Consider the following 144,179-nt stretch of genomic DNA (forward strand, 5'->3'; position numbering starts at 1 on the left):
ATAGAATTTTACAGCGAACTTTTAAATACCAGCCACCTGGATTTAAACTTTAACATTTTATTATGGTCACTTTAACACACATGCATCTATCCATAACTCTATCCATTCTTTAATCTACCTAATTATTAAATCTACTTATTAAAGCATAATTGATATAAAATTAAATGCACCCTTCTTATGTGCATATTTCAAAGAGTTGTACAAATTTATATACCTGTGCAAACACTACCAAAACCTAGATGTAGAATATTTTCATCACCCCCCAAAAGTCCATTCTATCCACATCCCAACCAATTGCCTCTCCCACTTCCAGTTTCATGCAGCCAGCAACTTGAACTCTGCCATTATAGGTTAGATTTGCCTTTTCCAGAGAGTCAAGTCAATGGCATCTTACAATATGTACTCGTGTACCTGGTTCCTTTTGTTCAGTACAAAGTGTTTGAGATTAATCCATGTTGTGGTATATATATACAAATAATTTATATTTTCATTACTGAGTAGTAGTCTATTCTATTTGTTTATGGCTTCTACAGTTGATGGGATTTTTGGCTATAACTAGTTTGATGTAGTAGTTTATATAACTAGTTTTTGGCTATTATGTATACAGCAGTCATAAGCATCTATGTACAAGTCTTTGGGTGGATATACATTTTACATGGTAAGTGTATGTTTAAATTTATAAGATACTTCCAAACAGTTTTCCAAAGCAATTGTACCACTTTACATTCCCACCGTCACTATATGAGAGTTCCAGTTCCCCTGATTCTTGCCAGTACTTGGTATGGCCAGTCTTTTTAACTTTAGCCATTCTAAGAGGAATGTATTAATATTACATTGTAGTTTTAATTGCATTGCCCTGATGGCTAATGATGTTGAATATCTGGAACCTTGACCTTGGAACCCAACCATCATGTTGTGAGAAAGCCTAGACTACATGGAGAAATGATGTATAGGTGTTCCTGCTAACAGCCCCAGCTAAGGTCCCAGCCAACACTCAGTATCAATCAACAGGTATGTGAGTGAGCATTGTACAGATGCTCCAGCCTGCTGCCTCGCAGCTGCCAAGCTGACATTACATGGAGCAGAGATGAGTTATTCAAACCAAGCCCTGCCCAAACTGAAGATAAGCAAAATGAATGTAGTTGTTATTGAAAGCAACTAATTTGGGGATGGTAATTGAATGTGGGCTGACCTCATCCTGCATATAAAAATCAATTACAACAAGATTCATCTCTCTCCCTAATAAATAAACGAATAAATAAAAATAAAAATTAAAAAAAAAGCATGGACTCTAGAGTCATGGAGACCCAGGTTGGAATTCCATCCCCTCCATTTAGTTGGTCAAGATTTTATCTTCACTGGGCTTCCGTTTTCTCACCTGTAAAATGGGGGGTAATAATCATTCCCTTAACATAAACTTGTTATATTACTGGAGATCATTTAATAAAAGTGTTCAACAAGTACTACTAGTATTAGTAAAAACACTGCAGGTATAACATTTTTAGCTGCTGTTATGTATCAGACATTGTGGCTGGTGTGTTCTGTATAGGCTGTCTCATTTAACTGAGAGTTCAGGACTTGAGGAATTTGCTTCATATTAGGATTACTTTGTGTACAGGAATCTCCAGCAGAAATTGTCATGTTATATTTTAGGTTCTGAATGTCTCCCTTAATCCAGTTTTACCTATGGCCTGAGACAGGCATTAAATGGTGCAGGGCATAGGCAGGAGTTCCTAGGAGGCCTGCTGGTCAGGCTGAAGTGCCCAGCAAGAAGCTGCAGAAGGACACTCCCGAGACCCACATCTGAGAGCTTAACCCCTGGGAAAGAGATGCCCTCTATTCCCCCAGGACCCAGGCAGAGCTGGCTGGAGAATAGGCTGCACAGTGACACTGAGGCTGATTCTAACGAGCACTTTGGGGGCTGGTGTCCTAGGAGTCTTTAAAACCCTACGAAAGACTCCTGTCTTCCTGGGTCTGAAAATGCATTCTACCCTGCAGGTGTTCCTAATGACCCGTGGCCTCAATAGACCCTAGCTTTACAAAGTCAGAAAGGTCCTGGGAGTTGGTTATTATTTTCTTTTTATCTCTACATGTTTCAAAACCTGTAGATATTTTAAGAACCCAAATGAAATTGGCACAAAAATGTTCCAAAGATTAGCAAGTCACCCTAGAGTGAGAAAGAAACATCTAAACAGAGCTCTCTAAAGTTTCAAGATCAAGTTCATTCTGGACCCAGCTTTTCCAAAAGGGGGTGTGTGATATTTTAATGTACTGTGCAATAAATCTTGATGTTAAAGGAAGAAGATTGCACCAGTGTGCATTTCCCTTTGCCATCCTCTGTCCCTTCTCCTTGGATAGAGGGATCAGGAGACAACTAGGGAGAGCAGGCTAGACCACCTGGCATTGAATTGGGTTGCTTGGCCCTGACCTCAGCATCCACTATTGCAATTTCCAGTACAAAAGCAAAGGTCAGAAAAATCAAGTTTTGTGTTTGGCACTAATATCTCTCTTTTTCTGAACCAGTTTCCTACCTCTAATTATCCCCACCCTTGCCCTCCAGTCACCCAGATACCTCATGATATTTACTGGCCATTCAGTCTGCTCTCTGCCCTGTGTCAGTAGACTCTCCTACTGATCCCTATCAAGACTCTCATTCCTGAAGCTGTCAGCTAAAGATGATAAATCCCTTAAAAGACACCCACTAAATTTGTGAATAAGGTTCATTCTTCCAGAAGACCAATTGCACTTTCAAAAGTGAAATTTTCTGACCGAATGAATCTCAAATGGATAGGAGATTCCTGAGTCCAGAAAATTTTAGGTGCAGGAATACTGCTGAATATTGTATGGTTGTATCTCATCCATTTCTCCTTTTCTCACGTTCTCAGCCTCCTCCACCCCTTATGGACTTAGAAAATAAGGGGGCTATTGTTTAGGGAGGGGTAATGTGTTGGAAGGGAAAAACGTATGTATTTTTAATAAGGTCTCCGTAAATAAAAAAGTCACTGGGGCTTACTTGCTTTCCAGAAGTTATGTGTTTCATTTCACACTTGAAAATCTATGATCAGTATTTGGTATGTTTTAATTATGAAAAAGATTTCTTTCATAAATGAAAATTTAGAGACTTTACATAATATCTAAGAATCCCATCATATCCTGTGGGATATACAAATCTTGGGTAGGCCAAAAAGTTCATTCTGGTTTTCCCATAACAGATTACAGAAAAAACCCGAACAAATGTTTTGGCCAACCCAATGTGTGTGTGTGTGTGTGTGTGTGTGTGTGTGTGTGTGTTTGTGTGTATAAGACAACTAATATTGTGAGAATGGAAATAGTCCTTTACATAGTACACAATCATAATGTAAAGACTTTTGGAAATAATCATCCCAAATTTATATTTTAGAATCCTGTTAGATATTATAATTGCATTTTAAATGATAATAATCCATGCTGTACGGAGGTAGGTGAGGGAGATACTCTCAAATGCTGCTGGTGGGGAGAGCACACACTGGCATAGACTCCCAGGGAACAAGTTCATCATTCATTTTATAAGCATTGAAATTATTTGTACCCTGTGACCCACTCTTTTACTACCAGAAATTTGATCAAGGAAATAGCAGAGAAAATATTATCAAGAATTTCTTTATAATGATATTACTCATAAGAGAAACTGAAAACACCCAAAGTTTAGGCACTGGGGCTTGGTTGGTTAAACTATGCTATGTTGATGTGATGGACAATTGTGTGGGCTTTTCAGTTATTTGATAATGTCTTCTGAACACAGAATAAAGTTAATAGGGCACTCATTGTTACTGAATCCATTATGAATTCGTTATTCATTATTCACAATGGATTAAAAAATAAAACCTTGGATTTTAAAAAAACCTTGAATCAAGTACACCAAAATATTGAGTGGCTTGCCCAAGATGACAGAATTGTGCATGGTCATTGTTTTCTTCCTTCAACATCTATTTTCAGCTTGTGTTTTCCACATTTTCGGTAATAAAATATTACTTTAATCATTAAATATTTAAATATGTTTAGACTTTTTATATCAACTTACTTTAGCCCATGCCTATGCTTTCCTTATCTGGAGTTTGCTCTGGAGATAGAATCAATCTTTCCCTTCTCTATGAGAGAATTACTAGAAAATTCCGTGCTGTCAACAAATAGATGCTAAATGAGGTTATTATATGCTCCGCCACAGAGAGAGAGGCGGAGGACTTCTTAAAGAAATTATTTCAAAAACAAAAGTATTTCTTCCTCCTGTATTAGAAATCAGTTGTGATGATTTCGTTTGGGACTGAAAGAGTTTTCTGTCTGTCAGCATGAGCATAACGGGCACCATGTTGTAATTATTCCAGGATGGAGTCTACAGTTCATTTCCTATTGTATTAATCAAGATTCTGGGTAGGGAAAAAGAAAGCACTGTTGGTATTTTAAGCAGAAATGAAGTCAACTCAGGGAATTGGGTCCTTACAAAGTCATTGAAAATGTTATAGAATCACAAGCGCTAGGATGAGTCTCCAAGAATAACCTTAAGAACAACAATAATCTGACCTACATGGAATGCTTCTGTCTCTTATGCAACTGGGAAGAAAGGGAATCAGAAGCTTGCCATTGGGACTATTGAATTCAAGAGTCTCTCAGTGCAGCTGCAACCCAGGTATCAGGAATCAACTTCAAAACTGTGTGTTGAAAAAAAAAAAAAAAAAGCTATGTGTTGGCTTCTGCTCACCTGATGACTGGATGCTGAAAAGGGTTCTCCAGCTGCCACTCCCAAATCAACTGCCTCTCAGCATCTGTGTACCCAGTGACTGGACACTGAAATTCTGATGCAGAAAAAATGCTCCATGAATATATCTGACATTAGAAAAGGCAAAAACAAAAGAACATGGAAACAAAACAAAACAACAACAACAAAAAACAAAAACCAATCATGATGCCCTCCACCTCATTTCCATATTCCACATTTCACATAAATGCATCTATTCTATACAATCCAATTTACATCCAGGACCCAATCTGTAAAGGAGTCTGGGGAAAGTATTCCTTTCGTCTTTCCAGTCTGAAGTACAGGAATGTGCCATATGACAAGATCAGAATGGAATCTGAATGCCAACTGATTATTTCTCTAACATTTATCAGTAAAACTATTGAATAATACCTTTTTTATTTCCCTAAGTTGACATGTCTGGTCTACAGTAATTTTTGGCATGGTCAAGTAGAGGAAGAGCAGTGCTAAGATACTTAGCACAGTTTTTCAGGGCATATGAGTTAATGTTGAAGATCATAAAGTACCAAGAGCACTCAAGGAAAATATAGGCAAGAAGTTGCCAGAAAAAGGGTAAAGCTTCCAATGGCCAAGCAAATGGCCATGCTCTGAGTCGGCTGCTAATAAATACATGAAAGGATGCTCAATGTCTGTTAGTCCTTAGGGAAAAGCAAATCAAAACCCCAATGAGCTACCACTCCACATCCACTAAGATGACTAAAATAAAAAGACAGACAATAACAATGATTGGTGAGAACATGGAGAAATTGGAACCTACATTGCTGGTGGGAATATGAAATGCACAGACACATTTATTCCAAATCAGAAATATATTAGATGTTTTATAATTTTTTCATTTACACAGATGAAGAAATTGGTATTCAGAGGAGATTAAGCTGGAGACCACACACTGTGGCAGGTACAGCTTGCAGCTGAGATCTGTCTTTCCCAAATACTCTTCCCTTACATCTATGTGGTGCTGAGTCTCAGAGGCAGTTTTGATCTTTTTTACCCTTAACTAAGCACAGCCTGAAGGAAGAGAACTATATAGTCCTCCCTGGGTGCTAAAGAAAATAGATTACTTAGGCTCATAACACAAACTTGTGGTCACTAAGCTGAGGAGAAATGATTTTCAGAGAGAAAGAAAATGAAGAGACTGAAAGACGCAGGCACAGAATTCAGTGGGGGAACAAATACTCCAGATGATGGAAGCTTTCTTTGTCTTTCTCCTTCCCAGTCTGGACTGAGCAGGTGTCTTCTTGAAACACACATATGCAGTCAGACAACTTCACAGGCAACTGGTCTGAGAGTGAACAGGTGAGTGAAGGGCATTGTTGTCTCTAAGAGGGATCAGTGTTCCTAAAATCAAGAAGAACCTTCGAGTCCTTCTCTGTTAAGTGAAGCAGTTGAACTCATTAACAGTGCATACTTCCCTGGAGCTATGTATAAAACCATGCAGTTTATTCTCCTGATCTGCCTTTGTTCCTACTAACAACAAAGAAAGAGGAGGAGAGAACTGAATGGGAAGTGGGGAAAGGAAAGCAGATACTTTACAAATTCCCGTGCTGCAAACGTTCTATGTCAAGGGAGGCCTGTTAGCCAAGATCTTCCAACAATTCATAAGAACTAATAAATTCCCAACATCACCTCATTTCCTCCTCTCACCAGCCCCAGGCAACCACCATTCTATTCTCTGCACCTATGACTTGGCCACTTTAAATTCCACATGTAAGTGGGATCATGCAGTATTTGTCTTTCTGAGTCTGACTTATTTCATCTAGCAGAAGGTATAAAGTTTCAGTTATGGAAGATCAGTGAGTTTTTGAGATCTAATGTACAGCAAGATGACTATAGTTAACCACAGTATTGTGTACTTGGTATTTGCTATGAAGGTGGATCTTAAGTCTTCTCACCAAACACACCAAAGTAAAGTGGTAACTGTGGGGTGGCGATGAACACTTTAATTAACTTGATTGTGGTGATCATTTCACCATGTATATGTATCAAAATATCAAACTGTACACTTTAAATATATACAATGTTTATATGTCAACTATACCTCAATAAAGCTATTTTAAAAAGAACTAATAGATCCCCACAATAAGACTAGAGACATAAGTTCTACTAGCAATGTTAATTTCTCAATCTAAGAAACAAGAGCAGTAATCATCAGCTCAGAACTCAAAATTTATATAAAGAGTTCCTAGGAAAAGAGAGAATAACTATAACAGATTGCAATTCAAGTTATGGAATATTTACTGAGTGTTTATTACATACCTGGCTCAAGATTAGGGATGTATGATCTGAGGTTTATGTGAATACATATGTCTGTTACAGAGATGAGCCAATGTCGTTGAAATAAGAAATTTTGCCCTGTGGAAGAGTTTCTCCAGGGCCCCCTTCATGTCCCTGTTCCTTAGGCTATAAATGAAAGGGTTCAGCAGGGGTGTGACCACTGTGTACATCACAGAGGCAATTATGTTTTTCTCATTGGAGGTGCTGGATTAGAGAAATATATACAGCCCAATAATTGTTACATAATACAAAGATACCACAGAGAGGTGGGAGCCACATGTGGACAAAGCTTTGCAGATCCCCTTGGTGGATGGAACCTTCAGGATGGTGCCACCTATGTGGCCAAACGAAATCCCTTGCATTCCTATGCACTAATAATGAAAGAGCAAAAAGAGAAATTAAGTAAACACTCCCATTTACCATTGCAATAAAAAGTATTAAATACCTAGGAATAAACCTGCCTAAGGAGGCAAAAGACCTGTGTGCAGAAAAATATAGGACACTGACGAAAGAAATCAAAGATGACACAAACAGATGGTGGGACATACCATGTTCTTGGATTGGAAGAATCCACATCATGAAAATGACTATCCTACCCAAAGCAACTTACAGATTCAACGCAATTCTTATCAAATTACCAATGGCATTTTTCACAGAACTAGAGCAAGAAATCTTATGATTTGTATGGAAATGCAAAAGGCCCTGAATAGTGAAAATAATCTTGAGAAGGAAAGACGGAATTGGTGGAATTAGGCTTCCTGACTTCAAACTATATTACAAGGCTACAGTGATCAAGACAGTATGGTACTGACAAAAAACAGAAACATAGATCAATGGAACAGAATAGAGAGCCCAGAGATAAACCCACGCATATATGGGCAACTTATCTTTGACAAAGGAGGCACGAGTATACAATGGAAAAAAGACAGCCTCTTCAATAAGTGGTGCTGGGAAAATTGGACTGCTACATGTAAAAGAATGAAATTAGAACACTTCCTAACACCATACACACAAAAATAAACTCAAAATGGATTAAAGACCTAAATGTAAGAACAGACCCTATAAAACTCTTACAGGAAAACATAGGCAGAATACTCTATGACATGAACCAAAACAAGATCCTTTTTGACCCATCTCCTAGAATAATGGACATAAAATCAAACATAAACAAATGGGACCTAATGAAACTTAAAACCTTTTGCACAGCAAAAGAAACCATAAACAATACAAGAAGACAACCCTCAAAATGGGAAAAACTATTTGCCAATGAAGCAACAGACAAAGGATTAATCTCCAAAATATACAAGCAGCTCAAGCAGCTTAATACCAAAAAAGCAAATAACCCAATCCACGAATGGGCAGAAGACTTAAATGGACATTTCTCCAAAGAAGACATACAGATAGCCAACAAACACATGAAAAGATGCTCAACATCACTAATCATCAGAGAAATGCAAGTCAAAGCCACAGTGAGGTATCCCCTCACACCAGTCAGAATGGCCATCATCAAAAAATCTAGAAACAATAAATGTTGGAGAGGATGTGGAGAAAAGGGAACTCTCCTGCACTGTTGGTGGGAATGTAAGTTGGTACAGCCACTATGGAAAATAGTTTGAAGGTTCTTTAAAAACTAAAAATGGAACTACCATGTGACCCAGCAATCCCACTACTGGGCGTATACCCTGAGAAAACCATAATCCAAAAAGAAACATATACCGTAATGTTCATTGCAACACTATTTACAATAGCCAGGACATGGAAACAACCTAAATGTCCATCAACAGATGAATGGATAAAGAAGATGTGGCACATATATACAATGGAATATTACTCAGCCATAAAAAGGAATGAAATGGAGCTATATGTAATGAGGTGGATAGACCTAGAGTCTGTCATACAGAGTGAAGTAAGCCAGAAAGAGAAAAACAAATACCGTATGCTAACTCATATATATGGAATCTAAAAAAATGATACTGATAAACTCAGTGACAGGGCAAGCATAAAAATGTAGATGTAGGAAACAGACTTGAGGACACGGGGTGAAGGAGGGGCAAAGGGGAAGCTGGGACAAAATGAGAGAGTAGCATTGACATGTATACACTACCAAATGTTAAATAGCTAGCTAGTGGGAAGTTCCTGCATAACATAGGGAGATAAATTCAATGATGGGTGGTGACTTAGAGGGCCAGGTTAGGGAGGGTGGGAGAGAGTCGCGGGACGGAGGGGATATGGGGATATATGTATGAATGCAGCTGATTCCCTTTGTACCTCAAAAACTGGCACAACATTTAAAGCAATTATATTCCAATAAAGTGCTTAAGAAATACAATAAAATATCAAAGTCAAAAAAATAATAATAAAAAGAAAAAAATACTCCCCTGGCCTCCCAATAACTGTGCTCAAAGACCTTCATAGCTCTCTTTTGGAGTACTTAAAACAGTTGTAAATTACACATAGCTCCGTGAGGCTCTTTAACTGGTTCCTGATCATCCTCGTTAGACCAGAGGATTCAAGATCTGGGACTTGTCTAATTACCAGCACAGAAGCAGCGCTCAGAAAATCTTTTAAATGGATAAATATATGAATCACTAGGCAATTCATATTTTAAAGTGTTCTACTTACTGTGACCAAAGCCCAATTCCAGTTGAAAACACTTGTGAATTATTTGTAATTATACCCTGAGCTTTATGTTTTCTTATTTATTGGGCTCTTTCATGTCTCACACACAGACTTGAGTTTGTGTGACTGTAACTGGATGTGTAGTGTGGGCAAGGATTCAGAGGAATTGGTGACAACAGCCAGGCTGGAGGACCAGGCACTTGGTGAGAGTAAATCCCCCTGGACAGTGGACTTTAGGGAGAAGATGAGGATTTCAGTCACTACTATGGTTCATCCAAGCAGATCTATCACCAAAAGTCAGAAAACCAGGACGGGATTGATATTTTAGGGTATAGCCATTTGGGCTGCGGCCTAGTTTGTGAACACTGGGAATAGTGCAATAGATGTGGGCAAACCAAAACTGGTCTCATCTGCATATTGCAACCCTGCATCTCTATCCAGAGCTGACTGAGCCACGGTTAGATCTCAGTTGTCAAATTCTCTCTCCCAGGAATTTGAAAGTAGGGATAGAAAATCAAGGAGACTGGGAATTGCTAATATTAAGTTCATGTGTTAGCAATGGACCCCAGGGCCATTTCTGTTCATAATTGTTCAACTCTTGATCCTGTGAGATGTCTCTGTAAACTTCTAATAAATTTCCCCTTATTTCTTTCACTATATATATATATGATGTTTTATAATGTTTTAATTTACACAAGAGAAGAAATTGATATTAAGGGGTTAAGTGAATTGTCTGAGGTCACACACTTGGCCAGTAACAGTATGCCACTGAGATCTGTCTTAATCTTCTCTTACAGCTACATGGTACTGAGCCTCAGAAGCCGTTTTGATCATGTTCATCCTTAACTAAGTACAGCCTGAAAAAAAACAACTATGTGGTCCTTCATTGGATGCAAAAGAAAATAGATTACTTGGCTCATAACGCAAACCTTGGATCACTAAACTGAGTAGAAGTAATTTTCGGGAATACAGATAATGAAAACATTGAATGAGACAGGTGCCAAATTCAGTGGGGGCAACAGAAGACTCCAGACCACAGATGCTTTCCTTGTCTTTCTTATTGCCAATCTGGACTGAGCAGGTGTCTTCTTGAAACTCACACATGGAGTCAGAAAACTCCATAGACAATTACAGTAAGTTCCCTGCATACGAACGGTTCCGTTCCGAGAGCTCGTTCACACATCCAATTTGTTCGTAAGTCCAACAAAGTTTGCCTAGGTACCCAACTAACACAATCGCTATATTGTACTGTACTGTAATAGGTGTATAATACTTTTCACACAAATAGTACATAACAAACAAAAAATAAAGCAAACATTTTTAATCTTACACTACAGCACCTTGAAAAGCAAAGTAGTACAGTACAACAGCTGGCATACAGGGGCAGGATTGAGTGAACAGGAAAGAAGACTTATTGATTGGAGGAGGGAGAGGAGGTGGGAGATGGTAGAGCTGAAGGATTGTCAACAATAGAAGAGGGAGATGGAGAGTGAGCTGCAGTTTCACTCATGCCTGATGTCGATGGCACCGGTTCTTCAGTTACTTCTTCCTCTTGTCTCTTTTTACCCTTTCTGTGAGCTGCTGCTTTTTTCACATCACCACTGCTTTAACGCTTGCCTCCCAAAATCCTGGGCTTGAAATAAAGATACTGTACTTCTGTAGTCTATACAGTACTGTACAGTAAAGTACACAAAAGCACAACCACTTGTAGAGGATGCATGCATGTGACAATGTACGCCAGACACGTGAACTAACTTCCATGATTGCACATGTTCAAATCTCTGAAAGTTCACAACTTGCAGGTTTGTATGTAGGGGACATACTGTAGTCTGAGAATGAACTGCTGGTTGAAATGCACTGTAGTTTCTTAGAGTGATCAGTGGTTCCAAAATCAAGAAGAAGCTTTAGGTCCTAAAGTGGAGGAGATGAACTCATATCTGTGGATTGTTTCTTGGAGCAATAAAGGTACTGTAGAGTTTCTTCTCCTGACCCACCATCATCACCACCACCAACAAAAACTATGAAAAGAACACTGATGGGAAATGAGGAAAGGAAAGGAAATGAGAGGAGAGGAGAGGAGAGGAGAGGAGAGGAAAGGAAAGGAAAGGAAAGGAGATATTTTACAAATTCCCAGTTCCACCTGCTTTCTATGCCAAGGGAGCTTTGTTAGCCAATATATTCCAACAGTTCATAAGACACCCCATTTCCTTCTGCCCTGCCCCTAGTAATAACCATTCTATTCTCTGCTTCCAAAAATTTGACTATTTTAGATACCACATCTTGCAGTATTTGTCTTTTTTGAGTTTGACTTATTTCACTTGGGACAATGTACAAAGGTCTAGTTATACAAGACAAATAAGTTCTTGGGAGGTCGAATGCAAGGCATGACTAGAGTTAAACATAATGTAGTGTATGCTTGATATTTATAAGTGTGGACATTAAATTACATCTTCTCAACACCCATACAAATAAAGTAAAATAGCAACTGAGCTGATGAATACATTAACATGGCTTTAGTGGTTATTTCACAATGTATACATATCAAAGCTTCAAGTTGTACACTTAAAACATACACAATGTTTATATGCCAATTTTACCTCAAAAAAGATATTTAAAGAAGAACTAACAAATTCTCAGGAAATAAGATGAGAGACATAAGTATGACCAGCTATGTAACTTCTCAATCTAATAGACAAGATCAATAATCAAGCATATCAACTCAGAATTCACAGTTTATACTAATGAATTATAAGGAAATAAGAGAGTAACTGTAATGGAATGCAAGTTACCAAATATTTACTGAGTGTTTATTCCATGCTGGGCTCAAGATTAGGGATGTAGGATCTGGGGTTTTGTGAACAGCTGTGACTGTTATAAAGATGAGCATATGTCATTGAGACAAGACTTTTGCCCTGTGGAAGAGCTTCTCCAAGGCCCCCTTCATGTCCCTGTTCCTTAGGCTATAAATAAAAGGGTTCAGCAGTGGTGTGACCACTGTGTACATCACAGAGGCAATTACATTCTGGTCACTTGAGGTGCTGGATGAGGGGAAAAAATACAGCCCAATAATTGTTCCATAATACAGACATACCACAGAGAGGTGGGAGCCACATGTGGACAAGGCTTTGCAGATCCCCTTGGTGGATGGAACCTTCAGGATGGTGGCCCCAATGCGGCCATACGAGATCAGGATGCACATTAGTGGGAGAGTAATAACTGCAACTCCTACTGTGAAAATGGCCAGCTCGTTGAGGGAAGTGTCAGAGCAGGAGAGCTTGAGCAGGGCACCAAGGTCACAGAAGAAATGGGGGATGGAGTTGTCAGCACAAAAGGACAGTTGGGTCAGGAGCAGGGTGTGACACAGGGCATTGGCACAGGAGAGAATCCAAGATACAGTTACTAGAAAGGTACACAGTCCCTGTCTCATGATGGTGGGGTAGTGGAGAGGGTGACAGATGGCCACATACCGATCATAGGCCATTGAGGTGAGCAGGAAATTGTCCAGAACAGTAAAATATATGAAAAAATACATCTGTGTTACACACCCTGCATGGGGGATGGATTGGTCCTGGGTCTGCACACTCATCAGCATCTTTGGTATGGTGACAGATGAGAAGGAGACGTCAGTGAAGGCCAGGTGGCTGAGGAAGAAGTCCATGGGGGTGTGGAGGCGAGAATCCAGCCTGATGAGCAGGAGGATGAGCAGGTTGCCCAGCACCGTGGTCAGGTACATGCCCAGAAACAGGGCGAAGAACACACCCTGCTGCTCTGGCGGGATGGGGAGCCCCAGGAGGAGGAAGTGGGACATGCTGCTCTGGTTCTCCCTCCTCATGTTTCTCTCCTGTCTGCTGGGATGAAAGGACAGTGAAAGAAGCAGAAACTAACACATTTTGATTTACAGCAGCAGATAAAAAAAGAGTCCTTTCTGCTGGTGAACATGCCAATGTCTGACTGCACTGCCCTGTTCATGCAAGAATCCTTTAAAGTGTATGGTATTATCATATAAAATGAGAGAATAGCCAAACGAGAGTTTGATATAGAAGAGAAGCTGACTTAGTGGTATTTTTCCATTATCTAGGGGAGAGGTAGCCTCTGTCATAATTTGCAGCTGTGTCTAGTCAGTGAAAAGAAAGGCACATTAGAGGGATATTAAGTTAAAATCTCCTTAATTTCTATTTTGTGTCTGTATGTTTGTAAAGAATCATAAGGTGAACTTCAAGTTGTGACATATTGAATTTCTGTAATATGACTTCAATATTCATTAATAAGTAAAGTATAGGGAGGAAGTTTCAACAACAAATACTCAAAGGAAAGTGGATCAAAAATAAATAACCAAGGGACTTCCCTGGTGGCACAGTGATTAAGAATCTGCCTGTCAATGCAGGGGACACGGGTTCCATCCCTGGTCCGGGAAGATCCCACATACTGTGGAGCAACTAAGTCCGCGAGCCACAACTACTGAGCCCAAGTGGCACAACTACTGAAGCCTGAGTGCCTAAAACCCATGATTGGCAACAAGAGAAGCCAGTGCACTGAGAAGCCCATACACCACACCAAAGATTAGCCCGCACTCACTGCAACTAGAGAAAGCCCACATGCAGCAATGAAGACCTGACATAGCCAATAAATAAGTTAATTAATTAATTTTAAAAATAAATTTAAAAAGTTTCCATTATGTATAAATGTTGAAGAAAGAAAGAAACATATCTGTTGATTGAACTCTGAGTGTCTTAGAGCTCAGTCTTGCAATACTACTGCTTTACAGAGTAAAAATATCACTGGCAGTTATATGTATTTTTACTACTACTTATATTTATCATTCTCCAATCTCCTCTTGATTCAACAAGCCCTCATGACTCCATGAATATCCTCAATCCAGAATGAAAAGAGTTGTTTCAAGCGATGTCAAAGAGAGAAGCCAGATATGTCTCCTCCCCCATCTTTAGGAACTATTAATAAGAGTGACTTAAGCAAGAACACAGAGAAGTGTTGAGCACCTATTTACACACACACACACACACACACACACACACACACACACACACACACGCTGTTGGTGAAGGATACCCAGTTCTGCTCTGAACTTTATGCTCAAGTGATCTAGCTGCCAGGAGTATGGACTGGTTTCTCACCTTTTCTAAAGGACACCTGGAGACCACATTTAGCCCACAAATTCTGTGGTCCTGAATCTCTCACCAGCATCAGAGAGAAAACTCATGAGCCTGGAGCTTACCCCTCAATTCACCAGCTTCAGAAATGGAGATGTGAAGACTATGCTCCACCCACCAGGGAGGGGACCCAAGGGGACAGGGCACAAAGCTCTTGGTTAGAGACATGCATTAAACATGTATTAATTGCTCCCTTCAGGACAGATGCCCTCAGGCAGTGGACCCTAAACTTTGATGTCCACAGAATCACCTGGGGAGCTTGTTAAAAATTCAGATCCCAGCTCCACTTCCAGTGATGCACATTCATGAGGTCTGGAGTCAGGCAATTCTAAGGCAGATGGTTCTAAGGGCAGACTTTGAGGAAACAGCGTCCTGAGGAAGAACACCAGGGTGATGCCCCATTGAGTGTGAGCCCAAAAGGAGATGTGGAAAGATCTCCTTACAGACCCTTCCTACCAGATTAATGTTTCCCCTAGTTAAGACAAAGTTTGGATTGTGAAAAGGTATTTTTCTCCACAGTTGACATTCTTTTTTGATTTGCTGCTTTTAAAATTAATTCTGCTTCATGATGAAAATCCAAATAACATAGACATGAAAACAAAGGATAAACTCAAAGTACTTCACCCTTCCATTATTCATTTTTAATCCTTCTAACATGGTTCTTACTCATAGGATTTTATGTTTACATAAGTGGGATTTATTTTATATGGCATTTTATAGCTTTCCTTTTCTATAATAATTTATTATTACTATATTATAATATTTGCATTTCTGCTTTTATGCATATCAATACATAGAATGTACACATCAATACATCAATCTACTTAAAATTTTTAAGTTTTAGTTGATCTCTTATTGAATTAACACAAAGATTCACTGTAAGACTTTATTAAAGATTACACTATGCCTTGAAACCTCTTTAGTTAGTTGTCTGATCAAGGTTACTGTAATATCTCCAAAGCATGATTTAATGGGCTCCATTGTCTTGATTCCCCAGTGCCTGAGGTTCGCTCCTTTGAAAAGAGAAGAATCTAACTTCGAAAATGCCCAGGAAAACACATGAAGAATGGAAGCCCAGGCTGAACCCCATGGAAAGAGAGGCAACAGAGCCAGATTGTCTTCATTCACCTAAGGGAGCGCCTATGTCCGAGCTTATGGAATCATATAAATGAATAATAAAAGAAAGTTGCTATAGTAATATTCCATGCATGTATCAAATATTAAAATTCTTCAAAAATTTTTGATTTCCATCTTTACACCTTGAACAGACTAGAGTTGGGGACATCACCACAGCCTTAAATTCACTCCAGATGCTGGTTACATACTATTTAGCCTTATATTTACATATAAAGTTGTTGGACTTATTGCATTTTTGATAGGACAGACATACACACAAAGACAAGATGAATAGACGAGGCTAAAAACCTGAGGCTCAAAAAAAAGAAACAAACAAGTACCTAACAAGCCAATAACAGATAAAATAAGTAATACGAACTAAATTAATCTAAAAGAAAGCAGAAAAAGAGGAAAAAGAAGCAAGAAAATCTCCCCCAAAGTCTATTTGAACTAAGTGAATTTAGCAATTGCAGCAGGATACAAAGTTAATAAACAAAATCCAAAAATCAATGGTACTTCTATATCGTAGCAGTGAGCACTGAGAATTGAAAATTTTAATATACTATTGATAACAGTATAAAAGGTAAAAAAATACACATGGAGAAATTTACCAAAACACTTGCAATACCAGTACATTAAAAAAAAAAAAAACCCACAAAACATTCACAGGTGAAATTAAAGAGGATGGAGAAAAACAGAGATATACCTTGCACATAAATTAGATGACAGTATTATTACAGAGCCAGTTCTCCCCCCAGTTGATCTATAGATCAATGCAACCAAAGTCAAAATATCAGCAGTGTACTTAATTTTATATAGAAGTGAGAGAGAAACAAAATAGCCAAAACAACTTAAAGACTTTACCTAATGTCAAAACTTTTCTTAAATCCATAGCAATGAAAATAACAATAATTGCATGAGTATAGGAATATAGATCAATGGAAGAGTGAATAATTTTGAGACAGATCAATACATATAAGGTCACTTAACATTTTACAAATGCACCAAGGCAATTTAATGTGGCAAGGATATTGTTTCAATAAATGGTGTCAGGATGATTCAATAAAAATATGTCTTAAATGAACATAGACTGTGCTGCACCACATGCAAAACATAACCTGATATGGGTCAAAAGTGCAGGAACTATAAGTATAAAACTATTTTGAAGAAAACCTTGAACAAAATCTTGGTAAACATGGGGTAGGTGACATTTTCTTAAATCGGGCACAAAAGTCATGAACTATAAAGGAAAAAAATATAATTTGGGCTTAATAAAAATAAAATGCATCTGCTCTTCAAAAGAAACTCTTAATAATATAGAAAGACAAGCTTCAGATTGGCAGAAAATATTTGCAAAACATATTTCTGATACAGACTTGAATCCAGAATATATACAGAAGACAAGCAACCCAATTACTTGAAAAAGTATGTGCAAAAGATTTGAACAAATATTTCACCAAGATACATAGCAATCAGCACATATAAAGACACTCAACATCATTAGTCATTAGATAAATGGAAATCAAAACCACAATGAGATAGTACAACAGACCCATTAGAATGGCTGAAATTCAGATGACTGGCAGTACCTAGTGGTAGCGAGAATGTTAGAAATTAGAACTCTCATACATTGCCGGCAGTAAAACTCGTATATATGTCAGTGCTATTCTCTCACTTTGTCACAGCTTCCCCTTCCCCAAAAACATTTTTTAATGAGGGAATACAAAGCTTGTTGACAGATGCACAAAGTGTATTGAAAAGCAAGGAAATTATGTCCCAAAATGATGTATTTGTCTTTTCTAAAACTTAATTAAAATAAATTCTACAGCCAGAGTGCGGACAATTCTTGACTCACCCTCGTACATCATAATGGATTAAAAATTGTGGTATATTTATGTGATGGAATTCTAAACAGAATGAGAATAAGTAAATCAAATATACACTAAACATTGACAAGTCTCGCAAACAAAATAAACAAATTTGGCGAACAAAATAAATCCGACAAAACTGATGAAGTGATCTACATTAAATTGAAGAAGTTCTGTTCCTCAAAAGCCATCCTAATTGCACTTGATGAGGAGAATACCACACAGAAGGCTTAGAATATTGGTCAAGATACGTGGGCTAAGACCATGTCAAGTCCAAATGAGGAACTAGATGATGCCTGGACCTTTCACCCAAGTTCTTCCCTCTGAGTCACAGATGTAAAACAATAGGGCAATAGTAGCAAGCCCAGAGCAGTGCCTCCCGAGGGGATGGATGAGAGGAACACTCTCTGAGAGTCTGCAAGTAGAACAGGAATCCCACTGGGAAACAGCTGTGCCCCTCTTACCTTTCGGGATTCAGAGACAATTAGCCTCTGTTCCCACTAATGAGATCTCTGGGGCCTCCAAACCTGGAAAATATTCCCAGCACGAGTCCCCTCAGGCCCTCCCAGTTCCATCCACTTATCGTGACTGCAGAAATCTACCCCACAGTTGCCTACAACACCGGGTTTTATTTCCATCATCCAAGAAGAGGCCGAGTCTCCAGATGGGGCTGTGACATGACTTTGCCATTGTCCAAGGAGAAAGCATGTAGAGTGCAGAACCCCACTGCTGAGTAACATCTGAGGTTCGTTGAGATCAGCTGGGTAAGTGCTGAATCAGATAGACCAAAGTTCAAGTCTGGGTTTCACTGCTTACCAGCTGCCTCATCAGGGACAAGTAGCTTCACCTCTTTACATCTCAGTTTCTTTATCTGAAAAACAGAGAGTTAATCTAATAAGATAGTGAAAATACAGTGAGAAAAATAAAATACTTTTAGCACAATGTCTGGCAGGATAAGTCAATACTTGTTATTCTTGCTATTGTTGTTGCTGTGATCTTTGAGATATTTTGTAATTTACCCACAGCTCACAGATGACAGAGACAGGGTTGATGCTCAGGTCTGTTTTACCCCATAGTCTACACTCTTGAGCACTAAGTCATTCTGCCTCTTGGTGGGTAGTGGGTGGGGAGGGGACAAGAAAGACTCAAGAGAATGACATTAAACTGGAACATCAGAAAGCAGCTACTCTGTGTCTCTCTGGAATGCTGCACCTCTTGACCGCTCTTTTCTCCAAGTTTGTCCCAAGCATCTCTCTGCAGATATATCTCTGTTTCTGTTCCTCTGTAACAAAGATTTCTGCATGGCTCCCGGCCAGGATGCTACCTCTTATTCTCACTCTACAGGAACTTACCTCTTCAGAGTCCAAAACTAATGGCTCAGCTCTCCATATCACTAACTTAGTTTTGAAAAGACAACTCATCTGACTCAGTTTGACTCATCCGACCCACGGTTCAGTCACCTGTGGCCAGAGAGCCTGGGTCATATTTCGTGCAGCTCACCGTTTGCTTACTGTCCTCCAGCCACACTGGTCTTCCTCTACCGACCAGGCCCCTTCCGTCCTCCAGACCTTCACATATGCTGGAAAGTTCTCACCCTTACTCTTCTTTCTTCTACTCCTGATGTAGCTAGTTGCTACTTCAGGTGCCACATTGTATCTAACTTTCTCAAAGAAGTTTTCCCTGAACTCTTATCTAAATTAGATTCTCCAATTATACATTCTCAGTGTTACCACTATATCTCTCCTTTTCATACTAACCAGAGTTTCTGACTATGTACTTACTTGCTTATATGTTTGTTGTCAGTCTCTCCAGTCAGCCTGTAAGTGCAGAGATTGTGCCTGTTTTGATTAACTTTAAATATCTTGTGCCCAGAGGCCTTCCTGGTGTAAGGCAGGCATTCAGTAAATATTTAAATAGATGAAAAATTACACACATGGCTCCCTAGACCCAATGTGGAAGCATTCTAAAGGATGGATCTACTCCACATGGTTACATTCCCAAAGTAGGTGACAAATATCTATAGTACCTATGAGAAAATAAAGGCCTGCCTTAGGAGGTAGCATTGTATGATGGACTAACTTCCAGGTCTGGTTTGAGTGTTGACTTATTCCCTTCTTAGCTGTGTGATTTTTTTCTTTTTGATGTTTTATTATTATTAGCTGTGTGATTTTAAGCTGGTCAGTTAGCCTTTCTGAGCTTTCCTGATATGAAAATGTAATGATACATGGCATATAGGTTGTATGAATTAAAAGATAGAAGTCATTGGCACATAGGAAACACCTCATAAATGATTTTTATATCTACAATCCTGCAAATGGTCTCTGAAGCCTTTGTTTTTTCATTCTCCCCCTTCTGGGAATAATTCAGAGTTATCCATATCACAGGCATTCCTCTTCCCATCGATGTTTCCCAGACATTCCAGGGATTCTGTCATTTGAGAAATACTCTAGAGATCATTTCTCAGATATTTTAAGTGATATAATTTTTAAATGGACTCCCTTCATGAGAGAAATCACCTTCATTCTTTCTTGTTTACTTGAGAGAATTTTACTATTTGTACCTCTAAGAGGGCAACTGGAGGAGTGAAAAGCCTTCTACTCTAGAGCCCTGATCTACCATTTATGGTTTCTTGGGCAAGTCACTAAACTCTAAGTCATCACCCAAATCCATCCTCTTCACTCTGGCTCTCTACCCTGGGTCCCATATGTGTTCTCTCTTATTGGCCGCCTTACATTATATAGGCATTCTGGCCCCGACAGTCCTTCTCTCCACAGTAGCAGAGTGATCTTTCCACACCATCAATCAGGTAATGATTGTCTGCTGCTTACACATCCACCTGCACCCACAGGTCTCGGACAGTACTACTAGAAATTTACTTCCACAGCACACTGCCCCTGCCTACGCCTCCCCACCTGTCCTACCCTCCCCTTTGTCTACCTTCTTTGAGCCACACTCACCTTCCTTCTGCTCCTCCAAATACACGTGCTCATGCCACGTTTACACTTCCTGCACACACTCTCCCCACTCCAGTTCTTCACTTGGCCGGCTCCTTCTTATCTATTCCTTCATAGTGAGTTCTTTGCTAACCATAAAATTTAAAGCAATCTGCTAGTGATCGCTATATTTTGTTTTCATTCTAATATTTATTTGCTTGTTTATGTAAGTGTTTCTTACATGATTCCTCTGACTAGTGTATTATCCATTGTTTCTCTGGTAGCTAGAGCAGGAGCTGACACATAGCAAGTACTCGCTGAATAGGTGGATGAATAAGTGAATTAGTTCTGGGTGCCTAGTCACAGGCAGATTGTAAGGAGGTGAAGATCACAAAATCTAGAGTCAGAATTGTCAGATTTAAACGTTACTTCTGTCTCTTTCGAAGGGAGTCAGTTCCTTCATCAAGAATATGGGTACAATAATAATAATCTCATAGATCTCTTTAGGTTTAAATGAGATAATGCACAGCTATCAATATTCCAATTCCTTCTTAATATTATGCTTGTGTTTCCATCTAGACAATATTAGGGAAAAAATGTTTTGGAAGCATCATCCTTCATTTTATTCCTTAGTTAACACCAGTGAGATGAAACCAGGAAACCACACATTCAATGTCTCTGAATTCCTCCTCCTGGGCCTGTCTGAGCAGCAGGAACAGCAACCGCTCCTCTTTGGCATCTTCCTGAGTGTGTACCTGGTCACCGTGGTGGGGAACACTGCCATCAGCCTGGCCATTGGCTCTGATTCCCAACTCCACACCCCCATGTACTTCTTCCTGGCCAGCTTCTCCCTCACTGACCTGGATTTATCATCCACCACGGTCCCCAGGATGCTGGTGAGCATCCAGGCTCACAGGCGCACCATCACCTATGCTGGATGCCTGTCTCAGGTCTACTTCTTCCTGTGGTTCATCGGTCTAGATGTTCTCCTCCTGGTGGTGATGGCATATGACTGGCTTGTGGCTATCTGCTACCCCCTTTACTACAGCTTGGTTATGAGTCCCAGATGCTGTATCCTGCTAGTGGTCATGTCCCTAATCCTCTCCCAGGCATATTCTCTAACCCACACTATTCTCCTGGCTCAGTTATCCTTCTGCACTGACAACATCATCCCCCACTTCTTTTGTGAACTTCTCCCCCTGTTGAAGCTCTCTTGTTCTGATACTTACGCCAACCGATGTGTGCTGACATACTGGGGAGGGGCACTAACCGTCTGGATCCCCTTGCTGATCATCATTTCCTATGCGCGCATTGCAGCTGCCATTGTGAGAATCCCATCAGCGAGCGGGAAGTGGAAGGCCTTCTCCACCTGCAGCTCCCACCTCTCGGCAATTTGCTTATTCTATGTGTCAGCTATCGGGGTGTTTTTCATTCCCTCCTCCGCTGATTCAGCCAGCAAGGACAGGATTGCAGCAGTGATGTATGCTGTGGTGACCCCCATGCTGAACCCATTCATCTACAGCCTGAGGAACAAAGACATGAAGAATGCCTTGGGGAGACTCCTGAGCAGAAGGACACTGGAATCTCCGTGAGGCCAAAGACATCATTTGGGGGAATTCAGGGGAAATCAACTTAGAGAGTGATCTTGGTGCCTCCATCCAAATCCTGCATCTGCCACTTGCTAGCTTTCCAACCCAGGGCAAATTAAATAACCTCCTTGAGCCAAAGTTTCCTCACTCACGAAAGGACATAATAAAATATTCTCTATCGTGCAGGGTTTCTGGAAGGGTTAGAAGAAAATAATATACATATATGTAAATTTATTTATTTATTTATTTATTTATTTATTTATTTATGTTATAGTAAACTCCCAGGAGAGTTTATTATTATGGATATTGTCACTTAAGTTTTTTAAAATTTTTTATTTTATATTGGAGTATAGTTGATTTACAATGCTGTGTTAGTTTCAGGTGTACAGTGAAGGGATTCTGTTATACCTATACATATATCTAATCTTTTTCAATTTCTTTTCCCATTTAGGTTATTACAGAATAATGAGTAGAGTTCCCTGTGCTATACAATAAGTACTTCTTGGTTATCTATTTTAAATATAGTAGTTGTACTTGTCAATTCCACAGTACTCCACATGGTGTAAATTTATTTAGATCTTCATTGTTTTCAGCAATATACAACATATGCCTTTGAGGTAAATATTTTCATTGTACAGAAGAGACAGCAAAGGCTCCAACAGGTTAAATTATTTACCTGAAGTTTCACAGCTAATAAGTGGCAGAGCCCGAATTTGAACCCAGGTACCTGATTCCCAAATGCATACACTTAATGCTTAAATGGACATGAAATTCACATATTCTTCTCAATTACTAGTTTTCTCTCTTTTTTGCTTCCCTCACACTGTTCACATACACAGTTTCAATCAACAACTTCTCCTAATACAAACAAACCAAGTAAAGCAAATAAGAAGCTAGAGAATGAGAGTACAGACAGCCTCAGAGATTCTATCTCCCTGAGGGAGCACACTTTCCGCTTGAGCTTAAGTCCTGTCCTTACTTAGATACCCTGAAATGACTTGTGAATCAAGCCACATGATCAGTGAGAAGGGGACTTGAACCACACTGTTTGGGACTCTCATCAAGTTTCTTTTACTGAACCATCATTCTTCAACAGTCTATGTTTAGATCTGTTTTAAAATATAATTGTATCAGTGTCATTATTGCATCTCCCCTAGGGATGCTGCTGAGGATGTATCCTAACAATCTGCAGAGGGCTTTATAAGAAAATGTAGGAGAAAGTTTGGAACCTGCACTGCACTCTGTATTTCTTCCCTACATAAATGAGACTCTACTGAGATCTCACTGATGAACTCAGATTTCTAAAATAGTTTTTTAAATAAAAGTAAAACATTAACATTAGAGTCCAAAATACTTAGGTTTATGTATTAGATTTACCATTCACTGCCTGTGTGACTCTCAGCAAGTTCTCAACATCCCTGAGTCTCAGTTTCCAAATATAAACACGTGAATAGTAACTATAGTCACTATCTTCTAAGGCTGCTGTGAGAATTCATATAAATAACATATAAAATGCTTATCACAGTGTCTCCTACCTACGCTATAATCTGCAAATTCTGCTTAAAACACAAACAATACCAAATTTTCTCTTCTTTTCTTTCTCTTTTCTTCTCTCCCTCCTGACCCCTCCCTTCCCCTCTCTTCCCTTGCACCTCCTCTCAGAGAGAAACTTGACATTTGCCATTTTAATTGCACAAGGTGACATGTCCATCCTAAACTTACCAGCGAATGAATCTCTGGTACCAGGAAATTGCCTCCAAGGTTTTTTGTTTTTGCTGTTGTTGTTTTAATTTAGGCTGCACCAGGTCTTAGTTGCAGCATGTGGGTTTCTTAGTTGTGGGGCATTCAGGCTTCTTAGTTGTGGCATGTATGTGGGATCTAGTTCTCTGACCAAGAATCAAACCCGAACCCCCTGCATTGGGAGAACAAAATTGTACCCACTGGACCACAAGAGAAGTTTCCCTTGAAATTTAAAAAGATATTGAGGATACGTCTCAATACTAAGGCTCTATCATGACCCTGGACCACCTTCTCCTTGAATGGTGCATACAATTGCAATTCTCTGCTACTCTCCATGACTTCTAGTGATGCCAATGAGTGTTACCATAGCAGCAGCAAATCCCTGACTTTTCTTGCTGCCCAAAGTCTAGACAAATGTTGATTTCACCACCCTTTCTTGCTTTCTAGTGTTTGAGGATCAGTTGAATCATAAGCACGCACTAACCAATGAATTAATGGCCAGGGACCATTTTCAGTGGCAGTTTCCAGTCCACATACATTGTCAAATTGACATCAAGAAAATGGTTGTAGACTCTGAGTTCAGGAACATTAGACTCATGTTCTCGCCTATAGAGCAATAGATTCTCATTTTCCTCTCTTGACATTATTCTCTATCTTTTCATATTCTACTCCCCCTGCCTTGAAAACCTTCTGCTATTTTCCATTTTGCAATGACCTACCCTCACTTCAAGACCCATTACAAATGTTTCCTTCTGAGTGAAGTTGTTCTGGATTCATGCACCTAGAGAGAATTATTAATTCATTCCTTTATGTACCCACAGGCCTTTGCAACCTTCTCTACAAAACTATTGTAAATAGCTGTTAACATTTAGATGTTTGGGGTCCATATGCTTAGCTATTTGAGGATAGAGAGTGTATCTTAAATGCCACAATTTAAAGAGTGTGGAGCTGGTGAATGAATAAACAAATAGACAAGTGAATAGAACAGAATAGAACAGAATACTCAAAAAAAATTAGAGTATGATAAACATAGAACTTCAATTCTCGTACAAAGATGCACTGTTTAGTAAATGTCCTGCAACAAATGAATCGCCATTTGGCATACAAGTACTAGGAGAAAACAAGGTAAATTCCTCTTTAATGTCATTACTCAGAACAACTTTCATTCAAAATCAAGAGGCAATAAAAATTGGATATATTTGATCATATAAAAACTTAAACCTTTTCATGGCAAAGAAACTCTGTAAACAAAGTAAAAGACAATTGAGAAACTAAAAAAGATATTTGCGATGTATATCACAGATAAAGACAAACAGCACTTTAACCAAGAGACCAAAACATACCAACACCATTCACTTCCTGAGATGATGTGATAAGAAGGGTATGATTTCACTTTTGTGAGATGTCAAAGTGGTATCATCTCAGTTCAACCATGAGGAAACCTCTGACAGCTCCAAATGAGGAACATTCTATAAAATAACTGTCTAGTGCTCTTCAAAGGTGTCAAGTTCATGAAAACAAAAGTATACAAAATTAAAGGAAATTTTAACAGTGAAAGGTAATGTATGAGCCTGGATTGGATCCTACCTGAAAAAGGACATTACTGGGACAAGTAACAAAATTTGAATGAGGTCTGCTGATTATTTAATAGAATTTTAGGGACTTCCTAGGTGGCACAGTGGTTAAGAATCTTCCGGCCAATGCAGGGGACATGGGGTTGAGCCCTGCTCCAGGAAGATCCCACATTCCATGAAGCAACTAAGCCTGTGTGCCACAGCTATTGAGCCTGTGCTCTAGAGCCCGTGAGCCACAAATACTGAGCCCCTGTGCTGAAACTACTGAAGCCAACGAACCTAGAGCCCGTGCTTCACAACAAGAGAAGCCACCTCAATGGGGAACCCGTGCATTACAATGAAGAGTAGACCACACTCACTGCAACTAGAGAAAGCCTGTGTGCAGCAACGAAGACCCAACACAGCCGACCAACAAACAAAATAAATAAGAAATAAATTCATTTAAGAAATAGAATTTTATCTATATTAATTCCTTGATTTTGATAATTGCACTGTAGTAATTGGGAAAGCTGGTTATAAGGTATATAAGAATGCTTTTTACTATTTTTGCAATATTTTGCAAGTCTAAAATTATTTCATAATCAAGTGTAAAAAATTAAAAATAGAAAAGTAAAAAACCAATAAAAATAAAATATGTAGAAAAGCCATAAATATTTGGAAATTAAACATCATACTTCTAAAAACCCATGAATCAATACCCAGGAATAAACCTTTTACCAGGAGATAAAAGACCTGTAATGCAGAAAACTATAAGACACGAATGAAAGAAATCAAAGACAACACAAACAGTTGGAGAGATATACCATGTTCTTGGATTGGAAGAATCAGCATTGTAAAAATGACTATACTACCCAAAGCAATTTACAGATTCAATGCAATCCCGATCAAATTACCAATGGCATTTTTTACAGAACTAGAAAAAGAAATTTTACAATTGGTATGGAAATGCAAAAGACCCCAAATAGCCAAAGCAATCTTGAGAAGGAAAGATGGAGTTGGCAGAATCAGGCTTCCTGACTTCAAACTATACTATAAGGCTACAATGATCAAGACAGTATGGTACTGGCACAAAAACAGAAATATACATCAGTGGAACAGGATAGAAAGCCTAGAGATAAACTATGGTCAACTAATCTATGACAAAGGAGGCAAGGATATACAATGGAGAAAAGGCAGCCTCTTCAATAAGTGGTGCTGGGAAAACTGGACAGCTACATGTACAAGAATGAAATAAGAGCACTTCCTAACACCACACACAAAAATATACTCAAAATGGATTAAAGACCTAAATGTAAGGCCAGACCCTATAAAACTCCTAGAGGAAAACATAGGAAGAATACTCTTCGACATAAATCACAGCGAGATCTTTTTTGATCCACCACCTAGAGTAATGGAAATAAAAACAAAAATAAATAAGTGGGACCTAATGAAACAAAAGCTTCTGTACAACAAATGAAACTATAAGCAGGACGAAAAGACAACCTTCAGAATGGGAGAAGATATTTGCAAATGAATCAACAGACAAATAATTAATCTCCAAAATAAACAGTTCATCTAGCTCAATATCAAAAAAACAAACAACCCAATCAAAAAATGAGCAGAAGACCTAAACAGGCATTTCTCCAAAGAAGACATATGGATGGCCAAGAGGCACATGAAAAGCTGCTCAACATTACTAATTATTAGAGAAATGCAAATCAAAACTGCAATGAGGTATCACCTCACAGCAGTTAGAATGGGCATCATCAGAAAATCTACAAACAGTAAGTGCTGCAGAGTGTGTGGAGAAAAGGGAATCCTCTTGCACTGTTCATGGGAATGTAAATTGATACAGCCACTATGGAGAACAGTATAGAGGTTCCTTGCAAAACTAAAAATAGAGTTACCATATGACCCAGCAATCCCACTACTGGGCTTATACCCAGAGAACGCCATAATTCAAAGACACATACACTCCAATGTTCATTGCAGCACTATTTACAATAGCCAGGACGTGGAAGCAACCTAAATGTCCATCCACAGATGAATGGATAAAAAAGATGTGGTACATATATACAATGGAATATTACTCAGCTATAAAAAGCCATGAAACTGGGACATTTGTAGAGACATAGATGGACACAGAGACTGTCATACAGAGTGAAGTGAGTCAGAAAGAGAAAAACAAATATCGTACATGAACACATATATGCAGAATATACAAAAATGGTACAAGTCAACCAGTTTGCAAGGCAGAAATAGAGACATAGATGTAGAGAACAAACATATGGACACAAAGTGGGGAAAGCTGGGAGGGTTGGGGGGAGTGAATTGGGAGATTGGGATTGCCATATATACATTACTAATAAGAAAAAAAATACCAAATTGTACACTCTAAATATATGCAGTTTATTGTATGTTAACTGTATCTCAATAGAAGTTCTTAAAAAAAAAAAAAAACCCCGAGTCAAAAAATAAATCAGGGAGATATGGAAAACTTGCAAGATATGGAAAAGACAATATATCAAAGTTGATGAGCTTCAGATAAAGTAATGCTTAAAGGGAAATTTATCACTTTAAATACTTACATTGAAAGATAATAAAAAGCATCTACTAAGTGACAAAATGTTCTACCTCAGGAAGCTATAAAAGGTAGGACAAGCTATACCAAAAGTAAGTGGAGGAAGAAATAATATAAATAAGAGCAGAAGTCAGTGAAATACAGTACAGATAAGAAAGAGAGGTAATTGAAAGAAACAAGTTGGTTCTTTGAAAAATCAACAAGACTGATAAACAGCTACTAGATAATTAAGAAAAATGAGAGAAAAATGATTATATCAGGAAGGAAAGAAAGATTCTCACTGCTAAGCAGTGGAAAACTTTATATGAACAAATTTGTCCAATTGGATGAAATAGACAGATTCACTGAAAAATACACCAATTTAAAACTGACCCACTATTGGATACCTCTGCGAATACAGTTAAAACCATTTAATTGTACACTTTAAATGGGTGTCTTGTATGGCATGTGAATAATATCTTAATAAACCAATTACCAACACAATATTCAGGTGTTTTAACAGAAAACTGAATACACAGAAAATAAGATTAATAAACTCAGAACTAAATCATAAAGAGAAAAGAGATGGAAAGAAAAAAAAAAACAGCCTAAAAGCCATGACGAAAACACTCAAAAGGTTTAACATACACATGTATTTATTTAAAATCTCACAAGAATATGATAGAAATAATGGAATAGAGGCAATATTCAAAGTGATAGTGTCTGAAAGTTTTCCAAAACCAATCACAAACATCGACTCAGAGATTGAAGAAGTCAAGTGAAATCAAAGCAGAGTGAATATAAATGAAAACAAAACAGGCATGTTATAATCAAACTACTGAAAACCAAAGAGAGAAAACTCTTAAAAGTAGCAAGAGGGAAATTAGTGTGAAAGTAGCAAGAACAAAACTACACTATATAGAAGTGGAAATATAACTGCCACCACACCTCTGGTGAAATCCCTAGAAGGATTGTATACAGTTGCTTACTGCATAACTCACATGCTATTGCAACCTTCTCTTGGATTTTCTCTCTTCCCTGCTCATTTTCCCTCATTTGTGTTTGCTGGGATCATCTCTGAAATAAACTAACTTTATCCCAGTCTTTGTCTCAATAACTGCTTTGAAGAAAACCCAAGCTAAGACATTTGGTAACCTAACTGGCTCTAAAGAAAACAAACAGATGAATCTTTAGTACAGCCTTCTGAAATTGGATTCCTTGCTCTTTGGATGATAACAGGGACCACACTGGTGGTGATAAACAGGGCAGTATTAACGCCTAGTGTGTGTAACTTCACAATCAGAAAGTCTCTCCACTGTAGTGGATTGGAAATAAGTGGAGGCAGAGGGGAAATCATCAAATTATGCAACACCCTTAGCACTTAAAAAAATAAAGGGCAAGGGTAAGTCTGAGGATTGTCAATTTAGTTTCCTTTTGTTCCCTTCTCTAGACATACTAAAGAAGGACAAGAAGAGATAGCTCGGACAGCTAGCCACTAAAGGCATGTTGTGAAAGCCAAATGGTTCCACGTAAGTATTTAAAGAAACCAAAGCACAGCATGTACTGAAAATCACACCCAGAACTTGATCAATAGAGTTTGGGAAGCGTAGCGTTAGAAGGTTTCCTGTCCTGAATCTAGGGTTCTTACAGGGAAAGGGTAGTGTGGGGGAACAAAATTTGCCGCCCCAAAATGTCTCTTTGGCTTGCTGATTATTTCAAGTTGAAAATCATAAAGGCCTGAAAGACTCAGGAAGAATCTTGATCTTCCTCCTAACTGCCTAAAAGGATGTAGATAGAGGACCTGTTCCAGGAAGGGAGCATCACCGTTGATTACTACAGTATGTAGACAGAGAGGAACCTGCAAAGTCTGCTTGTTAAAATTTCTTGTGTCCCATTGTCTCTGCATGGCCCCCAAAACATTTGGTTACCAAACATTTGCTTTTCCTCCTTCAGGTGAATTGCCTTCCTCCCCTTTGAAATCCCAAACTACTACCCCCAACATCCTCTTTTGTCTTCCACTGAAGATGATACTTAAGGTGAGGGTTTCTGCCATTTTGGACAAGTTACTTAGTTTTCCTAGGTCTCTCCCGTGTATACATGTTATTAAAATTTTATTTGATTTTTCTCCTGCTATTCTGTCTCATGTCAATTTAATTCTTAGACAAGCCAGAAGAACCTAGAAGGGCAGAGGAAAATTTCTTTCTTCCTAATGGCAGAAACATGAAATCTATTATTAGGACCTTTGGACAGAGTACTTTGAATCCTCAGAATTCTTTAATCCTATAGATGGGTAGAAGCATTCCACTTCCCCTTTAATGGGAACTCACTAATCAGGAACCCACTGCCTGATTACCATGAAGAGGTTTTATGGTAGATTTAGCAATTGCAGCTTCTTTTGCTCCCTGATTCCTCATCCTTGCAATTTGACTTTGTACCTCCTCCCATCAAGAAGTGAAATTTGGACCATCAGTCCCTCCCATCAGGAAGCACACAGGAGGCTCCTAGATAGCTTCCTCCACAAGAGGGCAGACAGCAGTATCAAGCAGTATCAGCAGTATTTCGTCTTGTGGAACTGAAAACCACAGCCACAGAAAGATAGAGAAAATGAAAAAGCAGAGGACTGTGTACCAGATGAAGGGACAGGATAAAGCCCCAGAAAAACAACTAAATGAAGAGGAGATAGGCACCCTTACAGAAAAAGAATTCAGAATAATGATAGTGAAGATGATCCAGGTCTTTGAAAAAAGACTGGATGCAAAGATTGAAAAGTTTACCAAAGACCTAGAAGAATTAAAGAGCAAACAAACAGAGATATGCAACACAATAACGGAAATGAAAACTACACTAGAAGGAACCAATAGCAGAGTAACTGAGGCAGAAGGGTGAATAGTGACCTAGAAGACAGCATGGTGATAATCCCTGATGCAGAAAAGAATAAAGAAAAAAGAATGAAAAAAACTGAATACAGCCTGAGAGACCTCTGGGACAATGTTAAATGCACCAACATTCGCATTATAGGTGTCCCAGAAGGAGAAGAGAGAGAGAAAGGACCTGAGAAAATATTGGAAGAGATTATAGTTGAAAAATTCCCTAACATGGGACAGGAAATAGCTACCCAAGTGCAGGAAGCACAGAGAGTCCCAGGCAGGATAAACCCAAGGAGAAACAAGCCAAGACATATAGTAGTCAAGTTGACAATAATTAAAGACAGAGAAATATTATTAAAAGCAACAAGGGAATAATGACAAATAACATACAAGGGAACTCCCATAAGGTTAACAGCTGATTTCTCAGCAGAAACTCTGCAAGCCAGAAGGGAGTGGCATGATATATTTAAAGTGATGACAGGGAAGAACCTCCAACCAAGAATACTCTCCCCAGCAAGGATCTCATTCAGATTCGATAGAGAAATCAAAAGCTCTACAGACAAGCAACAGCTAAGAGAATTCAGCACCACCAAACCAGCCCTACAACAAATGCTAAAGGAACTTCTCTAAACGGGAAGCATAAGAGAAGAAAAGGACCTACAAAAACAACAACAAAACAATTAAGAAAATGGTACTAGGAACATACATATTGATAATTACCTTGAATGTAAATGGACTAAATGCACCACCCAGAAGACACAGACTGACTGAATGGATATAAAAACAAGACCCATATATATGCTATCTCCAAGAGACCCACTTCAGACCTAGGGACACATAGAGAATGAAAGTGAGGGGATGGAAAAAGATATTCCATGCAAATGAAAATCAAAAGAAAGCTAGAGCAGCAATACTCATAACAGATAAAATAGAATTTAAAATAAAAAATATTACAAGAGACAACAAAGGACATTGCATAAAGATCAAGGGATCCATCCAAGAAAAGGAGATAACAATTATAAATATCTATGCACCCAATATAGGAGCACCTCAGTACATAAGGCAAATGCTAACAACTATGAAAGAGGAAATACAAGGCGGAAATAGACACACAGGTGTAGAGAACAAACACATGGACACCAAGTGGGGAAAGAGGGGAGGGTTGGGGGGGAATGAATTGGGAGATTGGGATACCAAATTGTACACTCTAAATATATGCTGTTTATGGTCTGTTAACTGTATCTCAATAAAAGTTTTTTTAAAAAAAAGAATGATGACAAAAAAAAAAAAGTGAAATTTGCACCCCTAGAATATGGATTGGCCTAAAGTCTTGCTTTCGCCAATAAAACAATAGCAAATTTGAAACAAGCAAGGATTTGAAAAGTGTGTGTTTTCTTGCTGTTCTTGGAAAACTGGCAACATGTGAACAAGCCTCAGCCAGCCTGTTGTATGATGACTCTGCTGAGCAAGTCTAAACTGCTAACAGCAGAAATGTAAACTAAATAAATGATTGCTCTTGTTGCTTTCTGAACACTAAGTTTGAGGGTGGTTTGTTACACAGCATTTGATAACTGATACAGACCTCCTCTGAGGTGGGTGAAATGACTCACAGGATGATGTTTGCCTTCAAATGCCTGCCACCCTCATTTTCTGTAGACTAATAACTTGGAACAGATTTCAGCATAGCCCCAGCTATGAGGATATTTACCTAATTCATTGACATGGGAGCAGAAGTTGACTAACACATACCACTAGTAACTGGAGGAATCCAAATAGAAGTGGATCCTCAGGGTACTGGACAAGGAAGTTATGGAACATAAGGCTGGGTTAGGAGATAAGAGCACCTACAATGAATTCTCATTTACTGCTGGGACCATTGATAGGCTTGGAAATGATGGTTGCCTACATTAAATGGCATGCAGATGCCAGAACAGCTTGGCAAAGTATTGAGAAAGAGGTCAGAATCTCAGGGTTGTGACTATGTTAGAATGGATTTATTATATGAGACCAGTGAACCCATCAGCTAATTACATTCCCCAAGAAGGAACAGAAGACACTCCCTTCATTAAAGAAATAAAGGATACGCTGGTGGGGAAGACAACAGAATCACTCAAAAGTTGCCTGGGGTCTCTCCTCCCTAGGACACAACTGATAGGAAACACTAACATGGAGTTTGCCTCCCTGTTGTCAAGAAGGATAAAGTTATTTTGGGGTATCAGAGGCTCAGGGAGCCGCACTTAATCATCAAAAGTAATGTGAATGAAAATACCAAATACTAAAATGTGCAGCAAGGCTAGATCTTCTAGGGATCTGTCGAAATGGCTGACACACCCTGGTGTTTCTAGGGCTGAGATAGAGGGGAAGCCAACAAGGATATTGCTAAAATTATTATAACCAAAAAATCAAAAATAGTACGTGGAAAGCTAGTGATGCTTTTGCAATAAAAATCGTAATCTTTCATCCTGTCGTAAGACTTGAGCCAGGGTGTAAGGGCATAGCAACAAGCCACCATACAATGGAAATGCTGTATTTGGGATTAGGCTCAAGCAGGTCCAGAGAGGACAAGCAATAGGCACGGTCAGCCTGGAGCCCCATGTCCTCTACCTGGGCTTCAATTTCCTTTCACTCAACTCATACCACTGGCCTGTAGGGATGAAAACACCTGGTTCATAGATACCATCATGATGCCTTGTGATGTGCTAAAAATGGATGGATATATACTGCCAAGATGGATACTGCCATATACAACTCCACTCAGGAGGGACTCTGAAGACCCATGGAAAGAAGAAATCCTCCAGTGGGCAGAGCACTAAGTCCGCTTGCTTATGTTTTTTGAATGGGAGTAGAAGCACAAAGATAAGAATATAAATAGACTCTTTGGAAAAGAGGAATGTCTTGTTCTGATAACTTGTTCTGAACTCTCGTGCACTGTTGGCGGGATTGTAAGCTGGTACAGCCACTATGGAAAACAGTTTGGAGGTCCCTTTAAAAACTAAAAATAGAACTACCACATGACCCAGTAATCCCACTACTGGGCATATACCCAGAGAAAACCGTAATCCAAAAAGAAACATGTAGCATAATGTTCACTGCAGCACTATTTACAATGGCCAGGACATGCAAGCAACCTAAATGCCCATCAACAGATGAATGGATAAAGAAGATGTGGCACATATATGCAATGTAATACTACTCAGCCATAAAAAGGAATGAAATTGAACTATATGTCATGAGGTGGATAGACCTAGTCTGTCATACAGAGTGAAGTAAGCCAGAAAGAGAAAAACAAATACTGTATGCTAACACATATATATGGAATCTGGAGAAATGGTACTGAAGAACCCAGTGACAGGCAAGAGTGGAGATACAGAAGTAGAGAATGAACTTGAGGACATGGGGCTGGGGTGAGGGGCGAAGGGGAAGTTGGGACGAGTGAGAGAGTAACATAGACATATTTACACTACCAGCTGTAAACTAGACAGCTAGTGGGAAGTTGCTGTATAACAAAAGGAGATCAGCTTCATAGGAGATGCCTTGGAGGGCCAGGACCAGGACGAGGAGGGTGGAGGGAGTCGTTGGAGGGAGGGGATATGGGGATATACGTGTAGATGCAGCTGATTCACTTTGGTGTACCTCAAAGACGGGTACAAGAGTGTAAAGCAAATATATTCCAATAAAGATTTTTTAAAAAAAAGACCTACTGTATAGCACAGAGAACCCTACACAATGCTCTGTAATAGCCTATATGGGAAAAGAATAGAAAAAAGAGTGGATATGTGTATAACTGATTCAGTTTGCTGTACAGCAGAAAGTAACACAGCATTATAAATCAACTATATGCCAATAAAAAGTAATATTAAAAAACATATTAGCTTAACATGAATCCATCTCTTGGTACAAATATTAGCATTGAGAAGCAGGCTGCTAAAGCAGGTAAGGCTATGAACTCCAGAGTCAGACAAGAAACACATTTCAACCTTCCCTTTCCGACTTACTAGTGATCGTTTCCCCATCTGCAAAATGTGATACTCATAGTACCTAATCCAAGATGGTTATAATTGGGGAACTAAATGGCATAATCATTTTAGAGAGTTAATAAAGTGGAATAAAATAATTATTAAGCTTTATGGATAAATCATATTTAGACCTGTATTATAGTTAATCGCATATATGTGTAAATATATACCATGTGCAAAGGTAAATTCCATAAGGGCATGGAATCAATATCTCCTCTGACTGACACAGAATCTGGAAAATGGGAAAAATTAATAAACCCTGGTTGAATCATATCATAAAAATGTTCACACTTTCATTAGAATAACAAATGAATTTTAATCGACTTCGCGCCTGTCTGGCTGAGATCACCCTACATGATACCAGGGAAATATTTTCAACATTTAAGAAGACAGTACATATCATTCATGAAATACACTGATGATACACATTGTAGGACCTGGGGCGTTAAGAAATGATTTCAAGATCACTTTTCTCAAAACCTAACTAAATACAGTAGGGAACAATATTTCTTCGTAAGCACATGGGTTCTCCAGAGTGTAACTGCAAAATATGGATTTAGGATTAAAGTCCTTGCGAAGAGAGTGTATGAATTCCAAAAAGTCTGCTCAGTGCCATCTTCATTTCTTTGTTCCTGAGGCTGTAAATGAAGGGGTTCAGCATAGGCGTCACCACAGTGTAAAATACAGCTGCAAGCCGGTCCTCACCCCCTGAGTGTGATGAAGGCGGGTACAGATAGACACCGATTGCCGTGCCATAGAACAGGAAGACCACAGTGAGGTGGGACCCACAGGTGGAGAAGGCCTTCTGCCTGCCAGAGGCAGATGTGACCCTGAGGATGGTGGAGATGATGTGTACATATGACAGGATGATAAGGGAAAGAGGACCAGTGAGTATCACAGAGCACATTGTGTACAGGGCTACCTGGTTGGTGCTGGTGTCTGAGCAGGAGAGCTGCAGCAGAGGGACCACATCACAGAAGAAGTGATGGATGGTGTTGCCCGCACAGAAAGAAAGCCCAGCCATGAGCAGGGTGTGTAAGAGGGCAGGGAAGTTGGTGAGAACCCAACAGGCTGCCAGAAGGCGCACACACACAAAAAGGTTCATGAGCGTGGTGTAGTGAAGGGGCCGGCAGATGGCCACGTAGCGGTCATAGGCCATCACCCCCAAGAGGAAGTCATCCAGTGCCCCGAATGTCATGAACAAGTGCATCTGGGCCAAACATTCCCCATAGGATATGGTCTGACTGTGCATCTGGATGTTCACCAGCATCTTGGGGACCGTGGTGGAAGAAAAGCAGGCATCAGCCAAAGAGAGGTTGGCCAGGAAGAAGTACATGGGGGTGTGGAGGCGGGGGTCAGAATGGACGGCCAGGATAATGAGCAGGTTCCCCAGCATGGTGACCAGGTACATGGCCAGGAAGACGCCAAATAAGAGAGGCTGCTGCTCTGATCTCTCAAAGAGACCCAAGAGGAGGAACTCAGTGACACTGGACTGGTTGCTCTGGTCCATGCCACCATGCTTTCTTAAGGGAGAGAAGACAGACATGTCAGAAATTGTAGAGAAGGTGGTACTTCTAGCTCTCTTTGAAAGAACCATCCCTCATCCAGTTCACATATGTCCACATGCCAAGTCCCTGGACCTTCCCCTCGTGATGCCTATTGTTCCCCATTCAGTCCTCCTGGGAAGGAATAGGAAGCAGACAGAGATTCAAGTACAAGAGCAAGGTGATAGGAACTGGTTGAGAAGGAGAGTCCAGGTTTCTTTCATCTTTACTAGATATTCACTAAGGTCCACAAGCCTTGGCTTCCAGGCCCTCAGTTCATCTAATTCACAAGCAATAAGAGTACCACCTTGAACCCTAAGCACCCTACAATGCAGCATCTAGTTGACCACTCATAAATTTTATTACGTACATTAACAAATGAGTTTTCTAAACTCAAGGAAATGAAGTCACTTGCATAATATCACAAAGAAAGTAATAAATACAAACTGGGACTCTGAAGGCCCTTCCCATGTTCCTAAACACCCTGAATCAAGGCCATCTCTGAGCTTAACCTCTTCCTCTGCAGGGCGCAGACATAGATGACTTGCTCTGTAAGGGAGCAGTTACCACCTCTCATCTCAGGATGGTCTGAGAGGCAGGAGGCAAGGACGCGGACTGGGATCTTTGTGGGTCTCAGAGGGAAAACATAAGCCAGCCCCTTTCTCACAGCCCTCACCATGTTTCTCTGGCCCAAACAGCACTCACCACCAAAGGAACCCACCCTGCTCCTACAGCTCTCCTCTTGGTGTCAGAGGGCTACACCTCAAGCACCCAGGGCTCTTCCTAGCCTGGGAATATGAGGAGGGGACCCAGGGCCGCTGGCTGCACTGGGCCAGCTGGGGAGCAGCACCCAGCTTGCAGTGACGGATGTGAGGGGTGCTTTGTGCACATTGTCGTGGGCGTATTTCTAGGTTCTGGGTCTCTGGGGGAGGAGTCTTCTGGCTGATCCTCCGGGACAAACATGAAGTCATTGCTCTGGCTTCCTGCCCTGGCTCAGCAGGGAGCACAGCAGGAGGGAGTGCAGAGCACACTGGTGGTTTTGCATTTGATGAGTCTTGTCCCCAGGGCTGTGTGTGTATCTCTGTTCTTAGTGTGGTGGCTGCTCTAGGGTATCTCCTGGGAAAGCTGGGAACTGTGGCAGAAGGGGGTCAGAACAGGAGGTGGAGTACAGCCAACTTTGATTCCAGACTCGCCCAGAGACTTCCTGGTCCTGCACCTTGGGGTGGATTATTTGGCTTCTATCATCCTTTGCTTTTCCAGTTCTTGCTAAGAGGGTGATTTGCTTAGACTGCTGGCTCTCACCTACCAAAATAGTCCTTGAGAAACTGAAATAGACCAAAAATCCAGGAAATCACAGTAATCATATCAAAATATGAGAAACGCATGGGGAAAAGGAAGACAGTTTGGGGCTGGAATGTGATGTGTGGCCAAAAAGCTGGGTTAAGACTGAGCAGATGAAGAGGTCTCTTGCTTTTTGCTGAGAGGATGTTTGGGAAAACAGTGAACACAAATCTCCCCTTGCCTCTCCCTGGCTGTACCTGGAATGATTACTGCCTTCCCCTGCTGAAGAAATGGATGACAGAGGTTTAGACATTTACACAAAAGTCCTTCTGGACAGTGAAATTGAGAAGAATAGAGTCACTAATCTAAGGCATTCACTCTTCAACTCTTCCCAGCAAATACCCAGGTTGAGGTATTACTATAGGGAGACTGCTTTGTCAAATCATTTGTGTTTCACCATGATGGTTTGAAGGTCAAGACATGACCATTTCCATTGGTAGATGGAATACTAAGAAGCAGAGGAAAATAGCTGTGGTTCATGATTGATGTAGCTTTCCTACATATGGCTCAACTCGCCTTCTTCTTAAACTCCTGTGATTGACAGGACTTTTACTATTTTGCCTCTGTACATTGCCAGAAAGAATAACCAATATTCCATGGGGAATGTGAATTCACAGTACAACAATAATGCAACTATCTCAAAAGCAAAACAAGAAAGCACACAGTGTGTAAAAGAGAAGACAAACAGTAAAAGGATCCATCAGACTTATGGAAATTGGTGTCTGCCTACTCCAGACAGACTATTTTCCTATTAGTCATTCTTATATCTTCTTTTTGTGAAGAGTCTGCCTTTTTTATTGGGTTGATTTTCTTTTTATAATGATGTGTAGAAATTTTAATTCTGTTTATAAGGGGTATACTTTATATTTTTTCCTTTAGTTTAAGCTTTTAAAAAACACCCAAAATTTCATCAAGATATTTGACAATTCTTTTTTTTTTTTGCTATCAAGAGGATATTTTAAATTCGAGTGTTATTTTTTTTATATTTTAATTTTATTGAAGTATAGTTGATTTACAGTGTTATGTTCATTTCAGGTGTACAGCAAAGTGATTCAGTTATACATATACACGTATTCATTCTTTTTTCAAGATTCTTTTCTCATACAGGTTATCACAGAATGTTGGGTAAAGTTCCCTGTGCTATACAGTAGGTCCTTGTTGGTTACTTATCTTTTTTTATTTTTAGCAATATAAATTTTTTTCCCAAGAACTTTTATTGAGATACAATTGACATACAATAAACTGCATATATTTAAAGTGTGTAATTTGATATTTTTTTCTTATTAGTAATGTATATATGACAATTCCAATCTCCCAATTCATTCCCGCCCCCCCCCCCCACTGCTTTCCTCCCTTGATGTTCATATGTTTGTTCTCTACACTCTATTTCTGCCTTGCAAACTGGTTCATCTGTGCCATTTTTCTCGATTCCACATATATGCATTACTGTATGATATTTGTTTTTCTCTTTCTGACTTCACTCTGTATGAGAGTCTCTAGGTCCATCCATGTCTACAAATGTCTCAATTTTGTTCCTTTTTATGGCTAATATTCCATTGTATATATGTACCACATCTTCTTTATTCATTCATCTGTTGATGAACATTTAGATTGCTTCCATGACCTGGCTATTGTAAATAGTGCTGCAATGAACATTGGGGTGCATGTGTCTTTTTGAATTATGGTTTTCTCTGAGTATATCCCCAGGAGTGGGATTGCTGGGTCATATGGGAATTCCACTTTTAGTTTTTTAAGGAACCTCCATACCGTTCTCCGTAGTGGCTGTATCAATTTACATTCCCACCAACAGTGCAAGAGGGTTCCTTTTTCTCCACACCCTCTCCAGCATTTATTGTTTCTAGATTTTCTGATGATGCCCATTCTCACTGGTGTGAGGTGATACCTCATTGTCGTTTTGATTTGCATTTCTCTAATAATTAGTGATGTTGAACAGCTTTTCATATGTCTCTTGGCCATCTATATGTCTTCTTTGGAGAAATGCCTATTTAGGTCTTCTGCCCATTTTTTGATTGGGTTGTTTGTTTTTTTGATATTGAGCTGGATGAACTGTTTATATGTTTTGGAGATTAATCTTTTGTCTGTTGCTTCATTTGCAAATATTTTCTCTCATTCTGAGGGCTGTCTTTTCATCTTGTTTATAGTTTCCTTTGCTGTGCAGAAGCTTTGAAGTTTCATTAGGTCCCACTTATTTATTTTTGTTTTTATTTCCATTACTGTAGGAGGTGGGCCAAAAAAGATCTTGCTGTGCTTTATGACAAAAGATCTAAATAGACATTCCTCTGAAGAAGATATACAGATGACTAATAAGCACATGAAAAGATGCTCAGCATCTGTAGAGAACTTAAAGCTAAAAGTATAGTGAGATACCGCTTCACACCCACTAAGATGATGAAAACCAAAAAGAAGAACAATTTCAAGGGTTGGTGAGGAATATATATACATGGTGGGAATATTAAATGGTGTGGCTACTTTGGAAACCAGTCTGGCAGTTCCTCAAAAGTTAAATACAGAGTCATCATATGATCCCTCAAAATCCAATCTTAGGTATATATCCAATAGAAATGAAAACAGGCCAACACAAAAACTTGTATGCAAATGTTCTGAGCAGCATTATTTATAATAGCCAAAAAATTGGAATAGGACCCAATGTCTATCTACTGAAGACCGGATACAGAAAACATGGTTTATCCCTACAATGAAATACTATTTGGCAATGAAAAGAATGTAATGCTGATGCATGCTACAGTCTTTTTTAGTTTTAAAGATGGCAGTCCTCCCTAAGCTATTTTATATGTTCAATGACATCCCAAACAAAATAACAATAGTTTTGTTTTGTTTTTGTCAAGCAGAATCTAAAATTTAAATGAAATTGTGAAAGGAAAACATAGTCAAGATAACATACTCAGTCATTTGATTTATGACAAGGACAATATTACAGTTTAGTATGGAAAGGATGTAATTTGCAGTAAATTCTTGTGTATCTGTTGGATATCGATATGGAAAAAAATTAGAGTCCATGTCTTAAAATATACATTAAAAAGTGAACCCAGATGGACTTTAAATACAAATATTAAAAAATATTAAAGATAAAACAAGAAAATTAAAAGACAAATTCTTAGAGTAATATCTTTAAGAACTTTGGATAGACAAAGATTTCTTAAACAGGACACAGGTAGAATTAACCACATTCAACAAAAGACTCTTCAATATAGTGAACAAGGAAGTCACATAGTGAAAGAAAAAATTCTCAATACATATATCCAACAAAGGACTCATAACTAGAATATTTAAAGAATTCTTGGAAATTAATTTATAAAAGCAGACTACCCAATAAAACAGCAGCAAAGGACTGGGAACAGGTCCTTTGTAAGGGAGAATACCCAAATGATCAATTATCAGACAAATGCAAATTAAAACCATAACACACCCTTCTTCTACAAACCCATAAGAATGTATACAATGGAAAAGACAGATGGTGTAAGTGTTGGTGCGGAAGTAGACCACGCTTTTTCATATATTGCAGGGATGATTGGTACAAACAATTTAACTGTCTGGTATTATCTATTAAGGCTGAAAATATACATTTATTGTGAACCCCAAACTCCATTCCTAGGTATATGCACAATCTAAATGTCAATCAAAACTAGAATGGATGAATACATTAAAGTATATAGACACATTCGCAAACTAAAAGCCTTGAGACTGAGTTAACTGTCGTGATACTGAACAAAAAAAGCGGAACGCAGAAGAATACTTATTGTGTGCTTTATATAAGGACAAAAACATCCAAACTGGTAAATAGTGTTAGAGATCAGAATAATGTCAGTAAAGTAATCTGGTTAAACACATGGTTTTAAAGTCATGCATGTCTGAGATTAAGTCTTAGGGCAGCTACTTACTTGATCTCTCTGGGCTTTACTTTGCTTCTCTGTAAATCTGGAAAATGTTAGCACCCTTAAAAGAGGCTTATGTTGAGGATTAAATAAAGTGTACATTAAAGTGCATAATTAATGCCAGCTGTGCTTGATACCATTGCATAGATAAAGCAGTTTGGTAAGTTCTGAATTCCTCACACATGAAATAAATGAAGGTTGGTGGTCTTAAGAAAATTCATATGACTGTGAGTTGATATCAGTACCAGACAGAGAAAGCTACTGAAGAAAAAGATAGAGACAAGAAAACTGAAGGCTCAGGGAAGTAGTTTCAAAAGCCTCACAGACTTGTGAACATCTAGGAGGGTTTGGAATTCCACTGCAAAAGCATTAACACACAGAATTCAGAGAGCAGGTATGGAACAAAAAAAACCATCAGGTGAAGAAAAAGATGAGAGGAAATATAAAATGCGACTGGGAGAAAAACGGTGTCCGTGATAAAGCTTGTCCAAGTTACAATTACAACTTTTAAAGCAGACATATTTTGCAGCCCCATGTGTGCCTGAGAGAGGGAATGAATTAATGACACCAAGGGGTGTCCTTGGTCCAGAAAATTTTCTGAAGAGCACGTTTCATATCCTTGTTCCTCAGGGTGTAGATGAAGGGGTTCAGCATGGGGGTGACCACCATGTACATCAAAGAAGCAATTATGTCCTTGTTTTTGGAGTTGCCTGATGAGGGGATATAGTAAACGCCCGCAATTGTCCCATAATATAAAAACACTACAAACAGGTGAGAACCACATGTAGACAAAGCTTTGCAGATTCTCTTGAAGGAGGGGACCTTCAGGATGATGGCTGCCATGCGGATATAGGAGCCTAAGATACCACCCAATGGCAGGGTGAAGATAAGTCCCCCTTCAGTGAGGATGAGCAGCTCATTGAGGGAGGTATCGGAGCAGGAGGACTTGAGCACAGCAGCAAGATCACAAAAGAAGTGGGGGATGACTGTCCCTGCACAGAAGGACAACCGGTCCACGAGGAAGGTGTGCAACAGAGCTTGGGCACAAGAGGCGAACCAGCACCCAGCCACCAGGGTGACACAAAGCTCATCCCTCATGATGGTGGTGTAGTGGAGAGGGTGACACACAGCTACATACCTGTCATAGGCCATCACTGCGAGAAGAAAGCTGTCAAGGCAACCAAAGAATATAAAGAAATACACCTGTGAAATGCACCCTGCGTATGTGATAGATTGGCATTGAGTCTGCATGTTCATCAGCATCTTAGGGATGGTGACAGATGAAAAGGAGATGTCAGAGAAGGCCAGGTGGCTGAGGAAGAAGTACACGGGGGTGTGGAGGCGAGAGTCCAGCCTGATGAGCAGGAGGATGAGCAGGTTGCCCAGCACCGTGGTCAGGTACATGCCCAGGAACAGGGCGAAGAACACGCCCTGCTGCTCTGGCGGGATGGGGAGCCCCAGGAGGAGGAACTTGAACATGCTACTCTGGTTCTCAGGCCTCATACTGTGCTTTTATATGCTGGGGATAAAGGGCGGTTAGGAATATCAGAAAGAACAGTAGGAATACACTCCATACTGCAATTTTCTGAGAAAACAATGAATTTTTAAATACCTTCCTATTAATTTCTCATACCTAAGGGTGCATGCATCTTCGCTCTATCCAAGTGTGGATTCAGGAAAACATCACACCCAAAAGTAGCCAGTGAGACCTCATGGCACAGAGGCGAGAGGACATTTACTATTTCATTCTACCATTACTTATTGAAGATTGAGTCTGAACCCAGCTGTCTACTCAGGAACTGAGAATGCAGTGGTGAACTAGAAAGACAAGGTCCCTCTTGGCTATGGGTATATTTTTTATAAGCATGCTGGGGTAGTTCATGACAGTGAAACGGAGCCAAACCATAACACTTCACTGTGGCAGAAATAGTAGATGAGCCTCTGCAAACTGGTCTCAGTTGTTTCCAGTGCGGAGGTGGTGTCGTTGGAGCCTTGGTACGCTCCTCCTGGGAGCCTGGCCAGTGCCATCGACCTGCAGCTGTACACTCAGCGGCACTAGAAATGGGTGGTCCCCCAAAACCACTTGATGCCAGAATAGCCCCCAGACTACCTTTAATAATCATGGTAAACACTTGGGGGATTATATTATGTGTCTAGCACTATGCTGAGGACTTTACATACATTTACTAGTTAAATCCACACATTAGCCTTACATAACCAGATAAAAATCTTCATTGTTATGTTAAGAATTAGTGTTCTTTTCCCATTTAAGGTGTTAGGAAATGGAAATATAAATGATATAAATCTCACAGGCATATAGCAGTAGCTGTCAGAGATGGGATACATATATATTCACATATATACAAGGTGATATATGTACATATATACATACATAGATGGAATATATATAAAGATTTACGGAACAGGGGATGTATATGTGTGTATATCATATATATATATATAGAGAGAGATTGAACTACAGCTATGTATATACACATACACGTACATGTTGCATACATATAAGAATATATAAATAGGAATATATAAAAAGGAATGTCTGTAGAAATAAACATGTATTATGTATATAAAATTGCCATTTCTATAGGTTAAAAATGATCGAGTGTTGGTTCCTTCATGGAATTCAGTCTAGTACTATTGTGTGATCAGAATTCATGCCTTTAACGAGGAACTCTCCCATTTCATGGGTAATGAGCATCAGACACTGTTATTTTAGGGCTGCAAGGAAACAGTTGTCCAGAATTTTCCTAGGGCTCTGTCTAGATAATTCCTTTCATCCATATTTATATATTTTCCAATTGACAACTGGCTTTCACATACATTAACTTCTATTTAAGCCATAGATATTTATTGAGGGCCTATAAGCTTCCATTTCACAGATGTATAAACTGAGGCCAAAGAATTAAGTGACTTCCCAATGTCTTGCTGCCGTCTGGTGGGGCTTCTGCATTCTAACTTCACTCAGCAGGGTGCCTAATGTTCCTTTGCTAGGACGTTCAGTAGAGCAAAGGAGTACGAAGCTCTGAGTGACTCAGTCACACTCAGGTATATGAAAATGATAGCGGATCCTTTACAGGAAACAGTTAGCTGGGACATTGGTTATCTCAGTTGATCTCCCATAAAGAAATATTTGAGGCCATTTGGGTGCAAATTAGAAGCCCCCAAACATACCTGCAAATCTCTCTCTCTCCCCCACCTCTCTCTCTCTCTCTCTCTCTCTCTCACACACACACACGTGCACACACACACACACATAGCTGATCTGAGGATTCCTGTCACCTGTGGCGAGTCCCATTCTAGGGGAAGGATAACCAGTATGTTATCATAAACATTCATATATATACGAGTCATAAATAACACATAAGGCAAGACATATACAGGGCACAGTAATGTGTCACCCACCAAAACACTCAGAATGCATTGACAAAGTATGACACACCTGGTAAAACACACAACTCACATACCACATATACATACCTCATCCCTATAAATATATATCACCAAAAGCACACGAGGCCACACATAATTCAAAAACCTCACATGACACACACCAACAACACACATAACCTAACCCTAACCCTGTCACACACTCACGGTAACAAGCCAGCACACACACTCCCTTAACCGAGAGGTGTGCTTGGACCCCAGACCCTTCTGAGGTGAAGGCAGTCAGCGTGGGACAGCTAAGCTTACTCACCACCACCAGCCCGTGCAGCTGGTAACATGCACACAACAAAAGCAAACAACACACATTCCTGCTCTCACATGCGAGTGCATCACCCACAAGCACAACTTGCACACGCAATAGCACACACGCTTGAGCGGAGCTTGAGCTCTGCCTGACCTTGGTTCCTTGGTGAGGTCGGGCATCTGCTCCAGCAGCCCTGATGCTGAGTGCTCATCCTCTCAGGTGTGACATCCACCCGGTGGGGAACACGCCCCCGTCATGACAACAGGAGGCAAATATTTAAGATCACGGGCACGACTCAGGAGCCCCTAATCATGTTAGGAGGCTGATAACTTGATGTACGTGTGCTAAAACAGGGCCCAGGTTGGGTCTAGCTCAGGAAAAAATCAGGTTCTGAGTCAGGTACATAGTACACACACACTCACACGCAGACAACTACCAAAGAACACATACGCAAGCATGCACAATACACACAGACACACACACACACATACACACACGCACTCAATGCAGAGACACTCATACATAAACCCGCAAGCACACAATCAGATAGATCCATGGTCAAGTGCAGATTTCTGGCTCCTTCTGACCTAAGCTTGTCGTTGGTAAGTTCAGACACCTCTTCCAGACTGTTGCTCAAACCCTCAGCTTCTCTTCATAGTAAAGGAGGCGCCACCATGGATTAATTGGCCATTTCTTACTGCCGTTTTGGGAGCAGTGTGTCCAGGAGCCAGAGGGGACTGGAGTCACAGGGGACAGTGTCTCTAATGCCAGGGATGACTTGGACTCCTTCCTTCTTGGGCATGGTTCCAGGCCGAAACTTATCTTGGGCATTGTTCCAGCTGGGACTCAGACTTTTTTTTTTTTCATTTAATTTTTAAATGATTTCAGCCGGAAAAATTTGTAAAGATGAGAGAATGAATTCTTGTATGCCCTTCAACCACACTCCAGAAAGGCTAACATTTTACCATGTTTTGCTTTAGTGTGTGAGTGTGTGTGTGTGTGTGTGTGTGTGTGTGTGTGTGTGAAAGATTCAGGCTGTAGATTGTTGATAGGCATGCACAGTGCATATTACCAGAAAGCACAGGATTTGGTTCAGATGTCAAAGGCATCCGAAGAACTTCACACAGGGAGAGAATTTAAAGAGAAAGTTTACTACTCACACGAGTGACTCCTGTGGGTACAAGCAGATCTGCTGGGACAGAGCAGAGGAGATGGGTTTGGGAATTTGCAGTAGTTAAGGAGTGGGACTGGGGAAAAGTTTCTGCTGGAGACACAGACCCTGTGCTGTGCTATCTGAGCAACTTAATCTGTGCTGTTTATTCATATATGGCAACAAGTACCCTTCAGGGAACAAATGCCCCTGAAGGGGCATTAAATACTCAGCTGACCAGCAGATAATCTAAGGCTCGGCGACTGTCAGCAACCACAGCGACCAGAGACCACTGTCCCTCATTCAGGGCTTCGAGGGCTGTGGCGGGCAAATAATATATTCGGATATTATTTTGGATATTTTCTGATTAGCATCAATTATTTTATTTTTCCATATAATATTGTGGCTTCCATGGCAGCATTGATGACCCCTATGTGGTCAGCAGAATAAAGGCAATTGGCAAGAATATAACATGCTTGGTGGTAAATAAGTTTGGTGCGCTTTGTTTATGGGCAGGAACTCAAAATGCAGAGAGTGCAAGTCCAATTATAAGGAGAAGCCTGAGTAGAGGCACAAATCAGTGCCGCAGTGAGGGATACTTGGGGAAATAAAAGAACCTTCACGAGCCAAAATCTTAGATTTAGCATTCAGCCTGGGCAACCAAGAACTAATAAGTTTCCAGTAAGACTTTTGATCAGGAGATAATATGGGGTTATTCTGGATAATTGGAGTTAGTAAATATTTTCTTTTATTTTATTTGAATTTTGGTCTTCCATTCATTAATTATATAAACTCCAGAAACTATCATTTTGAGAAAAATGATAAAGTATATTTGAAATGACCATTGTTTAATTAAAAAACTTATGTTTGTTGATTTTAAAAACACTTATAGAAAATATTCTAGCTTATTTCATGGTATCATGTCTAACTTCTTCTCTTCATTATTCCTTCAAGCAGAAAAACACATTCCATGACAATTTGGAGCTTATACTTTGCTCTCTGTTTCCTTAATGCATCTCTTTAACTCTCCTTTAAATCTTGATCCCCCATGTTCACACACAGAAATGTAGAAAATAGAGTTCTAGAATAATAACTGTCAAAGGGTTATTAGAGACCATTTATTTCAACTGTCATCTAAATCATCCGGCATATATATATATATATATATATATATATATATATATATATATATATTTTAAATTTTTATTGGAGTACAGTTGATTTACAATGTTGTGTTAGTTACAGGTAGACAGCAAAGTGAGTCTGTTATACATATACATATAGTTGATTTACAATTTTGTGTTAATTTCTGCTGTACAGCAAAGTGATTCAGTTACACATATATATATACACTCATATTCTTTTCCATTATGGTTTACCACAGGATATTGACTACAGTTCCCTGTGCTATACAGAGGGACCTTCTTGTTTATTAATCCTGTATATAATAGTTTGCATCTGCTAATCCCAAACTCCCCATGGAGTTAGTATTTTAAAGGGAAGACCAGGAGAACAACAATTTTAAAGGGAAGGCCAGGAGAACAACCAAGGTTTATGTTCAGAGATGTGGCCCATCAGGTATATGAACGGAAATGGTTATGTTACATTGTGAAGCTTTCTTTAAGATCTGTAGATAGGCTACAACATGACCAGGCAGTTGAGAGGGTGCCTTTTGGCTCCCCAACAAATCATATGCTTTAAAACACAGCTGTTCACTCAGTAAGGCTTCCATAAAAATTATTTTGTGGTGCATCCTTGGGTAACAGTGGTCCATCAGAGTGAAGCTGTAAATGCAGAGATCTGGGGAAGGAGCAGGAAGTGCAAGGATGGAAAGACAGAGAAGAGTTGTTTGTGAAGGTTGGGGTTGGATTGGGAAAGAAGGGATAGGAAGAGCAGGAGGGGCTTTAGAGGGTGAGAGGACCGTTGGGTAGGAGATACAGAGAGGAATCAAAATTGTGGCAACTTCCACCTGGATGAGTCCAATGGGTGGAGCAAGGTCACCATCACAGATGAGCCAGCTGTGGTTGTGATATCATCACCAGGGATGGTTCCCGCTGTGGGTCTGGTGTCATCCTGTGGCCCATTAGGTCATCATGGTGTTGGTCGAGCATGAGCTCATGAACCCAACTGGGTTTATAATGATCTTGGGCTGATTTTAGGATTTCGAGGCATAAAGCTTTGTTGGCCAGGAAGTCTCAGAAATGTAAAAATGTAGTTAGAAAATGAGGAACTCCATGATTCAGAAAAGATGCTGCTATAACGGCATCACATTGGAGATAAAATAACTCCAAAGGGGCTCATTGCATGCATCCCCACATTAGGTTCCCACCGACCTTTCAATAGTTCTAATGTGCACTTTGAGAGGCAAGATCTGGGTATCTATGGGCATTAATTCAAGAGGCTTACCAGTGGGGCATGCATCAAGCACATGCACTACCTCCTGTGATGTGACTCCCTTATGAGTTTAGAATGGCCAACAGGGACTGATTTGAACGCTGCAGAACAATTTGCCAGGAAAGTGGGACTGCGATTATGACATCATCTAATGATTGGCTATGGCAGTGATGCTGAAGAGCCCAAATAAGTATGAGCAGCAGCACGGCTGAAATACAGTCTGAGTCTTTGTGTGGGCAGAGACGTCTGTGATCTTAAAATTTGTATCTTTCATATTTGAAAGGCAAGGAATTCCCAGAGTTCTTTACTCCGAAGAGGGCAATGCTGAATGAGAAATTGTTGCCATTGGCTGGATCAAATGGCTAAACCACTGGCAATGGCAAATTGCTGAGGGTGTGTAATTGGGGCCAATTACTGCCCAGAACATCCTCCAATGCCAGGATGAGTGCTTGGGGTTCAACCAATTGCTTTGACCCTTGGATTCCACTCTTGATCAGGCAAATCCCAGTTGAAGGATGAAAAGCAGCAGCTCTCCAGCGAGCCGCATCCTGTGTGATGGGGTGGTGCTACCACGCGTAAAATATATGAACTCCCTTTGCTCTTCACTTAGTTGAAGAGCACCCAAGGGTTTCACCTAAGTGTTTTCCCAGGTAGCCAAGGAATCCAAGAAAGGGATGACCTCCTCCGGCACTGTGGCATCTGGAAAGGGATTGAGGATGGAGAGGCCACCTCCTACGGGTGGAATATGCCAGAGGGCTCAGGTTTGCTCCATCCTATAGGTACCATTTCCATTTCAGCAAGGAGATCTCCATGTCCATGTTGGGTGGGTGCAGGGAAGACAGACTTTTTTGATGCTCCCTGAGGAATAATTGCCAGGTGTCAGTGTCGTGGTAGTCTGCTCAGGACTGGCTGGGGCTTCCCATCCTTTGGGGTTGCTCAGCATAGTATCATATCAAATTCCTTAATAATTAATGTTTCTCTTCTAAAGTTTTCTATTTGGTGAGGACACATACATCAATGGCTGCAGAAGCAGGATGGGCTATTTTCCATGCGACGAATCACACCCAGGGGAGCAGAGGAAAGACTAGAGATGACCCTGGGAACGCTGGAGTAGGCAGACACCCATTTCCATAAGATTAATGGATCCTTTTACTGTTTGTCTTCTCTTTTACACACTGTGTGCTTTCTTGTTTTGCTTTTGAGATAGTTGCATTATTGTTGTACTGTGAATTCACATTCCCTATAGAATATTGGTTATTCTTTCTGGCAATGTACAGAGGCAAAATAGTAAAAGTCCTGTCAGTCACAGGAGTTTAAGAAGAAGGCGAGTTGAGCCATATGTAGGAAAGCTACATCAATCATGAACCACAGCTATTTTCCTCTGCTTCTTAGTATTCCATCTACCAATGGAAATGGTCATGTCTTGACCTTCAAACCATCATGGTGAAACACAAATGATTTGACAAAGCAGTCTCCCTATAGTAATACCTCAACCTGGGTATTTGCTGGGAAGAGTTGAAGAGTGAATGCCTTAGATTAGTGACTCTATTCTTCTCAATTTCACTGTCCAGAAGGACTTTTGTGTAAATGTCTAAACCTCTGTCATCCATTTCTTCAGCAGGGGAAGGCAGTAATCATTCCAGGTACAGCCAGGGAGAGGCAAGGGGAGATTTGTGTTCACTTTTTTCCCAAACATCCTCTCAGCAAAAAGCAAGAGACCTCTTCATCTGCTCAGTCTTAACCCAGCTTTTTGGCCACACATCACATTCCAGCCCCAAACTGTCTTCCTTTTCCCCATGCGTTTCTCATATTTTGATATGATTACTGTGATTTCCTGGATTTTTGGTCTATTTCAGTTTCTCAAGGACTATTTTGGTAGGTGAGAGCCAGCAGTCTAAGCAAATCACCCTCTTTGCAAGAACTTGAAAAGCAAAGGATGATAGAAGCCAAGTAACCCACCCCAAGGTACAAGACCGGGAAGTCTCTGGGCCAGTCTGGAATCAAAGTTGGCTGTACTCCACCTCCTGTTCTGACCCCCTTCTGCCACAGTTCCCAGCTTTCCCAGGAGATACCCTAGAGCAGCCACCACACTAAGAACAGAGATACACACACAGCCCTGGGGACAAAACTCATCAAATGCAAAATCACCAGTGTGCTCTGCACTCACTCCTGCTGTGCTCCCTGCTGAGTCAGGGCAGGAAGCCAGAGCAATGACTTCATGTTTGTCCCCGAGGATCAGCCAGGAGACTCCTCCCCCAGAGACCCAGAACCTAGAAATACGCCCACGACAACGTGCACAAAGCACCCCTCACATCCATCACTGCAAGCTGGGTGCTGCTCCCCAGCTGGCCCAGTGCAGCCAGTGGCCCTGGGTCCCCTCACCTCCTCATTTGTCCCAGGCTAAGAAGAGCCCTGGGTGCTTGAGGTGTAGCCCTCTGACACCAAGAGGAGAGCTGTAGGAGCAGGGTGGGTTCCTTTGGTGGTGAGTGCTGTTTGGGCCAGAGAAACATGGTGAGGGCTGTGAGAAAGGGGCTGGCTTATGTTTTCCCTCTGAGACCCACAAAGATCCCAGTCCGCGTCCTTGCCTCCTGCCTCTCAGACCATCCTGAGATGAGAGGTGGTAACTGCTCCCTTATAGAGCAAGTCATCTATGTCTGTGCCCTTCAGAGGAAGAGGTTAAGCTCAGAGATGGCCTTGATTCAGGGTGTTTAGGAACACGGGAAGGGCCTTCAGAGTCCCAGTTTGTATTTATTACTTTCTTTGTGATATTATGCAAGTGACTTCATTTCCTTGAGTTTAGAAAACTCATTTGTTAATGTACGTAATAAAATTTATGAGTGGTCAACTAGATGCTGCATTGTAGGGTGCTTAGGGTTCAAGGTGGTACTCTTATTGCTTGTGAATTAGATGAACTGAGGGCCTGGAAGCCAAGGCTTGTGGACCTTAGTGAATATCTAGTAAAGATGAAAGAAACCTGGACTCTTCTTCTCAACCAGTTCCTATCACCTTGCTCTTGTACTTGAATCTCTGTCTGCTTCCTATTCCTTCCCAGGAGGACTGAATGGGGAACAATAGGCATCACGAGGGGAAGGTCCAGGGACTTGGCATGTGGACATATGTGAACTGGATGAGGGATGGTTCTTTCAAAGAGAGCTAGAAGTACCACCTTCTCTACAATTTCTGACATGTCTGTCTTCTCTCCCTTAAGAAAGCATGGTGGCAAGGACCAGAGCAACCAGTCCAGTGTCACTGAGTTCCTCCTCTTGGGTCTCTTTGAGAGACCAGAGCAGCAGCCTCTCTTATTTGGCGTCTTCCTGGCCATGTACCTGGTCACCATGCTGGGGAACCTGCTCATCATCCTGGCCGTCGGTTCTGACCCCCGCCTCCACACCCCCATGTACTTCTTCCTGGCTAACCTCTCTTTGGCTGATGCCTGCTTTTCTTCCACCACGGTCCCCAAGATGCTGGTGAACATCCAGATGCACAGTCAGACCATATCCTACGGGGCGTGTTTGGCCCAGATGCACTTGTTCATGACATTCGGGGCACTGGATGACTTCCTCTTGGGGGTGATGGCCTATGACCGCTACGTGGCCATCTGCCGGCCCCTTCACCACACCACGCTCATGAACCTTTTTGTGTGTGTGCGCCTTCTGGCAGCCTGTTGGGTTCTCACCAACTTCCCTGCCCTCTTACACACCCTGCTCATGGCTGGGCTTTCTTTCTGTGCGGGCAACACCATCCATCACTTCTTCTGTGATGTGGTCCCTCTGCTGCAGCTCTCCTGCTCAGACACCAGCACCAACCAGGTAGCCCTGTACACAATGTGCTCCGTGATACTCACTGGTCCTCTTTCCCTTATCATCCTGTCATATGTACACATCATCTCCACCATCCTCAGGGTCCCATCTGCCTCTGGCAGGCAGAAGGCCTTCTCCACCTGTGGGTCCCACCTCACTGTGGTCTTCCTGTTCTATGGCACAGCAATCGGTGTCTATCTGTACCCGCCTTCATCACACTCAGGGGGTGAGGACCGGCTTGCAGCTGTATTTTACACTGTGGTGACGCCTATGCTGAACCCCTTCATTTACAGCCTCAGGAACAAAGAAATGAAGATGGCACTGAGCAGACTTTTTGGAATTCATGCACTCTCTTCACAAGGACTTTAATCCTAAATCCATATTTTGCAGTTACACTCTGGAGAACCCATGTGCTTACGAAGAAATATTGTTCCCTACTGTATTTAGTTAGGTTTTGAGAAAAGTGATCTTGAAATTATTCTCTTAACTCCCCAGGCCCTACACTGTGTATCATCAGTGTATTTCATGAATGATATGTACTGTCTTCTTAAATGTTGAAAATATTTCCCTGATATCATGTAGGGTGATCTCAGCCAGACAGGCGCGAAGTCGATTAAAATTCATTTGTTATTCTAATGAAAGTGTGAATATTTTTATGATATGATTCAACCAGGGTTTATTAATTTTTCCCATTTTCCAGATACTGTGTCAGTCAGAGGAGATATTGATTCCATGCCCTTATGGAATTTACCTTTGCCCATGGTGTATATTTACACATATATGTGATTAACTATAATACAGGTCTAAATATGATTTATCCATAAAGCTTAATAATTATTTTATTCTGCTTTATTAACTCTCTAAAATGATTATGCCATTTAGTTCCCCAATTATAACCATCTTGGATTAGGTACTATGAGTATCACATTTTGCAGATGGGGAAACGATCACTAGTAAGTCGGAAAGGGAAGGTTGAAATGTGTTTCTTGTCTGACTCTGGAGTTCATAGCCTTACCTGCTTTAGCAGCCTGCTTCTCAATGCTAATATTTGTACCAAGAGATGGGTTCATGTTAAGCTAATATGTTTTTTAATATTACTTTTTATTGGCATATAGTTGATTTATAATGCTGTGTTACTTTCTGCTGTACAGCAAACTGAATCAGTTATACACATATCCACTCTTTTTTCTATTCTTTTCCCATATAGGCCATTACAGAGTATTGTGTAGGGTTCTCTGTGCTATACAGTAGGTCTTTTTTTTTAAACTCTTTATTGGAATATATTTGCTTTACACTCTTGTACCCGTCTTTGAGGTACACCAAAGTGAATCAGCTGCATCTACACATATATCCTCATATCCCCTCCCTCCCATGACTCCCCCCACCCTCCCCGTCCTGGTCCTGGCCCTCCAAGGCATCTCCTATGAAGTTGATCTCCTTTTTTATACAGCAACTTCCCACTAGCTGTCTAGTTTACAGCTGGTAGTGTAAATATGTCTATGTTACTCTCTCACCTCGTCCCAACTTCCCCTTCGCCCCTCACCCTAGCCCCGTGTCCTCAAGTTCATTCTCTACTTCTGTATCTCCACTCTTGCCTGTCACTGGGTTCTTCAGTACCATTTCTCCAGATTCCATATATATGTGTTAGCATACAGTATTTGTTTTTCTCTTTCTGGCTTACTTCACTCTGTATGACAGACTAGGTCTATCCACCTCATGACATATAGTTCAATTTCATTCCTTTTTATGGCTGAGTAATATTACATTGCATATATGTGCCACATCTTCTTTATCCATTCATCTGTTGAAGGGTATTTAGGTTGCTTCCATGTCCTGGCCATTGTAAATAGTGCTGCAGTGAACATTATGCTACATGTTTCTTTTTGGATTATGGTTTTCTCTGGGTATATGCCCAGTAGTGGTATTACTGGGTCATGTGGTAGTTCTATTTTTAGTTTTTAAAGGGACCTCCAAACTGTTTTCCATAGTGGTTGTACCAGCTTAAAATCCCGCCAACAGTGCACGAGAGTTCAGAACAAGTTATCAGAACAAGACATTCCTCTTTTCCAAAGAGTCTATTTATATTCTTATCTTTGTGCTTCTACTCCCATTCAAAAAACATAAGCAAGCGGACTTAGTGCTCTGCCCACTGGAGGATTTCTTCTTTCCGTGGGTCTTCAGAGTCCCTCCTGAGTGGAGTTGTATATGGCAGTATCCATCTTGGCAGTATATACCCATCCATTTTTAGCACATCACAAGGCATCATGATGGTATCTATGAACCAGGTGTTTTCATCCCTACAGGCCAGTGGTATGAGTTGAGTGAAAGGAAATTGAAGCCCAGGTAGAGGACATGGGGCTCCAGGCTGACCGTGCCCATTGCTTGTCCTCTCTGGACCTGCTTGAGCCTAATCCCAAATACAGCATTTCCATTGTATGGTGGCTTGTTGCTATGCCCTTACACCCTGGCTCAAGTCTTACGACAGGATGAAATATTATGATTTTTATTGCAAAAGCATCACTAGCTTTCCACGTACTATTTTTGATTTTTTGGTTATAATAATTTTAGCAATATCCTTGTTGGCTTCCCATCTATCTCAGCCTTAGAAACACCAGGGTGTGTCAGCCATTTTGACAGATCCCTAGAAGATCTAGCCTTGCTGCACATTTTAGTATTTGGTATTTTCATTCACATTACTTTTGATGATTAAGTGCGGCTCCCTGAGCCTCTGATACCCCAAAATAACTTTATCCTTCTTGACAACAGGGAGGCAAACTCCATGTTAGTGTTTCCTATCAATTGTGTCCTAGGGAGGAGAGACCCCAGGCAACTTTTGGGTGATTCTGTTGTCTTCCCCACCAGCGTATCCTTTATTTCTTTAATGAAGGGAGTGTCTTCTGTTCCTTCTTGGGGAATGTAGTTAGCTGATGGGTTCACAGGTCTCATATAATAAATCCATTCTAACATAGTCACAACCCTGAGATTCTGACCTCTTTCTCAATACTTTGCCAAGCTGTTCTGGCATCTGCATGCCATTTAATGTAGGCAACCATCATTTCCAAGCCTATCAATGGTCCCAGCAGTAAATGAGAATTCATTGTAGGTGCTCTTATCTCCTAACCCAGCCTTATGTTCCATAACTTCCTTGTCCAGTACCCTGAGGATCCACTTCTGTTTGGATTCCTCCAGTTACTAGTGGTATGTGTTAGTCAACTTCTGCTCCCATGTCAATGAATTAGGTAAATATCCTCATAGCTGGGGCTATGCTGAAATCTGTTCCAAGTTATTAGTCTACAGAAAATGAGGGTGGCAGGCATTTGAAGGCAAACATCATCCTGTGAGTCATTTCACCCACCTCAGAGGAGGTCTGTATCAGTTATCAAATGCTGTGTAACAAACCACCCTCAAACTTAGTGTTCAGAAAGCAACAAGAGCAATCATTTATTTAGTTTACATTTCTGCTGTTAGCAGTTTAGACTTGCTCAGCAGAGTCATCATACAACAGGCTGGCTGAGGCTTGTTCACGTGTTGCCAGTTTTCCAAGAACAGCAAGAAAACACACACTTTTCAAATCCTTGCTTGTTTCAAATTTGCTATTGTTTTATTGGTGAAAGCAAGACTTTAGGCCAATCCATATTCTAGGGGTGCAAATTTCACTTCTTTTTTTTTTTTTGGCATCATTCTTTTTTTTAAAAAAACTTTTATTGAGATACAGTTAACAGACAATAAACAGCATATATTTAGAGTGTACAATTTGGTATCCCAATCTCCCAATTCATTCCCCCCCAACCCTCCCCGCTTTCCCCACTTGGTGTCCATGTGTTTGTTCTCTACACCTGTGTGTCTATTTCCGCCTTGCATTTCCTCTTTCATAGTTGTTAGCATTTGCTTTATGTACTGAGGTGCTCCTATATTGGGTGCATAGATATTTATAATTGTTATCTCCTTTTCTTGGATGGATCCCTTGATATTTATGCAATGTCCTTTGTTGTCTCTTGTAATATTTTTTATTTTAAAGTCTATTTTATCTGTTATGAGTATTGCTGCTCTAGCTTTCTTTTGATTTTCATTTGCATGGAATATCTTTTTCCATCCCCTCACTTTCAGTCTGTATGTGTCCCTAGGTCTGAAGTGGGTCTCTTGGAGACAGCATATATATGGGTCTTGTTTTTATATCCATTCAGCCAGTCTGTGTCTTCTGGGTGGTGCATTTAGTCCATTAACATTCAAGGTAATTATCAATATGTATGTTCCTAGTACCATTTTCTGAATTGTTTTGTTGTTGTTTTTGTAGGTCCTTTTCTTCTCTTATGCTTCCCGCTTAGAGAAGTTCCTTTAGCATTTGTTGTAGGGCTGGTTTGGTGGTGCTGAATTCTCTTAGCTGTTGCTTGTCTGTAGAGCTTTTGATTTCTCTGTTGAATCTGAATGAGATCCTTGCTGGGGAGAGTATTCTTGGTTGGAGGTTCTTCCCTGTCATCACTTTAAATATATCATGCCACTCCCTTCTGGCTTGCAGAGTTTCTGCTGAGAAATCAGCTGTTAACCTGATGGGAGTTCCCTTGTATGTTATTTGTTGTTTTTCCCTTGTTGCTTTTAATAACATTTCTCTGTCTTTAATTTTTGTCAACTTGACTACTATATGTCTTGGCTTGTTTCTTCTTGGGTTTGTCCTGCCTGGGACTCTCTGCACTTCCTGCACTTGGGTAGCTATTTCCTTTCCCATGTAAGGGAATTTTTCAACTATAATCTCTTCCAATATGTTCTCAGGTCCTTTCTCTCTCTCTTCTCCTTCTGGGACACCTATAATGCAAATGTTGGTGCATTTAACATTGTCCCAGAGGTCTCTTAGGCTGTCTTCAGTTTTTTTCATTCTTTTTTCTTTATTCTTTTCCGCATCAGTGATTATCACCATGCTGTCTTCTAGGTCACTATTCGCCCTTCTGCCTCAGTTACTCTGCTATTGGTTCCTTCTAGTGTAGTTTTCATTTCCGTTATTGTGTTGCATATCTCTGTTTGTTTGCTCTTTAATTCTTCTAGGTCTTTGGTAAACTTTTCAATCTTTGCATCCAGTCTTTTTTCAAAGACCTGGATCATCTTCACTATCATTATTCTGAATTCTTTTTCTGTAAGGGTGCCTATCTCCTCTTCATTTAGTTGTTTTTCTGGGGCTGTATCCTGTCCCTTCATCTGGTACAAAGTCCTCTCTTTTTCATTTTCTCTATCTTTCTGTGGCTGTGGTTTTCAGTTCCACAAGACGAAATACTGCTGATACTGCTTGATACTGCTGTCTGCCCTCTTGTGGAGGAAGCTCTCTAGTAGCCTCCTGTGTGCTTCCTAATGAGAGGGACTGATTGTCCAAATTTCACTTCTTGATGGGAGGAGGTACAAAGTCAAATTGCAAGGATGAGGAATCAGGGAGCAAAAGAAGCTGCAATTGCTAAATCTACCATAAAACCTCTTCATGGTAATCAGGCAGTGGGTTCCTGATTAGTGAGTTCCTATTAAAGGGGAAATGGAATCCTTCTACCCCTCTATAGAATTTAAAGGATTCTGAGGATTCAAAGTACTCTGTCCAAAGGTCCTAATAATAGATTTCATGTTTCTGCCATTAGGAAGAAAGAAATTTTCCTCTACCCTTCTAAGTTCTTCTGGCTTGTCTAAGAATTAAATTGACATGAGACAGAATAGCAGGAGAAAAATCAAATAAAATTTTAATAACATGTATACACGGGAGAGATCGAGGAAAACTAAGTAACTTGTCCAAAATGGCAGAAACCCTCACCTTAAGTATCATCTTCAGTGGAAGACAAAAGAGGATGTTGGGGGTAGTAGTTTGGGATTTCAAAGGGGAGGAAGGCAATTCACCTGAAGGAGGAAAAGCAAATGTTTGGTAACCAAATGCTTTGGGGGCCATGCAGAGACAATGGGACACAAGAAATTTTAACAAGCAGACTTTGCAGGTTCCTCTCTGTCTACATACTGTAGTAATCAACGGTGATGCTCCCTTCCTGGAACAGGTCCTCTATCTACATCCTTTTAGGTAGTTAGGAGGAAGATCAAGATTCTTCCTGAGTCTTTCAGGCCTTTATGATTTTCAACTTGAAATAATCAGCAAGCCAAAGAGACATTTTGGGGCGGCAAATTTTGTTCCCCCACACTACCCTTTCCCTGTAAGAACCCTAGATTCAGGACAGGAAACCTTCTAAGGCTACGCTCCCCAAACTCTTATGATCAAGTTCTGGGTGTGATTTTCAGTACATGCTGTGCTTTGGTTTCTTTAAATACTTATGTGGAATCATTTGGCTTTCACAGCATGCCTTTAGTGGCTAGCTGTCCGAGCTATCTCTTCTTGTCCTTCTTTAGTATGTCTAGAGAAGGGAACAAAAGGAAACTAAATTGACAATCCTCAGACTTACCCTTGCCCTTTATTTTTTTAAGTGCTAAGGGTGTCGCATCACTTGATGATTTCCCCTCTGCCTCCACTTATTTCCAATCCACTACAGTGGAGAGACTTTCTGATTGTGAAGTTACACACACTAGCCATTAATACCACCCTGTTTATCATCACCAGTGTGGTCCCTGTTATCATCCAAAGAGCAAGGAATCCAATTTCAGAAGCCTGTACTAAAGATTCATCTGTTTGTTTGTTTTCTTTAGAGCCAGTTAGGTTACCAAATGTCTTAGCTTGGGTTTTCTTCAAAGCAGTTATTGAGACAAAGACTGGGATAAAGTTAGTTTATTTCAGAGATGATCCCAGCAAACACAAATGAGGGAAAATGAGCAGGGAAGAGAGAAAATCCAAGAGAAGGTTGCAATAGCGTGTGAATTATGCAGTAAGCAACTGTATACAATCCTTCTAGGGATTTCACCAGAGGTGTGGTGGCAGTTATATTTCCACTTCTATATAGTGTAGTTTTGTTCTTGCTACTTTCACACTAATTTCCCTCTTGCTACTTTTAAGAGTTTTCTCTCTTTGGTTTTCAGTAGTTTGATTATAACATGCCTGTTTTGTTTTCATTTATATTCACTCTGCTTTGATTTCACTTGACTTCTTCAATCTCTGAGTCGATGTTTGTGATTGGTTTTGGAAAACTTTCAGACACTATCACTTTGAATATTACCTCTATTCCATTATTTCTATCATATTCTTGTGAGATTTTAAATAAATACATGTGTATGTTAAACCTTTTGAGTGTTTTCGTCATGGCTTTTAGGCTGTTATTTTTTTTTCTTTCCATCTCTTTTCTCTTTATGATTCAGTTCTGAGTTTATTAATCTTATTTTCTGTGTATTCAGTTTTCTGTTAAAACACCTGAATATTGTGTTGGTAATTGGTTTATTAAGATATTATTCACATGCCATACAAGACACCCATTTAAAGTGTACAATTAAATGGTTTTAAGTGTGTTCACAGAGGTATCCAATAGTGGGTCAGTTTTAAATTGGTGTATTTTTCAGTGAATCTGTCTATTTCATCCAATTGGACAAATTTGTTCATATAAAGTTTTCCACTGCTTAGCAGTGAGAATCTTTCTTTCCTTCCTGATATAATCATTTTTCTCTCATTTTTCTTAATTATCTAGTAGCTGTTTATCAGTCTTGTTGATTTTTCAAAGAACCAACTTGTTTCTTTCAATTACCTCTCTTTCTTATCTGTACTGTATTTCACTGACTTCTGCACTTATTTATATTATTTCTTCCTTCCACTTACTTTTGGTATATCTTGTCCAGTCTTTTATAGCTTCCTGGGGTAGAATATTTTGTCACTTCATAGATGCTTTTTATTATCTTTCAATGTAAGTATTTAAAGTGATAAATTTCCCTTTAAGCATTACTTTATCTGAAGCTCATCAACTTTGATATATTGTCTTTTCCATATCTTGCAACTCAAAGTATTATCTTATCTCCCTGGTGATTTTTTTTTTGACTCGGTTTTTTTTTTTTAAGAACTTCTATTGAGATACAGTTAACATACAATAAACTGCATATATTTAGAGTGTACAATTTGGTATTTTTTTTCTTTTAATTTCTAGTAATGTATATATGGCAATCCCAATCTCCCAATTCACTCCCCCCAACCCTCCCAACTTTCCCCACTTTGTGTCCATATGTTTGTTCTCTACATCTATATCTCTATTTCTGCCTTGCAAACCGGTTGACTTGTACCGTTTTTGTACATTCCGCATATATGTGTTCATGTACGATATTTGTTTTTCTCTTTCTGACTCACTTCACTCTGTATGACAGTCTCTGTGTCCATCTATGTCTCTACAAATGTCCCAGTTTCATGGCTTTTTATAGCTGAGTAATATTCCATTGAATATACATACCACATCTTTTTTATCCATTCATCTGTTGATGGACATTTAGGTTGCTTCCATGTCCTGGCTATTGTAAATAGTGCTGCAATGAACATTGGAGTGTATGTGTCTTTGAATTATGGCGTTCTCTGGGTATAAGCCCAGTAGTGGAATTGCTGGGTCATATGGTAACTCTATTTTTAGTTTTGCAAGGAACCTCTATACTGTTCTCCATAGTGGCTGTATCAATTTACATTCCCACCAACAGTGCAAGAGGATTCCCTTTTCTCCACACACTCTGCAGCACTTACTGTTTGCAGATTTTCTGATGATGCCCTTTCTCACAGGTGTGAGGTGATACCTCATTGCAGTTTTGATTTGCATTTCTCTAATAATTAGTGATGTTGAGCAGCTTTTCAGGTGCCTCTTGGCCACCCATATGTCTTCTTTGGAGAAATGCCTGTTTAGGTCTTCTGCTCATTTTTTGATTGGGTTGTTTGTTTTTTTGATATTGAGCTAGATGAACTGTTTGTTTATTTTGGAGATTAATTATTTGTCTGTTGATTCGTTTGCAAATATCTTCTCCCATTCTGAAGGTTGTCTTTTCGTCCTGCTTATAGTTTCATTTGTTGTACAGAAGCTTTTGTTTCATTAGGTCCCACTTATTTATTTTTGTTTTTATTTCCATTACTCTAGGTGGTGGATCAAAAAAGATCTCGCTGTGATTTATGTCGAAGAGTATTCTTCCTATGTTTTCCTCTAGGAGTTTTATAGGGTCTGGCCTTAATCCATTTTGAGTATATTTTTGTGTGTGGTGTTAGGAAGTGCTCTAATTTCATTCTTGTACGTGTAGCTGTCCAGTTTTCCCAGCACCACTTATTGAAGAGGCTGCCTTTTCTCCATTGTATATCCTTGCCTCCTTTGTCATAGATTAGTTGACCATAGTTTATCTCTAGGCTTTCTATCCTGTTCCACTGATGTATATTTCTGTTTTTGTGCCAGTACCATACTGTCTTGATCACTGTAGCCTTGTAGTATAGTTTGAAGTCAGGAAGCCTGATTCTGCCAACTCCATCTTTCCTTCTCAAGATTGTTTTGGCTATTTGGGGTCTTTTGCGTTTCCATACCAATCATAAAATTTCTTGTTCTTGTTCTGTAAAAAATGCCATTGGTAATTTGATCGGGATTGCATTGAATCTATAAATTGCTTTGGGTAGTATAGTCATTTTTACAATGCTGATTCCTCCAATCCAAGAACTTGGTATATCTCTCCAACTGTTTGTGTTGTCTTTGATTTCTTTCATTCGTTTCTTATACTTTTCTGTATTACAGGTCTTTTACCTCCTGGTAAAAGGTTTATTCCTGGGTATTGATTCATGGGTTTTTAGAAGTATGATGTTTAATATCCAAATATTTATGGCTTTTCTACATATTTTATTTTTATTTGTTTTTTACTTTTCTATTTTTAATTTTTTTTACTTGATTATGAAATAATTTTAGACTTGCAAAATATTGCAAAAATAGTAAAAAGCATTCTTATATACCTTATAACCAGCTTTCCCAATTACTACAGTGCAATTATCAAAATCAAGGAATTAATATAGATAAAATTCTATTTTTTAAATGAATTTATTTATTATTTATTTTATTTGTTGATCGGCTGTGTTGGTTCTTCGTTGCTGCACACAGGCTTTCTCTAGTTGCAGTGAGTGGGGTCTACTCTTCATTGTAATGTACGGGTTCCCCATTGAGGTGGCTTCTCTTGTTGTGAAGCACGGGCTCTAGGTTCGTTGGCTTCAGTAGTTTCAGCACAGGGGCTCAGTATTTGTGGCTCACGGGCTCTAGAGCACAGGCTCAATAGCTGTGGCACACAGGCTTAGTTGCTTCATGGAATGTGGGATCTTCCTGGAGCAGGGCTCAACCCCATGTCCCCTGCATTGGCCGGAAGATTCTTAACCACTGTGCCACCTAGGAAGTCCCTAAAATTCTATTAAATAATCAGCAGACCTCATTCAAATTTTGTTACTTGTCCCAGTAATGTCCTTTTTCAGGTAGGATCCAATCCAGGCTCATACATTACCTTTCACTGTTAAAATTTCCTTTAATTTTGTATACTTTTGTTTTCATGACCTTGACACCTTTCAAGAGCACTAGACAGTTATTTTGTAGAATGTTCCTCATTTGGAGCTGTCAGAGGTTTCCTCATGGTTGAACTGAGATGATACCACTTTGACATCTCACAAAAGTGAAATTGAACCCTTCTTATCACATCATCTCAGGAAGTGAATGGTGTTGGTATGTTTTGGTCTATTGGTTGAAGTGCTGTTTGTCTTTATCTGTGATATACATTGCAAATATCTTTTTTAGTTTGTCAATTGTCTTTTACTTTGTTTACAGAGTTTCTTTGCCATGAAAATTTTGTTTTTATATGATCAAATATATCAAATTTTTATTGCCTCTTGATTTTGAATGAAAGTTGTTCTGAATAACGACATTAAAGAGGAATTTACCTTGTTTTCTCCTAGTACTTGTATGCCAAATGGCGATTCATTTGTTGCAGGACATTTATTAAACAGTGCATCTTTGTACGAGAATTGAAGTTCTATGTTTATCATATTCTAATTTTTTTTGAGTATTCTGTTCTATTCTGTTCTATTCACTTGTCTATTTGTTTATTCATTCACCAGCTCCACACTCTTTAAATTATGACATTTAAGATACACTCTCTATCCTCAAATAGCTAAGCATATGGACCCCAAACATCTAAATGTTAACAGCTATTTACAATAGTTTTGTAGAGAAGGTTGCCAAGGCCTGTGGGTACATAAAGGAATGAATTAATAATTCTCTCCTAGGTGCATGAATCCAGAACAACTTCACTCAGAAGGAAACATTTGTAATGGGTCTTGAAGTGAGGGTAGGTCATTGCAAAATGGAAAATAGCAGAAGGTTTTCAAGGCAGGGGGAGTAGAATATGAAAAGATAGAGAATAATGTCAAGAGAGGAGAATGAGAATCTATTGCTCTATAGGCGAGAACATGAGAGTCTAATGTTCCTGAACTCAGAGTCTACAACCATTTTCTTGATGTCAATTTGACAATGTATGTGGACTGGAAACTGCCACTGAAAATGGTCCCTGGCCATTAATTCATTGGTTAGTGCGTGCTTATGATTCAACTGATCCTCAAACACTAGAAAGCAAGAAAGGGTGGTGAAATCAACATTTGTCTAGACTTTGGGCAGCAAGAAAAGTCAGGGATTTGCTGCTGCTATGGTAACACTAATTGGCATCACTAGAAGTCATGGAGAGTAGCAGAGAATTGCAATTGTATGCACCATTCAAGGAGAAGGTGGACCAGGGTCATGATAGAGCCTTAGTATTGAGACGTATCCTCAATATCTTTTTAAATTTCAAGGGGAACTTCTCTTGTGGTCCAGGGGGTACCATTTTGTTCTCCCAATGCAGGGGGTTTGGGTTTGATTCTTGGTCAGAGAACTAGATCCCACATACATGCCACAACTAAGAAGCCTGCGTGCCCCACAACTAAGAAACCCACAGGCTGCAACTAAGACCTGGTGCAGCCTAAATTAAAACAACAACAGCAAAAACAAAAAACCTTGGAGGCAATTTCCTGGTACCAGAGATTCATTCTCTGGTAAGTTTAGGATGGACATGTCACCTTGTGCAATTAAAATGGCAAATGTCAAGGTTCTCTCTGAGAGGAGGTGCAAGGGAAGAGAGGGGAAGGGAGGGGTCAGGAGGGAGAGAAGAAAAGAGAAAGAAAAGAAGAGAAAATTCAATATTGTTTGTGTTTTAAGCAGAATTTGCAGATTATAGTGTATGTAGGAGACACTGTGTTAAGCATTTTATATGTTATTTATATGAATTCTCACAGCAGCCTTAGAAGATAGTGACTATAGTTACTATTCACGTGTTTATATTTGGAACCTGACACTCAGGGATGTTGAGAACTTGCTGAGAGTCACACAGGCAGTGAATGGTAAATCTAATACATAAACCTAAGTATTTTGGACTCTAATGTTAACGTTTTACTTTTATTTAAAAAACTATTTTAAAAATCTGAGTTTATCAGTGAGATCTCAGTAGAGTCTCATTTATGTAGGGAAGAAATACAGAGTGCAGTGCAGGTTCCAAACTTTCTCCTACATTTTCTTATAAAGCCCTCTGCAGATTGTTAGGATATATCCTCAGCAGCATCCCTAGGGGAGATGCAATAATGACACTGATACAATTATATTTTAAAACAGATCTAAACATAGACTGTTGAAGAATGATGGTTCAGTAAAAGAAACTTGATGAGAGTCCCAAACAGTGTGGTTCAAGTCCCCTTCTCACTGATCATGTGGCTTGATTCACAAGTCATTTCAGGGTATCTAAGTAAGGACAGGACTTAAGCTCAAGCGGAAGGTGTGCTCCCTCAGGGAGATAGAATCTCTGAGGCTGTCTGTACTCTCATTCTCTAGCTTCTTATTTGCTTTACTTGGTTTGTTTGTATTAGGAGAAGTTGTTGATTGAAACTGTGTATGTGAACAGTGTGAGGGAAGCAAAAAAGAGAGAAAACTAGTAATTGAGAAGAATATGTGAATTTCATGTCCATTTAAGCATTAAGTGTATGCATTTGGGAATCAGGTACCTGGGTTCAAATTCGGGCTCTGCCACTTATTAGCTGTGAAACTTCAGGTAAATAATTTAACCTGTTGGAGCCTTTGCTGTCTCTTCTGTACAATGAAAATATTTACCTCAAAGGCATATGTTGTATATTGCTGAAAACAATGAAGATCTAAATAAATTTACACCATGCGGAGTACTGTGGAATTGACAAGTACAACTACTATATTTAAAACAGATAACCAAGAAGGACTTATTACATAGCACAGGGAACTCTACTCATTGTTCTGTAATAACCTAAATGGGAAAAGAAATTGAAAAAGATTAGATATATGTATAGGTATAACAGAATCCCTTCACTGTACACCTGAAACTAACACAGCATTGTAAATCAGCTATACTCCAATATAAAATAAAAAATTTTAAAAAACTCAAGTGACAATACACATAATAATAAACTTTCCTGGGAGTTTACTATAACATAAATAAATAAATAAATAAATAAATAAATAAATAAATTTACATATATGTATATTATTTTCTTCTAACCCTTCCAGAAACCCTGCACGATAGAGAATATTTTATTACGTCCTTTTGTGAGTGAGGAAACTGTGGCTCAAGGAGGTTATTTAATTTGCCCTGGGTTGGAAAGCTAGCAAGTGGCAGATGCAGGATTTGGATGGAGGCACCAAGATAACCCTATAAGTTGATTTCCCCTGAATTCCCCCAAATGATGTCTTTGGCCTCATGGAAATTGCAGTGTCCTTCTGCTCAGGAGTCTCCCCAAGGCATTCTTCATGTCTTTGTTCCTCAGGCTGTAGATGAATGGGTTCAGCATGGGGGTCACCACAGCATACATCACTGCTGCAATCCTGTCCTTGCTGGCTGAATCAGCGGAGGAGGGAATGAAATACACCCCGATAGCTGACACATAGAACAAGCAAATTGCCGAGAGGTGGGAGCCACAGGTGGAGAACGCCTTCCACTTCCCGCTCGCTGATGGGATTCGCACAATGGCAGCCGCAATGCGGGCATAGGAAATGATGATCAGCAAGGGGATCAAGACGGTTAGTGCCCCTCCCCAGTATGTCAGCACACATCGGTTGGCATAAGTATCAGAACAAGAGAGCTTCAACAGGGGGAGAAGTTCACAAAAGAAGTGGGGGATGATGTTGTCAGTGCAGAAGGATAACTGAGACAAGAGAATGGTGTGGGTTAGGGAGTATGCCTGGGAGAGGATTAGGGACATGACCACTAGCAGGATACAGCATCTGGGACTCATGACCAAGCTGTAGTGAAGGGGGTAGCAGATAGCCACAAGCCGGTCATATGCCATCACCACCAGGAGGAGAACATCTAGACCGATGAACCACAGGAAGAAGTAGACCTGAGACAGGCATCCAGCATAGGTGATGTTGCGCCTGTGAGCCTGGATGCTCACCAGCATCCTGGGGACCGTGGTGGATGATAAATCCAGGTCAGTGAGGGAGAAGCTGGCCAGGAAGAAGTACATGGGGGTGTGGAGTTGTGGATCAGAGCCAATGGCCAGGCTGATGGCAGTGTTCCCCACCACGGTGACCAGGTACACACTCAGGAAGATGCCAAAGAGGAGAGGTTGCTGTTCTTGCTGCTCAGACAGGCCCAGGAGGAGGAATTCAGAGACATTGAATGTGTGGTTTCCTGGTTTCATCTCACTGGTGTTAACTAAGGAATAAAATGAAGGATGATGCTTCCAAAACATTTTTTCCCTAATATTGTCTAGATGGAAACACAAGCATAAAATTAAGAAAGATTTGGAATATTGATGGCTGTGTATTATCTCATTTAAACCTAAAGAGATCTATGAGATTATTATTATTATACCCACTTTCTTGATGAAGGAACTGAGTCACTTCTAAAGAGACAAAAGTAAAGTTTAAATCTGACAGTTCTGACTCTAGAGTTTGTGATCTTCACCTCCTTACAATCTGCCTGTGACTAGGCACCCAGAACTAATTCATTTATACATCCACCTATTCAGCGAGTACTTACTATGTCAGTTCCTGCTCTAATTACCAGAGAAACAATGGATAATACACTAGTCAGAGGAATCATGTAAGAAACACTTACATAAACAAGCAAATAAATATTAGAATGAAAACAAAATATAGCGATCACTAGCAGATTGCTTTAAATTTTGTGGTTAGCAAAGAACTCACTATGAAGGAATGGATAAGAAGGAGCAGGCCAAGTGAAGAACTGGGGGGGAGAGTGTGTGCAGGAATTGTAAACATGGCATGAGCACATGTATTTGGAGGAGCAGAAAGAAGGCGACTGTGGCTCAAACATGGTAGACAAAGGAGAGGGGTAGGACAGGTGGGGAGGCGTAGGCAGGGGCAGTGTGCTGTGGATGTAGATTTCTAGTACTGTCAGAGACCTACGGGTGCAGGTGGATGTGTACGCAGCGGACAATCATGATCTGATTGATGGTGTGGAAAGATCACTCTGCTACTGTGGAGAGAAGGACTGTTGGGGCCAGAATGCCTATATAATGTAAGGAGGCCAATAAGAAAGAACACATATGGGACCCAGGGTAGAGAGACAGAGTGAAGAGGATGGACTTGGGTGATGACTTAGAGTTTAGCAACTTGCCCAAGAAACCACAAATGGTAGATCAGGGCTCTAGAGTAAAAGGCTTTTCACTCCTCCAGCCGCCCTCTTAGAGGTACATATAGTAAAATTCTCTCAAATAAACAAGAAAGAATTAAGGTGATTTCTTTTATCAAGGGAGTCCATTTAAAAATTATATAGCTTAAAATACCTGAGAAATGATCTCTAGAGTATTTCTCAAATGACAGAATACCTGGAATGTTCTGGAAACATCAATGGGAAAAGGAATGCCTGTGATATGGATAACTCTGAATTATTCCCAGAACGGGAAGAATGAAAAAGGCAAAGGCTTCAGGGACCATTTGCAGGACTGTAGGTATAAAAATCATTTATGATGTGTTTACTATGTGCCAATGACCTCTATCTTTTAATTCATACAACCTATATGCCATGTATCATTACATTTTCAGATCAGGAAAGCTCAGAGAGGCTAACTGATCAGCTTAAAATCACACAGCTAATAATAATAAAACAGCAAAAAAAAAAAAAAAAAAGATCACACAGCTAAGAAGGGGATAAGTCAGCACAAACTAAGATCTCTCTTCAACCAGACCTGGAAGTTAGTCCATCATACAATGCTACCTCCTAAGGCAGGCCTTTATTTTCTCATAGGTACTATAGATATTTGTCACCTACTTTGGGAATGTAACCATGTGGAGTAGATCCATCCTTTAGAATGCTTCCACAATGGGTCTAGGGAGCTATGTGTGTAATTTTTCATCTATTTAAATGTTTACTGATTGCCTGCGTTACATCAGGAAGGCCTCTGGGCACAAGATATTTAAAGTTGATCAAAACAGGCACAATCTCTGCACTTACAGGAGAGACTGACAACAAACAAATAAGCAAGTAAGTACATAGTCAGAAACTCTGGTTAGTATGAAAAGGAGAGATATAGTGGTAACACTGAGAATGTATAATTGGAGAATCTAATTTAGATAAGAGTTCAGGGAAAACTTCTTTGAAAAAGTTAGATACAATGTGGCACCTGAAGTAGCCACTAGCTACATCAGGAGTAGAAGAAAGAAGAGTAAGGGTGAGAACTTTCCAGCATATGTGAAGGTCTGGAGGACGGAAGGGGCCTGGTCGGTAGAGGAAGACCAGTGTGGCTGGAAGACAGTGAGCAGACAGTGAGCTGCACGGAACATGACTCAGGTTCTCTGGACACAGGTGATTGAACCATGGAGTCGGATGAGTCAAACTGTCAGGTGAGCTGTCTTTTCAAAACTCGGAGTTAGTGATATGGAGAGCTGAGCCATTAGTTTTGGGCTCTGAAGAGGTAAGTTCCTGTAGAGTGAAGATAAGAGGTAGCATTCTGGCCGGGAGCCATGCAGAAACCTTTGTTACAGAGGAACAGAAACAGAGATATATCTGCAGAGAGATTGTTGGAACAAACTTGGAGAAAAGAGCAGTCAAGAGGTGCAGCGTTCCAGAAAGATACAGGGTAGCTTCTTTCTGATGTTCCAGTTTAATGTCATTCTCTTGAGTCTTTCTTGTCCCCTCCCCACCCCACTACCCACCAAGAGGCAGAATGACTTAGTGCTCAAGAGTGTAGACTCTGGGTAAAACAGACCTGAGCATCAACCCTGTCTCTGTCATCTGTGAGCTATGGGTAAATTACAAAATATCTCAAAGATCACAGCAACAACAATAGCAAGAATAACACATATTGACTTATCCTGCCAGACATTGTGCTAAAAGTATTTTATTTCTGTCACTGTATTTTCACTATCTTATTAGATTAACTCTCTGTTTTTCACATAGGGAAAGCTGATGTGTAAAGAGGTGAAGCTACTTGTCCCTGTTGAGGCAGCGGGTAAGCAGTGAAACCCAGACTTGAACTTTGGTCTATCTGATTCAGCACTTACCAAGCTGATCTCAACGAACCTCAGATGTTACTCAGCAGTGGGGTTCTGCACTCTACATGCTTTCTCCTTGGACAATGGCAAAGTCATGTCACAGCCCCATCTGGAGACTCGGCCTCTTCTTGGATGATTGAAATAAAACCCGGTGTTGTAGGCAACTGTGGGGTAGATTTCTGCAGTCACAATAAGTGGATGGAACTGGGAGGGCCTGAGGGGACTCATGCTGGAAATATTTTCCAGGTTTGGAGGCCCCAGAGATCTCATTAGTGGGAACAGAGGCTAATTGTCTCTGGATCTCGAAAGCTAAGAGGGGCACAGCTGTTTCCAAGTGGGATTCCTGTTCTACTTGCAGACTCTCAGAGAGTGTTCCTCTCATCCATCCCCTCGGGAGGCACTGCTCTGGGCTTGCTACTATTGCCCTATTGTTTTACATCTGTGACTCAGAGGGAAGAACTTGGGTGAAAGGTCCAGGCATCATCTAGTTCCTCATTTGGACTTGACACGGTCATAGCCCACTTATCTTGACCAATATTCTAAGCCTTCTGTGTGGTATTCTCCTCATCAAGTGCAATTAGGATGGCTTTTGAGGAACAGAACTTCTTCAATTTAATGTAGATCACTTCATCAGTTTTGTCGGATTTATTTTGTTCGCCAAATTTGTTTATTTTGTTTGCGAGACTTGTCAATGTTTAGTGTATATTTGATTTACTTATTCTCATTCTGTTTAGAATTCCATCACATAAATATACCACAATTTTTAATCCATTATGATGTACGAGGGTGAGTCAAGAATTGTCCGCACTCTGGCTGTAGAATTTATTTTAATTAAGTTTTAGAAAAGACAAATACATCATTTTGGGACATAATCTCCTTGCTTTTCAATACACTTTGTGCATCTGTCAACAAGCTTTGTATTCCCTCATTAAAAAATGTTTTTGGGGAAAGCGGAAGCTGTGACAAAGTGAGAGAGTAGCACTGACATATATACGAGTATTACTGCCGGCAATGTATGAGAGTTCTAATTTCTAACATCCTCGCTACCACTAGGTACTGCCAGTCATCTGAATTTCAGCCATTCTAATGGGTCTGTTGTACTATCTCATTGTGGTTTTCATTTCTATTTATCTAATGACTAATGATGTTGAGTGTCTTTTTATGTGCTGATTTGCTATATATTTTCTTGGTGAAATATCTGTTCAAATCTTTTGCACATACTTTTTCAAGTAATCGGATTGCTTGTCTTCTGTATATATTCTGGATTCAAGTCTCTATCAGAAATATGTTTTGCAAATATTTTCTGCCAATCTGAAGCTTGTCTTTATATGTTATTAAGAGTTTCTTTTGAAGAGCAGATGCATTTTATTTTTATTAAGCCCAAATTATATTTTTTTCCTTTATAGTTCATGACTTTTGTGCCCTATTTAAGAAAATGTCACCTACCCCATGTTTACCAAGATTTTGTTCAAGGTTTTCTTCAAAATAGTTTTATACTTATAGTTCCTGCACTTTTGACCCATATCAAGTTATGTTTTGCATGTGGTGCAGCACGAGTCTATGTTCATTTAAGACATATTGTTATTGAATCATCCTGACACCATTTATTGAAACAATATCCTTGACACATTAAATTGCCTTGGTGCATTTGTAAAATGTTAAGTGACCTTATATGTATTGATCTATTTCAAAATTATTCACTCTTCCATTGATCTATATTCCTATACTCATGCAATTATTGTTATTTTCATTGCTATGGATTTACAAAAAGTTTTGAAATTAGGTAAAGTCTTTAAGTTGTTTTGGCTATTTTGTTTCTCTCTCACTTCTATATAAAATTAAGTACACGGCTGATATTTTGACTTTGGTTGCATTGATCTATAGATCAATTGGGGGGAGAACTGGCTCTATAATAATACTGTCATCCAATTTATGTGCAAGGTATATCTCTGTTTTTTTCCATCCTCTTTAATTTCACCTGTGAGTGTTTTGTGGGTTTTTTTTTTTTTTAATGTACTGGTATTGCAAGTGTTTTGGTAAATTTCTCCATGTGTATTTTTTTACCTTTTATACTATTATCAATAGTATATTAAAATTTTCAATTCTCAATGCTCACTGCTAAGATATAGAAGTACCATTGATTTTTGGATTTTGTTTATTAACTTTGTATCCTGCTGCAATTGCTAAATTCACTTAGTTCAAATAGACTTTGGGGGAGATTTTCTTGCTTCTTTTTCCTCTTTTTCTGCTTTCTTTTAGATTAATTTAGTTCGTATTACTTATTTTATCTGTTATTGGCTTGTTAGGTACTTGTTTGTTTGTTTGTTTGTTTGTTTGTTTTGAGCCTCAGGTTTTTAGACTCGCTTTTCATCTTGTCTTTGTGTGTATGTCTGTGCTATGAAAAATGCAATAAGTCCAACAACTTTATATGTAAACATAAGGCTAAATAGTATGTAACCAGCATCTGGAGTGAATTTAAGGCTGTGGTGATGTCCCCAACTCTAGTCTGTTCGGGGCGTAAAGATGGAAATCAAAATTTTTTGAAGAATTTTGATATTTGATACATGCCTAGAATATTACTATAGCAACTTTCTTTTATTATTCATTTATTTGATTCCATAAGCTCTGAGGTAGGCAATCCCTTAGGTGAATGAAGACAATCTGGCTCTGTTGCCTCTCTTTCCATGGGGTTCAGCTTGGGCTTCCATTCTTCATGTGTTTTCCTGGGCATTTTCGAAGTTAGATTCTTCTCTTTTCAAAGGAGCGAACCGCAGGCACTGGGGAACCAAGACAATGGAGCCCATTAAAACATGCTTTGGAGATATTACAGTAACCTTGATCGCACAACTAACTAAAGAGGTTTCAAGGCATAGTGTAATCTTTAATAAAGTCTTACAGTGAATCTTTGTGTTAATTCAATAAGAGATCAACTAAAACTTAAAAATTTTAAGTAGATTGATGTATTGATGTGTACATTCTATGTATTGATATGCATAGAAGGGGAAATGCAAATATTATAATATAGTAATAATAAATTATTATAGAAAAGGAAAGCTATAAAATGCCATATAAAATAAATCCCACTTATGTAAACATAAAATCTTATGAGTAAGAACCATTTTAGAAGGATTAAAATGAATAATGGAAGGGTGAAGTACTTTGAATTTATCCTTTGTTTTCATGTCTATGTTATTTGGATTTTCATCATGAAGCAGAATTAATTTTAAAAGCAGCAAATCAAAAAAGAAAGTCAACTGTGGAGAAAAATACCTTTTCACAATCCAAGCTATGTCTTAACTAAGGGAAGCATTAATCTGGTAGGAAGGGTCTGTAAGGAGATCTTTCCACATCCCCTTTTGGGCTCACACTCAATGGGGCATCACCCTGGTGTTCTTCCTCAGGAGGCTGTTTCCTCAAAGTCTGCCCTTAGAACCATCTGCCTTAGAATTACCTGACTCCAGACCTCATGAATGAGCATCACTGGAAGTGGAGCTGGGATCTGAATTTTTAACAAGCTCCCCAGGTGATTCTGTGGACATCAAAGTTTAGGGTCCACTGCCTGAGGGCATCTGTCCTGAAGGGAGCAATTAATACATGTTTAATGCATGTCTCTAACCAAGAGCTTTGTGCCCTGTCCCCTTGGGTCCCCTCCCTGGTGGGTGGAGCATAGTCTTCACATCTCCATTTCTGAAGCTGGTGAATTGAGGGGTAAGCTCCAGGCTCATGAGTTTTCTCTCTGATGCTGGTGAGAGATTCAGGACCACAGAATTTGTGGGCTAAATGTGGTCTCCAGGTGTCCTTTAGAAAAGGTGAGAAACCAGTCCATACTCCTGGCAGCTAGGTCACTTGAGCATAAAGTTCAGAGCAGAACTGGGTATCCTTCACCAACAGCAAGTGTGTGTGTGTGTGTGTGTGTGTGTGTACATAGGTGCTCCACACTTCTCTGTGTTCTTGCTTAAGTCACTCTTATTAATAGTTCCTAAAGATGGGGGAGGAGACATATCTGGCTTCTCTCTTTGACATCGCTTGAAACAACTCTTTTCATTCTGGATTGAGGATGTTCATGGAGTCATGAGAGCTTGTTGAAGCAGGAGGAGATTGGAGAATGATAAATATAAGTAGTAGTAAAAATACATATAACTGCCAGTGAAATTTTTACTCTGTAAAGCAGTAGTATTGCAAGACTGAGCTCTAAGACACTCAGAGTTCAATCAACAGATATGTTTCTTTTTTACTTCAACATTTATACATAATGGAAACTTTTTAAATTTATTTTTAAAATTAATTAATTAACTTATTTGTTGGCTATGTCAGGTCTTCATTGCTGCATGTGGGCTTTCTCTAGTTGCAGTGAGTGGGGGCTACACTTCGGTGTGGTGTATGGGCTTCTCAGTGCACTGGCTTCTCTTGTTGCCAATCATGGGCTCTAGGCACTTGGGCTTCAGTAGCTATGCCACATGGGCTCAGTGGTTGTGGCTCACGGACTTAGTTGCTCCACAGTATGTGGGATCTTCCCGGACCAGGGATGGAACCCGTGTCCCCTGCATTGGCAGGCAGATTCTTAGTCACTGTGCCACCAGGGAAGTCCCTTGGTTATTTATTTTTGATCCACTTTCTTTTGAGTATTTGTTGTTGAAACTTCCTCCCTATGCTTTACTTATTAATGGATATTGAAGTCATATTTCAAAAATTCAATATGTCTCAACTTGACGTTCAAACTTTCTGATTGTTTACAAACATACAGACACAAAACAGAAATTAAGGAGATTTTAACTTAATATCCCTCTAATGTGTCTTTCTTTTCACTGACTAGACACAGCTGCAAATTATGACAGAGGCTACCTCTCCCCTAGATAATGGAAAAATACCACTGAGTCAGTTTCTCTTCTGTATCAAACTCTCGTTTGGCTATTCTCTCATTTTATATGATAATACCATACACTTTAAAGGATTCTTGCATGAACAGGGCAGTGAAGTCAGACATTGGCATGTTCACCAGCAGAAAGGACTCTTTTTTTTATCTGCTGCTGTAAATCAAAATGTGTTAGTTTCTGCTTCTTTCACTGTCCTTTCATCCCAGCAGACAGGAGAGAAACATGAGGAGGGAGAACCAGAGCAGCGTGTCCCACTTCCTCCTCCTGGGGCTCCCCATCCCGCCAGAGCAGCAGGGTGTGTTCTTCGCCCTGTTCCTGGGCATGTACCTGACCACGGTGCTGGGCAACCTGCTCATCCTCCTGCTCATCAGGCTGGACTCTCGCCTCCACACCCCCATGTACTTCTTCCTCAGCCACCTGGCCCTCACTGACGTCTCCTTCTCATCTGTTACTGTCCCTAAGATGCTAATGAGCATGCAGACCCAGGACCAATCTATCCCCCATGCAGGGTGCATAGCACAGATGTACTATTTTATATTTTTTACTGATCTGGACAATTTCCTGCTCACCTCAATGGCCTATGATCGGTATGTGGCCATCTGTCACCCTCTCCACTACCCCACCATCATGAGACAGGGACTGTGTACCTTACTAGTAACTGTATCTTGGATTCTCTCCTGTGCCAATGCCCTGTGTCACACCCTGCTCCTGGCCCAGCTGTCTTTTTGTGCTGACAACACCATCCCCCATTTCTTCTGTGACCTTGGTGCCCTGCTCAAGCTCTCCTGCTCAGACACTTCCCTCAATGAGCTGGCCATTTTCACAGTAGGAGTTGCAGTTATTACTCTCCCACTAATGTGCATTCTGATCTCATATGGCCGCATTGGGGCCACCATCCTGAAGGTTCCATCCACCAAGGGGATCTGCAAAGCCTTATCCACATGTGGCTCCCACCTCTCTGTGGTATCTCTGTATTATGGAACAGTTATTGGGCTGTATTTTTTCCCCTCATCCAGCACCTCCAGTGACCAGAATGTAATTGCCTCTGTGATGTACACAGTGGTCACACCCTTGCTGAACCCTTTCATTTATAGCCTAAGGAACAGGGACATGAAGGGGGCCTTGGAGAAGCTCTTCCACAGGGCAAAAGTCTTGTCTCAATGACATATGCTCATCTTTATAACAGTCACAGGTGTTCACAAAACCCCAGATCCTACATCCCTAATCTTGAGCCCAGCATGGAATAAACACTCAGTAAATATTTGGTAACTTGCATTCCATTACAGTTACTCTCTTATTTCCTTATAATTCATTAGTATAAACTGTGAATTCTGAGTTGATATGCTTGATTATTGATCTTGTCTATTAGATTGAGAAGTTACATAGCTGGTCATACTTATGTCTCTCATCTTATTTATTGAGAGTTTGTTAGTTCTTTTTTAAATATCTTTTTTGAGGTAAAATTGGCATATAAACATTGTATATGTTTTAAGTGTACAACTTGATGCTTTGATATGTGTACATTGTGAAATAACCACTAAAGCTATGTTAATATATTCATCAGCTCAGTTATCATTTTAATTTATTTGTGTGGGTATTGCTAAGATGAACTTAATATCCACTCTACTCGTGAATATGAAGCATACACTACACTACGGTTAACTCTAGTCATGCCTTGCATTCGACCTCCCAAGAACTTATTTGTCTCGCATAACTAGACCTTTGTACATTGTCCCAGGTGAAATAAGTCAAACTCAGAAAAGACAAATACTGCAAGATGTGGAATCTAAAATAGTCAAATTTGTGGAAGCAGAGAATAGAATGGTGGTTACTAGGGGCAGGGGAGAAGGAAATGGGGTGTTCTTATGAACTGTTGGAATATATTGGCTAACAAAGCTCCCTTAGCGTAGAAAGCAGGTGGAACTGGGAATTTGTAAAATATCTCCTTTCCTTTCCTTTCCTCTCCTCTCCTCTCCTCTCCTCTCCTCTCATTTCCTTTCCTTTCCTCATTTCCCATCCAGTGTTCTTTTCATAGTTTTTGTTGTTGGTGGTGATGATGGTGGGTCAGGAGAAGAAACTCTACACTACCTTTATTGCTCCAGGAAACAATCCACAGATATGAGTTCAGCTTGTCCACTTTAGGACCCAAAGCTTCTTCTTGATTTTGGAACCACTGATCACTCTAAGAAACTATAGTGCATTTCATCCAGCAGTTCATCCTAAGACTACAGTTAAGTCCCCTACCTACGAAGCTTCAAGTTGCGAACGTTCAGAGATTTGAACATGTGCAATCATGGAAGTTAGTTCTCGTGTCTGGAGAACATTGTCACGTGCATGCATCCTCTACAAGTGGCTGTGCTTTTGTGTACTTTACTGTACAGTAAGTATAGACTACAGAAGTACAATATCTTTATTTCAATCCCAGGATGTCCAGGGGCAAGTGTTAAAGCAGTGGTGATGTGAAAAAAGCAGCAGTCCAGAGAAAGGGTGCAAAGAGACAAGAGGAAGAAGTAACTGAAGAACCGGTGCCATCAATATCAGGCATGAGTGAAACTGCAGCTCACTCTCCAACTCCATCTCCTATTGCTGATGATCCTTCAGCTCTACCATCTCCCACCTCCTTCCCCTCCTTCAGTCAGTAAGTCTTCTTGCCTGTTCACTTGATACCAGCCCCTGTATGCCAGCTGTTGTACTGTACTACTGTGTTTTTCAAGGTGCTGTAGTGTAAGATTAAAAATGTTTGCTTTATTTTTTGTTTGTTTTTTATGTCTTACTTGTGTGAAAAGTGTTATACACCTATTACAGTACAGTACAATATAGCGATTGTGTTCGTTGGGTACCTAGGCAAACTTTGTTGGACTTACGAACAAATTGGACACATGAAATCGCTCTCAGAATGGAACCCGTTCGTATGCAGGGGACTTACTGTAGTTGCCTATAGAGTTTTCTGACTGCATGTGTGAGTTTCAAGAAGACACCTGCTCAGTCCAGGCTGGGAATGAGAAAGACAAAGAAAGCATCTGTGGTCTGGAGTCTTCTGTTGCCCCCACTGAATTTGGCACCTGTCTCATTCAATGTTTTCAGTTTCTATCTCCCCGAAAATTACTTCTACTCAGCTTAGTGACCCAAGGTTTGCGTTATGAGCCAAGTAATCTATTTTCTTTGGCATCCAATGAAGGACCACATAGTTGTTTTTCTTCAGGCTGCACTTAGTTAAGGATGAACATGATCAAAACAGCTTCTGAGGCTCAGTACCATGTAGCTGTAAGAGAAGATTAAGACAGATCTCAATGGCAAGCTGTCACTGTCCAAGTGTGTGGCCTCAGACAATTCACTTAACTCTTCTAATATCAATTTCTTCTCTTGTGTACATCAAAACATTATAAAACATGTAATATATATATATGTATTTTGCAAAAAAAAAAAAGGAGGGGAAATTTATTAGAAGTTTACGGAGACATCTCACAGGATCAAGAGTTGTACAATTATGAACAGAAATGGCCCTGGGGTCCATTGCTAACACATGAACTTAATATTAGCAATTCCCAGTCTCCTTGATTTTCTATTCCTGCTTTCAAATTCCTGGGAGAGAGAATTTGACAGCTGAGATCTAACTGTGGCTCAGTCAGCTCTGGATAGAGATGCAGGGTTGCAATATGCGGGTGAGACCAGATTTGGTTTGCCCACGTCTATTGCACTATTCCCAGTGTTCACAAACTAGGCCGCAGCCAAAATGGCTAAACCCTAAAATATCAATCCGGTCCTGGTTTTCTGACTTTTGGTGATAGATCTGCTTGGATGAACCATAGTAGTGACTGAAATCCTCATCTTCTCCCTAAAGTCCACTGTCCAGGGGAATTTGCTCTCACCAAGTGCCTGGTCCTCCAGCCTGGCTGTTGTCACCAATTCCTCTGAATCCTTGCCCACACTACACATCCAGTTACAGTCACACAAACTCAAGTCTGTGTGTGAGACATGAAAGAGCCCAATAAATAAGAAAACATAAAGCTCATGGTATAATTACAAATAATTCACAAGTGTTTTCAACTGGAATTGGGCTTTGGTCACAGTAAGTAGAACACTTTAAAATATGAATTGCCTAGTGATTCATATATTTATCCATTTAAAATATTTTCTGAGTGCTGCTTCTGTGCTGGTAATTAGACAAGTCCCAGATCTTGAATCCTCTGGTCTATTGAGGATGATCAGGAACTAGTTAAAGAGCCTCACGGAGCTGTGTGTAATTTACAAGTGTTTTAAGTACTCCAAAAGAGAGCTATGAAGGTCTTTGAGGACAATTAATGGGAGGCCAGGGGAGTATTTTTTTCTTTTTATTATTATTTTTTGACTTTGATATTTTATTTTTTAAAGCTCTTTATTGGAATATAATTGCCTTAAATGTTGTGCCAGTTTTTGAGGTACAAAGGGAATCAGCTGCATTCATACATATATCCCCATATCCCCTCCGTCCTGCGAATCTCTCCCACCCTCCCTAACCTGGCCCTTTAAGTCACCACCCATTATGGAGTTCATCTCCCTATGTTATGCAGCAACTTCCCACCAGCTATCTATTTTACGTTTGGTAGCATATACATGTCAATGCTACTCTCTCACTTTGTCCCAGCTTCCCCTTTGCCCCTCCTCCACCCTGTGTCCTCAAGTCTGTTCTCTAATCTACATTTTTATTCTTGCCCTGTCACTGGGTTTATCAGTATCATTTATTTAGATTCCTTATATATGTGTTAACATACGGTATTTGTTTTTCTCTTTCTGGCTTACTTCACTCTATATGACAGACTCTAGGTCTATCCACCACATTACATATAGCTCCATTTCATTCCTTTTTTTGGCTGAGTAATATTCCATTGTATATATGTGCCACATCTTCTTTATCCATTCATCTGTTGATGGACATTTAGGTTGTTTCCATGTCCTGGCTATTGAAAATAGTGTTGCAATGAACATGGTAGTATATGTTTCTTTTTGGATTATGGTTTTCTCAGGGTATATGCCCAGTAGTGGGATTGCTGGGTCACATGGTAGTTCCATTTTTAGTTTTTAAAGAATCTTCGAACTGTTTTCCATAGTAGCTGTACCAACTTACATTCCCACCAACAGTGCAGGAGATTTCCCTTTTCTCCACACCCTCTCCAACATTTATTGTTTCTAGATTTTTTGATGATGGCCATTCTGACTGGTGTGAGGTGATACCTCATTGTGGCTTTGACTTGCGTTTCTCTGATGATTAGTGATGTTGAGCATCTTTTCATGTGTTTGTTGGCTATCTGTATGTCCTCTTTGGAGAAATGTCTATTTAGGTCTTCTGCCCATTTGTGGATTGGGTTATTTGCTTTTTTTGGTATTAAGCTGCTTGAGCTGCTTGTATATTTTGGAGATTAATCCTTTGTCTGTTGCTTCGTTGGCAAATAATTTCTCCCATTTTGAGGGTTGTCTTCTTGTCTTGTTTATGGTTTCTTTTGCTGTGCGAAAGGTTTTAAGTTTCAATAGGTCCCATTTGTTTATTTTTATTTTATGTCCATTATTCTAGGAGATGGGTCACAAAGGATCTTGCTTTGGTTCATGTCATAGAGTATTCTGCCTATGTTTTCCCCTAAGAGTTTTACAGGGTCTGGTCTTACATTTAGGTCTTGAATCCATTTTGAGTTTATTTTTGTGTGTATGGTGTTAGGAAGTATTCTAATTTCATTCTTTTACATGTAGCAGTCCAATTTTCCCAGCACCACTTATTAAAGAGGCTGTCTTTTTTCCTTTGTATATTCCTGCCTCTTTTGTCAAATATAAGGTGCCCATATGTGCATGGGTTTATCTCTGGGCTCTCTATTCTGTTCCATTGATCTATATTTCTGTTTTTGTGCCAGTACCATACTGTCTTGATCACTGTAGTCTTGGAATATAGTTTGAAGTCAGGAAGCCTAATTCCACCAATTCCGTCTTTCCTTCTCAAGATTACTTTTGCTATTCAGGGTCTTTTGCATTTCCATACAAATCATAAGATTTCTTGCCCTAGTTCTGTGAAAAATGCCATTGGTAAGTTGATAAGGATTGCCTTGAATCTGTAAATTGCTTTGGGTAGGAAAGTCATTTTCACAATGTTGATTCTTCCAATCCAAGAACATGGTATGTCCCACCATCTGTTTGTGTCATCTTTGATTTCTTTCATCAGTGTGTTATATTTTTCTGCACACAGGTCTTTTGCCTCCTTAGGCAGGTTTATCCCTAGGTATTTAATACTTTTTGTTGCAATGGTAAATGGGAGTGTTTACTTAATTTCTCTTTCTGCCCTTTCATTGTTTGTGCATAGGAATGCAAGAGATTTCGTTTGGCCACATCGGTGCCACCATCCTGAAGGTTCCATCCACCAAGGGGATCAGCAAAACCTTGTCCACATGTGGCTCCCACCTCTCTGTGGTATCTCTGTATTATGGAAGAATTATCGGGCTGTATATTTTTCTCTCATCCAGCACCTCCAATGGAAGAACATAATTGCCTCTGTGATGTACACAGTGGTCACACCCCTGCTGAACCCTTTCATTTATAGCCTAAGGAACTGGGACATGAAGGGGGCCCTGAAGAAACTCTTCCACAGGGCAAAATTTCTTTTTTCAGTGACATTGGCTCATCTCTGTAACAGACACATATATTCACATAAACCCCAGATTCTACATCCCTAATCTTGAGCCCAGTATGTAATAAACACTCAGTAAATATTTGATAACTTGAATTGCATTCTGTTATAGTTATTCTCTCTTTTCCTAGGAACTCTTTATATAAATTTTGAGTTCTGAGCTGATGATTACTGCTCTTGTTTCTTAGATTGAGAAATTAACATCGCTAGTAGAACTTATGTCTCTAGTCTTATTGTGGGGATCTATTAGTTCTTTTTAAAATAGCTTTATTGAGGTATAGTTGACATATAAACATTGTATATATTTAAAGTGTACAGTTTGATATTTTGATACATATACATGGTGAAATGATCACCACAATCAAGTTAATTAAAGTGTTCATCACCTCCCCACAGTTACCACTTTACTTTGGTGTGTTTGGTGAGAAGACTTAAGATCCACCTTCATAGCAAATACCAAGTACACAATACTGTTTTTAACTGTAGTCATCTTGCCATACATTAGATCTCAAAAACTCACTCATCTTCTGTAACTGAAATTTTACACCTTCTGCTAGATGAAATAAGTCAGACTCAGAAAGACAAATACTGCATGATCCCACTTACATGTGGAATTTAAAATGGCCAAATCATAGGTGCAGAGAATAGAATGGTGGTTGCCTGGGGCTGGTGAGAGGAGGAAATGAGGCGATGTTGGGAATTTATTAGTTCTTATGAATTGTTGGAAGATCTTGGCTAACAGGCCTCCCTTGACATAGAACGTTTGCAGAACGGGAATTTGTAAAGTATCTGCTTTCCTTTCCCCACTTCCCAGTCAGTTCTCTCCTCCTCTTTCTTTGTTGTTAGTAGGAACAAAGGTAGATCAGGAGAATAAACTGCATAGTTTTATACAGCTCCAGGAAAATATGCACTGTTAATGAGTTCCACTGCTTCACTTAACAGAGAAGGACTCGAAGGTTCTTCTTGATTTTAGGAACACTGATCCCTCTTAGAGACAACAATGCCCTTCACTCACCTGTTCACTCTCAGACCAGCTGCCTGTGAAGTTGTCTGACTGCATATGTGTGTTTCAAGAAGACACCTGCTCAGTCCAGACTGGGAAGGAGAAAGATAAAGAAAGCTTCCATCACCTGGAGTGTTTGTTTCCCCACTGAATTCTGTGCCTGTGTCTTTCAGTCTCTTCATTTTTTTTCTCTCTGAAAATCATTTCTCCTCAGCTTAGTGACCACAAGTTTGTGTTATGAGCCTAAGTGAGCTATTTGTTTAGCACCCAGGGAGGACTACATAGTTCTTTTCCTTCAGGCTGTGCTTAGTGAAGGATAAAAAAGATCAAAACTGCCTCTGAGACTCAGCACCACGTAGCTGTAAGGGAAGAGTATTTGGGAAAGAGAGATCTCAGCTGCAAGCTGCACCTGCCACAGTGTGTGGTCTCCAGCTTAATCTCCTCTGAATACCAATTTCTTCATCTGTGTAAATGAAAACATTATAAAACATCTAATATATTTCTGATTTGGAATAAATGTGCCTGTGCATTTCATATTCCCACCAGCAATGTAGGTTCCAATTTCTCCATGTTCTCACCAATCATTGTTATTGTCTGTCTTTTTATTTTAGTCATCTTAGTGGATGTGGAGTGGTAGCTCATTGGGGTTTTGATTTGCATTTCCCTAATGACTAACAGACATTGAGCATCTTTTCATGTACTTATTATCACCTGACTCAGAGCATGGCCATTAGCTTGTCCATTGAAACCTTTACCCTTTTTCTGGCAACTTCTTTCCTATATTTTCCTTGAGTGCTCTTGGTACTTTATGATCTTCAGCGTTAAATCATATGCCCTGAAAAACTGTACTAAATATCTTAGCACTGCTCTTCCTCTACCTTGACCATGCCAAAAATTACTGTAGACCAGACATGTCAACTTAGGGAAATTAAAAAGGTATTATTCAATAGTTTTACTGATAAATGTTAGAGAAATAATCAGTTGGCATTCAGATTCCATTCTGATCTTGTTATATGGCACATTCCTGTACTTCAGACTGGAAAGAAGAAAGGAATACTTTTCCCAGACTCCTTTGCAGTTTGGGTCCTGGATATAAATTGGGTTGTATAGAATAGATGCATTTATGTGAAATGTGGAATATGGAAATGAGGTGGAGGGCATCATGATTGGTTTTTTTGTTTGTTTTTTGTTGTTGTTTTGTTTTGTTTCTATGTTTTTTTGTTTTTGCCTTTTCTAATGTCAGATGTATTCATGGAGCATTTTTTCTGCATCAGAATTTCAATGTCCAGTCACTGGGTACACAGATGCTGAGAGGCAGTTGATTTGGGAGTGGCAGCTGGAGAACCCTTTTCAGCATCCAGTCATCAGGTGAGCAGAAGCCAACACACAGTTTTGATGTTGATTCCTGATACCTGGGTTGCAGCTGCACTGAGAGACTCTTGAATTCAATAGTCCCAATGGCAAGCTTCTGATTCCCTTTCTTCCCAGTTGCATAAGAGACAGAAGCATTCCATGTAGGTCAGCTTATTGTTGTTTTTAAGGTTATTCTTGGGGACTCATCCTAGCGCTTGTGATGCTATAACACTTTCAATGACTTTGTAAGGACCCAATTCCCTGAGCTGACTTCATTTCTGCTTAAAATACCAACAGTGCTTTGTTTTACCCTACCCAGAATCTTGATTAATACAATAGGAAATGAAATGTAGATTCCATCCTGGAATAATTACAATATGGTGCCTGTTATGCTCATGCTGACAGACAGAAAACTCTTTCAGTCCCAAACGAAATCATCACAACTGATTTCTAATACAGGAGGAAGAATTACTTTTGTTTTTGAAATAATTTCTTTTAGAAGTCCTCCGCCTCTCTCTCTGTGGCGGAGCATATAATAACCTCATTTAGCATCTATTTGTTGACAGCACGGAATTTTCTAGTAACTCTCTCATAGAGAAGGGAAAGATTGATTCTATCTCCAGAGCAAACTCCAGATAAGGAAAGCATAGGCATGGGCTAAAGTAAGTTGATATAAAAAGTCTAAACATATTTAAATATTTAATTATTAAAGTAATATTTTATTACTGAAAATGTGGAAAATACAAGCTGAAAATAGATATTAAAGGAAGAAAACAATGACCATGCACAATTCTGTCATCTTGGGAGGGCCACTCAATGTTTTGGTGTACTTGATTCAAGGTTTTTTTAAAATCCAAGGTTTTATTTTTTAATCCATTGTGAATAATGAATAATGAATTCATAATGGATTCAGTAACAATGAGTGCCCTATTAACTTTATTCTGTGTTCAGAAGACATTATCAAATAACTGAAAAGCCCACACAATTGTCCATCACATCAACATAGCATAGTTTAACCAACCAAGCCCCAGTGCCTAAACTTTGGGTGTTTTCAGTTTCTCTTATGAGTAATATCATTATAAAGAAATTCTTGATAATATTTTCTCTGCTATTTCCTTGATCAAATTTCTGGTAGTAAAAGAGTGGGTCACAGGGTACAAATAATTTCAATGCTTATAAAATGAATGATGAACTTGTTCCCTGGGAATCTATGCCAGCGTGTGCTCTCCCCACCAGCAGCATTTGAGAGTATCTCCCTCACCTACCTCTGTACAGCACCGATTATTATCATTTAAAATGCAATTATAATATCTAACAGGATTCTAAAATATAAATTTGGGATGATTATTTCCAAAAGTCTTTACATTATGATTGTGTACTATGTAAAGGACTATTTCCATTCTCAGAATTTATTAGTTGTCTTATACACACACACACACACACACACACACAGAGAGAGAGAGAGACACACACACACACACACAGACACACATACACACATATTGGGTTGGCCAAAACATTTGTTCGGGTTTTTTCTGTAATCTGTTATGGGAAAACCAGGACGAACTTTTTGGCCTACCCATTATTTGTATATCCCACAGGATATAATGGGATTCTTAGATATTATGTAAAGTCTCTAAATTTTCATTTATGAAAGAAATCTTTTTCATAATTAAAACATACCAAATCCTGTCATAGATTTTCAAGTGTGAAATGAAACACATAACTTCTGGAAAGCAAGTAAGCCCCAGTGACTTTTTTATTTACGGAGACCTTATTAAAAATACATACGTTTTTCCCTTCCAACACACTACCCCTGCCTAAACAATAGCCCCCTTATTTTCTAAGTCTCATAAGGGGTGGAGGAGGCTGAGAACGTGACAAAAGGAGAAATGGATGAGATACAACCATACAATATTCAGCAGTATTCCTGCACCTAAAATTTTCTGGACTCAGGAATCTCCTATCCATTTGAGATTCATTCGGTCAGAAAACTTCACCTTTGAAAGTGCAAGAGGTCTTCTGGAAGAATGAACCTTATTCACAAATTTAGTGGGTGTCTTTTAAGGGATTTATCATCTTTAGCTGATGGCTTCAGGAATGAGAATTTTGATAGGGATCAGTAGGAGAGTCTACTGACACAGGGCAGAGAGCAGACTGAATGGCCAGTAAATATCATGATGTATCTGGGTGACTGGAGGGCAAGGGTGGGGATAATTAGAGGTAGGAAACTGGTTCAGAAAAAGAGAGATATTAGTGCCAAACACAAAACTTGATTTTTCTGACCTTTGCTTTTGTACTGGAAATTGCAATAGTGGATGCTGAGGTCAGGGCCAAGCAACCCAATTCAGTGCCAGGTGGTCTAGTCTGCTTTCCCTAGTTGTCTCCTGACCCCTCTATCCAAGGAGAAGGGACAGAGGATGGCAAAGGGAAATGCACACTGGTGCAATCTTCTTCCTTTAACATCAAGATTTATTGCACAATACATTGAAACATCACACACCCCCTTTTGGAAAAACTGGGTCCAGAATGAACTTGATCTTGAAACTTCAAAGAGCTCTGTTTAGATGTTTCTTTCTCACTCTAGGGTGACTTGCTAATCTTTGGAACATTTTTGTGCCAATTTCATTTGGGTTCTTAAAATATCTACAGGTTTTGAAACATGTAGAGATGAAAAGAAAATAATAACCAATAATCCCACTGCAAAAAGACAGCCACTATTAAGCTTTGAGACTTCTTAGAACACCAATTTCCACCAGAATATGTTTCATCCAATTATTGGCCTAAAGTTCCAGCACACTTGATTTATTATTTTGTATTTTAAGGTCTATTTTGTGAAAGAATCCAGAAAATGAATCATGTACTTAGTACAAAATTGGCACACAGTAGCCACACATCAATATTGTCTCTGTCTCATTTATCCATTACAGTAACAAGTAGTGTTTTTAAGATAAAGACATGAAATATTAAAGAAATACCATACAATATATATTTATTTAATTCTTATTCTATTATTGTGGACATTCCCTGTACATCATCATCTTCATTCATTATGTCACCATCTTCATAATGTTGTATTATAGAAATAGTAGGGGTATTAGAATTAAACTTAGCTGGTTTGGGGAAGTTATTTTGCATTCTGAGTCACAGTTTCTTATGAGACCCCTCAAAGCCCTGTATGAAGAGCAGGGAAGAACATAGCAGATGCTCAATAAATGCTTGTATTCTCATCCCTTCACCTTGTCCCATGGCCCCCAAGGGCAGCATTATGTGACTCTAGCAGGCACACAGAACACCAGAGTTCACTCTGGATAATAATCTCATTTAGAAATGAGACATGGTGAATGGCGTCCTGGTTTTAGCAATGGTTCCTTCACTGTGATCAGGAGAGAGACCAAAGGCAGAACATTTCATTCCACAGCTGAGTAAAAGAATGGAAATACTTCTAACTCACGGTTACCTAATAACTTTCCCTTAAAATCAGTCTGAGAGTGATGAAATCCTTGAAATGATGGAAAGCAGAGGTGGATTATGATGCCAGGACCAGCCATCACTGTCATGGTAAGAAGATGGTTTTCCCACTGCCGAAGAGTTTACTCAAAGCCTCCTTCATATCTTTGTTCCTCAAGCTATAGATGAATGGGTTTAGCATGGGAGTAATCACCATATAGAGAATGGCAGCCCTGCTTTCCCTCTCTGCAGAGTGAGCTGATGGAGGAAGTAAATACACACCCATAATAGAGCCGTAGAAGAGCAGGACCGCTGTGAGGTGAGAACCACACGTCGAGAAGGCCTTCCACCGCCCTCCAGGAGACGAGAGGCCAAACACCGCCCAGGAGATGCGGACATAGGAGAGGACGATGAGCGTGAGGGGGGCGGCGAGGAACACGAGGCCCGCGGTGATGATCGCTAGCTCGTTGCGGCGGGTATCTGAGCAGGCAAGCTTCAGGAGAGCCCTGAGATCACAGTAGAAGTGGGGGATGGCCTTGTGGGTGCAGAAGGCCACACGGGTCAGCAGCAGTGTGTGCATCAGTGCAGGACAGTTGGTTAGCACCCAGCATATGCTCAACATTAAGGCACAGAGTGGGGGACTCATAGCTGTGCTGTAATGAAGTGGCTGGCAGATGGCCACGTAGCGGTCATATGCCATCACAGCCAGAAGCAAGTTGTCAAGGCCGCCAAACACAAGGAGAAAGTAGAGCTGTGCAAAGCACCCGGAATAGGAGATGGTCTGACTCTGAGTATGGATGTTGGCCAGCATTTTGGGGATTGAGGCAGAGATGAAACAGGCATCCGTTATTGACAGGTTGGCCAGAAAGAAGTACATGGGCGTGTGGAGGTGGGGGTCAGAGATGATGGCCAGGATGATGAGCAGGTTCCCCATGACAGTGACCAGGTACATGCCCAGGAAGACGACAAAGAGGAGAGGTTGTTCCTCTGGCAGCTCAGAGAGTCCCAGAAGGAGGAAGTCTGAAACAGCGGTTTGGTTCACTCTGCTTGGTTTTCCCATCCTCTGTAGTTCTTGTTATCTGTGCAGATAAAACCCCTCCATGTGTCAGTATTTGACTATTAGATCAATTCACAGATAATATCAATTCACAGATAATATCTGTGTAGCCTAAACTATACTAGGAAACAAAGCACAAGTGGACCTTGCCAATGAGACTCTCTGCATGTCATTATGATGTGAGAAAGTACCCATGGGGCATTAGAGAATATGAACTGTGCAATAATACCCATGCAAATATGAACTGTGTCTTCTTTGCTATATATCATAGGGTCCTGAGAAAAGAGATTGTTTGACCAGAGAAGTCCATGCAGGTTATTGGAGGCAGTAAGAATGCAGCATATCCTTAAAGACAAGATTGGGAAAGTCATTTTTGCTTACCAAGTCAAAAGGAGATGCATGATCTTCCTTACTGCCCTTCCGCCAACACCCACCCCTCCACACACCACAGGATAAGATAGTCTATTTCTACTTCCCTTCCCAATCCCTAGAACTTGACCTCAACCATTTAGCTCCAGTCCCTGTACTGCTCCCTCCCTGGGGGCACAAGATAGACAGGCTGAGGGCAGGGAGTGTCTGTGATGTCCCATTCTCTACATCCACAGTAGGACCTCCCCGCCACAAACAGGACAGGGCTGCCAACCCCTGAGACTCTATCACTCTCTCTCCCTTATCCCTGACCTCTTCCCCCACTGCACCTCTAGACCTATATTCACTTTGAAAACTGATAATCCCGTCCCCCTGGTCTCTTGGACCTAATCGCGATCAGCACATCTGTGTAGACACTTGCTATGTTCCAGATATCTTGATGGCACTGTTTTGTTCTTCACAAGGCTACGAAGTAGGTATTATCCTCCTCCACAATTTTGCAGATGGTGAGACTGAGTCTTAGAGATATTTGATGCTCTCAAGAGCAGGTAGCTGATGAATGAGGTTCAACGGCAGGTGTGTCTGACTCCACAAGCTGTGCCTTCCCACTACCCTTGTACTCTGCCTCTCCAATGTTTCTTTTCATCAGAGGGAAAGAAAGGTGAAAGGAATCAGTCTCTGGTTCTCCGGGCTTGAAAATAGCCACTCTGTTCTTTGGCTCTCCTAGGATTTAGAGCAAGCTGGTTTAAGAGGTCATTTCATGTTGGCCCTGACCTTATTAGATGTTTCCATTTGTTTTAGGTTTATAGAGAGGCTTTGAATCTTAGGCAGACACTCAGATTAGCTACCCCAGAAATTTCTGCCTGGTCCTTGGGCTGGGAAGGGAGGGATGTGCGTGTGTGTGTGTGTGTGTGTCCTATGTTTTCAGATTCTCTCATCTATCAGAGTGTGGATTGGCTTCAAGCATCTTCAGGTTCTCCAATTCTCCCCTCTGGATGAGACATTCACAATGAGGAACTCCCAGGACCTTTCTGACTATGTAAAGCTGGGGGCTATTGAGGCCATGGGTCATTAGGAACACCTGCAGGGTAGAATGCATTTTTCAGACCCGGGAAGACAAGAGTCTTTCGTAGGGTTTTAAAGACTCCTAGGACACCAGCCCCCAAAGTGCTCGTTAGAGTCAGCCTCAGTGTCACTGTGCAGCCTATTCTCCAGCCAGCTCTGCCTGGGTCCTGGGAGAATAGAGGGCATCTCTTTCCCAGGGGTTAAGCTCTCAGATGTGGTCTCGGGAGTGTCTTTCTGAAGCTTCTTGCTGGGATGCTGGGCATTTCAGCCTGACCAGCAGGCCTCCTGGGAACTGCTGCCTATGCCCTGGACCATTTAATGCCTGTCTCAGGCCCTAGGTAAAACTGGATTGAGGGAGACATTCGGAGCCTAAAATAAAACATGACAATTTCTGCTGGTGATTTCTCTAAACAAAGTGATCCTTACATGAAGCAACTTCCTCAAGTCCTGAACTCTCAGTTAAATGAGGCAGCCTATGCACAACACACCAGCTACAATGCCTGATACATAACAGCAGCTAAAAATGTTACACCTGCAGTTTTTTTTACTAATACTAGTAGTACTTATTGAACCCTTTTATTAAATGATCTCTAGTAATATAACAAGTTTAGGTTAAGGGAATGATTATTACCCGCATTTTACAGGTGAGAAAACGGAAGCCCAGTGAAGATAAAAACTTGACCAACTAAATGGAGGGGACGGAATTCCAACCTGAGTCTCCATGACTCTAGAGTCCATGCTTTTTTTTTAATTTTTATTTTTATTTATTTGTTCATTTATTTATTAAGGGAGAGAGATGAATCTTGTTGTAATTGATTTTTATATGCAGGATGAGGTCAGCCCACATTCAATTACCATCCCCAAATTAGTTGCTTTCAATAACAACTACATTCATTTTGCTTATCTTCAGTTTGGGCAGGGCTTGGTTTGAATAACTCATCTCTGCTCCACGTAATGTCAGCTTGGCGGCTGTGAGGCAGCAGCCTGGACCATCTGTACGATGTTCACTCACATACCTGTTGATTGATACTGAGTGTTGGCTGGGACCTTAGCTGGGAATGTTAGCAGGAACACCTGTACGTCATTTCTCCATGTAGTCTAGGCTTTCTCACCACATGATGGCGGGGTTCCAAGGTCAAGGTTCCAGATATTCAACATCATTAGCCATCAGGGCAATGCAATTAAAACTACAATGTAATATTAACACATTCCTCTTAGAATGGCTAAAGTTAAAAAGACTGGCCATACCAAGTACTGGCAAGAATAAGGGGAAATGGAACTCTCATATAGTGATGGTGGGAATGTAAAGTGGTACAATTGCTTTGGAAAACTGTTTGGAAGTATCTTATAAATTTAAACATACACTTATCATGTAAAACGTATATCCACCCAAAGACTTGTACATAGATGCTTATGACTGCTGTATACATAATAGCCAAAAACTAGTTATATAAACTACTATATCAAACTAGTTATAGCCAAAAATCCCATCAACTGTAGAAGCCATAAACAAATAGAATAGACTACTACTCAGTAGTGAAAATATAAATTATTTGTATATATATATACCACAATATGGATTAATCTCAGACACTTTGTACTGAGCAAAAGGAACCAGGTACACGAGTACATATTGTGAAGCCAGATTCTTTGTGTTACAATTCTGGGCCCACCACTTTCTACCTGTATGACTTGGGATGCTAAATCTCAGCCACTTGTGGTGCCTCTGTAATGTGAAGATACCAATATCACACATTCATAGGGTTAATAGGAGGATTCTAATTCAATGCACATTAATATCTAAGAACAGTGATCTACATAAAATACACATAAAATTTTATCAATTATTTTTATGACAGGACAAGTATTCAAAAAAACCTAGTATAAAATTAGGAATTTAATAAAACAGTATTATGACATGCTCAGCACAAAGGACCAAGGAACTGGTCTAAAGTGTGTGTGTCTCTGAGCTCTCACACTCTGAAGGCGAGCTTCTGAGCTCAGATCCTATCACTGGGGTTAAATTCCCAGGTGGAACTTGCCTTAATGCACATTTATGTTCTTGCCAAGAAATAACCCGTATTCTGGGCATGAGCTTCCTCTATCTCCACCCATATCTGGTGCTTCATGTTGGCTTAGATCTGGATACTCACTGGGAGGGAGACACCTGAGCTCTGAGATCTGGGGTCTGAGAGCTGGGAGATACTGAAGGATTGGGGGTGTCTATTAGAATTCACTTACCTGATTGACCATTACTATTTCCCAATATTGTCTTCACACTGATAATAACTGACATTTAATGAACACTATGTCAGACTGATACATTTTTGGATTATAGGCTCACTAAATTTTTTCCACAGTCCTGAGAGGTAGGTGTTATTAAATTTTATTGTCAACATACTCAGAAGGAGTAGGAAACTAGCATGGTCATGCAGTTAGTAACTTCTATAGTCACAATTATTTCATGTGTTTTTATTTTTTTTTTTAATTTATTGGAATCTTTGCCCCCATGGCTCTACTATTTCTCTCTCTCTCTTTAGCTAGACAGAATAGGTAGGACCTTAATGATGGTTATTTCGGGATTTGAAGGAGTCCTCCTTAGTAGATAACTGTCAACACTCATACGCCTGCAGCCCTTTACGTTGCAAATGGCTCTCATTTGGCTTTAATTTCTTTCAATCCATCAATGTGTATTTGTGACTGAAAAGCAGAGACGACAGTGATTTTTTTTCCTTCATTTTACCAACGGGAGCAGTGAAACTACTTAAACAATCTCACATAGATATTTCGTAGTGGAATCTGGCCTCAAAGGTTGATGTTCTGCACCCACTTCTTTTTATGGTGGGTAGAGAGGCTGAAATCAAATGTGAAGTGTGGAAAGTTAAAAGTTAACATATGTTTGGGAGAGGAACTTGACATTAACATTGTGTAAGACTCTGTCAGTAGATGCTTGTTCCAGACCAGGGCGTTGCTCAGGGTCATTAATTGACTCAGCTCATGGGGCACAAGCAGGGACCAGGTACTTGATCCTGCTGCCAAAGGCTGCTGTTCCCTGAAAGTTGCTAAGTCACACTTAACCCAGGCTCTCAAATCTCCTGGAGGAGAACCAGAGCATGTAATGACACCAGGGAGCTGCAATTTAAAGGGAAGAAAAAAGTACAGAAGTGGTGCTTAGATTCCATCAGCACCGTGTGTGAAAGAGGGGACTAGGAAGTTGCTCAGTAATGAAGAGGAGACGCTCAGACCTTGGGGGTGGGGGGTGGGGTGCGAGAGAGCCTGTGGATGGGAATAATTTTCCCATCTTCATACCAAATTTTCTCTCCTAAGCAGTCGGGAGAGTCAGGTGTCTCTGCCTCCATGAGGCTACAATTTACTAAGTGCTCATGATGTGCCTAGAACTGGTGAAGCCCCTTACAGACAAGACCTTTCCACAGTGATCAGGATCCCATTTGCAGTAGACAATGCTGAGCATCACCAAGGCCAAAGCCGGGGCCACAAAGCTATTAAGTGGGAAAAAGGCAGAGATTTGAGTGTTGATATATGTGACACCAGAAATGAGTGTTTATTAATAAATTAGATTACCAAAATTGAAGAAGAGTGTCAAGAATATCAGGCTTCCAGGTGTCCTGCTGGAATCTTCAAATCACTGAAAAATGAATGCCAGTTGTGCTTTAGAGTGGGCTTCCTTCGGAGCTGGCTGTGTGGATTCTGCTCTCAGGCAAGTGGAGAGTCAAAATGTGAGACTGTTACACACACACAAAGACACAAATATTTGTATCTTCTGCATGGAGGAAGTCAAGGTGTGAGTATGTTACACAAAAGCACTCACACACTATCACAGACACACAATTGCCGGATGGAGACTGATAGATTTCTGTAGCTTATACTCCAAGTAGGTAAATAAAGTCAGGGTGTGAGTCACCTTCACACAAATCTATGCAAAACTCACAAAAAAAATACACGTGTACAACACAGCTACACACACAGAACTCGCAGGCGTCCTCTACCACAGGCACGATAATCACAGGAAGTCATGCATATTCCAGTCACAAGCAGTGCCCAAGGTCGCACACACGGCACACAAGCAACACATGCACTTAAAATAGGCACAACTGAGGACATTTCCAGCGTCTCTGACCTATATATATCCCAGTGTGCTTGTCGTGCAGTGTGTTTGTCAGTTACACATGCATGCATAAACCATACAACACAATACACCTGCGGAAATACACATAACCTCTTTGATGGTCATACATGCACACCTTTACACACAGACATACATTCACGACTGTGAATATTGCTTGGCTCCTGCAGAGCTATACCAATGCTATGAGTTCAGATACCTTCTGCCTCATTCTGTTACCTGAATCCTTACTTTCTGTCCAGAACACCCAAGATCCAATGAAGAGCAAACCTTGGTGGCCCAAGGACCTCTACAAACTGTCATTCTGTTCACCAGCTTCAAAACAACGGGCAAGAAGATCTCCTTTTCCACATCACAATGAGAACTAAGCGGGAGAGGAGCCAAGTCTCTGAATAGAGAAGCAGTCGGCAAGGGCTAATTGCCCAAATTCCTCCCAGGCCCTTGGGAAGGAGTATGTTTTGGGTCCAGAGGGACTGGGCTGTACCTGAAGTCACAGTAGGACTTGTCCTGAATGTCAGTGGTACCTTGGGTCCAGTCTCCGGGTGGGAAGTAGTAGTTCCCCCATTGCCCGTGACCTTTGCATCACGAGTTCAGCTTCTCTGCACAGCAGTGTGTGGGACAGGCAGTGTAAGGACCTCAGAAGGCTTCTGCAGCCTGCCCAGCACCTAGAGGCTTCCATTACAAGGCTTCCATCAAAACACAAAGCCCCTTAAAACGTACAGGCCTCCCCACTCCCCTGTGAGGTTCTCTAGGGTACAGTCTGTGCCTTGTTCAGGAGTAGCGGGACTGTATCTATAATTCTGGAAAAAAGATTCTGGACTCTCCCCATACTCAGACAGCATACCTGAGCAATCTATCAAAGATCTCAGATTCAGTTTCTTCAAAGGAGAAATAATAATCATTCTCTTCTTGTGAGTCTGAAGGATGGTTGAGCACATGATAAAAGTTTAATTGATGTCAAGGTTTATTGTCAATGTCTTTGTACCACTAGGGATCGACTATTGCTTACAGTAGACAATTGTGATTGGTAATTGTTGAAAGAGTCATCTGTTCATTCATTCACTCGTTCACTTAATCATTAAGGCTCTCATAAAGGTAAACACTGATATATGCTCTGGAAATGTAACAGCGAATAATATAAACAGAAATCCCTCTTGTGGAACACACCCAGTTGAGAGGAGGGTGCAGAAAAAATTGTTAATGCAAAACTAATGGCGGGTAAATGGTGAAAAGTGCTGGAGTATGAAAAAAATCAGGCATGGAGCTAGAGAGAATAAGTAGTTCAAAAATACCCAATGTTACGGGTATCTTTTACACAAGAGTATCAAAAATATCGGGCTTCCAGGGGTCCTGCTGGAGTCTTCAAATCACTGAGAAATGAATGCCAATAGTGCTTCAAAGTGGGCTTCATTTGGAGCTGGCTGTGTGGATTCTGCTTCCTGGCAACTGGAGAGTCAAAATATGAGACTGTTACACACACACGCGCACGCGAACACACACACACACACACACACACACACACACACACGAATATTTGTATCTTCCGTGTGAAGGAAACCAAGGTTGTAGATTTGTTACAGAAAAGCACTCCCACACTATCACAGATACACACTTGCCAAATGGAGACATAGGTTTCTCTAGCTTATACTCCAAGTAGGTAAATACAGTCAGGGTGTAAGGCAGCTTCACACAAATCTATGCAAAACTCACAGACAAAATCGCATGTACAACACAGCTCACAGATAGAACTCTCAAGCATCCTCTACCACAGGCATGGCAGTCGCAAGAAGTCATGCATATTCCAATCACAAGTGATGCACAAGGTCGTACGCACAGCACACAAGCAACACATGCACATAAAATAGGCATAACTGAGAGGACATTTCCAGCTTCTCTGACCTATATATAGCCAAGAGTTCTTGTCATGCAGTGTGTTTGTCAGTTACACAGACACACAAAAAGCCATACAACAGACACACACACACAAAAATACACATAACGTCTCTGATGGTCACACACGCCCACATTTACACACAGACACACATGCAGGACTATGGAGATTTTGGGGCTCCTGCAGAGCTATACCAGTGCTATGAGTTCAGATACCTTCTGCCTCATTCTGTTACCTGAATCCTCACTTTCTGTCCAGAAGACCCAGGATCCAATGAAGAACAAACCTTGGTGGCCCAAGGACCTCTACAAGCTGTCATTCTGTTCACCAGCTTCAAAACAACGGGCAAGATCTCCTTTTTGTCATCAGAAAAAGACTCCATGGGGAAACAGCTCCAAATCCCTGGCTAGAAAAGCAGTCATCAAGGGCTAATTGCCCAAATTCCTCCTGGCCCCTTGGGAAGGAATATATTTAGCATCCAGAGGGACTGGTCTCTACCTGAAATCACAGTAGAAATTGTTCCTAATGTCAGTGGTACCTTGGGCTTTTGGTCCAGTCTCCGGGTGGGAAGTAGTAGTTCCCCCATTGCCCGTGGCCTCTACATCACGAGTTCAGCTTCTCTGTACAGCAGTGTGTGGGACAGGCAGTGTAAGGACCTCAGAGGGCTTCTGCAGGTTTATTACCAACAGCTACACAGGCTTCCATGAGAACACAAAGCCCCTTAAAATGTACAGGTTTCCCCACTCTTCTCTGAGGTTCTCTAGGGTATGGTCTGTGCCTTGTTCAGGAGTAGCAGGACTGTATCTATAACTCTGGAAAAAAGACTCTGGACTCTCCCCGTACTCAGACAGCATACCTGAGCAATCTATCAAAGATCTCAGATTCAGTTTCTTCAAAGGAGAAATAATAATCATTCTCTTCTCGTGAGTTTGAAGGATGGTTAAATGCGCACATAATGAAAGTTTAACCAATGCTAAGGTTTTTTGTCCATGTCTTTGGATCACTAGGGATCGGCTATGGCTTACAATAGACAAGTGTGATTGGTAATTGTTGGATGAATTCATGTGTTCATTTGTTCACTCCTTCACGTAAATAATCATTAAGGCTCTCATAAAGGTAAACACTGATATATGCTCTGGAGACATAAAGGTGAATAATATAAACAGAAATCCCTCTTGTGGAACACACACAATTGGCGGGGGGAGGGGGTGCAGAAACAATTTATTAATGCAAAACAAATGGTGAGTAAATGGTGTAAAGTGCTGGGGTAGGATAAAAAGCAGGGGTGCAGCTAGGCAGAATCAAGAAGTTCAAAAAATACCCATTGTTACAGGATTCTTTAAGACATCCAGACACCCCTCCAATCAAGTGGCTGCAGGTCTGTAAACTGGTTTACACCACTACACACCAGTTAGAATGGCTAAAATTGAAAGGACCACTGCTATTAAGTCTTGCTGATGCTGTGACGAACTGAAACTCGTGTACACTGCTAGTGAGAGTATAAAACAGCCTGAAAATTTCTTAAAATGTTAAACATATACCAAAATAGATAACTAATAAGGACCTACTTTATAGCACAGGGAACTCTCTTAATACTCTCTAATAACCTACACGGGAAAAGAATCTAAAAAAAGAGTGGAAATATGTGTGTGTGTGTGTATATATATATATAAAACTCATTTACTGTATAACAGAAACTAACATGATAATGTAAATCAACTATACTGCAATAAAAATTTAAAAAAATAAAAGTAATGAAATGGAAAAAATTTAAACCTATACCTAGCATGTGACCAGAGGAAAAAATGTATCTATCTATCGATAGACTTATACAGGAATGTTCATAACAGCTTTATTTAATAGCTGGAAACTGGAAACAGCCCACATGCCCATCAAAAAGCTGTGGTATTTCCATACAATGGAATGCTATGCACCGATTTTGAAAAATGAACTACTGATACACAGTATGACATGAATGAATCTCAAAATGCTTACGCTGAGTGAAAGAAGGCAGCAAGGAGAGAACACACACTGTGTGATTCCACTGAAATAAACATGCAGACTAATCCATGTGACAGACAGATTAGTGGTTCCCCTGGGTAGGATAGGCATCAGGAAAATTCCTGATCACGGTGGCTTGTGGTGATAGTTTCACGGGTGTATACAAATGTCAAAACTAGTCAAATTCTGTACTTTAGGTATACAAAGTTGATTTTATGTCATTTATACCTCAAAAAATTGGGTGTTTTTAAAGAAAGAATAAAAAAATAAAGTATGACCATGTTATTCCTCTATTGAATCCCTTCTGATGGGTTCCCAAATCACTCACACTGAAAACCCAAAATTTTACTATAATAGTTCATTTTACGTGTCAAATTAACTAGCCTGCAGGACCCAAACTGCAATATTTGGCCAAACACAATTCTAGATATTTCCATGAAGGTATTTTTTGGGTGAGATTAACATTGCAATCAGCAGACTCTGAATAAAGCAGACTGTCCCCCGTAATGTAGGTGGGCTTCATCCAATCAGTTGAAGACCTTAAGAGAATGACTACCCTCCTCCAAAGAAGAGGCAATTCTGATAATTCAAAAAGATACATGCACCCCAATGTTTATTGCAGCACTGTTTAAAATAGCCAGGACACGTGATAAATGTCCATCACCAGAGGAATGGATAAAGAAGACGTAGTACATATATACGATGGAATATTACTCAACCATAAAAAGGAATGAATAATGCCATTTGCAGCAACATGGATGGACCTAGAGATTGTCATACTGAATGAAGTAAATCGGACACAGAAAGACAAATATCATCTTATTGCTTTTATGTGGAATTTTAAAAATTTTTACAAAAAAAAACTAATTTACAAAACAGAAATAGAGTCACAGATGAGAAAACAAACATTCTGTTACCAGGAGATAAGTGGGGGAGGCATAAACTAAGAGATTGGGACTGACACATACACACTACTATATATAAAATAGGTAACCTCTATAGCACAGGGATCTCTACTCAATACTCTGTAGTGGCCTATATGGGAAAGGAATCTAAAAAAGAAAAAAAAAAAAAGAATGGCTATATGTATATGTGTAACTGATTCACTTTGCTGTACACCTGAAACTATACAACATTGTAAATCAACTGTACTCCAATAAAAATTAAAAAAAAAAAAAAGGGACAATTCTATCAGCTGGCTACCTTCGGACTTAAACTGCAACTTTTCCCTGGGTTTCCAGCCTGCCAGGCGACTCTGCAGATTTTGGACTTGCTAGCCTTCACAGTGACATGAGCCAGTTCCAATAAGTCTCTGTCTCTGTCTCTATCTCTGTTTCTGTCTCTGTCTCTCTCTCTCCCTCTCTTTCCATACCCCCCCCCCCACACACACAGACCCTGTTGGTCCTATTTCTCTGGAGAACCTTGACTAACACACCTACTATGACCTTGGTGCCCTACAAATCTGGTCCTCTGATATCTCTTAGCTTAGCTCCTACCATCCCTCCCCTACTCAGACCTGTCCAAATACAGAGGCCCCTCAGAGTTCCTGGAATAGGCCAGGCACCATCTCATCTCACAGTATTTCTAGGTGATGATTCTATGTTTGGGACAGTTTTGCCCAGATCTCCCTGTGACTCTCTTACCTATCCTCACTAACATCTTTCTTTGGATGTTATCTTTCCAAGGAGATCTACCTGGACCACATGATATTAAATTATAAACCTCACCCCCAGCACTCTTCTCCCCCTTTTCTTTGTCTCTTTATTGGAATATAATTGCTTTACACTGTTGTGCCGGTTTTTGCTGTACAATGAATAAATCAGCTATATTTATATATATATATCCCTATATCCCCTCCCTCCCGCGACTGCCTCCAACCTTCCCTATCCCAGGCCTCTAAGTCATCACCCATCACCCATCAATGATCTCCCTGAGTTATGGAGCAGCTTCCCCAGTAGCTATCTATATTACATTTAGTACTGAATATAATGTCAGTGCTACTCTCTCACTTCATCCCAGCTTCCCCTTTAGCACCCCACACCCCCGTGTCCTCAAGTCCGTTCTCTACATCTGCATCTTTATTCTTGCCCTGTCACTGGGTTCATCAGTACCATTTTTTTAGATTCCATATATATGAGTTAGCATATAGTATTTGTTTTTCTCTTTCTGGCTTACTTAGCTCTGTGTAACAGTCTCTAGTCCATCTACCTCACTACAAATAACTCAATTTCATTCCTTTTTATAGCTGAGCAATGATCCATTGTATATATGTGCCACATCTTCTTTATCCACTCATCTGTTGGTGGGCATTTAGGTTGCTTCCATGTCCTGGCTATTGTAAATAGTGCTGCAATAAACATTGAAGTACATGTTTCATTTTGGAGTATGGTTTTCTCTGGGTATATGCCCAGGAGTGGGATTACTGGGTCATACGGTAGTTCTATTTTTAGCTTTTTGAGGACATCCATACTGTTTTCCAGAGTGGATGTACCAATTTACATGCCCACCAATAGTGCAGTAGGGTTCCCTTTTCTCCACACCCTCACCAGCATTTATGGTTTCTAGATTTTTTGATGATGGCCATTCTGACTGGTGTGAGGTGATACCTCATTGTGGCTTTGACTTGCATTTCTCTAATGTTTGGGACGTTGAGCATCTTTTCATGTGTTTATTGGCCATCTGTATGTCTTCTTTGGAGAAATGTCTATTTAGTTCTTCTGCTCATTTTTAGATTGGGTTATTTGGTTTTTTGGTATGAAGCTGCATGAGCTGCGTGTGTATTTTGGAGATTAATCCTTTATCAGTTGCTTCATTGGCAAGTATTTTCTCCCATTCTGAGGGTTGTCTTCTTGTCTTATTTATGGGTTCTTTTGCTGTGCAAAAGCTTTTAAGTTTCACTAGGTCTGATTTGTTTATTTTTGATTTTATTTCCATTATTCTAGGAGGTGGGTCAAAAGAATCTTGCTTTGATTTATGTTATAGATTATTCTGCCTATGTTTTCCTCTAAGAGTTTTATAGGGTCTGGTCTTATATTTAGGTCTTTAATCAATTTTGAGTTTATTTTTGTGTATGGTGTTAGGAAGTGTTCTAATTTCATTCTTTTACATGTAGCAGTCCAATTTTCCCAGCACCACTTATTGGAGAGGTTGTCTTTTTTCCATTGTATATTTTTGCCTCCTTTGTCAAATACAAGGTGCCCATATGTGCATGGGTTTACCTCTGAGCTTTCTACTCTGTTCCATTGATCTTCCTTTCTCTTTTTGTGCCAGTACCATACTGTCTTGAGCACTGTGGCCTTGTAGTATAGTTTGAAGTCAGGGTGCCTGATTACCCCAGCTCCGTCTTTCCTTCTCAAGATTGCTTTGGCTATTTTGGATCTTTTCTGTTTCCATCCAAATCACAAGATTTCTTGTTCTAGTTCTGTGAAAAATGCCATTGGTAATTTGATAGGGATTGCATTGAATTTGTAAATTGTTTTGGGTAGTATAGTCATTTTCACAATGTTGATGCTTCCAATCCAAGAACATGGTATGTCCCTCCATCAGTTTGTATCACCTTTGATTTCTTTCATCAGTGTCTTATAGTTTTTGCATCAAGGTCTTTTGCCTCTTTAGGAAGATTTATTCCTAGGTATTTTATTCTTTTTGTTGCAGTGGTAAATGGGAGCATTTCCTTAATTTCCCTTACTGCTCTTCATTGTTAGTGTATAGGAATACAGGAGATTTCTGTGCATTAATTGTGTATCCTGCTCTTTTACTAAATTCATTGATTAGGGCTAGCAGTTTTCTGCTGGTGTCTTTATGGTTTTCTTTTCTTTCTTTCTTTCTTTTTTTTTTTTTGTCTTTAAGGTTTGCTATGTATGATATCTTGTCATCTGCAAAGAGTGACAATTTTACTTCTTCTTTTCCAATTTGGATTCCTTGTATTTCGTTTTCTTCTCTGATTCCTGCGACAAAAATTTCCAAAACTACTTTGAATAATAGTGGCAAAAGTGGGCACCCTTGTGTTCTTCCTGTTCTTAGAGGGAATGCTTTCAGTTTTTCACCATTCAGAATGATGTTGGCTGTTGGTTTATCATATATGGCTTCTATTATGTTGAGGCAATTTCCTTCTATGCCCATTTTCTGGAGAGTTTTTATCATAAATGGATGTTGAATCTTCTCAAAAGCTTTTTCTGCATCTATTGAGATGATCATATGTTTTTAATCCTTCAATTTGTTAATATGTTGTATCACATTGATTGATTTGCATATATTGAAGAACTCTTGCATTCCAGGGATAAACCCCACTTGATCATTGTGTATGATCTTTTGAATGTGCTGTTGGATTCTGTTAGCTAGTATTTTGATGAGGATTTTTGCATCTATATTCATCAGTGATATTGGTCTATAATTTTCTTTTTTTGTGATATCTTTACCTGGTTTTGGTATCAGGGTGATGGTGGCCTCATAGAAGGAGTTTGGGTGTGTTCCTCTTTCTTCTATATTTTGGAAGAGTTTGAGAAGGATAGGTGTTAGCTCTTCTCTAAATGTTTGATAGAATTTGCCTGTGAATCCATCTGGCCCTGGGCTTTTGTTTGTTGGGAGATTTTTAATCACAATCTCATTTTCAGTGCTTGTGATTGGTCTGTTCATATTTTCTATTTCTTCCTGGTTCAGCCTTGGAAGATTGTATTTTTCTGAGAATGTATCCATTTCTTCCAGGTTATCCAATTTATTGGCATATAGTTTCTTGTTATAGTTTCTCATGACCTTTGTATTTCTGCAGTGTCCGTTGTTACTTCTCCTTTTTCATTACTAATTCTGTTTATTTTCATTTTCTCCCTTTTTTCCTGATGAGTCTGGCTAATGGTTTATCAATTTTGTTTATCTTCTGAAAGAACCAGCTTTAAGTTTCATTGATCTTTGCAACTGTTTCCTTCCTTTCTTTTTCATTTATTTCTGATCTGATCTTTATGATTTCTTTCCTTCTGATCCCTTTGGGGTTATTTTTGTTCTTCTTTCTCTAATTGTTTTAGGTGTAAAGTTATGTTGTTTATTCGATATTTTTCTTGTTTCTTGAGGTAGGATTGTATTGTTATAAACTTCCCTCTTAGAACTATTTTTGCTGTGTCTCATAGGTTTTGGGTCATCGTGTTCATTGTCATTTGTTTCTAGGTAATTTTTGATTTCCTCTTTGATTTCTTCATTGATTTCTTGGTTGTTTAGTAATGTATTGTTTAGCCTCCGTGTGTTTGTATTTTTTACCACTTTTTTTCCCTGTAATTGATATCTAGCCTCATGATATTGTTGTCAGAGAAAATACTTGATACAATTTCAATTTTCTTGAATTTACCAAGGCTTGTTTTGTGACCCACAATGTGATCTATCCTGGAGAATGTTCCATGTGCACTTGAGAAGAAAGTGTGTATTGTAGTTTTTGGATGGAATGTCCTATTAATAGCAACTAAGTTGAGATGGTCTAATGTGTCATTTAAAGCTTGTGTTTCCTTATTTATCTTTTGCTTGCATGATCTGTCCATTGATGTAAGTGGGGTGTTAAAATCTACTATTATTGGGTTAATGTTGATTTCCCCTTTTATGGCTGTTAGCATTTGCCTTATGTGTTGAGGTGCTCCTATGTTGGGTACATAGATATTTACAATTGTTATATGTTCTTCTTGGATTGATCCTTTGATCATTATGTAGTGTCCTTCCTTGTCTCTTGTATTAGTCTTTACTTTAAAGCCTAATTTGTCTGATATGAGTATTACTACTCCAACTTTCTTTTGACTTCCATTTGCATGGAATATCTTTTTCCATCCCTTTGCTTTCAGCCTATATATGTCCCTAGGTCTGAAGTGGTTTTCTTGGCAACAGCATCTATAAGAGTTTTGTTTTTGTATCCATTCAGCCCATCTGTGTCTTTTGGTTGGCGTGTTTAATCCATTTACATTTAAGGTAATTATTGACATGTATGTTCCTATTACCATTTTCTTAATTGTTTGGGATTTCATTCTGTAGATCTTTTCCTTGTGTTGTGTTTACTGCCTAGAGGAGTTCCTTCAGCAGTTGTTGTAAGGGTGGTTTGGTGGTGCTTTAACTTGTGCTTGTCTGCAAAGGTTTTGGTATCTCCATCAAATCTGAATGAGATTCTTGCTGGGCAGAGTATTCTTGGCTATAGGTTTTTCTCTTTCAAGACTTTAATTAACTCCTGCCACTCCCTTCTGGCCTGCAGAGTGTCTGCAGAACAATTAGCTATTATCCTCATGGGATTTTCCTTATATGTTATTTGTTGCTATTCTCTAGCTGTTTTTAATATTTTTTCTTTGTACTTAATTTTCATTAGTTTGATTAATATGTGCCTCAGTATGTTTTTCCTTGGGTTTATTCTGTATGGGACTCTCTGCACTTCTTGGACTTGATTATTTCCTTTCCCTTGTTGTTAAGTTTTCCAGCATAACCTCTTCAAATATTTTCTCAGACTCCATCAATTTTACTCCTTCTTTTGGGATGCCTATGATTCAAATGTCGATGCATTTAATGTTGTCACCGAGGTCTCTGAGACCATCTTCCATTGTATTCATTCTTTTTTCTTTTTCCTGCTCTGTGGCAGTTATTTCTACCATTCTACCTTCCAACTCACTTATTCTTCTGCCTCGGTTATTCTGCTGTTTATACCATCTAGAGCATTTTTAACTTCAGTTATTGTGTTGTTCATTACTGTTTGTTTGCTTTTTAGTTCTTCTAGGTATTTATTAAATCTTTCTTGTATTTTCTCTATTTTGTTTTCAAGGTATTGGATCATCTTTACTATCATTACTCTGAATTCTTTTTCAGGCAATTTGCCAATTTCTTCTTCATTTATTTGGTTTTGTGGGTTTTTATCTTGCTCCTTTGCCTACAAGGTATTTCTTTGTTTTCTCATTTTGTCTAATTTATAGTACTTGTTGTCTGCTTTCCCTATGCTGCCTAGTACTAATTCCTTTGTTCCTGTTCTCTGCCCCCTGTGGTGGCATTGGTCCAGTGTCTTGAGTAGGCTTCCTGGTGGGAGGGTCTGGTGCCTACTTGCTGGTGTGTGGATCTGAGTCTTTTTCCTCTGATGAGCAGGGCAACGTCAGTGGTGCATTTTAGCATATCTGTGAGCTTAATATGGCTTTAGGTAGTCTGTGTGCTGATGGGTGAATTTGTGTTCCTGTCTTGTTTATAGTTTCGTGTGCGGTATCCAGCACTGGCTGTTGCAGGCAGTCAGGCGAAGCTGGCTTAGACTCTGATAGAGGCCTCTGTGAGAATTCTCTGTGGTTAATCTTCCCGGTGCCTGAGGACTCTCTAATGGTATTGTGTCCTGGACTCTATGCTTCCTCCCCAGAGCCTCCAACTTGACTTCTGGTTGAGGAATCCAGACTCCAGAGGTCGCTCATCCCAGCAATAAAGGGGATTAAAAAAGACGATCCAAGCCCCAGACTAATGGTAAAAGTTTAAGTCAAACAAACAAACAAGCAAGGAAATACATGCATGTATAGGAAACATGAAAAACAACCCCATATAACATAAAACACTAGAACAACCAGACGGAAGAACCCAGAATGCAATCGGACAAAGAGAAAACTAACAAAAATTCAAAACAAAAACAGCCAACCAAAAAACCAGGGAAATTGTGAAAACCAGGACCAAATATAATAGGAACCAAATAAAAATGGGAGCCAATATAACAAAGAGCAAGAGGACAATCAGATAGACTGAAGATCCCCAAAACAAAATCAAATAATTATAATTAGATGTAAGATAAAGACAAAACCTAATAACAGAAACCAAACCAGTGTGTCATTTGAAGAATAAAGCAAGGAAACAGAACAGACCAATAATATTTATTAAAAGTATAAGATAAAATAAATTAAAAAGGGATAGAACACAGAGCAACAGAAGAGTGTAGTTTGACTGGAAATATAAAGAGAAAAAGAAAGAAAAAATAAAATAGAAATGTATTAAAGATAAAGAATCAAAGAAGATAGGGGAGATAAACTCAGCACTACAAAAAAGCTAGCTAGAAGCAGAAATATATAAAAAGGCTAAAAATAAAAAATAGAATAAAAAATATGTTATAAAACATGAATATCCCTTAGGACAAATATGGTAAAAAAGAAAAAAGGGAAAAAAAAGGCTAGAACTGACCATAGAATGGATCAGATCAGTAGAATTATAATAATTCTGTTTCCTTGGGGTCTCAGCTGTAAGCGTCCTTGTACACGCCTGGAGCCTCAGGCCACTTTCACCTCCCCAAGGGACCCTCTTCTACCTCTGGGTTGGACTCTGGATTTGCTGTGTGTCCAATGGGGTCCACTTAGGCTCTGATCTGGCCCAATTCCTGTGTGTGCTTGCTCCCTCAGTCTTCAGCTGCCAGAGCTAGACCTTTTTCATTTGTGGGAACATTAATTGTCTACTCTGATATTCCAAGGACATAGGATCTACCTAGCTGATCACGGAGCTTTAGTGTGCAGGGTGTATATCTGATGGAAAGATTTTAGAACCTCTTCCTGAGTCCCACTGTTCTTGGTGTTCAGCTTTGATTTTGCCCCTGCTTCTGCGTGTGGTCTAACTGCCAGAGTCTGGTCCTGAGGCTGCCTTGGAGCTCTTTCGGTCTGCCTCAGTGAGGCTTTCCTTTGTTGTTCATCTGCAGATGCAAGTGTGTGGAGTCTTCTCCTCCTTTTTATGCCTCCTTTATTTATAGAAGATTTTACCAACAAACAAAGCTTAGAATTTGTTTATTTCAGACAAAAACTCATCTTCCATAGAGCTTGCATTCCAGTAAAGAAACAATGACAATTAAATAAAATAAGTAAAGCTTATGGTGTGTTAGACGGTTCAAAACTGCTATGGAGTGACTTCACTGGTGGCGCAATTGTTAAGAATCCACCTTCTAATGCAGGGCACATGGGTTCCATCCCTGGTCCAGGAAGATCTCACATGCAAGTAAACCCATGCACCCCAAATGCTGAGTCTGTGCCTTATTACCCATGCTCTGAAACAAGAGAAGCTACCCCTAAGGAGAAGCCCACACATCGCACAAAGATTAGCCCACTCTCTCTCTGCTACTAGAGAAAGTTCACGTGCAAGAATGAAAATCCAACACAGCCAAAAAAAGAAAAAAGAAAAATAAAAAGGAAGAAAGAAAAAGAAAAAAAAAAAAAAACCAAACGGCTGTGAAAAAAAGGAGCATGATAAGCAGGATCAGGAGTGCTGGAATGTAAATTTTACAAGGGCATTAATTTTTTTTGAACTTGTATTCCCAGAATGTAGAAAATTGCCTGGCACATAGCAGTCATCCAGGAAATATTTTTGTGTGCCTGAACTGTAAATTCATGCATTCACTTTTTGCTATTACAAGTGAGATCTCTAGGAAAAAGACAACAGTTGTTTTCCCAGAATAAAATTAATCCGATAGAGGTATGCTGTTCTCCACACAAAAATCCAATTTAGAGAGAAAAATCATAGTCTTCCATGAAAGGGGAAATTTGGTAATTGGATTGACTACTCTGTGGTCCCCTACTGTCACAGGCACAATCGAGTTAAAGTTTATTTTGGTTTTAGCAAACAATCAAAAGATCTTTAGTAACTAGATACTGCATTCAGAAGGTATGCATTCTGGACTTTACTAAAACTAAACTTTAGAAACGTAATTGAATATTTGTGGCTCTGGAACACTAGACGAAAAAGAGGAAATGAGCTGGTTTATATCGCATTTATTTCGACAGATAGAAACTGTGAGTTATAATGAAAAGTTATATAACCTATTACTAAGGAGGGTTCTTTAACCTATCAAAAGAATATTACATGAAACTTAAACTGCCTCTAATTGAGAGTCCTGGTATTCATTTCATTATAGAAAAGTGAAGTGCTGAAAAACATTTGAGAATCCTGACCATCTACCACCTGCGGACTGGAAACTCAGGGTATGAGAAGGTACAGCTTGGTCCAAAATACAATCATATTTCATACATCTAATCAGAGCCTAAAACAAATCTGGCTTCATCGTAAGAAAAGGAAGCATAAAATGCCAGTCTCAGATTTTCCTTTTGAGACAGGCGGTTGGTGTGTGTTATCTTAGCAAGTCTTTCTCTCTTTAGGAAGAAAAAACAATAGTACAATGCATTCAGATTGATCAATCACATATCTAACTAATAAAGAGTTTGGTGCTTAGAAGACCACAAGCCTCATGTGTGTTATGGGCAACGACATATTTAGGATTATGGAAGAATAAATGGGCAACAGACATGACTAAAGTGAAAGGGATTGGGCCAAATAACACAGTGACCATTTAAAGGACAGTTGGGAAGGTGCTGGAGACATGGTGGGTCAACAGACAGCTTTTCAAGAGAACATTTCTGACAAAGTCAGCGGGGGAAATAAGAATATGGTTGGCAGATTCTCACTTGGCGAAAAGGTTAATGTTTCTGAAAAGAATCCCCAGAGCCAATTTCATGTCTCTGTTCCTTAGGCTGTAGATGAAGGGGTTCAGCATGGGGGTCACCACGGTGTACATCAGTGAGGCAATCATGTCTTTGCCATTGGACTTGGCCGATGAGGGGGAAAGGTACAGTGTCAGAATCGTTCCATAGAATAGAGACACCACAGACAGGTGGGAGCCACAGGTGGACAGGGCTTTGCGAATCCCTTTGGTAGAAGGGACCCTCAGGATGGAGACCCCAATGCAACCATAAGAGACCAGGATGCCACTCAATGGAATAATGAGAACTGCAACACCTGCAACGACTATGCCCAGCTCATTGAGAGAGGTGTCTGAGCAGGAGAGCTTCAGCAGGGCAGCAAGGTCACAGAAGAAGTGGGGGATGATGTTGTCAGCACAGAAGGACAGTCGAGCCAGCAGGAGGGTGTGGGACAGGGCACTGGCACAAGACAGGAGCCAGGCTCCAGCCACCAGAGATACACACAGCTCCTCCCTCATGAGGGTGGTGTAGTGGAGAGGGTGACAGATGGCCACATACCTGTCATAGGCCATTGAAGTGATCAGGAAACTGTCTAAATCAGCAAAGAATATGAAAAAATAAGTCTGTGAAATGCACTCGGCTTTGGGGATGGATTGATCCTGAGTGTGCATGTTCATCAGCATCTTTGGGACGGTGACAGATGAGAAGGAGACGTCAGTGAGGGCCAGGTGGCTGAGGAAGAAGTTCATGGGGGTATGGAGACGAGAGTCCAGCCTGATGAGCAGGAGGATGAGCAGGTTGCCCAGCACCGTGGTCGGGTACATGCCCAGGAACAGGGCAAAGAACACTCCCTGCTGCTCTGGCAGGATGGGGAGCCCCAGGAGAAGGAAGTGGGACACACTACTCTGGTTCTCCCTTCTCATGCTCCTCTCCTGTCTGCTGGGGATGAAGGAGAGCGGGAACCGTCAGAGGCTTTGCAATTGTGATTATGGCCGCCACACTAGGGTCTCTTACTTTCTCATGGAGAGAAACAATAACTGCCCTTATTTCTTTCCTCACCTAGAGTTGCCATAGCAAGTGACACCCTCAATGCTCAACATGATTCCTTTCAGTGGAAACCAGAGCAAATTTATTCTCCTCTTTTCTTTTTTATAAATCATGTTTCTGGCACTAAGCTACTGATTGGAAATACTAGAATACGTAGGACATACAGGACCTCTTCGTTCAGGGTACTGACCATCTAGGAAACACCTGACAAAGGACTACCTAACATTATGAACCTGAAGCCAGATTGTTTGTTTTATAATCCTGGCCCCATAGCTTTCTAGCTGTATGACTTAGGATGCTAAATCTCTCTTGGCCTCCTGTGGTGCCTCTGTAATGTAAGTTACCAATATCACATGTCCATAGGTTTAATAAGAGGATTCTAATTCAATGCACATTAATATCTAAGAAGAGTGTCCTGCATAAAATACACACAAAATTTTATTGATTATTTTTATGACAGGATAAATATCCAGGAAAAACAGTATCAAATTCAGGAATTTAATAAAACAGTATTATGGCATTCTCAGCAAAAAGGACCAAGAAACCGATCTAAAATGTGAGTCTCTCTGAGCTCTCACACTCTGAAGGTGAGTTAGGCCACCACGCTAGGGTGTCTTACTTTCTCGTGGAGAAAAATAATAACTGCTTGAATTTCTTTCCTCATCTAAAGTTTCCAAAGCAAGTGACACCCTCAATGGTCAACATGATTCTTTTCAGTGGAAACCAGAGCAAATTCATTCTTCTCTTTTCTTTTTTATAAACCATATTTCTGGTAGTAAGCTACTGATAGGGGATACCAGAATAAACAGGACACACAAGACCTCTTCCCTCAGGGTACTGACCCTCTACAGCAGCAGTCCCCCAACTTTTTTGTGCCAGGGACAGGTTCCGTGCGATGTTTGGTTCAGGCAGCAATGCCAGCGATCCAAAGCGATGGGGACCTGCAGATGAAGCTTCGCTCGTTCGCCTGCCTCTCAATTGCTGTTGCTTGGCCCAGTTCCTAACAGGCCAGGGACGGGTATCAGTCTGCGGCCCAGGGAATGGGAACACCTGCTCAGAACACCTGACAAAGGACTGGCTAACATTATGGACCTAAAGCCAGATTCTTTGTGTTACAACTCCAGCCCCACAGCTCTCCAGCTGTATGACATGGGATGCTATTTTTCTTGCCCCTGCAATGTGAAGACACCAATATCACACATTCATAGAGTTAATGAGAGGACTCTACTTCAATGCACATTAATATCTAAGAACAGCGTCCTGCATAAATTACACACAAAGTTTTATGCCTGTTTATCTTCTTGCCAAGAAATAAACCTGAATTAAAATTCAGTTACCTGATTGACCATCACTGTTTCCCAATATTGGTCTTCACAGTGATAATAACTGACATGTAATAAACACTAGTCAGACTAGTACATTTTTGGATTATAGCCTTACTAAATATTTTCAACAGTCCTGAGAGTTAGGTGTTATTAAACTTCAATGTCAACATACTCAGAAGGAATAGGAAATTAGCATGAATACAGTTAGTAACTTCTATAGTTACACTCCTCTCCTCTGTTTTCTAAAAACTCATAGGAAACTTTGCTTCTATGGCCCTACTATTTCTCTCTTTAGTTAGACAAAATAGGCAAGACCTTAAGAATTGTTCTTTCTTCATTTGAAGAAGTCCTCCTTCTGAGATAATTGTCAACACTCAAAATCCTGCAGCCCTTTAGTTTGCAAATGGCTTTCATTTGCCTTAATTTCTTTCAATCCATCAATGTTTGTGTCTGAAAACTAGAGAAGACAGTGATTTTTTTTCCTTCATTTTACTAACAGGAGTAGTGAAATCACTTAAACAATCTCACATAGACACTGTATAGTGGAAACAGGTCTCAAAGGTTGATTTTCTGATAATCTCTTCATTAGAGAGAGAACCCACCCACTTCTTTTTATGATGTGTAGAGGGGCTCAAGTCAAATGTGAAATGTGAAATGTTAAAGTTAAAAGTTAACAAATGCTTAGGAGAGGAACTTGACATTAACATTGTGTAAGACTCTGTCAGCAGGTGCTTGTTCCAGACCAGGGCATTGATCAGGGTCATTAACTGACTCAGCTCATGGGGCACAAGGAGGGACCAGGTACTTGATCCTTCTGCCAAGGACTGCTTCTCCCTTAAAGTTGCTAGATTAGACATAATCCAGGGTCTCAAAGATCTCCTGGAGGAGAACCAGGGCACACAACGACTCCAAGGAGCTGCAATTCGAAGGGAGGGGAACAATACACAAGTGATTCCATCAGCACCATGTATGAAAGAGGTGGCTGGGAAATTGCTTAGTAATGAAGAAGGGAAGTTGTGACCTGGCCGGGGCGGGGGAAGGTGGGGACGGAGTGGGGGAGGGATTGCGAGAGAGCCTATGGATGGGCCTAATTTTCCTGTCTTCATACCAAATTTTCTCTCCTAAGCAGTCTGGAGAGTAAGGTGTCTCTGCCTCCACCAGGCTACAATTTTCTAAATGCTCACAATGTGCCTAGAACTAGTGAAGCCCCTTACAGACAAGAGCTTTCCACAGTGATCAGGATCCCATTTGACAGTAGACAGTGCTGAGCATCACCAAGGCCAGAGCCGAGACCACAAAGCATTAAGTGGGAAAAAGACAAATATTTGAGTGTGGAAATATATGGCGCCAGAAATTAGCTTTTTGTTTTTAAATTATATTACCAAAATTGAAGCAAAGTGTCAAAAATATCGGTCTTCCAGGGGCCCTGCTGGAGTCTTCAAATCACTGAAAAATAGATGCCAGTAGCGCTTCAAGGTGGGCTTCCTTCAGAGCTGCCTGTATGGATTCTGATCTCAGGCAAGTGAAGAGTCAAAATGTGAGACTGTTCCACACACACACACACACACACACACACGTACACACACAGGAGTATTTGATCTTCTGTTATAAAAGAAGTCAAGGTGTGGGTTTGTTACACAAAACCACTCACACACTATCACAGATACATACTTGTGAAGTAGAGACTTATAGATTTCTCTAGCTTATACTCAAAGTAGGTAAATACAGTCCAGGTACGAGTCAGCTTCACACAAATCTACGCAAAACTCACAAACAAAATACACCTGTACAACACAGGTACACACACAGAACTCTCAAGCATCCTCTACCACAGGCATTATAGTCACAAGAAGTCACACATATTCCAATCTCAAGCAATGCGCAAGCTCTTACATACAGCACACAAGCAACAAATGCAAGTAAAATAGGCACACGATGAGAAGAAATTTCTAGCATTTCTGACCTATATATATCCTAGTGTGTTTGTCATGCAGTGTGTTTGTCAGTTACACATACATGCATAAAGCCATACAACACAATACACCCTCAAAAATACACATAACATCTCTGGTGGTCACACACGGACACATTTACACACAGACACACATGTACAACTGTTGAGATTTATGGGCTCCTGCTGAGCTGTACTACTGCTATGAGTTCAGATATTTTTTGCTTCGTTCTGTTACCTGAATCCTCACTTTCTATCCAGAAGACTCAGGATCCAAAACAAAGATTAAAGCTCTGTAGCCCAAGGACCTTTACAGACTCTCATCTCTGTTCACCAGCTTTAAAATAATGGTCAAGAAGATCTCCTTTTACTTATCAGAAAGAGACCCCAGAGAGAAACAGCACCAAGTCCCTGAGTAGAGAAGTAGTTGACTGGGGCTAATTGTCCAACTTCCTGCTGGCCCCTTGAGAAGGAATTTATTTAGGGTCCAGAGGGACTGGGCTGTACCTGAAGTCACAGGAGAAATTGTCCTTAATATCAGTGGTCCCTTGGGCTTCTGGTCCAGTCTCCCGGTGGGAAGTAGACATTCCCCCAATGCCCATGGCCTCTACATCACGAGTTCAGCTTCTCTGTACAGCAGTGTATGGTACAGGCAATATAAGGACCTCAGAGGGCTTCTGCAGGCTCCCCAACACCTACACAGGCTTATATGAGAACACAAAGCCCGTTAAAATGTACAGGTCTCCCCACTTCTCTCTGAGGTTATTGAGAGTATGGTCTGTGCTTATTCAGGAGTAGGGGGAATGAATGTATAACTCTGGAAAAAGGACTCTGGACTCTCCGCCTACTCAAAAGCATACCTCAGCAATGTAACAGAGATCTCAGATTCAGTTTCTTCACAGGAGAAGTAATAATTGTATGCTTCGTGTGAGTTTGAAGGATGGTTAAGTGGGCACATAATGAAAGTTTAATCAATGTTAAGGTTTATTGTCATTGTTTTTGGGTCATTAGGGATCAGCTATGGCTTACAATAGACAAGTGTGACTGGTGATTGTTGAATGACTTCATCTGTCCATTCATTCAGTCATTCACTTAATCATTAAGGCTCTCATAAAGGTTAACACTGATATATGCTCTGGAGATACAATAGCAAATTGTTTAAACAGAAATCCCTCTTGGGGAGCACACACCCAATTGGGGGGGGTGCAAAAAAATGTATTAATGCAAACAAAAGGAAGGTAAATGGTTAAAAGTGCTGAGGTAGGATAAAAATCTGGCACAGACCAAGGGAGAATTAAGAACTTCAAAAATCACCCATTCTTATGGAATTCTTTTTCACAGACACCCAGACACCCATCCAATCAAGTGGCTGCAGGTCTGTAAACTGGCTTACACAACTATATACCTGTTACGATGGCTAAAATTGAAAGGACCGCTGCTATTAAGTGGTGTTGAATTTATGACAGAACTGAAACTCGCATACACTGCTAGTGGGAATATAAAATAGTTTGAAAATTTCTTTAAACGTTAAACATATACCAAAATACATAACTAATAAGGACCTACTGTATAGCACAGGGAACTCTACTCAATACTCTGTCATGACCTACATGGGAAAAGAATCTAAAAAAAAGAGTGGATATATGTATATGTATAACATTCGCTTTGTTGTATATCGGAAATTAACACAACATTGTAAATTGACTAATACTCCAATAAAAATTTTAAAAACTAAAAGTAATGAAATGGGAAAAAATTTAAACATGTACTTAGCATGTGACTAGAGGAAAAACATGTATATATCTATATGTAGACTTATACAAGAATGTTCATAATGGCTTTATTTAGTAGCCAGAAATTAGAAACAGTCCACATGCCCATCAAAAACCTGTGGTTTATCCATACAATGGAATGCTATCCACCAATTTTGAAAAATGAACCGTTGATACACAGTATGACATGAATGAGTCTCAGAGTGCTTATGCTGAGTGAAAGACGGCAGCAAGGAAAGAAGACACACTGTGTGATTCCACTTAAATAATTTCTAGAGGATGCAAACTAATCCATGTGACAGAAACAGGTGAGTAGTTCCCCTGAGGCCAGATGGGAGGAGCAAAGAGAAAGCAGTAGGGTAGGCGTCAGGAAAAATCATGATCTTGATGGCTAGTGGTAATAGCTTCGTGGGTGTATAAAATGTCAAAAGTAGTCAAATTGTGTACTTTAGAAATGCAAAGTTTATTGTATGTCACATATACCTCAAAAAATCTGGGTGTTTTTAAAGAAGAATAAAAAAATAAAGTATGATCAAGTTATTCCTCTATTGAATCCCTTCCAAAGGGTTCCCAAATCACTCAGACTGAAGACCAAAAAGTATACTATAATGCTTAATTTTATGTGTCAAATTAACTAGGGTGCAGGACCTAAACTGCAATATTTGGCCAAACACCATTCTAGATGTTTCCATGCAAATATTTTTTGGATGAGATTAACATTGCAATGAGCAGACTCTGAATAAAGCAGTCTGTCCCCCATAATGTAGGTGGGCTTCATCCAATCAATTGAAGGCCTTAAGAGAAAGACTACCCTCCCCCAAAGAAGAGGCAATTCTGATAATTCAAAAAGATATATGCACCCCAATGTTCATTGCAGCACTATTTACAATAACCAGGACATGGGAGAAACCTAAATGTCCATCACCAGAGGAATGGATAAAGAAGATGTGGTACATATATATATGATGAAATATTACTCAGCCATGAAAAGGAATGAAATAATGCCATTTGCAGCAACATAGATGGACCTAGAGATTGTCATACTGAGTGAAGTAAGTCAGACACAGAAAGACAAATATCATATGATATCACTTATATGTGGAATATAAAAAAAGGTACAAAATGAACTTATTTCAAAAAGGATATAGAGTCACAGGTGTAGAAAACAAACTTATAGTTACCAGGGAATGAGAGGGGGGATGGATAAAGTGGGAGATTGGGACTGATATAAACACACTACTATATATAAAATTGATAGCCTGCTGTACAGCACAGGGAGCTCTACTCAATACACTGCAGTGACCTATTTGGGAAAAGAATCCAAAAAAAAAAAAAAAAAAACCCAAAAGAGAGCATATATGTATATGTATAACTGAGTCACTTTGTTGTACACCTGAAGCTAACACAACATTGTAAATCAACTATATTCCAATAAAAAATTTTAAACAAGAAGAAGAAGGTACAATTCTCTCAGCAGGCTGGCTTCAGACTCAAACTGAAACTTTTCCTGCGTTTGCAGCCGGCCAGCCAGCTATGACGATTTTGGACCTGCTAGCCTGCACAACGACATAAGCCCACCATTCTGATAAATCTCTGTCTCTCTATATATCTCTCTCCACACAAAACACACACACACACACACACACACACACACACACCCTATTGGTTTTATTTCTCTGGAGAACCTTGACTAATACATCTACTATGACCTTAGTGCCCTACAAATCTGGTCCTCTGATATCTCTAAGTGTAGTGCCTACCATGCCTTCCCCCCTTCCCCAGCCCTGTCCAGCTATAGAGGCCCCTCAATGTCCCTAGGATAGGCCAGGCACTATCCCACCTCAGAGTATTTCTAGGTGATGATTTCTATGCTTAGAACGCTTTTGCCCAGAACCCCCCATTAGTTACCCATCCTCACTAATGAATTTCTTTGGATGTTATCGTTCCAATGAGCTCTACCTGAACCACATGATGTTAAGTTATGAACCTCACCCCCAGCACTCTTCTTCCCCTTTTCTATGCCTCCTTGATTCATAGAGGTGTTTAGCAACAGATAAAACTTTAAATTTATTTACTTCAGACAAAACCCATTCTTCCATAGAGCTTACATTCCAGTAAAGAAATGATGACAATTTAAAAACTAAGTAAAGCTTATGCTGTATTTGAAGGTTCAAAACTGCTATGGAGTGCCTTTCCTGCTGGCAAAATGGTTAAGAATCCACCTGCTAATGCAGGGGACACAGGTTTGAGCCCTGCTCTGGGAAGATCCCACATGCCACGGAGCAACTAAGCCCATGACCCACAATTACTGAGCCTGTGCTCTAGAGCACGTACTCTGAAACAACAGAAGCCACCCAAAGAACCGGCTGTGCACCACAACGAAGGATACCCCCCGACTCCCGCTACTAGAGAAAGTTCACGTGCAACAATGAAGATTCAATGCATTTCCATACAAATCATAAAAGTTCTTGTTCTAGTTCTGTGAAAAATGCCATTGGTAATTTGATCAGGATTGCATTGAATCTGTAGATTACTTTGGGTAGTTAATCATTTTCACAATATTGATTCTTCCAATCCAAGAACATGGTACTTCGCTCCATCTGTTTGTATCATCTTTGATTTCTTTCATCAGTGTCTTACAGTTTTCTGCATACAGGTTTTTTGTCTCCTAAGGCAGGTTTATTCCTAGGCATTTTATTCTTTTTGTTGCAATGGTAAATGGGAGTGTTTCCTTCATTTCTCCTTCTGATTTTTCATTGTTAATGTATAGGAATGCAAGAGATTTCTGTGTGTTGATTTTGTATCCTGCTACTTTACTAAATTCATCAATTAGCACTAGCAGTTTTCCAGTAGCATGTTTAAGGTTTTCCATATATGATATCAGGTCATCTGCAAAGAGTGACAATTTTACGTCTTCTTTTCCAGTTTGGATTTCTTTTATTTCTGTTTCCTCTCTGATTGCTGTGGCAAAAACTTCCAAAACTATGTTGAATAATAGTGGCGAGAGTGGCACCCTTGTCTTGTTCCTGTTCTTAGAGGGAATGCTTTTAGTTTTTCACCATTTAGAATGATGTTGGCTGTTGGTTTCTCATACATGGCTTTTATTATGTTGAGGGAGTTTCCTTCTATGCCCACTTTCTGGAGAGTTTTTATCATAAATGGATTTTGAATTTTGTCAAAAGCTTTTTCTGTATCTATTGAGGTTATCCTATGGTTTTTATCCTTCTATTTGTTAATATGGTGTATCACATTGATTGATTTGTGTATACTAATGAATCCTTGCATCCCAGGGAAAAACCCCACTTGAACTTAAAAGCTTTTGCACAGCAAAAGAAACCATGAACAAGACAAGAAGACAGCCCTCAGAATGGGAGAAAATATTTGCCAAGGAAGCAACTGACAAAGGATTAATCACCAAAATATATGAGCAGCTCATGCAGCTCAATATCAAAAAGCAAGCAACCCAATCCAAAAATGGGCAGAAGACCTAAATTGACATTTCTCCAAAGAAGACATGCAGATGGCCAAGAAACACATGAAAAGATGCTCAACATTAGAGAAATGAGAGTCAAAGCCACAATGAGGTGTCACCTCACACCAGTCAGAATGGCCATCATCCAAAAATCTAGAAACAATAAATACTGGAGAGGGTGCAGAAACAAGAGAACCCTCCTGCACTGTTGGTGGGAATATAAATTGGTACAGCCACTCTGGAAAACAGTGTGGAGGTTACTTAAAAAACTAAAAATTGAACTACCATATGACCCAGGAACCCCACTCCTGGGCACATACCCTGAGAAAACCATAACCCCCAAAAATAAATGTACCACAGTCCTCACTGCAGCGCTACTTACAATAGCCAGGACATGGAAGCAACCTAAATGCCCATCAACAGATGAGTGGATAAAGAAGATGTGGCACATATATACAATGGACCATAAAAAGGAATGAAATTGAGTCATTTGTAGTGAGGTGGATGGACCTAGAGTCTGCCATACAGAGCTAAGTAAGCCAGAAAGAGAAAAACAAATATCATATTCTACGGCATATGTATGGAATCTAAAAAAATGGTACTGATGAACCCAGTGGCAGAAGGAGAATAAAGATGCAGATGTAGAGAATGGACTTGAGGCCACTGCTGGGGGTGGGGGGGGGTGGGGCAAAGGGGAAACTGGGATTAAGTAAGAGAGTAGCACTGACCTATATACACTTACCAAAGGTAAAATAGGTAGCTAGTGGGGGGCTGTTGCATAACACAGGGAGATCCACTCGATGATTGGTGATAAATTAGAGGGATGGGATAGGGAGGGAGGGAGTCTTAGGGAGAGGGGACATGCGAATATATGCATAAATATAGCGATTCACTTTGTTCTACAGAAACTGGCACAACAGGGTAAAGAATTTATACCCCAATAAAGAGCTAAAAAAAAAAATCCCGTAAGATTCAATGCAGCCAATAAACAAATAAACCAACCAAACCAAACCAAAACAAAAAAACTGCCATCAGAAAAAAAGAGCATGATGAGCAGGTTCAGGAGTGCTGGAATGTAAACTTTATGAGGGGATTAATTATTTTTTAACTTGTATTCCCAGAATGTAGAAAATTGCCTGGCACATAACAGTCATCCAGTAAATGTTTTCGTGTGCATGAATTGTAAATTCATGCTTTTACTTTTTCCTACTAGAAGTGAGGTCTCTAGGGAAAAGACAACACTCAATTTCCCAGTCTAAAATTAATCAGCTGCAGGCTGTTCTCCACATAAAAATCCATTTAGAAGGAAAAATTACAGTCTTCCTTGAATGGGGATATTTGGTAATTGGATTCACTACACTGGCAACTTTCACAGGAATAATCGAATTAAAGTTTATTTCAGTTTTGGCAAACAATCAAAAGTATTAACTAGATACTGCATTGAGAAAGTAACCATTCTGGACTTTACTAAAACTAAACTTTAGAAATTTAACTGAATATTTGTGGCTCTGGAAAACCTTGGCCAAGAAAGAGGAAATAGAGCTGAATTATCTCAATTAAATTCAACAGATAGAAACTGTGACATAATGAAAAGGTATATTACCTATTACTGAGGAGGGTTCTTCAACCTATCAAAAGAATAATCCAAAAAACTCAAACTGGCTGTACTTGAGATTCCAAATGTTCATTTTATGATAGAAAAGTGAAGTGCCTTAACACATTTGAGAATCCTGACCATCTACTACCTGGGGACTGGAAGCTCGGAGTATGAGAAGGTACAGCTTGGTCCTAAATACAATTGTATTTCATACCTCTAATCTTAGCCTGAAACAAATCTGGTTTCAACATTTTTAAAAAAGCATAAAATGCTACTGTCATATTTTCCTTTTGAGACAGGTGGTTGGTGTGTGATATCTTAGCAAGTCCTTCTCTCTTCAGGAAGATAAAACAGTACTGTAACATATTCAGATTGATCAATCACATATCTAACTAATTAGGAGTTTGGTGCTTTGAAGACCACAAATCTCAGGTGTGTTGTGGGCAATGTCATGTTTAGAATTATGGAAAAATAAATGGGCAACAGATATGACTACACTTTAATGGATTGGGCCATTAACATAGCAACCATTTAAAGGACAGTTGGAAAGGTGCTGGAGATGTGGCTGGTCAACATGCAACTTTTCAAGGGGGTGTTTCTGGCAAGGTCAGTGGGCGAAATAAAAACATGGTTGGCAGATTCTCACTTGGCAAAAAGTTTATTGTTTCTGAAAAGAGTACCCACAGCCAATTTCATGTCTCTGTTCCTTAGGCTGTAGATGAAGGGGTTCAGCATGGGGGTCACCACTGCGTACATCAGTGAGGCAATCATGTCTTTGTCATTGGACTTGCCCGATGAGGGGGAAAGGTACAGTGTCAGAATTGTTCCATAGAAGAGAGACATCACAGACAGGTGGGAGCCACAAGTGGACAGCGCTTTGTGGATCCCTTTGGTAGAAGAGACTCTCAGGATGGAGACCCCAATGTGACCATAAGAGACCAGGATGCCACTCAATGGAATAATGAGGACTGCACTCCCTACAGTGACTATGACCATCTCATTGAGAGACGTGTCTGAGCAAGAGAGCTTCAGCAGGGCAGCAAGGTCACAGAAGAAGTGGGGGATGATGTTGACAGCACAGAAGGACAGTCGAGCCAGCAGAAGGGTGTGGGACAGGGCACTGGCACAAGACAGGAGCCAGGCTCCAGCCAACAGAGATACACACAGCTCCTCCCTCATGATGATGGTGTAGTGGAGAGGGTGACAGATGGCCACATACCTGTCATAGGCCATCACTGCAAGAAGAAGGTTATCAATGCAACCAAAAAATATGAAAAAATACATCTGTGTCACACACCCTGCATAGGGGATGGATTGGTCCTGAGTGTGCACGTTCATCAGCATCTTAGGGACGGTGACAGATGAAAAGGAGACGTCAGTGAGGGCCAAGTGGCTGAGGAAAAAGTACATGGGAGTGTGGAGGCGAGAGTCCAGCCTGATGAGCAGGAGGATGAGCAGGTTGCCCAGCACCGTGGTCAGGTACATGCTCAGGAACAGGGCAAGGAACACGCCCTGCTGCTCTGGCAGGATGGGAAGCCCCAGGAGGAGGAAGTGGGACATGCTGCTCTGGTTCTCCCTCCTCATGCTCCTCTCCTGTCTGCTGGGGATGAAGGGGAGTGGGACATGTCAGAGGCTTTGCAATTGTGATTATGGCCACCACAGTAGTGTCTCTTACTTTCTCGTGGAGAAAAACAAACTGCCCAAACTTCTTTCCTCACCTAGAGTTGCCAAAGCAAGTGACACCCTCAATGCTCAACACGATTCCTTTCAATGGAAACCAGAGCAAATTCATTCTTCTGTTTTCTTTTTAATCACCCACATTTCTGGCAAATAAGCTACTGATTTGAAATACCAGAATAAACAGGACATACAGGACCTCTCCCTCAGGGTACTGACCCTCTAGGGAACACCTGACAAAGGACTACCTAACATTATGAATCTGAAGCCAGATTCTTTGTGTTATGATTCTGGCCCCACCACTTTCTAGCTGTATGACTTGAGATGCTATATTTCTCTTGGCCACGTGTTGTGCCTCTATAATGTGAAGATACCAATATCACATGTTCATAGAGTTAATTAGAGGATTCTCATTTAATGCACTTTAATATCTAAGATCAGCCTCCTGCATAAAATACACACAAAATTTTATTGGTTATTTTTATGACAGGAGAAGTATCCAAAAATACAGTATCAAATTCAGGAATTTAATAAAACAGTATTATGAGATGCTCAGCACAAAGGACTAAGGAGCTGGTCTAAAATGTATGTCTCTCTGAGCTCTCACACTCTTTGTGTGTGTGTGTGTGTGTGTGTGTGTGTGTGTGTGTGTGTGTTCCTCTTTATTGGAGTATAATTCTTTTACAGTATTGTGTCAATCTGCTGTACAACAAAGTGAATCAGCCACACTTACGCATATATCCCCACATACCCTCCCTCTTGAGATTCCCTCCCAAACTCCCTATCCCACATCTTTAGGTCTTCACAAAGCATCACGTTTTCTCCCTGTGTTGTGTAGTAGCTTCCCACTGCCACCTATTTTTCATTTGATAGTGTGTATGTGTCAATGCTAATCTCTCACTACCTCCCAATTCCCCTCCTGCCGGTGTTCACAAGTCTATTCTTTATGTTTACATCTCTATTCCTACTCTGCCACTATGTTCATCAGTACCATTTTTCTAGATTCCATATATATGTGTTAGCATATGGTATTTGTTTTTTTCTTTCTGATTTACTTCACTCTGTATGACAGACTTTAGGTTCATCCACCTCACTATGAATAGCTCAATTTCAGTCTTTTAATGGCTGAGTAATATTCCCTTGTATATATGTGCCAAATCTTCTTTATCCATTCATCCGTTGATGGGTTTAAGTTGCTTCCATGTCCTGGCTATTGTAAATAATGCTGCAATGAACATTGTGGTACATGTATCTTTTTGAATTATGATTTTCTCCGGGTATATGCCGGTCTCACACTCTTAAGTTGAGTTTCTGAGCTCAGATCCTATCACTGGGGTAAATTCCCTGACGGAACTTTTCTTAATGCACGTTTATCTTCTTGCCAAGAAAAGCCCTTATTCTGGGCATGAGGTTCCTCTATCTCCACCCATATCTGGTGCTTCATGTTGGCTCAGATCTGGATACTCACAGAGAGGGAGACGCCTGAGCTCTGAGACCTGGGATCTGAGAGCTGGGAGATACTGCAGGATTGGGGGTGTCTATTCGAATTCACTTACCTGATTGGCCATTACTATTTCACAATATTGGTCTTCACACTGATAATAATTGACATTTAATGAAAACTATGTCCGACTGATACACTTTTGCATTATAACCTCACTAAATTTTTTCAACAATCGTTAGAGGTAGATGTCCATCGTCAACATACTCAGAAGGAGTAGGAAACTAGAAAGAGCATACACTTATATGACAGATAACTTCTATAATCACAATTCTCTCCTGTGTATTTTTTTAATTTATTAGAATATTTGCTTCTATGGCCCTACTATTTCTCTCTCTCTTTAGTTAGAGATAATAGGTAGGACTTTAAGAAATGTTATTTCAGGATGTGAAGGAGTCCTCTCTCTCAGATAACTGTCAACACTCAGACTCCTGCAGCCCTTTAGTTTGCAAATGGCTTTCATTTGCCTTCAATTTTTTTCAATCCACCAATGTTCATTTGTGTTTGGAAAGCAGAGAAAACAGTGATTTTTTTCCCCTTCATTTTAATAACAGGAGTAGTGAAATCACTTAAACAATCTCACATAGATACTGTATAGTGGAACGTGGTCTCAAAGGTTGATTTTGTGATAATGTTTTCACTAGAGAGAAAATCCACCCATTTCTTTTTATGGTGGGAAGAAAGGCTAAAGTTAAATGTGAAAGGTGAAAAGTTAAAGTTAAAAGTTAACGTATGTTTGGGAGAGGAACTTGACCTTAACATTTGTAGACTCTGTCAGTATATGCTTGTTCCAGACCAGGGCATTGCTCAGGGTCATTAATTGACTCAGCTCATGGGGCATAAGAGGGAACCGTTACTTGATCCTTCTGCCAAGGACTGGCTTCTCCCTAAAATTTGCTAGGTCAGACTTAACCCAGGGTCTCAAAGATCTCCTGGTGGAGAACCAGAGCAGGTAAAGACACCAAGGAGCTGCAATTTAAAGGGAAGGGAAAAGCATAGAAGTGGTGCTTAGATTCCATCAGCATCATGTGTGAAAGAGGTGGCTAGGAAATTGCTCAGTAATGAAGAGGAGACGCTCAGACCTTGAGGGTAGGGGGTAGGGTGTGAGAGAGCCTGTGGATGGGAATAATTTTTCTGTCTTCATACCAAATTTTCTCTCCTAAGCAGTCCAGAGAGTCAGGTGTCTCTGACTCCATGAGGCTACAATTTACTAAGTGCTCATGATGTGCCTAGAACTGGTAAAGCCCCTTACAGACAAGATCTTTCCACAGTGATCAGGATCCCACTTGACAGTACGTGATGCTGAGCATAACCAAGGCCAAAGCCATGGCCACAAAGCTATTAAGTGGGAAAAAGACACAGATTTGAGTGTAAAAATATGTGACACCAGAAATGAGCATTTTGTTTCTAAATGATATTATCAAAATTCAAGAAGAGTGTCAAAAATATCGGTCTTCCTTGGGCCCTGCTGGCATCTTCAAATCGCTGAAAAGTGGATGCTTGCAAGTGGGCTTCCTTCGGAGCTGCCTGTGTGGATTCTGCTCTCAGGCAAGCAGAGAGTCAAAATATGAGACTGTTACACACACATGCACACACACACCCACATAAATATTTGTATTTTCTGTGTGAAGTAAGTCAAGGTGTGAGTTTGTTACACAAAAGCACTCACACACTATCACAGACACACACTTGCCCAATGGAGACTTATAGATTTCTCTAGCTTATACTCCAGGTAGGTAAATACAGTCAGGGTGTGAGTCAGCTTCACACAAATCTATGCAAAACTCACAAACAAAATACGGGTGTACATCGGAGCTCACAGATAGAATTCTGAAGCATCCTCTACCACAGGCATTGCAGTCACAGGAAGTCATGCATATTCCAGTCACAAGCAGTGCCCAAGGTTGTACACACAGCACAGAAACAACACATGCAAGTAAAATAGGCACAACTGAGAGGACATTTCCAGCTTCTCTGACCTATATATAGCTAAGAGTTCTTGTCATGCAGTGTCTTTGTCAATTACACATACATGTATAAAGCCATAAAACACAACACACACACAAAAATCCATGCAACATCTCTGATGGTCACACATGCACACATTTACACACAGACACACATGCACAACTATGGAGATTTCTGGGCTCCTGCAGAGCTATACCAGTGCTATGAGATCAGATACCTTCTGCTTTGTTCTGTTACCTGAATCCTCACTTTCTGTCCAGAAGACCCAGGATCCAAAGAAAAAGAGCAAACCTCAATGGTCTGAGGATTTTACAGACTGTCACATCTGTTCACAGCACTGCTCCAAAAGAATGGGCAAGATCTCCTTTTTGTCATCAGAAAAAGACTCCAGAGGGAAACAGCCCCATCTCCCTGGCTAACAAAGCAGTCGACCAAAGCTAATTGCCCAAATTCTTCTTGGCCCCACAGGAAGGAATATATTTAGGGTCCAGAGGGCCTGGACTGTACTTGAAGTCCCCGGAGAAATTGTCCCTAATGTCAGTAGTACCTTGGGCTTCTGGTCAAGTCTCTGGGTAGGTAGTAAAAGTTCCCTGGATGTCTGTGGGCTCTGCATCACGAGTTCAGCTTCTCTGTACAGCAGTCTGTGGTACAGGTAGTGTAAGGACCTCAGAGGGCGTCTGCAGGCTCTCCAACACCTACATAGGCTTCCATGAGAACACAAAGCCTCTTAAAATATACAGGTCTCCACACTCCTCTGAGGTTCTCTAAGGTACAGTCTTTGCCTTGTTTAGGAATAGAGGGATTGAATGTATAACTCTTGAAAAAGGACTCTGGACTCTCCCCCTCCTAAGAGAGCATACCTGAGCAATGTATCAAAGACATCAGATTCAGTTTCTTCAAAGTAGAAATAAGAACTGTACTTTCTGTGAGTTTGAAGGATGGTTAAATGAGCACATAATGAAAGCTTAATCAATGTTAAGATTTATTGTCAATGTCTTTGTATCACTAGGGTTCAGCTATGGCTTACAATAGATAATTGTGATTGGTGATTGTTGACTGAATTCATCTGTTTATGCGTTCACTCATTCACTTAAATAATCATTAAGGAGGGAGAAGAAAGATGGCAGCAAAGTAGAAGGATGTGGAATGCATCCCTCTCCACAGATGCATCAGGAATACATCAAAAGACACAATAATTCCCACAGAGAACCAGCTGAACACCAGCAGATGACCTCGGATACTAGAAAGGACTGCAAAGATCCTGACATACCTGGGTAGGACAGAAGGGGTTTAAAAAAAATGGAGAAAGAGGAAGAGAAGAAAGGAAAGGGGTGGGTCCCATACCCTGGGGCGGGTGGATCTGAAACAGAGGGGCAATTGGCGAATTCAGGGAAACATCCCTTATCTGATGGGGAAACCCCTTCTCCAATGGGGAATTTCCCTGGGTCAGAAGGGAGGCATTTGGGACTGTTCAAAGAGGGTGAAGAGGCTGATCTGTGGCAGACAGGAAAGGGTGAGAAACACACAGAGGGTCCTCACCACGGCTCAGTGGGTCTGGAGTGAGATGTTGATTCACAGCTGAACAGGGGGTCTGGGAGCTGCAACGTGGGAACTGGAGAACTGGTTCAGGGTGAGAAACATTGTTGGCAGTGGGGAGACAGTCTGAGAGGACAGGAGGGAAGAAATCCACAGTGGAGAATGCCTACCATGGAAAGCTGGGTGGCCATGGCGGCGGCTCAATACTGCTCACTCACAAGCACAGGGGAGGAGCCATGGGTGTAGCCTCTCTCTCGGAGCCTGTGACAGACAAAGTAAGGACCCCTCTGGGCCTGGCTAATGAACTCAGGGATAACAAAGGCCCCCAGTGGGGCTGGCCTAGAGTGCCTGCAGCCAAGAGCCAAAAGCCTGCAGAGTGGCCCAGTTCTGGAGACGTTCTGTTTACACCTGAGGTGCTGGTGTCCCTCTGCAGCAGGCACCACCCAAGCTGCTTGAGCCACCGTGACCTAGGCAGGGTGCCACCACTCACTCACTCCCAGGGGAAGGAGCCACTATTGCACCCTCTCTCTCCCCACACACAGGCACTTACAGATGAACAATAAAGGAATCTCTGCTGGTTGCAGAGTAATTAAAAAAAAAACCCGAGGTGGATAGAAGGACACTTACAGCTGAGACATTAAGGAAACAGAAATATTATTATTAATTCTATTGATCTGGTCCATTCTGGGGTCAGTTCTCACTTATTTTTTTAATTAATTATGATATTAGTCCTAAGGTATCTACAATGCTTTATAACATATTTTTATTATATTCTTTATTCTATTTTTATCTTTAGCCTTTTTATATACTTCAATTTCTAGGTAAGTTATTTTGTAGTGCTAACTTTATCTCTCCTACCTTCTTTTCATCTCTATCTTTTATATATTTCTTTTTCTTTTCATATTTCCAGTCACACTACACTCTTCTCTTGCCCTGTCTTCTATACTTTCTTAGTTTTTTTTATCTTAATAAACTTATAAGCAATATTATTGGTCTGCTCTGTTTCCTTGCTTTATTCTCCAGATGACACACTGATTTGGTTTTTATTATTAGGTTTTGTCTTTATCTTAGTTCTAAGTATAATTATCTAATTTCATTCTGAGAATCTTCAGTCTGTCAGATGGTACTTTTGCTCTTTATTATATTTGATCCTAGCTTTCAAAATCTCCCTGAATTTCTGTTTGTGTGTGTGTGGTGTTTTTGTTTTTGTTTTTTCTTTTGGTTTTGAATTTGTGTTGATTTTCTCTTTGATTGTCTGATTGCATACTGGGGTTCTTCTGTCAGGGCTTACTAGTGCCTTATGTTCTATTGGATTCAGTGCTTGTGTATCTTATACATATATGTGTTTCCTTGATTTAGTATTTGTTTGACTCAACACTCTGCCATCAGTCTGGGGCTTGGACCATCGTCTTTAAACCCCTTTATTGTGAGGACAAGCAACCTCTGAAGTCTGGACTACCCCATCAGAAGTAAAGTAGGAGGCTCTGGGGAGGGAGCACTGAATCCAGGATGCTAGACTACTAGGGAGTTCTCAGACACAGGGAAGATTAACTGCAGATAACCCTGTATCTGAGTCTAAGACTAGGCTTCATCCAACTGTCTGCAACTGCCAGTGCTGGACACCTCACAACAAACTACAAACAAGACAGGAACACAAACCCACCCATCAGCACACAGACTACCTAAAGCCATATTAACCTCACAGATACCCTAAAACACACCACCTGACAAGGCCCTGCTCATCAGAGAGAAAAGACAGAAAGCTACAAACCAGAAAGCAGACACCAGACCCCCCACCAGGAAGCCTACTCAAGACACTGGACAAACCCCACCAAGGGGGCAGAGGGCATAAAAAAAGGAATTACTACCAGGCAGCATAGGGAAAGGAGACAGCAAAACCTATAAATTAGACAAAATGAGAAACAAAGAAACACCTTGCAGGCAAAGGAGGAGGAAAAAAACCCACACGACCAAATAAATGAAGAGGAATTAGGAAAATTGCCTGAAAAAGAATTCAGAGTAATGATAGTAAAGATGATTCAAAATATCAACAACAAAATAGAGAAAATACAAGAAACAGTTAATAAGGACTCAGAAGAATTAAAGAGCAAATAAAAGGTAATGGACAACAAAATAACTGAAATTAAAAATACTCTACATGGTATAAACAGCAGAATAACTGAGGCAGAAGGACAAGTGAGTTGGAAGATAGAATGGAGGAAATAACCACAGAGCAGAAAAGAGAAAAAAGAATAAAAAGAATGGAAGACAATCTCAGAGACCTTGGTGACAACTTAAGCACACCAACATTCAAAGCATAGGCATCACAGAAGAAGAAGAAAAAAGAAACAGTCTGAGAAAATATTTGAAGAGGTTATCAGTTGGAAGACTTCCCCAACATGGGAAAGGAAATAATTAACCAAGTCCAAGAAGCACAGAGAGCCCCATACAGAATAAACCCAAGGAAAAATGCACCAAGCACATATTAAACTAACAAAAACTAAACACACACAAAAAATATTAAAAGCAGAAAGAGAAAAGCAACAAATAACATATAAGAGAAAACCCATAAAGAAAACAGCTGATCTTTCTGCAGAAACTTTGCAGGCTGGAAGGGAATGGCAGGATATACTGAAAGTCCTGAAAGAGAGAAACCTACAGCCAAGAATATTCAACCCAGCAAGAATCTGATTTGGATTCGACAGAGAAATCAAAAGCTTTACAGCCAAGCAAAAGTTAAGAGAATTCAGCACCACCAAGTTAGCCTTATAAAAATGGCTTAAGGAAATTTTCTAAGTAGGAAACACAAGAGAAGGAAAAGACCTACAAAAACAAACCCAAAACAATTAAGAAAATGGTAACAGGAACACACATGTCAATAATCACCTTAAATGTAAAGGGATTAAATGCTCCAACCAAAAGACACAGACAGGCTGAATGGATACAAAAAGAAGACCCTTCTATATGCTGCCTGCAAGAAACCCACTTCAGACCAAGGGATACATAGTGACTGAAAGTAAAGGGATGGAAAAAGATATTCCATGCAAATGGAAGTCAAAAGAAAGCTGGAGTAACAATACTCATATCAGACAAATTAGACTTGAAAGTAAAGAATATTACAAGAGACAAGAAAGGACACTACATAACGATCAAGGGACCCATCTAAAAAGAACATATAACAAATGCAAATATCTATGCACCCAACATAGGAGCACCTCAATACACAAGGCAAATGCTAACAGCCATAAAAGGGGATGTCGACAGTAACCCAATAATAGTAGGACATTTTAACACCCCACTTACATCAATGGACAGATCATCCAAACAGAAAGTAAATAAGGACACACAAGCTTTAAATGACACATTAGACAATCTTGACTTAATTGAGATTTATAGGACATTCCATCCAAAAACTACAGAATACACTTTCTTCTCAAGTGCACATGAAACATTCTCCAAGATAGATAACATCTTGGGTCACAAATTAAGCTTCGGTAAATTCAGGAAAATTGAAATTGCATCAAGCATCTTCTGTGACCACAATGCCATGGGACTAGATATCAATTACAGGAGAAAAAATATAAAAAATACAAAAACATGGAGGCTAAACAATACGCTATTAAACAACCAAGAAATCATTAAAGAAATCTAAGAGGAAATCAAAAAACATCTAGAAACAAATGACAATAAAAACACAACAACTCAAAACCTATGGGATGCAGCAAAAGCAGTTCTAAGAGGGAAGATTATAGCAATATAGTCCTACCTCAAGAAACAAGAAAAATATCAAATAAACAATCTAAGCTTACACCTAAAACAATTAGAGAAAGAAGAACAAAGAAATCCCAAAGTGAGCAGAAGGAAGGAATCATAAAGATCAGAGCAGAAATAAATGAAAAAGAAATAAAGGAAACAATAGCAAAGATCAATGAAAATAAAGCAGGTTCTTTGAGAAGATAAACAAAATTGATAAACTGTTAGCCAGACTCATCAGGAAAAAGAGAGAGAAGGTGCAAATCAACAGAATTAGAAATGAAATAGGAGAAGTAACAACAGACACCACAGAAATTCAAAAGATCATGAGAGACTACAACAAGCAACCAAATGCCAATAAATTGGATAACCTGGAAGAAATTTACATTCTTAGAAAAATACAATCTTCCAAGACTGAATCAGGAAGAAATAGAAAATATGAACAGACCGATCACAAGTATGAAAATTGAGACTGTGATTAAAAATCTCCCAACAAACAAAAGCCCAAGGCCAGATGGATTCACAGGCGAATTCTATCAAACATTTAGAGAAGAGCTAACACCTATCCTTCTCAAACTCTTCCAAAATATCGCAGAAGGAAATACACTCCCAAACTCATTTTATGGGGCCACCATCACCGTAACACCAAAACCAGGGGAAAATATCACAAAAAAAGAAAATTATAGGTCAATATTACTGATGAATATAGATGCAAAAGTCCTCAACAAAATACTAGCTAACAAACTCCAACTGCACATTCAAAAGATCATACACCATGATCAAGTGGGGTTTATCCCTGGGATGCAAGGATTCTTCAATATACACAAATCAATCAATGTGATACATCATATCAACAAATTGAAGGATAAAAACCATATGATCATCTCAATAGACACAGAAAAAGCTTTTGACAAAATTCAACATCCATTTATGATAAAAAAAAAACTCTTCAGAAAATGGGCATAGAAGGAAATCACCTCAACATAATAAAAGCCATATATGAGAAACCAAAAGTCAACATCGTTCTAAATGGTGAAAAACTGAAAGAATTCCCTCTAAGAACAGGAACAAGAGAAGGGTGCCCACTCTCAACATTATTATTCAACATAGTTTTGGAAGTGTTAGCCACAGAAACCAGAGAAGAAAAAGAAATAAAAGGAATCCAAATTGGAAAAGAAGGAGTAAAATTATCACTCTTTGCAGATGACATGATATTCTGCATAGAAAACCCCAAAGTTTCTAACAGAAAACTGTTAGCACTAATTGATGAATTTAGTAAAGTAGCGGGATACAAAATTAAGGTACAGAAATCTCTTGCATTCCTATACATTAACAATGAAAGAGCAGAAAGAGAAATTAAGGAAACTCTCTCATTCACCACTGCAACAAAAAGAATAAAGTACCTAGGAATAAACCTGCCTAAGGAGGCAAAATACCTGTATGCAGAAAACTATAAGACACTGATGAAAGAAATCAAAGACAATACAAACAGATAGACATACCATGTTCTTGGATTGGAAGAATCAACACTGTGAAAATGACTGTACTACCCAAAACAATTTACAGATTCAATGCAATCCCGATCAGATTACCAATGGCATTTTTCACAGAACTAGAACAAGAAATCTTATGATTTGTATGGAACCTCAAAAGACCCTGAATAGCCAAAGCAATCTTGAGAAGGAAAGACAGAGTTGGTGGAATGAGGCTTTCTGACTTCAAATTATACTACAAGGCCATAGTGATCAAGACAGTATGGTACTGGTACAAAAAGAGAAAGGAAGATCAATGGAATAGAATAGAAAACTCAGAAGTAACCCCAAGCACATATGGGCACCTTATCTTTGACAAAGGAGGCAAGAATATACAATGGAAAAAAGAGAGCCTCTTCAATAAGTGGTGCTGGGAAAATTGGACAGCAACATGTCAAAGAATGAAATTAGAACACTTCCTAACACCATACACAAAAATAAACTCAAAAAGGATTAAAGACCTACATGTAAGGCCAGACCCTATAAAACTCCTAGAGGAAAACATAGGCAGAACACTCTATGACATCCATCAAAGCAAGATCCTTTTTGACCCACCTCCTAGAATCATGGAAATAAAGTCAAGAATAAACAAATGGGACCTCATGAAACTTAAAAGCTTTTGCACAGCCAAAGAAACCACAAACAAGACTAAAAGGCAACCCTCAGAATTGGAAAAAATAATTGCCTATGAAACAACGGACAAAGGATTAACCTCCAAAATATACAAGCAGCTCATGCCAAAAAAGCAAATAACCCAATCCACAAATGGGCAGAAGACCTAAATAGACATTTCTCCAAAGAAGACATACAGATGAGCAACACACACATGAAAAGATGCTCAACATCACTCATCATCAGAGAAATGCAAGTCAAAGTCACAATGAGGTATCACCTCACACCAGTCAGAATGGCCATCATCACAAAATCTGGAAACCACAAATGTTGGAGAGGGTGTGGAGAAAAGGGAACTCTCCTGCACTGTTGGTGGGAATGTAAGTTGGTACAGCCACTATGGAAAACAATTTGGAGGTTCCTTAAAAAACTACACATAGAACTACCATATGATCCAGTAATCCCACTCCTGGGCATATACCCAAAGAAAACCATAATCCCAAAAGAAACTTGTACCATCATGTTTATTGCAGCACTCTTTACAATAGCCAGGACATGGAAACAACCTAAATGCCCATCAACAAATGAATGGATACAGAAGATGTGGCATATATATACAATGGAATATTACTCAGCTATAAAAAGGGATGAGATGGAGCTATATGTAATGAGGTGGATAGAACTACAGTCTGTCATACAGAGTGAAGTAAGTCAGAAAGAGAAGGACAAATATTGTATGCTAACTCACATATACGGAATCTAAAAATGGTACTGATGAACTCAGTGACAAGAACAAGGATGCAGATGCAGAGAATGGACTGGAGAACTCAAGGTTTGGGAGGGGGCGGGGGGTGAAGGGGAAGCTGAGATGAAGCGAGAGAGTAGCACAGACATATATATACTACCAACTTTAAAATAGATAGCCAATGGGAAGTTGCTGTATGACAAAGGGAGTTCAATTCAAGCATGGAAGATGCCTTAGAGGACTGGGAGGGGGAGGATGGGGGGGACTTGAGGGAGTGTGGGAGGGGGATTCGAGGGAGGGAGGGAATACGCGGATATGTGTAAAAAACAGATGATTGAACTTGGTGTACCCCCCCCAAAATAAATACATAAATAAATAAAATTATATAAAAAATAAAGTCCATGTGCAGCAAAGAAGACCCAACACAGCCAATAAAATAATTAATTAAAAAAATAGATAACTAATAAGGAGCTACTCTATAGCACAGAGAATTTTACTCAATACTCCGTAATGACCTAAAAGGAAAATAACCTAAAACAAGAGTGGGTATATGTATAACATTCACTTTGTTGTACAGCAGAAATTAACACAACAATGTAAATCAACTATACTCCAATAAAAATTAAAAAATAAAAGTAGTGAAATAGGAAAAAAGTTAAACATATACCTAACACGTGACTAGAGAAAAAAATGTAATATCTATACGTAGACTTAAACAAGAATGTTCATTACAGCTTTATTTAATAACCAGAACCTGGAAACAGCCCACATGGCCATCAAAAACTGCAGTGAAATGTTACTCACCAATTTTGAAAAATGAACTATTGATACACAGTATAACATGAATGAATCTCAAAATGCTTACACTGAGTGAAATAAGGCAGCAAGGAAAGAAGATACACTGTGTGATTCCACTTAAATAAACTTCTAGAGGATGGAAACAAATCCATGTGACAGAAACTGATGAGTGGTTCCCCTGTGGACAGATGAGAGGAGAAATGAGAGAGCAGAGGGGTAGGTGTCAGGAAAATTCATGATCATGGTGGCTTGTGGTGATGGTTTATTTATTATTTTTTTTTATTATTTTTTTAGGGGGCACACCAAGATCAATCACCTGTTTTTATACACATATCCCCGTATTCCCTCCCTCCCTCAACTCCCCCCAGACCCTCCCTCGAGTCCCCCCCACCCTCCCCATCCCAGTTCCCTAAGGCATCTTCCATCCTCGAGTTGAACTCCCTTTGTTATACAACAACTTCCCACTGGCTGTCTATTTTACAGTTGGTAGTATATATGTGTCTGTGTTACTCTCTCGCTTCATCTTGTGGTGATGGTTTCATGGGTGTATACAAATGTCAAAACTAGTCAAATTCTGTGCTTTCGATATACAAAGTTTATTGTACCTCAAAACATCTGAGTGTTTTTAAAGAAACAATAACAAAATCAAGAATGACCATGTTATTCCTCTATTGAATCTCTTCCAGTGGGTTCCCAAATCAGTCAGACTAAAGCACAAAAAGTTTACTATAATGGTTAATTTTATGTGTCAAATTAACTAGGGTGCAGGACCCAAACTGCAATATTTGGCCAAACAGCATTCTAGATGTTTCCACGAAGGGATTTTTGGATGAGGTTAATATTGCAATCAGCCGACTCTGAATAAAATGGATTGTCCCCCATAATGTACGTGGGCTTCATCCAATCAGTTGAAGGCTGTAAGAGAAAGACTGACCTCCCTGAAAGAAGAGGCAATTCTGATAACTCAAAAAGATACATGTTCATTGCAGCACCATTTACAATAGCCAGGACATGGAAGTTACCTAAATGTCCATCAGCAGAGGAATGAATAAAGAAGATGTGGCACATGTATAGAATAGAATATTATTCAGCCATAGAAAACAATGAAACAATGCCATTTGCAGCAACATAGATGGACCTAGAGATTGTCAGACTGAATTAGTAGGTCGGAGGCAGACAAACAAATATCATTTGATATCACCTATATATGGAATCTAAAAAAAAAAGGTATAAATGAAGTTATTTACAAAAAAGAAGTAGATACAGCAATGTAGAAAATGAACTTATGGTTACCAGGGGAAAAGGGGAGGCTGGATGAACTGGGAGATTGGGACTGACATATACACCTTACTATATATAAAATACATAGCTAATAAGAACCCGCTGTATAGCACAGGGAACTCTACTCAATACACTGCAGTGGCCTATATGGGAAAAGAATTTTTTAAAAAAAGGAAAGGTTATATGTATATATATAACTAATTTACTTTGCTATACACCTGAAAGTATAGCTACATTGTAAATCAAATATACTCCAATAAATTTATTTTTTTAAAAAAAAGAAGGGGCAACTCTGTCAACAGGCTGCCTTCAGATCAAACTGCAGCTTTTCCCTGGGTTTCCAGCCTGCCAGCCCACCCTGCAGATTTTGGCCTTGCTAGCCTCACAGTGACATGAGCCAACGCCAATAAATCTCTGTCTCTCTCTCTCTCTCTACACGCATGCACACGCACACACACTCTTGGTTGTATTTCTTTTTTTTTAAATTTTTTTATTTTTTGGGGGGGGTACACCAGGTTCAATCATCTGTTTTTATACACATTGTCCATATTCCCTCCCTTCCTTGACTCCCCCCACTCGAGTCCGCCCCCCTACCCTCCCTGCCCCAGTCCTCTAAGGCATCTTCCATCCTCGAGTTGAACTCCCTTTGTTATACAACAACTTCCCATTGACTATTTTACAGTTGGTAGTATATATATGTCTGTGCTGCTCTCTCGCTTCATCTCAGCTTCCCCTTCACCCCCCGCCCCCTCCCATACCTCGAGTTCTCCAGTCCATTCTCTGCATCTGCATCCTTGTTCTTGTCACTGAGTTCATCAGTACCATTTTTAGATTCCGTATATGTGAGTTAGCATACAATATTTGTCTTTCTCTTTCTGACTTACTTCACTCTGTATGACAGACTGTAGTTCTATCCACCTCATTACATATAGCTCCATCTCATCCCTTTTTATAGCTGAGTAATATTCCATTGTATATATATGCCACATCTTCTGTATCCATTCATTTGTTGATGGGCATTTAGGTTGTTTCCATGTCCTGGCTATTGTAAATAGTGCTGCAATAAACATTATGGTACATGTTTCTTTTGGGATTATGGTTTTCTTTGGGTATATGCCCAGGAGTGGGATTACTGGATCATATGGTAGTTCTATGTGTAGTTTTTTAAGGAACCTCCAAATTGTTTTCCATAGTGGCTGTACCAACTTACATTCCCACCAACAGTGCAGGAGAGTTCCCTTTTCTCCACACCCTCTCCAACATTTGTGGTTTCCAGATTTTGTGATGATGGCCATTCTGACTGGTGTGAGGTGATACCTCATTGTGACTTTGACTTGCATTTCTCTGATGATGAGTGATGTTGAGCATCTTTTCATGTGTGTGTTGCTCATCTGTATGTCTTCTTTGGAGAAATGTCTATTTAGGTCTTCTGCCCATTTGTGGATTGGGTTATTTGCTTTTTTGGCATGAGCTGCTTGTATATTTTGGAGGTTAATCCTTTGTCCGTTGTTTCATAGGCAATTATTTTTTCCAATTCTGAGGGTTGCCTTTTAGTCTTGTTTGTGGTTTCTTTGGCTGTGCAAAAGCTTTTAAGTTTCATGAGGTCCCATTTGTTTATTCTTGACTTTATTTCCATGATTCTAGGAGGTGGGTCAAAAAGGATCTTGCTTTGATGGATGTCATAGAGTGTTCTGCCTATGTTTTCCTCTAGGAGTTTTATAGGGTCTGGCCTTACATGTAGGTCTTTAATCCTTTTTGAGTTTATTTTTGTGTATGGTGTTAGGAAGTGTTCTAATTTCATTCTTTGACATGTTGCTGTCCAATTTTCCCAGCACCACTTATTGAAGAAGCTGTCTTTTTTTCCATTGTATACTCGTGCCTCCTTTGTCAAAGATAAGGTGCCCATATGTGTTTGGGCTTACTTCTGAGTTTTCTATTCTATTCCATTGATCTTCCTTTCTCTTTTTGTACCAGTACCAAACTGTCTTGATCACTATGGCCTTGTAGTATAGTTTGCAGTCAGAAGCCTGATTTCACCAACTCCATTTTTCCTTCTCAAGATTGCTTTGGCTATTCGGGGTCTTTTGCGTTTCCATACAAATCGTAAGATTTCTTGCTCTAGTTCTGTGAAAAATGCCATTGGTAATCTGATCGGGATTGCATTGAATCTGTAAATTGCTTTGGGTAGTACAGACATTTTCACGATGTGGATTCTTCCAATCCAGGAACATGGAATGTCCCTCCATCTGTTTGTGTCGTCTTTGATTTCTTTCATCAAAAACTTTAAGAAGTTTTCTGCATACAGATCTTTTGCCTCCTTAGGCAGGTTTATTCCTAGGTATTTTATTCTTTTGGTTGCAATGGTGAATGGGAGAGTGTCCTTAATTTCTCTTTCTGCTCTTCCATTGTTAGTGTATAGGAATGCAAGAGATTTCTGGGCATTAATTTTGTATCCTGCTACTTTACTAAACTCATCAATTATTGCTAGCAGTTTCCTGGTAGAGTCTGTAGGGTTTTCTATATATAATATCATGTCATCTGCAAAGAGTGACAATTTTACTTCTTCTTTTCCAATTTGGATTCCTTTTATTTCTTTTTCTTCTCTGGTTTCTGTGGCTAACACTTCCAAAACTATGTTGAATAATAGTGGTGAGAGTGGACACCCTTGTCTTGTTCCTGTTCTTAAAGGGAATTCTTCCAGTTTTTCCCCATTGAGAACGATGTTGACTTTTGGTTTTTCATATATGGCTTTTATTATGTTGAGGTAATTTCCTTCTATGCCCATTTTCTGGAGAGCTTTTATCATAAATGGATGTTGAACTTTGTCAAAAGCTTTTTCTGCATCTATTGAAATGATTATATGGTTTTTATCCTTCAATTTGTTGATATGATGTATCACATTGATTGATTTGTGTATATTGAAGAATCCTTGCATCCCAGGGAGAAACCCCACTTGATCATGGTGTATGATTTTTTTAATGTGCTGTTGGAGTCTGTTAGCTAGTATTTTGTTGAGGATTTTTGCATCTATATTCATCAGTGATATTGGTCTGTAGTTTTCTTTTTTTGTGACATCTTTGCCTGGTTTTGGTATCAGGGTGATGGTAGCCTTGTATAATGAGTTTGGGAGTGTTCTGCCTTCTGCAATATTTTGGAAGAGTTTGAGAAGGATAGGTGTTAACTCTTCTAGAAATGTTTGATAGAATTCGTCCGTGAACCCATCTGGTCCTGGGCTTTTGCGTGTTGGGAGATTTTTAATCACTGCCTCAATTTCCGTACTTGTGATTGGTCTGTTCATGGTTTCTATTTCTTCTTGGTTCCGTCTTGGAAGATTGTATTTTTCTAAGAATGTATCCATTTCTTCCAGGTTATCCAATTTATTGGCATATAGTTGCTTATAGGAGTCTCTCATGATCTTTTGTATTTCTGCAGTGTCCGTTGTGACTTCTCATTTTTCATTTCTAATGCTGTTGATTTGCATCTTCTCCCTTTTTTTCTTGATGAGTCTGACTAATGGTTTATCAATTTTGTTAATCTCCTCAAAGAACCAGCTTTTAGTTTTATTTATTTTTCTTATGGTTTCTTTCCTTTCTTTTTCATTTATTTCTGCTCTGATCTTTACGATTTCTTTCCTTCTGCTCACTTTGGGGTTTCTTTGTTCTTCTTTCTCTAGTTGTTTGAGGTGTAAGGTTAGGTTGTTTATTTGATCATTTTCTTGTTTCTTAAGGTAGGACTGTATTGCTATAAACTTCCCTCTTAGAACTGCTTTTGCTGCGTCCCATAGGTTTTGGGTTGTTGTGTTTTCGTTGTCATTTGTTTCTAGATACTTTTTGATTTCCTCTTTGATTTCTGTAGTGATTCCTTGGTTGTTTAGGAGTGAATTGTTTAGCCTCCATGTGTTTGTATTTTTTGCAGTTTTTTTCCTGTAATTGATATCTAGTCTCATGGCGTTGTGGTCTGAGAAGATGCTTGTTATGATTTCAATTTTCTTGAATTTGCCGAGGTTTGATTTGTGACCCAAGATGTGATCTATCCTGGAAAATGTTCCGTGTGCACTTGAGAAGAAAGTGTATTCTGTCGTTTTTGGATGGAATGTCCTATAAATATCAATTAAGTCGAGATGGTCTAATGTGTCATTTAAAGCTTGTGTGTCTTTATTTATTTTCTGTTTGGGTGATCTGTCCATTGATGTAAGTGGGGTGTTCAAGACTCCCACTATTATTGTGTTCCTGTCGATGTCCCCTTTTATAGCTGTTAGCATTTCCTTATGTATTGAGGTGCTCCTATATTGGGGGCATAGATATTTACCATTGTGATATGTTCTTCTTGAATGGATCCCTTGATCATTATGTTGTGCCCTGCCTTGTCTCTTGTAATAGTCTTTACTTTCAAGTCTAATTTGTCTGATATGAATATTGCTACTCCAGCTTTCTTTTGACTTCCATTTGCATGGAATATCTTTTTCCATCCCTTTACTTTCAGTCTATATGTGTCCCTTGGTCTGAGGTGGGTTTCTTATAGGCAGCATATAGAAGTGTCTTTTTTTTGTATCCATTCAGCCAGTCTGTGTCTTTTGGTTGGAGCATTTAATCCCTTTACATTTAAGGTGATTATTGACATGTGTGTTCCAATTACCATTTTCTGAATTGTTTTGGGTTTATATTTGTAGGTGTTTTCCTTTTCTTGTGTTTCCTACTTAGAGAAGTTCCTTTAGCACTTGTTGTAAGGCTGGTTTGGTGGTGCTGAATTCTCTTAACTTTTGCTTGTCTGGAAAGCTTTTGATTTCTCCCTCAAATCTGAATGAGATTCTTGCTGGGTAGAGTATTCTTGGCTGTAGGTTTCTCTCTTTCAGGACTTTCAGTATATCCTGCCATTCCCTTCTGGCCTGCGGAGTTTGTGTAGAAAGGTCAGCTGTTATCCTGATGGGTTTTCCCTTATATGTTGTTTGTTGCTTTTCTCTTGCTGCTTTTAATATTTTTTCTTTGTGTTTAATTGTCGTTAGTTTGATTAATATGTGTCTTGGTGTATTTCTCCTTGGGTTTATTCTGTATGGGGCTCTCTGTGCTTCTTGGACTTGGTGAATTATTTCCTTTCCCATGTTGGGGAAATTTTCCACTAGAACCTCTTCAAATATTTTCTCAGACCCTTTCTTGTTTTCTTCTTCTTCTGGGATGCCTACGATTCGAATGTTGGTACCCTTAATGTTATCACTGAGGTCTCTGAGACTGTCTTCTATTCTTTTTATTCTTTTTTCTTTTTCCTGCTCTGTGGCATTTATTTCCCCCATTCTATCTTCCAACTCACTTATTTGTTCTTCTGCCTCAGTCATTCTGCTGGTTATAGCATCTAGAGTATTTTTAATTTCAGTTATTTTGTTATCCATTGCTGTTTGTTTTCCTGAGTTCTTATGAACTGTTTCTTGTACTTGCTCTATTTTGTTATCAAGATTTTGTATCATTTTTACTATCATGACTCTAAATTCTTTTTCAGGCATTTTTCCTCTTTCCTCCTCATTTATTTGGTCTTGTGGGTTTTTTTCCTGCTCCTTTGCCTGCATGGTGTTACTTTGTTTCCTCATGGTTCTCCAAACTTTTGGGGTTGCTTGTCCTGGCAATAGAGGTGTTTATAGAAGACTGTCCACGCCTCAGACTAATGTCCAAGTGTTGGATTAAATGAATATTTAGTCTAGGAAACACATACATGTATAAGACACACAATTACTGAATCCATTAGGACATAAGGCTCTAGAAAAACCTGACAGAACCCCAGTGTGCTATCAGATATTCAAAGAGAAACCCAACAGAAACTGAGAAGTGAAAGAGAACAAATCAGAGACAAAAGCAAAAGCAAACAAACAAACAAATAACACCTTACACATACAAACATTAATTCAGGGAGATTTTGTAAGCTAGGATCCAACATAGAAAAGAGCCAGAGTACCACCAGAGAGAATGGAGATTCTCAGAATGTAATTAGACAACTGTACTAAGAACTAAGATAAAGACAAAAGCCTAATATTAGATACCAAGGCATTGCATCATCTAGAGAATAGAGCAAGGAATCTGAGCAGACCGATAGTGTTGCCTATAAGTATGTTAAGATAAAATAAACTTAAAATGGCTGGAAGAAAGGGGAACAGAAGAGCGTAATGTGGTTGGAAATATGCAAATAAAAAGAAAGGAATAGAAATGTATAAAAAATAGGGATGAAAGGAAAGTATGAGAGATATATTGTCTGTACTACCAAAAACTTAGCTAGATATAGAAGTATATAAAAAGGCAAAAAAAAAAAAAAAAGAATAAAAAATATCATTAAAAAATTATGTTATAAAACTTGTAGATCCCTTAGGGCTAAGATCATATTTAATAATGAAAAAAAAAAAAAGAGAGAGAGAGAGAAAGAAAAAACAAAAACAAAAAAACTCAAGAACTGATCCCAGAATGGACCCGTTCAATAGGTATTGATACTACTATTTCTGTTTCCTTAGCATCTCAGCTGTAAGTGTCCTTCTCCTTGCCTTGGGTTTTTTTGCATTATTCTGTGACCAGCGGAGGTTCCTTTACTGTTCGCCTGTAAGCGTCGGTGTGTGGGGAGGGAGAGGGTACAATAGTGGCTCCTTCTCCTGGGAGTGAGTGAGCAGTGGCGCACTGTTGTTTCAGTCGGGCTTGGAGATGCCTGTTGCAGAGGGATGCTCGTGGCTCAGGCGTAAACAGAAAGTCTTAGAGTTGGGCCTCTCTCGGGGTTTTTTTGTTGTTGTTGTTGTTGTTGTTTTTCTCTCCGCAGCCTCCCTGCAGCTGGCGTTGCAAGGGGTTTTAATCTAGCCCCGCCCAAGAGCCTGAGTGTGCTTGTTATCCCTGAGCCTTAGGTGGCCCAGGGGCGTCTCTCCCCTGCCTGTTGCAGAGGCACCCAAAGAGAGAGAGAGGCTACGCGCACGGCTCCTCCCCCCCGCCCGTGAGCCTGCAGCCTCCAGCCGCCATCATGGCAGGGCAGCTCTCAGGGACGGGCACTCCTCTCCGCGAACCTCCTCCCTCCTGTCCTCTCGGTCCGTCACCCTACCGGCAACAATGTTTCTCACCCTGAACCAGCTCTCCGGTTCCCACTCTCCCGCTCCCGGACCCTCCGTTCAGCCGCGGATCGATGTCTCGGTCCAGGAACACTGAGCTACGCTGCGGACCTTCCGTGTGTTTCTCACTCCCTCCCGTCTGCCACAGCTCCACCGCTTCACCCTCTTTGAGCCGTCATAGATGCCTCCCTACCAGCTATGTCGGGCTCCCCACAGTCCTTTCTGGTGTCCGAGGCCTTCTGCTGGTGTTCAGCTGGTTCTCTGTGGGAATTACTGCATCCTTCCATGCATTCCCAATGCATCTGTGGAGAGGGATGCACTCCATGTCTCTCTACTTCACCGCCATCTTTTTCTCCGGTTGTATTTCTATAGAGACTAACACTCCTACTATGACCTTAAGTGCCCTACAGATCTGGTCCTCTGATATCACTAAGCTTATCACCTACCATCCCTCCCCCACACAGTCCTGTCCAGATACAGAGGCCCCTTGATGTCCCTGGAATTGGCCAGGCACCATCTCACCTCAGAGTATTTCCAGGTGATGATTTCCATGCTTGGAATGCTTCTGCCCAGATCCCCCCCCTTGGCTTGTGTACCTGTGCTCACTAACGTCTCTGCTTTGATTTTATCTTTCCAGGGAGCTCTACCTGGACCACATGATGTTAAATTATGAACCTCACAGCCAGCATTTTCTTCCGTTTTTTAATGCCTCCCTCATTCATAGAAGCTTTTACCAACCAACAAAGCTTAAAATTTATTTATTTCAGACAAAAACCCATCTTCCATAGAGCTTATATTCCAGTAAAGAAACAATGACAATTAAAAAAATAAGTAAAACTTATGGTATGTTAGAAGGTTCAAAACTTCTGTGGAGTGACTTCCCTGGTGGCGCAATGGTTAAGAATTTGCCTGCCAATGCAGGGGAAGTAGATTCATCCCTGGTCGGGGAAGATCCCACATGCTGCGGACCAACTAAGCCCGTACCCCACAACTACTGAGCCTGAGCTCTAGAGCCTGTGCTCCAAAACAAGAGAAGCACCCCAGTGAGAAGGCAGCACACAACAACAAAGAGTAGCCCCCTCTCTCTGCTACTAGAGAAAGTCCATGTGCAACAATGACGATACAACACAGGCCCAAAACAAAACAAAACAAGCAAACAAAAAAACCTAACTCGGCTATGGAGAAAAGGAGCATGAGGAGCAGGGTCAGGAGTGCTGGAATGTAAACTTTACAAGGGGACTGGGGCTTTTTTTTAACTTATATTCACAGAATGTAGAAAATTGCCTGGCACATAGCAGTCATCCAGTAAATATTTTCCTGTGAAAGAGTTGTAAATTCATCTCATTTACATTTTTCTATTACAAGTGAGATCTCTAGGAAAGAGACAACACTTGTTTTCCCAGAATAAAATTAATCAGAGAGCTGTAAGCTGTTCTCCATAGAAAAATCCCATTTAGAGGGAAAAATCATAATCTTCTGGGAATGGGGAAATTTGCTAATTGGATTGACTAATCTGTGGTCCCCTACCTTCACAGGCACAATCAAATTAAAGTTTATTTCAGTTTCAGCAAACAATCAAAAGTACTTTATTAACTAGACACTGCATTGAGAAGGTAAGTATTCTGGACTTTACCAAAACTGAACATTAGAAATGTAATTCAATATTCGTGGCTCTGGAAACACTAGGTGAGAAAAAGGAATTAAGGAACTGGTTCATGTCTCATTTATTTCGATAGAAATTGTGAGGTATAATGAAAAGTTATACTACCTATTACTAAGGAGGGTTCTTTAACCTATCAAAAAAAATATTCCACGAAACTGAAACTGGCTCTACTTGATATTCCAAATATTCATTTCATTATAGAAAAGTGAAGTGCCGAAACACGT

General features: G+C 40.0%; 7 protein-coding genes across 7 annotated transcripts; 2 read left to right on the forward strand and 5 right to left on the reverse strand.

The window, feature by feature from the left end:
* Nucleotides 1-12,575: 12,575 nt before the first annotated feature.
* On the reverse strand, nucleotides 12,576-13,517 carry LOC130846041 (olfactory receptor 1J4-like). The gene has a single exon (XM_057724002.1). It carries the CDS (start codon nucleotides 13,515-13,517, stop codon nucleotides 12,576-12,578), a length of 942 nt encoding a protein of 313 aa, XP_057579985.1.
* Nucleotides 13,518-21,417: 7,900 nt separating this feature from the next.
* Nucleotides 21,418-22,362, forward strand: LOC130844882 (olfactory receptor 1G1-like). Its single transcript, XM_057721207.1, has one exon. It carries the CDS (start codon nucleotides 21,418-21,420, stop codon nucleotides 22,360-22,362), a length of 945 nt encoding a protein of 314 aa, XP_057577190.1.
* A 13,295-nt stretch (nucleotides 22,363-35,657) lies between these two features.
* On the reverse strand, nucleotides 35,658-43,397 carry LOC130844277 (olfactory receptor 1361-like). The gene is made up of 3 exons (XM_057720598.1): nucleotides 42,901-43,397; nucleotides 37,411-37,422; nucleotides 35,658-36,594 (listed from the first exon to the last, which is right to left on the reverse strand). Exons 1-3 carry the CDS (start codon nucleotides 43,395-43,397, stop codon nucleotides 35,658-35,660), a joined length of 1,446 nt encoding a protein of 481 aa, XP_057576581.1.
* Nucleotides 43,398-52,281: 8,884 nt separating this feature from the next.
* LOC130844278 (olfactory receptor 1J4-like) lies at nucleotides 52,282-76,423 on the forward strand. Its single transcript, XM_057720599.1, has 2 exons — nucleotides 52,282-52,857; nucleotides 75,473-76,423. The coding sequence occupies exons 1-2, from the start codon at nucleotides 52,282-52,284 to the stop codon at nucleotides 76,421-76,423; spliced, it is 1,527 nt and encodes a 508-aa protein (XP_057576582.1).
* On the reverse strand, nucleotides 66,623-67,567 carry LOC130845150 (olfactory receptor 1G1-like). Its single transcript, XM_057721949.1, has one exon. The coding sequence runs from the start codon at nucleotides 67,565-67,567 to the stop codon at nucleotides 66,623-66,625; it is 945 nt and encodes a 314-aa protein (XP_057577932.1).
* An 11,394-nt stretch (nucleotides 76,424-87,817) lies between the features above and the next one.
* LOC130844279 (olfactory receptor 1N2-like) lies at nucleotides 87,818-88,813 on the reverse strand. The gene is given in 1 exon segment (XM_057720600.1): nucleotides 87,818-88,813. A coding segment is annotated over 1 exon segment (996 nt).
* Nucleotides 88,814-108,643: 19,830 nt separating this feature from the next.
* Nucleotides 108,644-121,410, reverse strand: LOC130845353 (olfactory receptor 1J2-like). Its single transcript, XM_057722435.1, has 2 exons — nucleotides 120,914-121,410; nucleotides 108,644-109,586 (listed from the first exon to the last, which is right to left on the reverse strand). The coding sequence occupies exons 1-2, from the start codon at nucleotides 121,408-121,410 to the stop codon at nucleotides 108,644-108,646; spliced, it is 1,440 nt and encodes a 479-aa protein (XP_057578418.1).
* Nucleotides 121,411-144,179: the final 22,769 nt, after the last annotated feature.

The sequence above is a fragment of the Hippopotamus amphibius genome, chromosome 2, assembly GCF_030028045.1.
Source record: "Hippopotamus amphibius kiboko isolate mHipAmp2 chromosome 2, mHipAmp2.hap2, whole genome shotgun sequence".
Taxonomy (NCBI): domain Eukaryota; kingdom Metazoa; phylum Chordata; class Mammalia; order Artiodactyla; family Hippopotamidae; genus Hippopotamus; species Hippopotamus amphibius.

Coding starts and splice junctions, on each gene's coding strand:
- LOC130844882 (XM_057721207.1), top strand. CDS start 21,418: ATGAAACCAGGAAACCACACATTCAATGTCTCTGAATTCCTCCTCCTG.
- LOC130844277 (XM_057720598.1), bottom strand. CDS start 43,397: ATGAGGCCTGAGAACCAGAGTAGCATGTTCAAGTTCCTCCTCCTGGGG.
- LOC130845150 (XM_057721949.1), bottom strand. CDS start 67,567: ATGAAACCAGGAAACCACACATTCAATGTCTCTGAATTCCTCCTCCTG.
- LOC130846041 (XM_057724002.1), bottom strand. CDS start 13,517: ATGAGGAGGGAGAACCAGAGCAGCATGTCCCACTTCCTCCTCCTGGGG.
- LOC130844278 (XM_057720599.1), top strand. CDS start 52,282: ATGGTTCTTTCAAAGAGAGCTAGAAGTACCACCTTCTCTACAATTTCT. Junction 52,858..75,472: donor TCTTACACACCCTGCTCATG/GCTGGGCTTTCT, acceptor CCCAGCAGACAG/GAGAGAAACATGAGGAGGGA.
- LOC130845353 (XM_057722435.1), bottom strand. CDS start 121,410: ATGAGGAGGGAGAACCAGAGCAGCATGTCCCACTTCCTCCTCCTGGGG. Junction 109,587..120,913: donor ACCCTTCTGCTGGCTCGACT/GTCCTTCTGTGC, acceptor ACAGGAGAGGAG/CATGAGAAGGGAGAACCAGA.